The following is a 144,179-nucleotide window of genomic DNA, read 5'->3' as shown; positions in this document are numbered from 1 at the left end:
CCAGCACTAAATTGTGATTAACTATCCTGCCAAAACCAGAGCAGCCGCAACCTCACATCACCACAGACTTCTGGGATGCCGTTTGTTTAAAATGACTTGCAAAACCATTTAAAAGTGCCATCAGTGACCATTTGAATTGTCTAATTATTTTACTTCCTTGTGCCTTTGTAAAAGATGATTGTAATATGATCATTTACTATCTTGGTTTTGATCTACCCTTGTGTGTTCATGGGTTCCTTTTTTGTAACAACTTTTTGTACGAGTTTCCTTTATTTGTATGGACAACTGAATACAGCCAGTAGAAATACATACACACCGAAACATATACCAAGCTATCAGTAACAGTACAAATTGCTCTTGGACAGTTCTATTCATTTTGGTCTGGGTACTCTCTCATTTTCACAAGAATTGTGAGTTTTGAGATCAGATGCTTAAAAAATAGGGTAATGTGTGATTCTTTCCTTTGTGTGAGATTCTCCCTCTTTGCCCTGTTGTGACTTTGCACATATTCACAACAGCAAGGATTTATGCTTTTCTCAAACCAGGAGACAGGCTAAAAAAAATCAAATACATTTAAAAGAATTATTTTAGGACCTTTCCAAGTGAATGACATGCAGTTCTTCAAAAAAGAAAAAAAACATATTGTTATCATTATGGGATCTTGATTTGCTGTCCCTATAGCCACCTTTACCCCCATAAGAATCATCTTGCTTGGCTCTGACTAGCCCGCTAGTGGACTGTTTGCAGGGTATCAGTGACAGTGACAGATGATCGTGATGATGTGCATTAGTTACCGAGCCTCTCCCCAGTCAATAACACTGCCAGTAAATGTCCCCATCACAGGCAAAGGCACAGAGGCCAGTGCTATTGGAAGTCTTACTGTATGACATTCTTAGTTTTTTATCTTTTGCTATCGGCCCAAGCGTAACGGTTAAGCTGATAATACAGGCTAATAACTCCAATGTTCATAAAACTAAACACTTTGTATTTAGAGGGATCAGCAACAGTAAATATGAATATCCTTGATCCTATTTGCTGCAGCGCAGCCTCACCCTGACACGGTGACACGTCTATCTAAAAAATAAATCTTGATATGTTTGGCCTAGATCCTGATGTACCCGTCCTCTCTGGTGAGGTGAACTTACAGTAAGTAGATGCTGATGTACCTGTCCTCTCTGGTAAGGTGAACTTACAGTAAGTAGATCCTGATGTACCTGTCCTCTCTGGTGAGGTGAACCTACAGTAAGTAGATCCTGATGTACCTGTCCTCTCTGGTGAGGCGAACTTACACCAAAGCCCTTTTCCCACATGCGCTTTGTACCGCAAAATGACCGGAACGTGGTCAAATGGCTGCATGTGGGAAAGGCGCCGTGCCGGTATAAGCGCGACCCCGTCGTCGCGGCCATTTCACCAGTTTTGAGCTAGTCAGAAGAGCGGTATGCCGCGATAGACAGACAGGTGAGAAAGGGGTCCAGTCATTTTCCGCTATCAGTGGGCTGTGACTTCGTGGACCAGGTTGCACACAGTAGACAGTCCAACACCAAATACACAGCTGATTGTTCGATATTCCCCTGGTGTTGCGTACCACCAAAGGACTATTACTATTGCCAGTCGCAAACGCGCTTCCAGTGGTTTTCGCCACCGGGTGATCTTGCGTGCGGGTCGGACCAGACTCAGCACGTAATACCGGGACATGCGAAAATGACGCTTCCATTCCACGTCGTCAAAATTGTTCAGAGCATCTTCCCAAAATAAATTCCCTCCTGGTCTCTCTCGCTTCCAGACGGCTCTAGTCTCACGCAGCAGCGCAGAGGTACATAACACTGTCATGATCTGTCCCCGGTTTAGTCTATCTTCATATTCTGCGCGACACTCTCATGGGCGAGGTGTACACACGTTGCTTAATGTTCCAGCGGGCATAATCTAATCATTAGCGCACATTAAAGCAAACTGGCGAAATGATCTTGTGATAATAAGAGCAGTAGCCTATGTCAGCTTCATGTGTGTGTGTGCTGATTTTCCCCTCTCCTCTCTGCTCGCTCTCTGGCCACAGTCCGTCCTCCTCCTTCAGTCACAGCCCGACAGGGACTAAGCAACGTTGCCGACAGCCAAGGCAAGCCCGGACACATCAAATGAAGCCAGTCTGTAAAAAGTGCTTCAACGCAACGCAGGTGAACGGATAAACAAGCAAACTTGTTTCACCATTCGGAGTTTTGCCGACACGTCACTCCCCACCCGCTCTGCAGTGCCGCCCCCCCCCCACATACAGGCAATTTCGCTGATAGATTCCCACATGCCAGAGGAGAGGTGTGAAGGGAAATGTCCGATATTGACTTACAGGTAATTTTCCGGTACGCATGTGGGAAAACGGCTCAAGTAGATGCTGATGTACCTGTCCTCTCTAGTGAGGTGAACCTACAGTAAGTAGATGCTGATGTACCTGTCCTCTCTGGTGAGGTGAACTTACAGTAAGTAGATCCTGATGTACCTGTCCTCTCTGGTGAGGTGAACTTACAGTAAGCCCAGATCCTGATGTACCGGTCCTCTCTGGTGAGGTGAATTTACAGTAAGTAGATCCTGATGTACCTGTCCTCTCTGGTGAGGTGAACTTCCAGTAAGTAGATCCTGATGTACCTGTCCTCTCTGGTGAGGTGAACTTCCAGTAAGTAGATGCTGATGTACCGGTCCTCTCTGGTGAGGTGAACTTCCAGTAAGTAGATCCTGATGTACCTGTCCTCTCTGGTGAGGTGAACTTCCAGTAAGTAGATGCTGATGTACCTGTCCTCTCTGGTGAGGTGATCTTCCAGTAAGTAGATGCTGATGTACCTGTCCTCTCTAGTGAGGTGAACCTACAGTAAGTAGATCCTGATGTACCTGTCCTCTCTGGTGAGGTGAACTTACAGTAAGTAGATCCTGATGTACCTGTCCTCTCTGGTGAGGTGAACTTACAGTAAGTAGATCCTGATGTACCTGTCCTCTCTGGTGAGGTGAACTTCCAGTAAGTAGATCCTGATGTACCTGTCCTCTCTGGTGAGGTGAACTTCCAGTAAGTAGATCCTGATGTACCTGTCCTCTCTGGTGAGGTGAACTTCCAGTAAGTAGATCCTGATGTACCTGTCCTCTCTGGTGAGGTGATCTTCCAGTAAGTAGATCCTGATGTACCTGTCCTCTCTGGTGAGGTGAACTTCCAGTAAGTAGATCCTGATGTACCTGTCCTCTCTGGTGAGGTGAACTTCCAGTAAGTAGATCCTGATGTACCTGTCCTCTCTGGTGAGGTGAACTTCCAGTAAGTAGATCCTGATGTACCTGTCCTCTCTGGTGAGGTGAACTTCCAGTAAGTAGATGCTGATGTACCTGTCCTCTCTGGTGAGGTGATCTTCCAGTAAGTAGATGCTGATGTACCTGTCCTCTCTAGTGAGGTGAACCTACAGTAAGTAGATCCTGATGTACCTGTCCTCTCTGGTGAGGTGAACTTACAGTAAGTAGATCCTGATGTACCTGTCCTCTCTGGTGAGGTGAACTTCCAGTAAGTAGATCCTGATGTACCTGTCCTCTCTGGTGAGGTGAACTTACAGTAAGTAGATCCTGATGTACCTGTCCTCTCTGGTGAGGTGAACTTCCAGTAAGTAGATCCTGATGTACCTGTCCTCTCTGGTGAGGTGAACTTCCAGTAAGTAGATCCTGATGTACCTGTCCTCTCTGGTGAGGTGAACTTACAGTAAGTAGATGCTGATGTACCTGTCCTCTCTAGTGAGGTGAACCTACAGTAAGTAGATCCTGATGTACCTGTTCTCTCTGATGAGGTGAACTTACAGTAAGTAGATCCTGATGTACCTGTCCTCTCTGGTGAGGTGAACTTACAGTAAGATCACACCAGAAGCTAAACTGGTTTGTTGCGCCTACAGTACTGTTTAATATAATCCTGTTATCGGCAACTGATATGGTGGGTGGGTGATCCCATGGTGGATCATCCTGACATTGGCCAGTATGGCAGGGCATGAAGCTACTGTAATTCTTGGTAGGGGCAAAATATTTTCCAAAAACTCATGAAATTCCTGTAATTTCAAGATTATGTGGATTGAAAATGTCTGTGGGACAAAACAGTAAGAAGTAAATATTACACTATACAGCAAAGCAGCATCATTTCATAATCTCATAATCCTAATAGTTTGTTTACTGATGAAATACCGGCAACACTGGGGGGGGGGGGGGGGGGGGGTCAAGCCTGCTATAATACTATGGAATTCCTACCCTGACTGCTGGTAAGTAATTCACAGAATTTCTGAAATAATGGTTTGTTTTTTGCCATGTGATCGATGATGATCATTGGCTTTGGCTGTTTGTAGCTGTGATGATACTACAGGCTAACTAGCATAGCTTAAAGTGGCTCTTGGTCCCATTGGGCCTCTTGCAAACACACTGAGGATATTTAACTCTGCCCTTTTATATTGGAGTCATTTTTGCAATGTGTCTGTGTGATGTGCAGTGCTGTTCCCAGGCCTCCGATCAGCCACAGCTAAGAGGAAACAAGCAGTTCAAACCACGATACACGGGCACAACAGATTCCTGATCTGACAGATACAGAGACACATTATTCATACCAAAAGCAGCAGTTCTAGTTCGAGGCAGCTCACCAATGAGACGAGAAATGAACCATGTCATATACCTTTTTTGGACTCTTCCTTATCGACCTTTTCAACATTCTTTTCCTTTTTGTAAATTTCATTTCTGTATCTGAAACTCTGTAAAATGTTTAGCCCGGCATCCACTACATCCCGGCCTGTCCCAGAGGGGGGTCGCCAATTGGGGTCCATAGTTAGACCCCTACGGTGCATCGGCCCTCACAAGGTTCCTCCTCAGCCAGTCACTGAGGCAATCCTGGGGATATAAATCCACGGGTGGAAAGGTGTTCTTGCACGCACTGGGGGTGGAGGGGGGTTCTGGTGTGTCTCGGCCCAGCCTTCTCTCTCATGCCTTATGTGTGTGGGGGTGGGGCACCGGGGTGGCATCAGTGCTCTCCATCATTGGTTGAGGGATGCCAGTAGGTCAGAATAGTGTTAGGCTATAGATTAGCTACAGCCTAACTGTAGGCTGTAGGCTAATAGGATATATATATATATATATATATATATACTGTATATATATATATATATATATATATATATATATATATACATACATATACATACATACAGTGAGCAGCATATTAATTCTGGCTTGGTCTGCCTAAGAGCCTGAAGGCATTCTGTTATTAGCAGTAAATCAACATCCTAAAATCCCACGGTAACCACCTGCTGTAGCTTCATGTTGTCAGCTCTCCTGCTGCTGAAACACAGAGAACTTCACAGTCTGGCCCAATAAATCTGTGTCTCTATGTATGAAGGTGGGATAACCAGGCCGGGCTACAGTGGTTTACTAACTGGCAGAGCGGAAAATAGGGAGATACATGTTGCTGTCTGTTTCTAGAGGAGGCAATCAATGTCTGAAATCTTAGAGGACAGGATACTGAGTAGGCAAGTAGGCATGCACATTGCACAGACACACACACACACAGAGACGCTCACTTCATCAGAAAAAGACACACACACACACACACACACACACACACATAAATGTAGGCATGCGCACGCACACAGACAGCTGAAGCAATGTTTCATCTGAGGGTGTATAAGCACGTACATCTCTCATTCCCACTCTCTGTGACCCTGTGTACCGGCCCTGTGTGATGGCAAGCCAACAAGCAACATGCTCTCCCAGATCATGTGCGTAAGCGGATGTAGCCCATCTCATGCTCCTCCACAGGCTCGACCATAATGCTCCACTAGTGTGTTTAAAACCACTTAAAGAGCGTGGCGCAGGTAAAAAAAAATAAAAATCAATTTACATTTTGGCCTCATGATTAGTACGAAAATACCCCCAAAATAAATAAAAAATCCTAATAATTACAGGCCCGCCCAGGGCAGGAATATGGAGAGAAAGGTGGTATTCTAAATTGGTGTTCAACACCTGTGACATCACTATTTGCTGGATGTTCTGCTGGGGCTGACAAAGGGATGCAAAGTCATGGATAGTGAAAAGGGTGACAGATACCAGGGCAGACATACAAACAGACAGAGATCCTCCTATTTTTGGGATGAAAAAGGTGACTAGTTTGGATCCCTGCATCACAGGTGTACAGTTCCACTTTCAGGAACAGTGCCCCCTGCAGTTTACAAAAATCACGTTGCTACATACCCCACCCACTTTTTAAACATCAAAGGGATCCAGCTTGTGGCAGGTGGGCAAGTCCCCCCCCCCCCCCCCCCCCCCCGGCCCCACCCACTTTTTTCTGAGCGCCAGGCTCGGACTGAGCAGCACCGTGACCCTCCATTAATTGCACAGCTTATTTACAATCAATAAAATCCCCTTTAATGGGGCTGGCGATGGCAGAGGCCAGTGTTGCAGGGCAGCCAATAGGATTCATCTCATGTTTCTCCTGACCGACCAATTAAAACCCGTCTGAGAGGAAGCCACACAGACACAATTACAGAATTACACCAGTGAGGACACTCCTTTCCCATGGGAGTGCGCTTATTGTGATTACCTATAACGCAGATGTTACCACGGCCAGAAACATTTGTTCGTAGAAGGCGGAGGGAGGTTTTTATTTCGGATGGAGGAAAATGTAATGTTTTTCCCAAATGTCCTATAGGGAAATTACTTAGCGCCTACCCATGAAATTAAATCAATTGGAGCTGAATGAATAACCATATTTCATATTAACATCTAATCTTTCCTAAAAGACAAGAAGAATCTGCCACAATGAGTGACTAGTGACTAGGAGTACACCCATGAACGAAATATAGCTCTGCTTAGCACAGACAGCAGGAGAAGACGCTGCCGCCCAAATCACTACGAACCATCAACAGTTGAAGACGGACAAGTGGCCGGCGCCCAGAGGGACAGACGCTTCCCGGAGCAACTACATTAAGATCCAGCGGTTTGAATGAGAAACACGAATGTGAATGAGAAACGCGAATGTCAAACCCGAGTCAAATCAGGACAGTGGCAGAGAAAGCACTGATCCTGAAACCGCAGGATCATTGTAGCTGAGTCATCCATAATGCATTGATTTTCTCCACTTGTTCCTAGTCACCGTCTGCTTCCAGCATTCAGACAGAGACATTGGGGGGGGGGGGGGGGGGGGGGGGCAGAGAGACATGCAGAAAGACCTGCTCATTAAAACAGAACATTGGCTCTCACTACACAGAAGACAAAATACTATATACACAGACACACGCTGAAATATACGATCAACAGGACTGGAGCTGGAAGCTATCACAGTCAGAGCCCAGTGCTAGACGCCCTGCAGCATCAGACCGGGATAAATCACACACCCATCTCCAGTTTGAGGATGGCCAGGGGAGATGCCCTGCAGTGAGTTAGTAGTGGTAAAGAACCAGGGCCAGCAAGTGTAACGCTATTGAGTTAGTAGTGCTAAAGAACCAGGGACAGCAAGTGTAAACCTATTGAGTTAGTAGCTAAAGAACCAGGGACAGCAAGTGTAAAGCTATTGAGTTAGTAGTGCTAAAGAACCAGGGCCAGCAAGTGTAACGCTATTGAGTTAGTAGTGCTAAAGAACCAGGGACAGCAAGTGTAAAGCTATTGAGTTAGTAGCTAAAGAACCAGGGACAGCAAGTGTAAAGCTATTGAGTTAGTAGTGCTAAAGAACCAGGGCCAGCAAGTTTAAAGCTATTGAGTTAGTAACTAAAGAACCAGGGACAGCAAGTGTAAAGCTATTGAGTTAGTAGCTAAAGAACCAGGGCCAGCAAGTTTAAAGCGAATGAGTTATTAGCTAAAGAACCAGGGCCAGCAAGTTTAAAGCTAATGAGTTATTAGCTAAAGAACCAGGGCCAGCAAGTTTAAAGCTAATGAGTTATTAGCTAAATCAATCAATCAAACCTTTATTGACAGACACTTGGTCCATAGATGTCACATACACAATTACAAAAAGCACATAAGAGCACAATAAAAGAACAAAAGTACATTATAAAAGAGAGTCATACCAGAGTTTCCACATATGTGACTGGTATCTCACAGTGCTTAGCCCAGGATCAGTGAGCAACTTAATAATGGCATTCTGAGACACGTTCAATCTACAGATGAACCTGTACCTCAGATTTCTCAGGAGCGCCTGGAAAGTGGCCACCCCCACCTTACAGAACAGGTCACTAGCACTGCTCCACCTGGGCTTTTTCAGCAAGATGCGCATGCAGTCATTATAGGCAACCTGAAGTTTATGCATGCTTGCCTTCTTAAACTTTACCCACAAGGAGGCAGTATAGATAGGGGTACAGTACGCCCTAAAGAGTGTGATCTTCACATCATCAGAACAGGAGTGGAATTTCCTGACCAACATGTTAGCCTGAATGTATAACACACGCCGCTGTCTATACATATCATCATCATCACCCATATGGTCAGTGATGAAGTGGCCCAGATATTTGGTTTTGTCACAGACACAGAGAGCATGCTCAGACAAAGGAAAAACAGGAAAAGCAAGATCCCGGTCCTCTTTCGTTCTACAGATCATAACAACACTCTTCTTAGCATTGTATTTCACATCAAATTGGACCCAGTAATCAGAACAGATATTCAGCAGATGTTGAAACCCAGCGCTGCTGGGGGAGAAGATCGGCAGGTCATCCGCATACATAAGGTGGTTAATCAAGGCGTTACCGATCATACATCCTGTTCTGCAGCCTCTTAGCTGGACAGAGATCATCCATATATAAATTAAAGAGAGCAGGGGAGAGTAGCCCCCCCTGCCGTACCCCATTGCCAACACCAAAAGGGGTAGAGACACTATTGCCCCATTTTACCTGCTTACTCTGGTTGCCATACCAGTATGCCAGGATGTGTATTATGCTGCCAGGCACACCTCTTTGACTTAATTTTAGAAAGAGCTTATGATGATTGACTCGATCAAAAGCCTTCGATGCATCTATAAAACCAACTAAAACAGAGGAGTTCTGCCTTTTATAGGCTTCGACAACCTCCTTCAATGCATAGATACACAAATCAGTGCTATGCTTGGCCTTAAAGCCAAATTGATTATCAGTGCTGGATATAAACAAATTTAAACTATCTAATAAAACCATTTCAAATACTTTGGAAATCACACTGGCTAGGGCAATAGGCCTGTAATTATCTAGGCTCTCGACTTTGGCAGTCTTATCCTTGATAACAGGCACCAGAGTGACTGACAATGACAACATAGATGCCGGCAGAAAACCATGGGTCATAAAGCCATTAAAACACATGGCAAGAAGAGCTGCAGCCTTGGGGCTAGCTAACTTAAGATGTTCAGCAGAAATATGATCTAATCCACATGCTTTGTTATCGGCTAGCTGTAAGATCGCCTGGTAAACTTCTTTAGCTGTAACAGACACTACATCGTCATTCACAATGGTGCCCACATTATAAGGACTACTTTTAACACAGTTGAAGAGGACAGAGTAATGTTGCCTCCACAGTTCAGCTATATTGGCAGCACCAGAGACTCCCTCTATGGTGCAGGGTAACAATGCCCCGGCCCTGTTCAGAGCCTTTACCTCCTTCCAGAAGCCTGTGACATCGTTATCCAGCAGCTTTTCAGCCATAGAGTCATCTCTCATGGTCTGCTCATGCTTACCTATATAGCGAACTGCATACTTATACCTGGCATTGGTGAGCTTTTTAAACTCCAGCTCCTGCCCCTGTCTAGGCCTGCCGGCTAGAACCCAGGACCTGTAAGCCTCAAGAACCTGGGCCAGCAAGTTTAAAGCTAATGAGTTATTAGCTAAAGAACCAGGGCCAGCAAGTTTAAAGCTAATGAGTTATTAGCTAAAGAACCAGGGCCAGCGAGGTCGATACCAATGTCCAATATTTTCCTACCAATATCGGGCCGATACAAATATTTGTGTACGAAATTTAGTCTAAATACAGGTGTAAAATATGTTAAACACAGGTTAAACTTTTCAAACATTAAGTTTTTCTTTCTAACAAAAGTCCATGTTAGTTTTATTATGTTGCTAATTCGGCAGTTTTAATTAATTATTATTATTATTATTAGTAGTATTAAGTGACACACTTCTTGAGGCAAAAATGCCAATTAAATATCGAGCAAATGTCGGCAGTAAAAAAAGATCATTGCTTTTTGAAGCGGATACTGGCGTGGCCAATATATAGGTGCATCCCTAATACTAGCTGCTCAGGCAAACTAATGTGGTTCTTCATCTGCACCACACCAACACAGCCCACATTATAGCCAGGAGAATTATCATCTGCTTTGGTTTTCTTGTCTGTGGGGAAACAGAAGTCCTCGCACACAGGCCAACTGGCATGTAGTTTCATTACCAAATCTATGGCCAGTTTGAACCAGCTCAGGCCTATCTCACCCTCTCCTTCAATGTTACTCATAGGAATCAAGTGGAATAACATGTCAACCTTTATCAGAGTCAAAGAGGAGCCAAATGAAAGAGAACATCATGTATTGCCTTTTATTTCTGCCTGTTTGTTTTGAAGGATGTCTGTCTGGGCAATAGGCTACCGTGAGCCATGTAGGTACCGTGAGCCATGTAGGTTCCCGGGGCGGCAATGTCATTCTGCTGCTGCTGTTGTTTTGGTAAAAGTAATGCAAAAGTCGTGTAATAACGAGTTACTCTACACAGAAAGTAATATTGTAAAGTAACGTATTACTTTCAAATTAAAGTAACTAGTAATGTGTAGTATATTACATTTTGAAAGTAACTTGCCCAACACTGCGTACTAGTAGGTTCACACATGAAGCACATTCTCAAAGTTTCCCATTTTAATAAGAAGTAGGCTAAAGCTAGATGATTACGCTACAGTTCGGTTAGCTTAGGGAGGGGCATGGCTAAAGCTAGATGATTACGCTACAGTTCAGTTACCTTAGGGAGGGGGATGGCTAAAGCTAGATGATTACACTACAGTTCAGTTACCTTAGGGAGGGGGATGGCTAAAGCTAGATGATTACGCTACAGTTCAGTTAGCTTAGGGAGGGGGATGGCTAAAGCTAGATGATTACACTACATTTCAGGGGGATGGCTAAAGCTAGATGATTACACTACAGTTCAGTTAGCTTAGGGAGGGGGATGGCTAAAGCTAGATGATTACACTACAGTTCAGTTAGCTTAGGGAGGGGGATGGCTAAAGCTAGATGATTACACTACAGTTTAGTTAGCTTAGGGAGGGGGATGGCTAAAGCTAGATGATTACACTACAGTTCAGTTAGCTTAGGGAGAGGGATGGCTAAAGCTAGATGATTACACTACAGTTCAGTTAGCTTAGGGAGGGGGATGGCTAAAGCTAGATTATTACACTACAGTTCAGTTAGCTTAGGGAGGGGCATGGCTAAAGCTAGATGATTACACTACAGTTCAGTTAGCTTAGGGAGGGGCATGGCTAAAGCTAGATTATTACACTACAGTTCAGTTAGCTTAGGGAGGGGCATGGGCCATGGCTAAAGCTAGATGATTACACTACAGTTCAGTTAGCTTAGGGAGGGGCATGGCTAAAGCTAGATTATTACACTACAGTTCAGTTAGCTTAGGGAGGGGCATGGGCCATGGCTAAAGCTAGATGATTACACTACAGTTCAGTTAGCTTAGGGAGGGGCATGGCTAAAGCTAGATGATTACACTACAGTTTAGTTAGCTTAGGGAGGGGCATGGCTAAAGCTAGATGATTACACTACAGTTCAGTTAGCTTAGGGAGGGGCATGGCTAAAGCTAGATGATTACACTACAGTTCAGTTAGCTTAGGGAGGGGCATGGCTAAAGCTAGATGATTACACTACAGTTCAGTTAGCTTAGGGAGGGGCATGGCTAAAGCTAGATGATTACACTACAGTTCAGTTAGCTTAAGGAGGGGATGGCTAAAGCTAGATAATTACACTACAGTTCAGTTAGCTTAGGGAGGGGCATGGCTAAAGCTAGATGATTACACTATAGTTCAGTTAGCTTAGGGAGGGGGATGGCTAAAGCTAGATAATTACACTACAGTTCAGTTAGCTTAGGGAGGGGCATGGCTAAAGCTAGATAATTACACTACAGTTCAGTTAGCTTAGGGAGGGGGATGGCTAAAGCTAGATGATTACACTACAGTTCAATTAGCTTAGGGAGGGGCATGGCTAAATCAGACTCCTCTGTCTGCTGCTGCCAATCCTCCCTCCACTCCCCTTTCTTCACCCCGCCACTTCAAATGAGACCTCACTGCTACACCTACTGGCCATTTAGAAGTGCTGCTGCACCATCATTCTGCATTGACAGAGAGCAATGATGCCAGAAGTTATATTAATGTAATAAATAAATCCAAACCTAATCTAAATCATAGCCTTTCATCTGCGTTGCTGACATATGACACTGGCACGTCCATCAACCAGTCCACAGAATACACAGAGGTTTGTCTTTTGCATAAATCCGACCAGAGGTCCCCATTTGTATGCCTCTAGCACGCCGTCCCTGTTCAAACAAATGGGCCAGAGCTTCGGGAAGAAGAATGGTTCCCTGTTTGACAGGCGGCTTAAAGGTGCAAATAGAGTCATGACATGTGGAGCGAACAGGAAGGTCATGCAGAAGGCCACTAATGGCAGGTCATCGACCTTGGCAGAAGAGCACATTTGCATAGAGATGGGGGAATTTTAAATCAGCCACTGACTCTGGTCTTTTTTTTAATTAAATAGATTGAGACGCTGTAGTATCTCCTGCTGCCCTCCTGCACATGATCTTTTGTGCTGCAAGTGGCATTTGACAAATGCAGAATCAGTCTCAGATTTTCTTCTCTCTTTCCGTATATGAGACAATGATAATGTGGTAAATAAACAGCAATCTTTATGAAGTGAAAATTAGGCACAGAGTTAAAGGGCATCTCAAATTTAACTATATTAAAGCGAAACATGGACATGATGATAACTTCTGTAGTGATAATATCCTCCCACAGCTCAGCTGTCACATGGGTGCCAGCCTGAAGAAGAGCTCACACACAATCCTTACCCCCCACTGCCACCCTGTCAGACGTGGGTCTGTCTGCCTGACACAACTCGCCCTCAGATCACACCCAATTTGGCTTGGCCTCTTTTATTTGAGGGCACCATCAACTGGCCAACTAGCATCAACTAATATTGGCTGTCATTTCCTGTCCATGTGTGCAGCCCCAATTAGACTTGACCAGTCAGATGCCTGTGCAGAGCTTGTAGTGACTTTGTATCTCTGAGCAGCGGGCGGAGCCAGACGGAGTGCTGGACTTCCTTGCCCGGGGCTGTTGTGTATCGGCTGATAGACTTACCATGGCTTCTAAGCTCAGTAAAGACATGTGGGACTTGTAGTTTGCTTTCCTTCATGAATCAGCATAGAGTTACAAAAGGTCTAGGTTTGAAATGAACTTAAACCAACTTACAATAATACTCGGTGCCCACTGCCCTCCAGCAGTACAGCATAATATCTGATAGTAGGACAAAGGTTACAATAAAGTATAAACTGACCCACACTCAGTCACTTTTATTTTTACATGATGACCATAGTGCAGCCAGTCGCTACTGAGGAAGGCAGTGTAACTCACTATACGCAGCTACTGAGGAAACTCACTATACGCAGCTACTGAGGAAGGCAGTGTAACTCACTATACGCAGCTACTGAGGAAGGCAGTGCAACTCACTATACGCAGCTACTGAGGAAACTCACTATACGCAGCTACTGAGGAAACTCACTATACGCAGCTACTGAGGAAGGCAGTGCAACTCACTATACGCAGCTACTGAGGAAACTCACTATACGCAGCTACTGAGGAAGGCAGTGCAACTCACTATAGGCAGCTACTGAGGAAACTCACTATACGCAGCTACTGACGAAGGCAGTGCAACTCACTATACGCAGCTACTGAGGAAACTCACTATACGCAGCTACTGAGGAAACTCACTATAGGCAGCTACTGAGGAAACTCACTATACGCAGCTACTGAGGAAACTCACTATACGCAGCTACTGAGGAAGGCAGTGCAACTCACTATATGCAGCTACTGAGGAAACTCACTATACGCAGCTACTGAGGAAGGCAGTGTAACTCACTATACGCAGCTACTGAGGAAGGCAGTGTAACTCACTATACGCAGCTACTGAGGAAGGCACTGGCAGTGTAACTCACTAGCTACTGAGGAAGGTGGTGTAACTCACCATATGCAGCCAGCTACTGAGGATCAGAATCAGAATCAGAAAGACTTTAATGATCCCCGGGGGGAAATTGGGACAAGTTGCAGTTGCTCGCACTCAGGCATGAAATATCCACATAACACAACATAGCATAACACAGTCTCACACAGTATCTCCCTAAACGCAAAAAACAGTCAATAAAATAAAATAAAATAAAATAGAATAAAATAAAATAGGGTCAATGGGATAGTAAAAGTAAGTAGAATTGTAGAATAGCATTCAATAAGTAGTTACAGTTACAATATATGTACAGTACGTGTCAAATTGCAGTTATTGCACACTGGAATTAACATAGTAACATTTTGAAGCCACTATTAATCTGTTGATGGTCACTATACTAGAGCCCGACCGATATATTGGTCCACCCATATTATCGGCCGATATTGCCCAATAACGATATATCCGTATCGGCCGATATGTCGGCCGATATTGCCAATATTTTTTTATTTCGTATTTTCTAAGCTACAGACAGCATGTTGTGTATATTTGATCTTTTTTTCTTTACTCAAGTTATATTTTATATTTGTTGTTGTTTTTGGCCGGTGTGTGCATGCGCCAACGCCCCGTCATCTCCACTCGTTTGTATTTCTAGTTATTTATCATTATTAAATTCCCAGTGAAGTTTACAGTTTCATTGCATTGATGTCAATTTGGACAATAAAGTTTATTGATAAGCTGGAAAATATCAGGCCTACAGGCTACAGTACATTCTCAAGTCATGTCAAGTCATATCTTTGTCAAGTGTTTGATATTTGAGCGATCATTGCAAAAAAATGGTGTAATATATCGGCCGATATATCAATATCGGAATTTTTTTACTCTCTAATATCGGTATCGGCATCGGATTCAAAAATCCAGTTTCGGTCGGGCTCTACACTATACCATTTTAAACACTCCAGTCCAGACACACACACACAACAGAAGCTATTTACATGTTCCTTCTCCATCTCTACTACAGTAAGATCTTTTTCATCGGTTGCTCTGCAAGACCACAACAGAAATAGACTTGCTCTCTTCAGCTGTCAGGTGAAGGTGAAAGAAACAAGGGCGAGTTTCAAATTCCTTTGCAAAAAGGGACTCAAAGAGGGTACATGACGGTGGCATTTGCTATTTATGACATGTACAGATAGCGCTGGTGACGTCAACAAACCCACAAGGGCTCTATGTTCCCTGCAAAGCCTCTGGGCAGACCCGGCAGACATTCAGCGGGTGGGTATGGATTGGATTCCAAACCGCAGGACAAGAACAGCACCGATCAATAAGGTATCGCAGTTCCACCAAACGGCAGGAGACAGAGATCCAAAGAGACAAGTGGCTTTGATTATGTCAAAAGGGCACCTATAACGACTTCTGGTACTGACCATATGAGTTTCTGCCCACATCTGGGCCTCCTGGCACTCAACTAAGACAGAAAAGCGTGAAAAGTGATTGTTTTGTTTTCAACGGTTTGGTTTTCTATTTTGAGTTGGAGTGTGTTTGGAGCGTGTCTGGAGCGTGTCGGTCTGGAGCGTGTCGGTCTGGAGCGTGTCTGGAGCGTGTCGGTCTGGAGCGTGTCTGGAGCGTGTCGGTCTGGAGCGTGTCGGTCTGGAGCGTGTCTGGAGCGTGTCTGGAGCGTGTCAGTCTGGAGCGTGTCTGGAGCGTGTCGGTCTGGAGCGTCTCTGGAGCGTGTCTGGAGCGTGTCGGTCTGGAGCGTGTCGGTCTGGAGCGTCTCTGGAGCGTCTCTGGAGCGTGTCTGGAGCATGTCGGTCTGGAGCGTGTCGGTCTGGAGCGTCTCTGGAGCGTGTCTGGAGCGTGTCGGTCTGGAGCGTGTCGGTCTGGAGCGTCTCTGGAGCGTCTCTGGAGCGTGTCTGGAGCATGTCGGTCTGGAGCGTGTCGTCTGGAGCGTGTGTGGAGCGTGTCTGGAGCGTGTCTGGAGCGTGTCGGACTGGAGCGTGTCTGGAGCGTGTCTGGAGCGTGTCGGTCTGGAGCGTGTCTGGAGCGTGTCAGTCTGGAGCGTGTCTGGAGCGTGTCGGTCTGGAGCGTGTCTGGAGCGTGTCGTCTGGAGCGTGTGTGGAGCGTGTCTGGAGCGTGTCGGTCTGGAGCGTGTCTGGAACGTGTCGGTCTGGAGCGTCTCTGGAGCGTGTCTGGAGCGTGTCGGTCTGGAGCGTCTCTGGAGCGTGTCTGGAGCGTGTCGGTCTGGAGCGTCTCTGGAGCGTGTCTGGAGCATGTCGGTCTGGAGCGTGTCGTCTGGAGCGTGTGTGGAGCGTGTCTGGAGCGTGTCTGGAGCGTGTCGGACTGGAGCGTGTCTGGAGCGTGTTTGGAGTGTGTCTGGAGCGTGTCTGGAGCGTGTCGGTCTGGAGCGTGTCTGGAGCGTGTCAGTCTGGAGCGTGTCTGGAGCGTGTCGGTCTGGAGCGTGTCTGGAGCGTGTCTGGAGCATGTCGGTCTGGAGCGTGTCTGGAGCGTGTTTGGAGCGTGTCTGGAGCGTGTTTGGAGCGTGTCTGGAGCGTGTCGGTCTGGAGCGTGTCTGGGGGTAATAAGCGTGCGTATTACACTAGCATGGAGACAAGCTGGATACTTCATTGAAGGAGAAGCACACTGACGGCGAGGAGACCAATCTGATGAATAATGCACTGCTCCAGCCCTCCATCACGTTCACATTCACTCAGTGTGGAGTTTCTCTGTCCACTGTGAATTAGCAGCACCTCTCTCTCTCTATCTCCTCTTTCATCTCATCTGCAGACAACTTGTGCAGGAGTTGTGCACACCTTTAGCATGCCAATGACTTCTTATACAGTGAACAGAACAGAGAGGCAGTGACAGCTTCCAGCAAAGCACTGCAGCTTTAGTGTGTAATTAGTCTTGCTGGTGGAAAGCAACAATGATTTAGGCCTTGAACCAGCTTCAGTGCTGTCGTGACAAATTGGATGTGTGCCCTTTATTTACGTTTACCGACACGTATCTCAGGCTCTAAAATGGCACTTTTCCTTTTTATGCATTCTTGCCATTTATTTAAGGGCCAGCCAGCTATACAATAACAGATTTAATATGCCACTCTGTTTAACAAAGACAGCAACACATCACCACTACCTTCAGGGTAGGGCTGGGCGATATGGTGGAAATCAATATGACGATAATCACGATTTCTTTATGTATAGAATAATAATCACGATATGGCTCACATTATGCATATGCGGTAAACCCAGTAGAACGGAGTGGTAATGTTAGGCGTGATGTCAAACAAAATAGAAATATTCAAAGAATATTCACAAAAAAAAATGTTTTATGCTTCATATTGTCAAGTAAATTAAGTAAAGTGAGTAAAACTTCCTTGTGTCACGATATACCAAAATTACCATATCACCACGTCCACGATACAATTCCACTGAAAGATGATAAACTATAATATTGAGTTAATCGCCCAGCCCTACTTCAGCATTAGCATTTGTGACTGTATGTGCGGAGAGAGGGAGAGGGGTGGAGGGGGAGGAGAAAACATCTTAAATGACTTGCTCTTCCAGTCCAGCCGGCCACTCGATGGCCATCAGGCTGGGCTGACGGTTGATTGGCTGGGCTGACGTTTGATTGAAAGCGCAGACAAGAGCATGGGAAAGGGAGACCCAATTAGAGTGTTAGGTGGACACTGACCTCTGATGGCGATTTGACAGCAAGGCCCATTATATCAATAAACGTCTGTTAGAATCCAGCTGCCGTCACACCATGTGCCAATCACACGGCTTAGGCCCTGAGTGACGGGGGAGTTTACCCACTCACTCACTCACTCACTCACTCACACCCTCAAACAAGAAACAGTGCCACCATGAGGCAGGCTTCCAAGAAACAAAGACTGGAGGGATGAGAGCATGATGATGAAATTATAGTAAGGCTCTCAAACAGATGCTGGCAGCCAATCATCCGTGTTCTTTTCACTTCAGCAGCAATGTGCCTCAATGGCCTATAGAGCGCTTTTAATTGAAAGATTGTTATCATTCATGGGGCATTGAATTAAATTACTTTGATTGTTTTCATGTCACGTTACAATCATTTGACTCTTGTGATTAGGACTAATTCACGGTGGTGTGCTGATGAGACTGTTGTGGAAATTAATGAGCTCTACATCGTCTTCATCCCATCTAATCCTCACTCATCATTTCAGTTAAACAAACTAATGTCATCTCAATAAGAATGCTGCATCCTCTCCTGGCTGATCATGTCAGCAGGACAGCAGATGTTTGTTTTTGGTCTGAGTGAAATGTTCTATGATCTCTCCTGATTCTAAATATAACAGAATCGTTTGGTTTCACCAAGTACAACTATTTTTATGAGCATTTTACAAAATGTCTATGGGAAAATAAATGGCGGATGAAATCTCTTGGTGCACATGCCTAGTGGGCATCTCACACACACACAGAGCTGAGAAAAGGAGTACAGAAAGAGACGGGCATTGAGTATGTGATTGTGCAGTATAAGCAGGGAGAAAATAGCCACGTTAAGTCAATCAATGACCCTGACCAGATGCAACTACTGATACAGGACAACGCATATTTGAAGAAACTGCTGAGTAAGGAAAGGTGGGGAGAGAGAGAGGGGATGACATGCGGCAAAGGACCCCGGGTCGTACTCGAACCCGCGTCAGCGAAAGGACCGAGCCTCCGTCGTACGTGTGCTACCAGGTGAGCCACCAGGACGCACAAGTGAAGTGCGGCCATCTTTTTGTTACTCGTTTTTGTTGCACAAAACAGCCGTGTGCATCTTCATCATGAACAAAATCCATATCACTAGTGTAAGATAAGACTGAAGCAATAATGACCATGTGATTTTCTGTGTTTTTTCCCTATTACATTTCCCCTGTACACAAACTGTCAATCACACCTCTAATCTTGTTCCACAGTAGATCAGACTAGAAGGTGGTGTAATCTTACACAAACAGGCTTAAAAGAGGGAGGGAGTTTGTTCATATTTTCTGCTTGCTGCTTGCTCTCATTACTGGACTGTGACAGACAAGCTGCCCGGGAGAAAACTGCCTCATAATGGAGCCCTGCCAGGCGCTGCCACCACTAAGTCAACAGCAGGAGGCGCCACCTGTGCCACTCTGCACTCGCTGTGACAAGAGAAGGCGAACACGTGTGCAGTGTTGGGCAGTAACGCGTTACTGTAATCTGGTCACTTTGTCAGTAACTAAGTAATGTAAGGCGTTACAATTTCCAAAACAGTAATCAGATTATAGTTACCAATCCCAGTAACGCAGAGTTACTTTTTTCTTTGCCTTATTTATGCAGAAAACGAAAAGAAAGTTAGGAGAGACCATTGCTTTATATATATATATATATATATATATATATATATATATACATATATATATATAAAAGTCAGGAGAGACCATTGCTTTATACTGTATATATATATATATATATATATATATATATATATATATATATATATATATATACATATATATATACACTAGTCAAATCCAGCAGCCTGAAAGGTTTTAATGAGCTGCATGACAATGAAGCAGCTTGTAGCTTCAGCATGCAAGCCAGCCGCTGCCGTCCAGCGCGTGTTTGAGACACGACAGATGAAAGAGACTCTGAAGTGAAGGAAAAACACTGGTCGCTTGCTCCCTCAGTCCTGCTCATTAGGAGGTTAGTAACAGGACCAGCCATAGCTTACACAAATCATATTTGTATACTAAAAAAATAAATACATAAAAATCAGTGAAAATGAAATACAAAAATTACCATTCCCACTAAAATCGTATCGCATATCGGTATAATTAATCACAACATGATTTTTTCCCCCCGCGCAGCCCTAAAGCATTCCTCATCTTTCTTTATGAATTGGTCTACAAGACAAATTGGCTATAAAGTGATCCAAACCTCCAACTGGTGTTTTATGCATGAGACAAAGCAATAATGTGCATGCTACTTACATCATATTCTTTGAACAGTCCAGCTACTTGGAAAAATAAAGTCTTGCCTCATCTTTTCTAAATCTTCAGAGGATTTTAACAGATACCAGAGAGAAACGAGCCTAACTAGTTCCATCACACAACAAGGAAGGCAAAAAGAGGCCATTTACTCCTGGCACGAACATGCGTTTTCTGTGATCAGATTGCAATCAGATAGTGCTTGATCACTTGAAAGTACAGGTGTAAACACCCCAAAGACACATTGAAGACGGATTGCGATCTGATCGGCCAAACCACCTCCGGAGGTGGTCAGGGACGCATTGTGACCACATTGAACACAAGTGTAAATGCAATGTGTCCTCTCAATCTGCATATAGCAACTGTATGTGGATTGAGAGGACACCCGTTTTGGGTGATCAGATTGCAATCAGATTGCAATCTGATCACCCAAAACGCATGCTATTGCTAACGCCAGGTGTAAATGAAATCAGGCTAATGTGGTCAAGCACTATCTGATTGCAATCTGATCACAGAAAACGCATGTTAGTGCCAGCCAGGTGTAAAAGGCCTCAATGAGACCAATGATTAACAAGATAAAGCCAGGGAGGGTAATTCCATCATAACTCAAATGGACTTTGTCATTATTGTCATGTGAAATGTGTGTGCTTCAATGTGTCACGTGACACAGCTCCCCTTCAGCAGCTGGGCTGCAGCTTACCGCCCACATACCCCACCGGGGAAGCAACCATCTTCTTCAGATCCTCTTCACCAACCTGACAACACCGATCATCCTCATCATCGTCCCCGCTGGCGCTCACCAGTGCTTTACAGCCCAAAGCATATGATGGGTGAAAGAATGAGTAATAAACATTCTCTAGTTGTTTTATTGTGATGAGAACTTGAGCTAATGGAAATTAACTACAACAGTTAGAACTTTCTACCCTACCATGCGTCGTTATCTTCATCCTTCACCTCCTCCTCCTCATCGCTCATTTCTGCCACCCGTCGTCATACGTCTCGCCCACAGCGCTCCACTCTAGCCTACCGTGCCTCTTCATCGTCCTCCTCTCTCCTCCTCCTCCTCCTCCTCCTCTCTACTGTCCCTCATTATTCCACGGCAGCACATAGACAGCAGCGCTGTTCTCTGTGTCTGTTCCCTCTTTGTTAAACTCGTTGTCTGGTCCAGAGCAGAAGTAGCAGCAACAGTTGCCACCATGACAGTTGCAGGCCTTCCGGAACAATGTTGTTGAGTTTTAGAGTCACAATATTGTCCCTTGCAGTGTTTCCCCTAGGATGGAGTTGTAGCAGCGGGTGGTCCCCCCCCCCGCCGGTGACCAAAGGTCGGCGCTGAAATTTTTTGGCGGTCGGCTGCATTTTTTTTTGCCAGTTTGGAGTCAGATTTGGAGAATATTAACATTAGTAGGATTACACTGTTGTGATGTCATTATTCAGTCTTACCATCACGTCTGTAATGTGAGTGAGTAATGCAGACCTCTGCGCCGGTCTAGGGTACGTCTGTAATTTATGCCCCCTCCTAAGTAGCGCTGACTGACTGTGTCTCCTTTGTGCAGCCGCAGCTTTACGGCGGTGGAATCTCAGAAGAAGAAAAGAGGCAGTGTCAAGTGGTCAGAAGGCATTTGAGTCATCAGCGCTTTCTGCCGAGGAGCAAAAGGCCACAGCGTTCAGAGCTGTTAGAGGAGAGCCACAGTTTAATGGGACTACTCTTCCACTCCATTTGCAGGGCTGCGTCCTACATACATGAGCCACTGCCTGTCACTCTGCATAGCACTCTGCCACCAGGGGGCTCCACACTCCCTGCCTGTCACTCTGCATAGCACTCTGCCACCAGGGGGCTCCACACTCCCTGCCTGTCACTCTGCATAGCACTCTGCCACCAGGGGGCTCCACACTCCCTGCCTGTCACTCTGCCACCTGGGGGCTCCACACTCCCTGCCTGTCACTCTGCATAGCACTCTGCCACCTGGGGGCTCCACACTCCCTGCCTGTCACTCTGCATAGCACTCTGCCACCTGGGGGCTCCACACTCCCTGCCTGTCACTCTGCATAGCACTCTGCCACCTGGGGGCTCCAGACTCCCTGCATGTCACTCTGCATAGCACTCTGCCACCTGGGGGCTCCAGACTCCCTGCCTGTCACTCTGCATAGCACTCTGCCACCTGGGGGCTCCAGACTCCCTGCCTGTCACTCTGCATAGCACTCTGCCACCTGGGGGCTCCACACTCCCTGCCTGTCACTCTGCCTGTCACTCTGCCACCTGGGGGCTCCACACTCCCTGCAACAGCTGACACAAGCTGTTCACCTTCAGACACTCTTTTAAAAGACAAAACACACTCCAGTCATAATAATGTGACGCTTGGGGTTGAGGCACTATTTTAAAGCTTGCAATATCTTGCAGAGGTTATTGGCAGATGCCTCTGTGGAATCCTTACCTTATTTACTGAGTCAAGCCAACTAGCTTCCCAACTCCTGGTGCTGCTATAGTTACACTCATTACAGTTGGCAGTGCCGACTGTCCACTACCAGCCTCTCCCAGAGGGCCTTGCCCTGAAGAACGACTTAGGATCCATTACGGAGCCAAACAACAATTTCATGGCTGGCCAGGCACAGAATAATTACATAAGGCCCCCAAGTAGACGGACTGATCACTCAGCAGCACTGGGGACACCTCTCAAAAGTAAGACTATTTTTGATGGACAGCTTTAACGCCCAGGAGCAGCGAGTCACGTGTGCGCGGAGGAACCCATTGTTTTTAATTTCGGCGTCCATGTTAACAGGTTAGAGTAGCTATGATCAGCAGCTATGATCTTTTTGGGTAAATCATTCTCTGACTATTTGGTGATGTAGGGCAGCCACCTGGTTCATACCTCAGCAAATCTAATGAGGAAAAGAGTGAGCATTCTCAAGTTATGGGCCTTTTTGTCACCTTTCCCCTATTCGGACTGGCCTAATTGGGCTCTTTTTCAGGGTTTGGGGTAGTTCTAAAGAACAGCAAAAAAAATAAAAAATCCCCCAAATTTTTTTGTGACAACAATCACTTTCATTAATTTCTGCTAGACTATAAGCCCTTTCCACACGTGAAGTCTGGACCATGCCCGGTAAATCAGGGCAGCGTATTTACCGGTCTTACCCTTCTAGACAAGAGGCATCATTGTTTCTATACACCATGAGTAGACAACAGTCAGTTTGAGAGAGGACTCACCATGAGTAGACAACAGTCAGAGAAGACTCACCATGAGGAGACAACAGTCAGAGAGGACTCACCATGAGGGGACAACAGTCAGAGAGGACTCACCATGAGTAGACAGCAGTCAGAGAGGACTCACCATGAGTAGACAACAGTCAGAGAGGACTCACCATGAGTAGACAGCAGTCAGTTTGAGAGAGGACTCACCATGAGTAGACAGCAGTCAGAGAGGACTCACCATGAGTAGACAGCAGTCAGAGAGGACTCACCATGAGTAGACAACAGTCAGAGAGGACTCACCATGAGTAGACAACAGTCAGTTTGAGAGGACTCACCATGAGTAGACAGCAGTCAGTTTGAGAGAGGACTCACCATGAGTAGACAGCAGTCAGTTTGAGAGAGGACTCACCATGAGTAGACAGCAGTCAGTTTGAGAGAGGACTCACCATGAGTAGACAGCAGTCAGTTTGAGAGAGGACTCACCATGAGTAGACAACAGTCAGTTTGAGAGAGGACTCACCATGAGTAGACAACAGTCAGAGAGGACTCACCATGAGTAGACAGCAGTCAGTTTGAGAGAGGACTCACCATGAGTAGACAGCAGTCAGTTTGAGAGAGGACTCACCATGAGTAGACAGAAGTCAGTTTGAGAGAGGACTCACCATGAGTAGACAGGAGTCAGTTTGAGAGAGGACTCACCATGAGTAGACAGCAGTCAGTTTGAGAGAGGACTCACCATGAGTAGACAGCAGTCAGTTTGAGAGAGGACTCACCATGAGTAGACAGGAGTCAGTTTGAGAGAGGACTCACCATGAGTAGACAGGAGTCAGTTTGAGAGAGGACTCACCATGAGGAGACAGGAGTCAGTTTGAGAGAGGACTCACCATGAGTAGACACTAGACAGCAGTCAGTTTGAGAGAGGACTCACCATGAGTAGACAGCAGTCAGTTTGAGAGAGGACTCACCATGAGTAGACAGCAGTCAGTTTGAGAGAGGACTCACCATGAGTAGACAACAGTCAGAGAGGACTCACCATGAGTAGACAGCAGTCAGTTTGAGAGAGGACTCACCATGAGTAGACAGCAGTCAGTTTGAGAGAGGACTCACCATGAGTAGACAGCAGTCAGTTTGAGAGAGGACTCACCATGAGTAGACAGGAGTCAGTTTGAGAGAGGACTCACCATGAGTAGACAGGAGTCAGTTTGAGAGAGGACTCACCATGAGTAGACAGCAGTCAGTTTGAGAGAGGACTCACCATGAGTAGACAGAAGTCAGTTTGAGAGAGGACTCACCATGAGTAGACAGGAGTCAGTTTGAGAGAGGACTCACCATGAGTAGACAGCAGTCAGTTTGAGAGAGGACTCACCATGAGTAGACAGCAGTCAGTTTGAGAGAGGACTCACCATGAGTAGACAGGAGTCAGTTTGAGAGAGGACTCACCATGAGTAGACAGGAGTCAGTTTGAGAGAGGACTCACCATGAGGAGACAGGAGTCAGTTTGAGAGAGGACTCACCATGAGGAGACAGCAGTCAGTTTGAGAGAGGACTCACCATGAGTAGACAACAGTCAGTTTGAGAGGACTCACCATGAGTAGACAGCAGTCAGTTTGAGAGAGGACTCACCATGAGTAGACAACAGTCAGTTTGAGAGGACTCACCATGAGTAGACAACAGTCAGTTTGAGAGGACTCACCATGAGTAGACAGCAGTCAGTTTGAGAGAGGACTCACCATGAGTAGACAGCAGTCAGTTTGAGAGAGGACTCACCATGAGTAGACAGGAGTCAGTTTGAGAGAGGACTCACCATGAGTAGACAGGAGTCAGAGAGGACTCACCATGAGTAGACAGCAGTCAGTTTGAGAGAGGACTCACCATGAGTAGACAGCAGTCAGTTCTCCAAATCCGGCTTCGAGGGCAGCGAGGTGCTACATTTCGCTGTGCAGAACCACAGTCCGAAGCCAGAGGGGACACCCGACAGTTCTCTACAAAGGCAACCACAGTGAAATGTTTTTTTTTAACTCAGTCCTAGGTGAGTGACAAAGTGAACCAGCCTTCCATTGAGGCGCAGCGGAAACTGGAGACGCTATTTGACATGAGGCTCAGTGGCGTGGCAAGACGATGCAGTGGCTTCAGTCAGTGTTGAACACAACAACAGCAGTTAGTAAGGTGTGGGATGGCTGCCAAAGGTGGTTGTCAATGGGCAGACAGAAGTATGCACAGTCTGTCACCGTCCCTTGGGGGTGGATTTGAAATAAATGAATAAAGTTCTGCATGAGTTTATGATGTAGCGCCACCGAGTCACTAAGCACTCTGACCGAGCATGTCATTATGTCATCATTAAGTGACGGGCTGAGGAAAGGACGGGTATTAAAATCTCTTGTCTGCAAGCTTGTGAACATAAGGTAAATAAACACAGAGGGGGAAGGCGCACATTGAATATGAACAAGAATCATGGGTAAAATATTAAATTCTGAGAATAGAATAGAATAGAATAGAATAGGGTGTCCGGGTACTTTAGCGGTAGGTTCCCTGCCTAAAAACACGGGGGTCGCAGGTTCGCGTCCCCGTGTTACCTCGGACTTGGTCGGGCGTCCATACAGGCACGATTGGGTAAACCTGCTGCCTGCAGTTTCCCGAATGCAAGCTAAGCTAATGTTAGCTACTTTGAGGTTAGCACAGACGATTTCAGCTTAACGTTCATAATTAAGGTCAAATGTACTGTCCATATACATCGCTGTCCCTACTAGGTGCGCGAACGCTGTTTGAACGCAGCCTACTCAAGGTTACAGCTGTGAAGCAGAGTGATATACACACAGTGAAGCGCCCGTGATGCTATGCTGAAAAATCAGCACGGCTGGAATGCCTCTTGTCCAATCAAATTGCTCGGCCGGAACTAACTGTTGTATTCACGAGTTTCATGGTGAGACAGTGGGCGCTTCCATGACACCCTCCCTCCCTGTTTCCAGCTCCCGGTTGCCTGTTTCCGCCCAGGACCGTTCATAGTGAAAGAGACTGAAAATAATCATAATTGTTGTGACTTTGTACCTACCTATGTCTTGTAATGGAGTCCCCCAGCACAATAATTTCACACATGCATAAATGTACAACGGAGTGACAATATCTTGAATCTTGAAAGAGAGAGACCGCTAAAGCTCCGTTCAATGACCAAATATAAGAGTTCCGGTTTGGACGTTAAGCCTTCAAAATAAAAGCGGCCGCTATGCAACGACATACTATTTTTAGCAATTTAGGCTCAAATAAGCCCATACAGTACCAGTGAATTGACATTCACCTCGTTTTTGTAAAATATCGCCGCTATGCAACCACACAATGTTACTATTTTTAGCCATTTCGGATCAAATAAGCCATACGTTCCCACTCTTTGACAGCGGTGCGCACCTCCTTGCTAGTGAAAAAAATGTGAACAGGAAGTCGACAACCGGCTACCACGGAGAATCATGGGAAACGTGAGTCCAGGAAAAAGGTGAATAGACGGTTTTCACGGAATTGTCAGTCCTGCTCTGATGTTATGTTTTCGGAGATGTCCTGTACTAGCAAATACTGCAACAGGAAGTGAGCTGGGGTTTCAATTTAGAATGTTTTTTTTGGTCAAGTTAAAACAATAGAGACAGAGTATATTGGATGAGCGAACTAAGATGCAGTGCTCTTCAGGTCTTAGCATGATGATCACAATTGTTCCAGCCTTTAGTCCGTTTGCTTCAACTTCCAAACTGGGGCAAATCTACTCAGCAGCAGAAACAAGGCAGCTTGGAAGCATTTCATCTGCTTTGTGACTAAACTCCTGGGAGATGGGGATGCCCTCCCTGAAATGGAGGTCTGAGTGCTGCTGAGCTGCTTGTCCCATTACGGTCAAGTAAGTCATGACTGTAATGTGACTACTAATCGGAGTCTGACAGTCTGGCCTTTACCTTAACAAATGCAATGCTCCAGCGTGTCTTCATATTGAAGCATCCTGTAAGCCCAGGTGCTCTTAAAACGCAAAGCCCAGGGCCAAAATGAGACCCAGGCTCATTAAAACAGCTTTGCCATGTGGGGTGGGGGAGGGGGACCCAGCAAAAGAAGGCCTACAATGCCTTGCCAATAGAGCTAAAGCTATATAGCAAAACCAGTACTATTTTCTGTCTCTAACCAAACCCATAGCCGAGCCATAGTTTAAGAAACCAGTCTCAAAACATCTCTCTGTGTGAGAAGCGGAAATAGAGCGTCTGAGCAGCAGCCTGGCAGGTGTGGGTGCTTTCAGTGGCAGGTACAGGTCTTAACAGGGTCTGACATGAAACAATACAACAATACAAACTGTCCATCTGCCTGAAAGCCGCTCATAACCACTGCTAGTTCAAGCACAGGCTTGATCTACTTGGGAGTTGTTGGAGATGAACGACTTGAGTCAGAATGCTGTCCTGGCAGAGGACCGGTGCCTTCAAAGCCTGGAAAATGGGACGGGGTGAGCGAGCTGATTTAAAGCATTGTCTCGGATTAGAGTCCCTTTCTCAAATTCCATCTCATTATAGCAATTAGGCCTCACACAAGAGTGGGAGATAATGGGAATATCAGTCGGTGCCTAACAAGTGTAATCTGTTGGGATTCCAGACAACACTTGAACTGGCAACAAAAGTTATGGCTAGGCAAAGGGAGAAAAAACTCTTAATGTTATGTTATATAACCCCGGTTTTATAAATGAGTGAGATAACTCAGCTATGACAGCAGACCTCATCTGCAACCTACAGAAGCATATTAATTTCATTTACACCAATATACCCTCATACTAGGGTTGGATGAAAATAGGGATGGGGCCGATCCAATATCGGTATCGGGTGCCGATATTGGCACTAATTCACAGATCGGATCGGAATCGTAAAAAAAAAAAAAAATGCCCATGTATAATAGTATCCTTCTTTGCCTTGTATATTTTCTTAATTTTGTCTGCTTTTTGCAAGGTATATTTAAAAAAAAATCTTTAATTGGCCAAATCTTTGCCTATACTGTATATTCAAGAAAAATATTGGTATCGGCATAATATCGGTATCGGCAGATATCCAAATTCAGGTATCGGAATCGGATCGGAAGTGAAAAAAGTGGATCGGTGCATCCCTAGATGAAAATAATATTTCCACTGTCTGCCACTAGGGGTGATAGCACCGTCCCTTATATATGGAAGCGGTGGGGCATAGTCACGTGACATGATTTGCAACTTCTTTTCGCCCACCCTGGCAAGAAGGGTTGTCTGGTGAGTTATCTCACTCATATTACTCATAAAACTGTGGTTATATACATAACCTTAAGTTTTATTTCTAATAATCAATGATGAGATAACTCCGCTATGGGATGTGGGAGCTCCCATATGCCAGACAGCTCATAGCTCTGACCCAAAGGGAAGTTGCCATGTTCCTTAAAGGGATAGGCCAACCTTTTGGGAGATTCCTTTATCGTCACTGTGCGTGGCCTACAAACAGTGGTACAGCGCTCGCTGCTACTTAGCTTAGCGCTATAATGGCAGTGAACAGTACAGCTGCCTACTCCCGTTCAGTCGCCCAAAATACACATTGCAACATCGCCAGAAACACTCACATGTTGTGACTCGTGTACTCACCACGCGATGAAACAATAATACAAAATTACTGGAAACAGCCATTTTCGAAGTAAATCCACACACCGGGATCTAACAAAGATGAACCAAACTAAGCAAGGGTAACTTAAGTTACTTCCTCGTTTGTCATGAGGCGCTGTACAGCGCATGCGCCTATGTACACTGACAATCACACAACACTGACAATCACACATCATTACCCCATGGGCTCCATGTTCAAAATGCATGCTAGGGGTCTCCCATGTCTTGCTGGCTAAAGCAAGAGGGGATATATGATCGTTTCCATGGATTTGGCAATGACCCTCCGTGGGGCATTCTGCTGGATATCAATTAGCAGCTCATTAGGCATTAAGAGGCACCAGTCCCTCTGGCTTCCTGTAGCCCACTGTGAGACTGGTTGACCCCTGACCTTGAGGGAAGACTGGCTCTTTTTGTCTCCTCACCCTGTGAGAACAGCTGTCAAGCCACTCACTCAGACAGGCTCACTTCAAATCGTATACCGTACTTATGAAGACATTGTAAAGAAAATGATGCCATGGGAGCTACAGGAGAACAGCCAAAGCGATAACAGAACTTCAAAAGGATAGAAAGCACAGAGCAAAATGTAGCCTGGCTACAGCCAGTGAAGTAGAAGATGTCTGAGAGACCATTAAGACTTGGCTCGAGCAAATCAAAGACCTGAGGCCACAGAGGACTTAGCAAATTCCTGTTGGCACAAGCTATGAGAAGACTTCTTCCATTGAGAGATGCTGATAATGTCACAAGCTATGAGAAGACTTCTTCCATTGAGAGATGATGATAATGTCACATAGGCTACCTGCTGTTCACATAAGGATCAAGGTCTTCCCGTTGGAGGCTCAAACCTTTCTCTGAATCAGCTTGTTTGCCACACATTTGCCACACTTGGCAATGGATTGAGCTCTGTATGCGTTTGTGCGCTGGATGGATTGAGCTCTGTAATATGCGTGTGCGCGGCTGCGCGCTGCATGGATTGAGCTCTGTAATATGCGTGTGCGCGCTGCATGGATTTGGCTCTGTAATATGCACGTGTGCTACATGGATTGGGCTTTGTAATATGCGTGTGCGTGCTGCATGGATTGTAGGGGTGTGCCGATTCATCGTTTTTTAGATGCATCGCGATGAGTCACGTGACGATTAAAATCGATTCACAATGTTCGATTATCGATTTGCAAATTTTTTTTTTTTTTTTTTGCTTTATTTGCAAAAAATACGGTATTTCGCCCGAAAAGCAGTTCCTTAACTGTAAAACGAGACCAAAACCGAAGTACTGGAAACTGGAATCACTGAAGAAAGCATGCAGGGTGGCTGTAACATGTGATGCGTGGACTTCAGTCGCAACTGAAGATAATGGAGGTACATTTGTTTGTTTACTTTAATTAATGGATACTGACAAATATACCTTGCTTAAAAAAAATCCTGTTTGGTGAAAAAGATGCATGGAAAATCGTGATTAATCGTAATAATCGTTTAATAATCGAATCGTAGCACCCTTAATCGTAATCGAATCGAATCGTGAGGTGCCTAAGGTGGCACACCCCTAATAGATTGAGCTCTGTAATATGCGTGTGCGTTGCATGGATTGAGCTCTGTAATATGCGTGTGCGCTGCATGGATTGGGCTCTGTAATATGCACGTGTGCTACATGGATTGGGCTTTGTAATATGCATGTGCGTGCTGCATGGATTGTAGGGGTGTGCCGATTAATCGTTTTTTAGATGCATCGCGATGAGTCACGTGACGATTAAAATCGATTCACAATGTTCGATTATCGATTTGCAAATTTTTTTTTTTTTTTTTTGCTTTATTTGCAAAAAATACGGTATTTCGCCCGAAAAGCAGTTCCTTAACTGTAAAACGAGACCAAAACCGAAGTACTGGAAACTGGAATCACTGAAGAAAGCATGCAGGGTGGCTGTAACATGTGATGCGTGGACTTCAGTCGCAACTGAAGATAATGGAGGTACATTTGTTTGTTTACTTTAATTAATGGATACTGACAAATATACCTTGCTTAAAAAAAATCCTGTTTGGTGAAAAAGATGCATGGAAAATCGTGATTAATCGTGATTAATCGTAATAATCGTTTAATAATCGAATCGTAGCACCCTTAATCGTAATCGAATCGAATCGTGAGGTGCCTAAGGTGGCACACCCCTAATAGATTGAGCTCTGTAATATGCGTGTGCGTTGCATGGATTGAGCTCTGTAATATGCGTGTGCGCTGCATGGATTGGGCTCTGTAATATGCGTGTGCACTGCATGGATTGGGCTCTGTAATATGCGTGTGCGCTGCATGGATTGGGCTCTGTAATATGCGTGTGTGCTACATGGATTTGGCCTCTGTAATATGCGTGTGCACTGCATGGATTGAGCTCTGTAATATCCATGTGCGTTGCATAGATTGAGCTCTGTAATATGCGTGTGCACTGCATGGATTGGGCTCTGTAATATGCATGTGTGCTACATGGATTGGGTTTTGTAATATGCATGTGCGCGCTGCATGGATGCATGCTTACTCATCCAGCCTTGTGCTGCTCCTCTTTATTCTTGCCCCTTCATGTGTATTTTGGGGCAGAGGTGGTATCATGGAGTATTTTTAGACAGACTCAGAAGAGACTCTGTGTTCTTTCTAACGGCTAACTGTTAGCTGCTAACACAATGAACTCTCATGACTGAACAAGGACATATTTTGGTGACTGGAGGGCAGCTAAGCATTTAGCCAGCCATGGTGCCATTTGGGCCTCGATGTCAACAAGGCCATTTCTCTTTTCATGTCATATGTGAAAGTGGCTATTCACTGAAAGTTTCTTCTTTATTTAGACAACAAAATAATCATTACTAAATCATCATACAATACTTATGATACTAGAAAATATAGGATCCAGTTTGTGAGGATGTTATTTTGATCAGCATCATAGTGAAGTCCAGGGACACAGTAGATCCAACCGTTAAATGCATTTCCAAAGGGAAAGACAGCACATGCAGCTGCAGCCATTATGCTCAGCAAAGCCACATTTGTTTGAACTGAGAAAAGTGAGTCTAGCTGTTTCCCTGCAGCTGCAAGTGCTGGGAGTGAACCACACAACCATTTGAGCTAAAAGGAGTGTTGAAAATAGCCTAGAGACTGTGCCACGTAGCCTACAGAATGTGCCACGTAGCCTACAGACTGTGCCACGTAGCCTAGAGACTGTGCCACGTAGCCTACAGACTGTGCCACATAGCCTACAGACTGTGCCACATAGCCTACAGACTGTGCCACGTAGCCTACAGACTGTGCCACGTAGCCTACAGACTGTGCCACATAGCCTACAGACTGTGCCACGTAGCCTACAGACTGTGCCACGTAGCTTACAGACTGTGCCACTTAGCTTACAGACTGTGCCACGTAGCCTACAGACTGTGCCACGTAGCCTACAGACTGTGCCACGTAGCTTACAGGCTGTGCCACGTAGCCTACAGACTGTGCCACGTAGCCTACAGACTGTGCCACGTAGCCTACCGACTGTGCCACGTAGCTTACAGACTGCCACGTAGCTTACAGACTGTGCCACGCAGCCTACAGACTGTGCCACGCAGCCTACAGACTGTGCCACGTAGCCTACAGACTGTACCATGTAGCCTACAGACTGTGCCACGTAGCTTAGACTGTACCACGTAGCTTAGACTGTGCCACGTAGCTTACAGACTATGCCACGTAGCTTACAGACTATGCCACGTAGCTTACAGACTGTGCCACGTAGCCTACAGACTGTGCCACGTAGCCTACAGACTGTGCCACGTAGCCTACAGACTGTGCCACGTAGCTTAGACTGTACCACTTAGCTTAGACTGTGCCACGTAGCTTAGACTGTACCACGTAGCTTAGACTGTGCCACGTAGCTTACAGACTGTGCCACGTAGCTTACAGACTGTGCCACGTAATTTACAGACTATGCCACGTAAATTGCAGACTGTGCGACGTAGCTTACAGTGCTGCAGACAGACAGTATAGAGATAGATAATACCGCGTTCAAGACAACTCGGAACGGAGGAATGGGCTCCGACCTGTAAAAAATTAATTGAACGGTCGTCGAGGTTGGAATTACAGGTCGGAGATTCGGGTATCATTTTGAGCTCCGATTCGTCCGAGATGACGTCATCAAAGTGTTTGTTGACCTGATTTTGAAGTGTAATTATGCAACATGTGTGTATATATTGTTTATATTTCACTCTGATTATAGCAATATGTTGAATTCAACAGCTATTTTACCAATGAAATTAGCTAGCCGTGTATGTTTTTGTAACTCCGACCGTCTCCGAGTTAAAAACAGCGTGAAGAGCAACTATTCCGGGGGTCTGAAAAAAATCTGAATTGAAAGTTGTGCTCCGAGTTCTCTTGAATGCGGTATAATCAGTCAAAGCACTTGGTGTAGTGACTGGTTAGAATGAAAGCCTGCAAACTCTTAGGGTTTGATGGCACTTGACGATAAGGCAAGGATGAAATATCACACACACAACAATATAAGTGACGGAGATGATCCTGCTGACGACTGATACTGTACCACATCAAAGTCAGCTACTCACAGGAACTTGTGCAATCCAGTGCGACACTGATCAAAACAACAATGGTGGCAGACAGCCAGACTCGGCTCGCTCCACCTCACCCCACTATAAACCAGGCTCTCATTGGCTATTGGCTGTCAGACACCACTGGTTTGTTCGTGATCATGCGGATGTCGGGGGTGTAAATATCCAACATGTCTGATATTTTCAGAGCAGCTCAGATTAGTGTGCCAGTCCATCTGTAAACTCCTCGTCCTCACGCTAAAAGATCCTAGAAGAACCTTTGCCAATAATTGGTCCGGACCGAGCCTCCAACCAGGATTTCCCCTTCAATCGCTGGGATGGACAAAAATGGCGTTAATGGGCCTGATAATCCCTTGTGTAGTTGCCCTGGCTTAGACAATTATTTTCCTCGGGTAAACTTGGAAATCAACATTTTAGAGGCTTGGCTAGTTTTTGTGTGTGACACACAAAAAGTTCTCCAGTAGTGTGTGGCACTACTGGAGCATCATAAGCTGCTTTCACACATGTTTGGAATTCAGGAGTTATCTAGAGGCCATACGGCTGGCTGTCATGTGTGAATGTCTGCATGCGGCTCATGCGCGCTCCCGCGGAGCCTCGTCCTAGACGGAGGGAAGTGTACCCCCAGCCGTAGTCGCAGAAGCGTATTGTCCCCCCCCCCCCCCTCCAGAGCTCCGTGAGCTCGTGAGTGCATGAGGACAGAGACGATCGTGACAGATTATTATTATATAAATAGTCGATGTGAATGAGCGAGCAAAAAACACATGCCATTTGGTTTTCAAATGAAGCTCAAAACTGCTCCGTGTGCGACAGCCAACATGTTGCGGATTGCTGGATTGAAAGGCTCATGGCTCTGATCTGATTTCATGTCTGCTTCGCACAGCACACACATTTAATAAGCATTTTTGGACGCGAGGGTCGTCCCGCTTCCCAGTATTGGACATCGCTAGGTAGGGTATCTGGATCTGGTTGCGTTCATGTCTTTGATTTAACGTTTACACAGCGTTCGCGCAAATTCCAAGTAGCGTCAAGTCAGGCAGTATAAAACGAAAACTTCCGGGTATAACCTTCGCAATAATGGCAATTAAATAAAGTAAATGCACGTGTAATGTTTTTTTGTGTGTGTTTCGAAAGATACAGAACGGAGATAAACTGGAAGAATATCTGCTCCCTTCGAAAAGTCAATTTTAACCCGTAGTGAGTCGACATTCTGATTTTTTGTTACTAAGTAATACAACATTTATTTTATTTTGAAGGTAAAAACGTCTAGCTTCCTGTATTCTGTATAATTCTAGTAGGTTTGAGGCATTTTAGGACTGAACATAGCAAAGACCTGTTTTGTTTGTACTGCTTGCAACTCGAGGAAATCGTTGCATCTGGGCGTGAGTTGTAGGGTTGTTTAATTAATTACTTACTAACGTTATGCGCAAACGATTATATGCCGTGAACGTTAGGCAGTTATCGCCCATTATGTATTTTTAGTTTTCACAACTGTGTGGTCATGCCCAAATTCCCCCACCCCCGCCGCCCGCCCCCTCTCTACTTTACAAACTCTGCGGAGGTGCTACTCATGTGTGAATGCAACATGCCTCATGTGTGAAAGGGTACACTTCACCTATCATCCGGGGCAGGCTCAGTGGGGGGCAACCCTGACCTGATCCGGAGTTCATGTGTGAAAGTGGCTATAGTGTGTAGTGTGTGGCACTACTGGAGGGGGAGGGAGTTGCAAAATGTGACCAAATGGCCACATCCTGGAGCCCTGCTCTATCCTAACAGGGATGTTTCTTTCTTTGTGCTCCCCAACTATATTAAACTGAGATTCTATTTTACAAAGCCGCTAAGTGCGCCAACACCAATTATGAGTTACCTGTAGTCCATATGTTTAAGGGCTGTTCTAATTTACAGCTCATTCATTCTTTTTAGTAGCTCAATCCAAAGGAAAACATTGAAGACAATGTTGGCTCAGGCTTGGAAACAATGAAAGCGTTGATCAAATCCCTTTCTCCTACACATCAGCCACACCCTGATTATGAAGCAGCTGTATGAACAACACTGTGTTGTTCACTGTGTTCTACAGACACAGACATGACGGGCACAACAGACTGAAGGGACCCTGTTAAAAGGCACTTCACGGGGGCCGGTGGTCCAAAACAGCAGTTCTCAACCTTTTCCACCTCAGGGCCCACTTGAAAATCTCACAGCTTTTCACGGCCCATAAAATATACGGAGGTCAAATAATGTGTTCTTCTCAGAGCCCTTTATTTTCCACAGTCACTAACACAGCATCTGAAACATGTTGCAGCATTTTCACTGTTACAGTTTTCAAGGAGCCATCAGCAAGTTTTTTGTTTGTTTAATGTTGGGGGGGAAATACAGTGTAACCATTTGGCGGCCCACTTGCAATACCTCCACAGACCATCAGAGGGCCGCGGCCCACAGGTTGGGAATCACTGGTCTAAAAGGCTCCTACCATTCAAGCGCAATGATCTGGTTCCAGATCCAGTCCAGGACCTTTGTGGCAATGTTATCCCCTTCTCTCCCCCGACCTTCCCTGTTTTCTCTCCACTATCAGCTATCTCAAAAAGGAAAAGCGCCCCCCCAAAAAATATTTTCTTGTTGCTAAGTGCTAACTGAGCTAACTGAGCACCAGACATGAACGAACTCTGAAGTGTTGTAGATGTCACAGACCAGCAGTGTTTCATTGACAACTTCACACCAGTCTGCAGTTCACATTAAAAAGTCTTGGCGGCAGCAGTGTCAATGTGCAGGAATTAAGTAGGCGATATGCAGCTGGTAGCACCATGTTCTAACACTGAAATGTTGAATATTGTTTTTTCTTCTTCTCTCTCTTTCTTTCCCTGTGTCTGAGTTTGTTTGTTTTTTGATGTTCTGAAAACTGAAAATAAAATATTGAAAGAAAGAAAAAGTAGGTGATATGGTGCCATTGGTGGGCAAGTTCTCTTGTGTCTCAGAGAGCAGTAGGCGAAACTCTCTTGATCAGATGCACAGTTCTCCCAAGACGAATGGCAAAGTCCCTGCTCATCTGCTGACGGTGGCAACAGATGTTGTGAGTGAGGAAAAGATGGAGGAGTACAATGCGACTGGATGAGTTATGTTCCTCTCTGTGGTTTCAGTGTTTCCCACAGGATTTTGAGTATTTGTGGTGGGGGACCGCAGACCCCCTAGGGGGGTGTGGGGGCATGCCCCCCCCCCGCGAGATTCTTTTTAAACATTTTAAAGTAAAATGCATGAATTTGGTGTACTTTGAGAAAGCTTAAGAGCAAAATTAAAAGGCTAGATCTATGAAGAACATGTCATCATTACTGTGCTGTGGGTTTACAATGACAAACTAAATTTCTCCCTATAGGTCAGGGATACTCAACTTGCTTTGCCACTTTCGTGAAATGATAGAAGGCGAGGGGCCAATTAGTAAACAAACAATATACATTTTTCTGTAGCGGATTGTAGGTTTTTGGGGTGTCAGCCGGAGTTTAGGCTGACAATGTTGTGCACACCGGATAGTTAGTTAGGTTAAGTACATACATAAGTGCCTGGGTAGCGAGCAGATGGCGGTATTTGACAATTTAGCAGCTAAATCATAGATTATTGAAAGATATTCCATATTCCATACTGAAATGCTATAACAGAAGTATTGGCCAGAATGAAATGAACATTTATTGGACACTTATTCAGCGGTTATCTTGCATGTTGCGTTCAGGTGCACTGTAAAAAAAAAAAAAAAAAAAAAAAGGGGGGGGGGGGGGGGGGGTCAACATATTTTTGTGGCAGTCAAAATCCTTTTGTGGCGGCCCGCCACAAATTCCTTTATGTATGGGAAACACTGGGTTTGCACAGAGACACAGACAGAAGACAAACACGGGGACACACAAAAGGGCAAGTGGTAGGGATAAAAGTAAGCCCCATCACTGTAAATATAGAAGTGCTGCTGCTCAGGGGGGGTCAAAGGTCAGCAGTTGCTCCAGACAACACTGGAGAGTGCTGCGGGGGTTGGGACCCGTAGCTGTTGTCCCAGCTAGGAGACAGAGCTTTCAGGCCTGATGAATTCTCTGCCATTTATCTGCCATCAGCAGCTGGGCCCGGCTCATGCAGCTGCCTCATTGGCTAACAGGGATCACAGGTCCGCTGGGGGAGAGTGTGAGTGACAGGCTGATTGGATATTGGCTTAGCCAGTCCTTGTTACCAAACAACCTGGACATCTTGGTAGAATCAGGTATCAGCACAGCTGCGCCAATAGCACGGCCAGTTGCGGCGACCCGTCGGCGCAGTCGGCGCTGGCGATTTCGCGTAAGCGTAAAACCAGTTCAAGTGTGCCGAACCACTTTCCACACACGTTTGCCAATTTCTAAAAATCCACGGGCCGTGAGAATGTGCTTATCGGTCCACATCTCTCACACCATGTACGCAGTCTTCTGAGTCCCACTAGTGTGATGATGTGGCAAAAAAGGATAATTTAAGTGTGGGGGACATTTTGGGGTACATTTTATTTTGAGCTTTTTGGCTGTACACAGATTTCTACACCTAAATATACACATTTGGGCCCCTGGTATTTAAACGGCCGAGATTGGTGCTTGGTCAATCCGACACAAGTACAGCAGGTGAGAAACACGGCTAAAACAACTCCATCAGGACTCAATGAATGTCAGGGCCTCTCTGCTGTACAGGTGACTGAAGGATAGGCGAGATCACAGCAGCTAACCACAGCAGACAGAAAGCCAAGATGAAAAGGCCCCGCCCCCACTGACCTCCTGCTCACCACCAGGGAAGAACGAGACGCCCTTTCCATATCATTATTACATAATCAAAGAGCCACACGGAAATGTGCCGAGGCGCCTGTGAAGAATCTTACCCTCATTAAAGAGGTTTGGCCCAGTGTTGTTTCTTCCAAATGAGGCTCGTTCAACGCTATCATCAGGAGGAACATCTTTATTATTTATTATTAGGCTCGTTCAACGCTATCATCAGGAGGAACGTCTTTATTATTTATTATTAGGCTCGTTCAACGCTATCATCAGGAGGAACATCTTTATTATTTATTATTAGGCTCGTTCAACGCTATCATCAGGAGGAACGTCTTTATTATTTATTATTAGGCTCGTTCAACGCTATCATCAGGAGGAACGTCTTTATTATTTATCATTAGGCTCGTTCAACGCTATCATCAGGAGGAACATCTTTATTATTTATTATTAGGCTCGTTCAACGCTATCATCAGGAGGAACGTCTTTATTATTTATTATTAGGCTCGTTCAACGCTATCATCAGGAGGAACATCTTTATTATTTATTATTAGGCTCGTTCAACGCTATCATCAGGAGGAACATCTTTATTATTTATTATTAGGCTCGTTCAACGCTATCATCAGGAGGAACGTCTGTATTATTTATCATTAGGCTCGTTCAACGCTATCATCAGGAGGAACATCTTTATTATTTATTATTAGGCTCGTTCAACGCTATCATCAGGAGGAACGTCTTTATTATTTATCATTAGGCTCGTTCAACGCTATCATCAGGAGGAGCATCTTTATTATTTATTATTTATCATTAGGCTCGTTCAACGCTATCATCAGGAGGAACGTCTTTATTATTTATTATTTATCATTAGGCTCGTTCAACGCTATCATCAGGAGGAACGTCTTTATTATTTATTATTAGGCTCGTTCAACGCTATCATCAGGAGGAACATCTTTATTATTTATTATTAGGCTCGTTCAACGCTATCATCAGGAGGAACGTCTTTATTATTTATCATTAGGCTCGTTCAACGCTATCATCAGGAGGAACATCTTTAGTATTTATTATTAGGCTCGTTCAACGCTATCATCAGGAGGAACGTCTTTATTATTTATCATTAGGCTCGTTCAACGCTATCATCAGGAGGAACGTCTTTATTATTTATTATTTATCATTAGGCTCGTTCAACGCTATCATCAGGAGGAACGTCTTTATTATTTATTATTAGGCTCGTTCAATGCTATCATCAGGAGGAACATCTTTATTATTTATTATTAGGCTCGTTCAACGCTATCATCAGGAGGAACGTCTTTATTATTTATCATTAGGCTCGTTCAATGCTATCATCAGGAGGAACGTCTTTATCCAAGGACTGCACATGTTAAAGCTGCAAGGAGCATTAGCTAGGTTTCTATAGTACATGAAGCTATCATATTGCTGCGGTTCCTCTTGCCTGCCTTGCATTTCTAAAGAGATTGCCTTGCCCACATTCAGGGCTTAAAAGTGAGTTACTGGCTAATTATAAATTATAAACAAAATATCCATTTTCATTCTCTTGACACTGCATTTTTTCTAAACTGATGATTAGGCTGTGCATATGTATATGTGTGTACACAGTACACACATATATACATACTGTACATACATACCGGACGGTACATATATACAAAACCACGCAGCCAAGCATTTTATTATTTCCCAGACGTCCGACTGAGCATTTCTGATTCCCTTGACTGCTTTTCCTGATTAAAATAGCATAAAGAGCCATTTCCCTCTGCGCTCAGGGAAATTAATCAAAACATCCCTGAGGACGACACCTTTATTTCCTCCCAGGAAAATGTCAGGACATAACATTCAGAGACCGTCACCTACAGCTGGGCAATACAGCTACAAAGTATATCAATATGAAATATTTCACATCAGTCGATATATGGATAATTACTGATCATTTTTAATTACCTGTTTTTATTAATAAAAAAAAACATGAGAAGAAAAAGTTTGCATTTAACCACTTTATTTTGAACCACCTTATTTTCAAGGCACACAGGTAATAATTGTAATGCTAACGGCCGGTCCAGACATCTTGCGTCTGCTGTGCGTCTGCGTGGCGTTACCTGTTGATTTTCATTTCGGCACCCATGTTAACAGGTTACAGCAGCCACACCACCGGCATGAGACGCGCATCTCAGGCGCGTGTCTTGCGAGGCGTGAGCCGCGCGTCATCTAGAGCAGAGGTTCTCAAATGTTTTTCAGCCAAGGACCCCTTACAAGATAGAAAATATACCGGGGACCCCCTCATTCTGATTTGTGATTTTGGGCTAAGCTTAATTGTTTCCACGGTAACGTGCTTGACTTTTAATTTGATAGGTTTGTTATTAGAATGTAATCCATGAACCATTTTAGATTTAAAGCATAAACTATTTTCGTTGAACTATGAAGATTTTGCAAAAAAAAAAATATATATATTTTTTTTTAATTACATTACATTTACATTACGTCATTTAGCAGACACTTTTGTTTTGTCCAAAGCGACTTACAATATCACAATTTGTCAACAGTACAGAAAACCACTATGCAACACAATCAATGACAGCCAAGATATTTTGATAGACTAGCACCATGTAGGAAGTAGTTTGAGAAGGAATAAGTAACATGTAGCATTTTATTTTTTAATAAAAAAGAAAAAAAGGAAAAAAAAAAAAAAAAGTTTTTTTTTTTGTTTTTGTTTTTTACTCTAAAACTTTTCGCGGACCCCCTGGCAAAGTGCCAGGGGGACCCCCATTTGAGAACCACTGATCTAGAGAATAGGAGCGACGGCTATTTTTTCTGCTTACCGCGCGCGTGTCTCTACAAAAATAGACATTAAAATGATATTTTGCTGTTCATAATCATATCATACAAGCACTATTAACTACATTTTCAAAGCAGACATAATAAAATATAACAACACTTCCGTTTTTTGTTTCTCTGGGCGAATTTGCGGCATATCTTTTTTCGACTCTGGTTCGATTTTTGCGAGTTTTCGCCTGCAACTTGAATTGATAACCACTGATTTCCATAGGCTATAGGCTATTTATTTATTTAACAGGGGCAGCCACAGCCAATCAAGGCTCGTTTTGATTTGAGACGGGAGGATGAGCTCACAGCAGTTCTCCTGCCCTCTGAAAACCACATACAGTACAGGCTACAACGTGGCTTCGTTCCTCCCCTCCCCACACACACACACACACACACACAAATCAATACTGCCTCGATTATGAAGTGAGCCCAAGCGATCTTCAGTTAAAATCATCATTGTATTGTTTATATCAAATTTAATAAAAGGTCAACTCTATAGGAAGAGAGTTGGCAGACAGACAGCAGCGAAGCAGCTACAACGCAGCAGCAACGCTGCCTGTGTGGATGGCGCGCGCGTCCCAGCCGCAGCCCCCACGCAACGCACACACACGCACTAGGTAGACGCGAGATGTCTGGCCCGGGCGTAACACTGTCACACATACACACTGAGTGCAAGCAGTAATTTACAGACATGGTGATGTCATGGTGATATTTTGATGACAGTCTCGCGTTGCCAGCCTTCACAAAAACGTTTGGTAACATGTACTATTTAGGGTTGTTTAATGTTAACGGTGATTCAGTGAATGAGCTGCCCCGCATTCCGCAAAGTATTGTTGCAGACGTCCGCATTTGTGAAATTGGTGTGTAACGTTAATGTCCCGGTCGCACAAGACTACTGTGGGCTCGTAACGTTACGAAACACATGTTAACACTTTGTCAATTTACGTTAACATGAATTGAAACTCACTCACATTGAATTCTTTGTGATTTTTACAAACAACGGTGTTCTGCTTTCGCCGTCCCTCCCTTGCTTGTATTGACAATTTCCTCCATGTCTTCTCCCCACACTCATTATTTCCTCTTTCTTCTGTGTTATTGTTGATTCACGTGTGGTGCTGTAGTGTTTGGTGCCGGGTGAGACCAAACCTGCTGTTCACGTCAGTAGCACTGCCCATTGTCAAGGGATATATGATTGGCTGTTTAAGAGCTGGGGCGGGTGCACGCTCGCGGTTTGTCTGTTAAATGATTGGCTGTTTCCATGTTACTGGTAGCACGCTCTATTAACAAGGGACATGATAGGCTGTTTCACGGAGGAAAAGCGCTCTTGGTTTTTTCATGCAGCCGGGAGTCAAACTATTGAACATATATGGAACTATTTTTTTATTGTATTGATGACGTGCCCTACCGTCACCTGGTGCTGTCTGGCTTGGTGGTTCATGCACACCGAAAGAGCAGTATTATTAAACAACAGACATTCTCATTATGTGAAGTAGTCTATAACACTCATGTGGGCAGAAATCCCTTCATCAATTCCAACCACTTTTAAGAGGACCAACTGTGGTGACAGAGGCAATATTCATTTCTCGTATAAAACTTTGGGGTGTTTGATCAAACTGCGTACGGAAAGCTGCTGGAGAAACCTAAATGCTCCAGTCACACGCTCACCTCATGTATCATCAATCTGTGATGGTCATGGCATTTCAGGAGCTATTTTGTGATGAAGTGCTGAAATTGACTTTTTGTTGTGCCCACATTCCCTCAACGTGCCTCGTCCACTTCTATGTCAGTTACTGATTTCCTACATTTTCCAGAATGCCTCGACAACCTGACCATGCCTGAGAACATGCCTGAGAACATGCCTGAATGTGCCTGAGAACATGCCTGAATGTGCCTGAGAAGTGAGAACATGCATGAGAACATGCCTGAATGTGCCTGAGAACATGCCTGAATGTGCCTGGGAACATGCCTGAATGTGCCTGAGAAGTGAGAACATGCATGAGAACATGCCTGAATGTGCCTGAGAACATGCCTGAATGTGCCTGAGAACATGCCTGAATGTGCCTGAGAAGTGAGAACATGCATGAGAACATGCCTGAATGTGCCTGAGAACATGCCTGAATGTGCCTGGGAACATGCCTGAATGTGCCTGAGAAGTGAGAACATGCCTGAATGTGTCTGAGAAGATGCCTGAGAACATGCCTGAATGTTCCTGAGAACATGCCTGAATGTGTCTGAGAAGTGAGAACATGCATGAGAACATGCCTGAATGTGCCTGAGAACATGCCTGAATGTGCCTGAGAAGTGAGAACATGCATGAGAACATGCCTGAATGTGCCTGAGAACATGCCTGAATGTGCCTGAGAAGTGAGAACATGCATGAGAACATGCCTGAATGTGCCTGAGAACATGCCTGAATGTGCCTGGGAACATGCCTGAATGTGCCTGAGAAGATGCCTGAGAACATGCCTGAATGTGTCTGAGAAGATGCCTGAGAACATGCCTGAATGTTCCTGAGAACATGCCTGAATGTTCCTGAGAACATGCCTGAATGTGTCTGAGAAGTGAGAACATGCATGAGAACATGCCTGAATGTGCCTGAGAAGTGAGAACATGCCTGAATGTGCCTGAGAACATGCCTGAATGTGCCTGAGAACATGCCTGAATGTGCCTGAGAACGTGCCTGAATGTGCCTGAGAACATGCCTGAATGTGCCTGAGAACATGCCTGAATGTGCCTGAGCTTTTCAGCCATGGGTTTTACATGTACATGTAGGTGGAGAGAACAATAGCAGAATGAGAAGTTTTCCAGTCAAGAAAAAGTGAGTCGCAGCGCTTATGCAAAATACAACATGTCTTGTGCATGCATTGCATTCTGGTCTATTGAGGCGACTGTGGAGAGAAATTGGTCTCTCTGCCTAATACGATGGATTTCTCCCTGCTTTGATTGATGAACCTATAGCTGAAAAATGGCAAGTTTAGAAAGTAGCCTTGCTCTTTGATTCTGAGAGACTGACACCAAAACATGATGTTTACCGTTGAGTTTAGTTGAAATTGAAAATGTAATCTACATTTGGCCAACTGCCTAAAAAAATTAATTAATTAAAAATTAATTAATTAAAAAATTAAAATAAACAACAACATGGACCCAGAAATGCAAAGTACGTCAGGAATAGCTATTTTGCTGTTATAGTGTTCAAGTGATTTAGGGGAGATTTTACTGCAATGCCCAGCAAATGGCTTAGTGCACAAACCTTTTCATCTTGGGACCCAAAAGATACATTTTGTGTCTCCCCGGGACCCAAACTCACAAAAAACATACAGTAATGAATTGCCATGACGACCAGCTGGCGACCCAGTCCCCACGGGTCTGCAACCCAAATTGGGTCCCGACCCATAGTTTGGGAAATACTGGCTTAGTGAGCCAGTTTGACCACCATTAAACGTTGACTGTTACATCTTCTGCCATTATGGATCACTGTTTCAAATGAACATTGATAAATCCTATGCCCATCTGCTTAGACCTTACGACCTTTGTCAGCAGGCCTGGTTGGAGCGAGCGGCTGTGTTTGGCTTGGACTGTGGAAAACAGGGCCTTGTCGTGAGCAGAGAGATAAGCACCAAAAGACAAAAAGGTTTAGGGTTGGTCTAAAAAAAACATCATGACCTCATAATGGAAAACCTCCACACTGTGGATGTGTGTGAGGAGTGGGATCTCCACACTCAGCTCAGATGTGTGAGGAGTGGGATCTCCACACTCAGCTCAGATGTGTGAGGAGTGGGATCTCCACACTCAGCTCAGATGTGTGAGGAGTGGGATCTCCAGTTCTCCACACTCTCAGCTCAGATGTGTGAGAGGAGTGGGATCTCCAGTTCTCCACACTCTCAGCTCAGATGTGTGTGAGGAGGAGTGGGATCTCCACACTCTCAGCTCAGATGTGTGTGAGGAGGAGCGGGATCTCCACACTCTCAGCTCAGATGTGTGTGAGGAGGAGTGGGATCTCCACACTCTCAGCTCAGATGTGTGTGAGGAGTGGAATCTCCACACTCTCAGCTCAGATGTGTGTGAGGAGGGGGATCTCCACACTCAGCTCAGATGTGTGTGAGGAGGGGGATCTCCACACTCAGCTCAGATGTGTGTGAGGAGGGGGATCTCCACACTCTCAGCTCAGATGTGTGTGAGGAGGAGTGGGATCTCCATACTCTCAGCTCAGATGTGTGTGAGGAGGAGTGGGATCTCCACACTCTCAGCTCAGATGTGTGTGAGGAGTGGGATCTCCATACTCTCACCTCAGATGTGTGTGAGGAGTGGGATCTCCATACTCTCTCAGCTCAGATGTGTGTGAGGAGGAGTGGGATCTCCAAACTCTCAGCTCAGATGTGTGTGAGGAGGAGCGGGATCTCCACACTCTCCGCTCAGATGTGTGTGAGGAGGAGTGGGATCTCCACACTCTCCGCTCAGATGTGTGTGAGGAGTGGGATCTCCACACTCTCCGCTCAGATGTGTGTGAGGAGTGGGATCTCCACACTCTCCACTCAGATGTGTGTGAGGAGTGGGATCTCCACACTCTCAGCTCAGATGTGTGAGGAGGAGCGGGATCTCCACACTCTCCGCTCAGATGTGTGTGAGGAGTGGGATCTCCACACTCTCCGCTCAGATGTGTGTGAGGAGTGGGATCTCCACACTCAGCTCAGATGTGTGTGAGGAGGAGTGGGAACTCCACACTCTCAGCTCAGATGTGTGTGAGGAGGAGTGGGATCTCCACACTCTCAGGCGTGTGTGAGGAGTGGGATCTCCACACTCTCAGCTCAGATGTGTGTGAGGAGTGGGATCGCAAGAGAGAAGCAAAACTAGTGCATGTTGATGGATGAGAGAGAAAGCTCTGAGGATGACTGTCTTTTATCTGTGCCAAGCCGAGCTGACAACTATAAACTAGAATAGAACAGTACAGCAAGACAGCAGTCATCTCCACGCTCATGTAAAAACCATGAGAACTGGAACCCAAATCTTACCAGTATGCAGACCTATTTTTCTGATAAATGCCTTATCACGCCAATGTTTTAGTATGCAGCGAATGCATAGTGTGCAACTGTAAGATTAAAGTAGGCTATGCCATGAAAATTACATTGTCTACAGTGAAGACTGCTTTATCACAAAGAAACAACTGAGAAACATAAAACATCAAAATTAAGTTTCAAATCTCACAACATTTGCCACTGCCAGCCAACGCTGACTTGATTTCCAGCTTATAAAGCGCTGAATGGAGATCAGAGGCAAAAGAGCATTTTCTCTGTTGGAACAACAGGCATTACATAGATTAACAAGCTTTGTTGAAACATATCATTACCACATAAGTCTCTGTCAAGACGGACCAGATGTCAGATAATAGGCTGAGCAGACTGAGGTAGGTGCTGGCCTGAAGCCATTGAGCAAGTAAGAACAGGTTATTTCCCATATAGACGGCTCCCTGTCTGGCTGGGCAACGCTGATCTTCCTTGAGATGATAGGTGCCATATGGATACAAAATAAGCTGTCCATCTCCAATAGAGCGCTTTAAGCTCTTCTCTATTCCATTGCACATGAAACTGGAGAGAATGTTGCACTGACCAAGATCATCCACCCTGCTGGAGACACAAGCTCCGTTTTCAAAATTGTCCACTGGCTTTCTGGACGGGCATGAATGACTTAACGTTATCACGAATTTATCAACAATATCATGCTATTTGAGGAAGAAAAATACGTTGCACCGTTCCTACATACGAAAGCCACGAAGATACAGCTCGATTTTGCGCACACAAGGCCAGAGTGTGTTTTATGAAGCACTGCTGCCTGCTGGGGATGTTTATAGCTTATATAGCTGGCCTGGCTGGCGTTTGCCTATGGAGCGCGGCGCGATATGCAATAGGTTATTGATCGCACCTCACACGCATAACGTTAGACAAAGGCATGCGTAAAAACAACGTTGATATGCAAACATGAGCAGCTGACAAGAGTCATGAGTTGCTGTATAAAAGAAGGAGCGCTTACCTTTCCTACACTTGAATCTTTGTTTTTCTGGCCAGCTCTCGCATCACATCCGCGCCTCTTCGTACTGTAGCAGCTGCTGCTCCCGTGCCCCGTCTGCGCTGCAGCGCTCCGCTCCTCGTGGCTCCTCCAAATCACCACAATCGTCCGCACGTTTCCAGTCGGTCCGAAATAGCTTGTGAATGACGCTGTGCAAATAATGGCATGCGTTCAATGCTACTATATTCAGTCCGTATGCAGACGGGAGTCACAGTAGCGACACCCATGGGTTTACGCGCTACGCGGTGCGAGCTCCGCAGGTAGCGCCCGGACGGCTAGCTACTCTTCGCCGGGGCAAAATATGACAAGCCTCGGGACCATGCACTTAAAAGTCATGTGTGCGTGTGTGTGTGTGTGTGTGTGTGTGTGTGTGTGTGTGTGTGTGTGCGCGGTGTAGCCAGAGCCAGTCTGTGCCCAGTCAGTGCCACGCAGCGTCGCAACATGGAGCACTGGAGTGGACTGGACTGCCCACCGATGGCGATGTGTCAAGTCAGGCAGAATAACAAATATAGAGCGTCCGGTCATACCTTTCACAATAAAAGCCTAACTGACGGACGGTTTGCGATGTTTTTTGGAGTAATACAAAATACTAATGTAAAAATAAAAAGGCATTTATTATGATAAATATGTAGTAAATGGAAAAACGACTATTTGTTTACATTTATTATGTTTTTGCGATTATTAATGTCTGACTTCCGGTGTTAATCAGATTGTCTCTGGCTGGTTTGACGCAGCTGTATCTGCCCTCCTGTCGGACAGACGGACGGAGCACAGGAACAAACACACGCTCAGTGGGGGTGGAAGGTAAAGCTTAATGCATTATTCATGATGAAAGGACGCAGTAATACTTATCATTCATAATGATTCAAGACAGACAAGGTCAATGCCAGTCAATTCCTCTCCCCTTAGGACCCGGCATTTGACATTTGAAGTGATCATAGATGGAGTAACGGCGGGACACTAAAATATCCTGTCTAAAGTCCATCTACCCCTTCTTCACAAACTGCAGGGCTATCAGCTGCAGGGGGGGCTTGGTAACTGGCTGTGGTGCAGGCTTTCTGCCACAGTGACTGTGAGGTGGGGAGCCCAAAGACAGCAGAGTGGTTAGCAGCACCCCTCTTCATGTGCGTCCTGCAGAATCTGATCCTGCCAGAGATGTCTCCACTGGGTCCTCTCCTGCTTTCCTTCTGTTCTGACCTATGGTTCTGACTCAATAAAAACACAGTACAGGTGAGTGGACCGTTGGTGAGATTAATGGGGGCTAACATGTGATTGCTGGGAGATCAGCAGAGTGATGGGGGAGCGGGAGCCAGAGGAGTGTGAGAGAGAGAGAGAGAGAGAGAGAGAGAGAGAGAGAGAGAGAGAGAGAGAGAGAGTGAAGCCTGGTCCTGGATCTCCTGCTAATCTACTGAAGCTGCACCTCTGGCATCACTAAACTGTGTGTGTGTGTGTGTGTGTGTGTGTGTGTGTGTGTGTGTGTGTGTGTGTGTGTGTGTGTGTGTGTGTGTGTGTGTGTGTGTGTGTGTGTGTGTGTGTGTGTGTGTGTGTGTGTGTGTGTGTGTGTGCGTGCGTGCGTGCGTGCGTGCGTGCGTGCGCGCGCGTGTGTGCGTGCGTGCGTGTGTGTGTGTGTCTGCCAAAGCTTGTCTCACTGTGGTTGCTCTCCACCCCCTCCCCTCAGGTTCTGGCAGTAGCATTCATACTGTACCGGCGCTCTCAGATGTTATGCTGCCATTGTGCGACTGAAGGATCACAGTCTAAATCTGCTTTTTTCAGCCTCATGATGAATTAATTGCAAATGATTCAGCTTGGCCTTTCATATTAGTATGTTCAAAGAAGGCCAGAAGAAAGTTTCTTTAGTCCAGTTGTGTGTAGCAGTAGCCTTTTCTGAGGCTTAGCCTATTGGCAAGCCTAAATGTCTCAGGGATTATTTTTAGGTTCTCCAAATGTGAGGTGCACATGTGAAACTGATAAACTGAGTTGATGTGCAGACTTCAGGATTACCGTGGCCAAACACCTTTAGGATATTTAATGCAATAATACTTTTCAAATGAATACATGACATTACTTCCTTTGGATGACAAAAGTGTTTTTTTTCTTCCCATCGGGCACAGGCGCAGATACATTATGATTACTCCCATACGTGTGTGTGTGTGTGTGTGTGTGTGTGTGTGTGTGTGTGTGTGTGTGTGAGAGTGAGGGTGAGTGAGCGAGTGAGTGTATGTTTACACCCTACATTATAATGTAGGGTGAAAGGATTGTATGAGTGATATGCATGGATAGAAAGCCATTTTATTCATTTCCTTCAAGTAGCATCTGCCACAGTGAAATATGCATGGCATATGCTTATGATAGCAACAGAGTAAGCAGATGGAAGGATGAATCTGATTTGTCTTATTCACAGCAGCCATTTTGTGTCTAAAAGGCAGGAAGTAACACAGGTGCAAGCAGAACATTAATGAGCGTTTCCAACTTCCAAATCCATTTAGGTGTTCCAGTGCTGGAGCCCTCATTAATGTTTGGCTTGCACCTGTGTTACTTCCTGCCTTATAGACACAAAATGGCTGCTGTGAAAAAGGCGGATTCTCACAGCACATAGCAACAGTAAGCATAGCAACCAGTTGCTAGGGAGAGACAAAAGGCACATCCCTAGAGCTGACTTGCTCATTTGGTAAGTCAGCCATATAAAAGGAAATGCCCTCAAGACTTGCCTCCGCTAATATTTCCAGAATGATGATATTATGAAGTGGGGAAAACAACAAATATAGGCCTGGGAGATGTGCCAGTTATTCATTTATCATAAATAAATAAATTATCATAACATCACGCTCCTGTTGACACTGAAGGCGTTCAAGCGAGCGCAACCTCTACAGTATGTACATCTCTGCACCTTGTGGGAGCTCGCATCTCCATGGAGACGCGTCATATAAAAATACAAGTGAGGAAATTTACTGGACAGGATTTATTTACTGCAGTTAACTTCACAACACCCTATTAATGACTGACTTCATCTGAACAGTGAGTCTACAATGCCACTTTACAATGTTAGACTGAATAGTGAGTCTACAACACCACTTTACAATGTTAGTGTTTCAGACTGAAGAGTGAGTCTACAATGCCAATTTACAATGTTAGACTGAATAGTGAGTCTACAATGCCACTTTACAATGTTAGACTGAAGAGTGAGTCTACAACGCCACTTTACAATGTTAGACTGAATAGTGAGTCTACAACACCACTTTACAATGTTAGACTGAAGAGTGAGTCTACAACGCCACTTTACAATGTTAGACTGAAGAGTGAGTCTACAACACCACTTTACAATGTTAGACTGAAGAGTGAGTCTACAACACCACTTTACAATGTTAGACTGAATAGTGAGTCTACGCCACTTTACAATGTTAGACTGAAGAGTGAGTCTACAACACCACTTTACAATGTTAGACTGAATAGTGAGTCTACGCCACTTTACAATGTTAGACTGAAGAGTGAGTCTACGCCACTTTACAATGTTAGACTGAAGAGTGAGTCTACAAGGCCACTTTACAATGTTAGACTGAAGAGTGAATCTACAACGCCACTTTACAATGTTACCATTTCAGTTTGCTGGAATCTAATAGGTTGTAACGCTACCTAGCTACAGGTAACGTAACATTACATTACGTAAACCTAACAGTGTGTTGATAATTATGCAATTCTGTGAGGTTGTAACAGTACCTTTATGGCTTCAAGCGGTAACAACATACAGCATCGTTAGCTGACACAGGAAACTACCCTGGTTCACTTTGGAGCCATTTGATTACATGAGATATTTCAGTGCACAGGCGTTTCTCTTTCTTATGCCAATCATCTCAGTTATTTAGTTGCATAGTGTACGTTATCTGTGCCTGAGTCAATTGTATCTTGTCAACATCTACAAACGGAAAACAAACTTCACTGTAAAGAGAATAAAGACATTTTCAGTGGATGAATGCTGTCAATGCTCAAGTTGATGTTACAGGAGAACTGGTCTTGGTAATATCCATCAAGTTGATGTTACAGGAGAACTGGTCATGGTAATATGCATCAACGTCACATGAGAGAAATCGCTGATGCTGGTCCGCGAGATCCCTGTGATGTGACTCAGCTCTTCCACCACCTGTCAAACATGGAAAGATGCAGAAAGCTGACATCAACACAAGCCAGCAGTACGGCTTGCACAAGATAAAATGCATTCACAACAACAGATTATCTATATACACTAACTTTAGATATAAGCTTGAATATAATGATATAGAATGTCTGCAATGCTGAGCTTCAAACGCTGTGAGAGAAGAAAGGCTTATGAAGTCATGCTAATGTGGACGTAATGTAAACACGGTGTGAAAAGTGAGAAAGTCGTGAGTGTTTGTTAAATCCTGTATAGCGCTGGGCGAGATGTGAACACTGTGGTTTGTTGTCCTGCAGTGAATCATGATGTGGTTAATTTGGGACATCGTGGCCATAATTTTTTCCCCTCTCATTTAATTTTTTTGTTTCTTATTATGTCGCTATTTGGCTCGTCATCCCATCGGACATTGCTATTCAGTTCAGCTGGATTTAAAAAGATCTGGCATGCGTCCGTGTGCAATTTTTGGTAGCTCACAATGCCCTCAATCACTGTAATCTTGGTGATTATTATATTGATTCCAACCACATCGCCCACCTCTATTCTATGTTTATGTGTACTCCATCTTCTATTTGAGCCAGGGGGAGGGTGTGTGAATGATTGTATGTGTGTGTGTGTGTGCGTGCGTGCATGCGTGTGTGTGTGTGTGTGCGCACGCGCGCGCATGCGATTATTACTTATTATTATTTTTTTATTATTATTATTTTGTTTTGTGTATGTACAGCATGTAGCCTATGTATGTATGTATGTATGTATGTATGTATGTATGTGTATATATGTATGTGTACATATCTATGTGTGTGTGTGTGTGTGTGTGTGTGTGTGTGTGTGTATATATATATATAAATCTTCATCTTATGGATCCACAGGTCTGTTCTGTATTTGTAGTTTTTCCTTCTTATTTTTCTTTGAGATAATGTACATATTCAGTCGTGTCTGTGGACAGTTGATCTTTGTGTTGACCTCTAAAATAAATACAGTGAAAAAAGAAAGAAAAGAAAGTCACGAGTGTTTCACCTGTTCCCATTGGCTGATATTCAAGATGAATGCGGCCACAGCGATGACACCAACACCAAGAAGCATGTAGTCTTCAGTCACTGTGACAAACTTCTCTCTGGTTTTTTAATTGAGTTAACGCAGGTTAATCATATGACCCACCAATAGCTTCATCATGGTATGTGTAATAGTAAGTCCTCCATCCTAGCAGGAAGAACTAGAACGACCGCAACGCGGACTTATGCCTCCGCCATTAGTTCATTCTGGAGTCCAAATCGCCATTTGAGGCAAATTGGAAGAGATTCCGTCAAGGCGCTCCTGTGATGTTGCGTTACAGAGCTTGGAAATTGGGTGTGTGAGAGGTCACAGTGACCTTGAACTTTGACCACCAAAATGTAATCAGTTCATCCTTGAGTCCAAGTCGATGTTTGAGACAAGTTTGATTAAATTCCGTCAAGGCATTCCTGAGATATCGCGTTAACAAGCTTGAAAATGGCGTTTGAGAGGTCACAGTGACCTTGACCTTTGACTTTTGACCACCAAAATGTAATCAGTTCATCCTTGAGTCTAAGTAGATGTTTGAGGGAAATTGGATGAAATTCCGTCAAGGTATTCATGAGATATGGCGTTACCAAGCTGGAAAATGGCGTTTGAGAGGTCACAGTGACCATGACCTTTGACCTTTACCCACCAAAATCTAATCAGTTCATCCTTGAGTCCAAGTCGATGTTTGAGACAAGTTTGATTAAATTCCGTCAAGGCATTCCTGAGATATCGCGTTAACAAGCTTGAAAATGGCGTTCGAGAGGTCACAGTGACCTTGACCTTTGACCTTTGACCACCAAAATCTAATCAGTTCATCCTTAAGTCCAAGTCGATGTTTGAGACAAGTTTGATTAAATTCCGTCAAGGCATTCCTGAGATATCGCGTTAACAAGCTTGAAAATGGCATTCGAGAGGTCACAGTGACCTTGACCTTTGACCTTTGACCACCAAAATCTAATCAGATCATCCTTGAGTCTAAGTCGATGTTTGAGGCAGATTTGATGAAATTCCGTCCAGGCGTTCCTCAGATATCGCGTTAACAAACATCGTACGGACGGACAACCCGGATCCATAATGCCTCCGGCCTGGCTATCGCCGGCGGAGGCATAAAAATAACTGCACAAGACAACATCTGAAATGACTGCACCACAGTTCTCGATACCACTCGTGCCAAAGCCAAACATAAGCAAATGCAGCCTTTGGGACAGATTAAAGGATAAAATTACCTCTGTTCCTTGGATGGGATGAGGCACTGAGTGGTGGCCATTAACAAGGAGTCGTAGATGGCAGTCCTCTGCAGGCAAGTGAACTGGAGAACATGGAGGCACAGATGATGCAGGAGTTCCACATGGACGGAGGACTCATTGTGTCCTAGAAAAGTCAAGTCACCCTTTTCAAAGTCAGTCAAGTTGTTAAAATATGGTTGGATTATTGTCACAAAACCCATTCCAATTGGCAATGAAAATTAGTTTGTATTTGACTTACCAAGCACCTCCAGAAGTATTTCCACATATGTCAGAGGGTTGGGGACATTTAGTCTGAATTCAAGGCGTTTCAAGACCATCAGCTCTGACTGCAGGAGAGTCTGCTTGGAAACACTGTGGCCCATTGAGTGAAGGAATTGCACAGCAGTATTGTTGTCGATAATCTTACAAAAAAAGGAAAAACATGATATAAAGCTTAGCTTATTTTGGAGCACAGGATGTTGAAATTGGTGTGTAGGTCTCAAAACTTACTCTACTGTGTAAAGACAGTTTGCTGGCAAGTTGCACACAGGAGAAGACAACAAGGGGGAATTTCTCCCTCAGCTTGTCGAAAGCAGGATCAGCAGCTGCACCTTGAGGTGGGGGTGTGGTGAACAAATCTTCAAGGTGCTTGATCATGAACCTGTGGGAGATAGTCGTTCACACATAAAGGCTTACTAAACCAATTCTTGAGGACACCGTCTGGTGTTGTTGCTACGCAACGCTGGGGGAACGGGCTCGCTCTCCTACTGTATGGGTTACGCCCACTGTCGCCAAACTCAATACAAAAACCTGTCAGTTTCACTGTTGTCTTGCTTGTCACTAAGGGCACCAGACTGCTATAACATGACTTTAAACCTGTTATGAATCAGTGGGGTCTTTTGTAATATTCGGGTTAAAAACCGAAGCTCAGACCACGTCTGTGTCATTGATGTATACTAGTTTGTTCACAGAATTCACATCCACGCTCATTGTTTTGACTTGCTGTGTGCCCCCAGTTCCGGTTGTGTTCCGGATGCGTGACATCAGGCTGTCCTCAATAATATACCGTAGTTGCACAATGGCAAGCTATTGTGCTGCTCCTTCATACTAGAGGGTGACACAGGAGTGGCTTTTCACTACTGTCCCATCCCACTCCCACAAAAATACTCCCATTCCATCCCAATCATGGGCCACAGTAGTAGTAGTAATGATAATAATAATAATAATAATAATAATAATAATAATAATAATAATAATAATAATGAATAGAATGACTCCCGCCCCATCCCGTTTTTTTGTTTTGTTGCATTTAGTCTTTAGACACTGCAAAGATTTTTATTTTGATGTTCTCCCCATCCTTTTTATAGACTTTGTGTTCTATTGCAGTTTTAATTTACACCATTTGGCCAGTGTAGTAGGCTAGTAGTATGGTACTAATATTGTTGTCATGATTCCCGCTCCTGTCCGCTCCCGTTGACTTTTTTTCTCCTGTTCCAACCAAATCACATGAATAGTGAAATGACTCCCATCCGGAATGATCCCGTGGGAATCCCTTGACCCACAAAAAACAAAAAACAAAAAAAATGTCAGCCTCTACGTGCTTCATACCTTTCAACTAATTCAGCGGCATGGTATCCAACCAGTGGATCAAGTCTCAACTCTTCAGTTATCAGGAAGATGTATTCTGAGGAAGACCAGAAAGATTACACTGGATCAACAACAGCAGATCATAAAACAAGAAACTCCCTGTCTGTGTGGTGGCTGAGACCTGTGCAAGTAAAACATATAGCACTGAATCACAATGGTCAGATATTAACACCACCAACCAGCCAAACACTGACAAAATGTTATTGTGATGGGCCTTTTTTATGTTGACCAGTTAATTTGGCAGAAAAATAAGTATTATTTGGAGACTTGTTTATTCAGGTCAAACTGTATGGTGAAACAGTGAGCGGTAGGTGATCTTAAGAATCAACCTGACACTGTGGTCAGTCAGTGGATGAAAAAGTTTCCTGTCCTAATCACAAATGCCCTGCTGTTCAGCCCCCGACATTGTATGTATTTCAATAAAGACACACAACAACATATCTCAATTGAAGTGTTTGACAGTTATGGAGGCACCAGCCTACGAATGGAGAAGTGTGTTGAAGACACAGGCAGCACTGCTCATGAATTTATTGAAATAACTTTTTGTCTAGAAGTTATGTGAACTATAAGGAAGCGTATGTTTGTAGATGAAAAGCAATTCACACTGCTTTCATCTGCTCCTTGTATCTGGCAGGTTTTTGTCGATGTTGAGGCTCCTTTGCTTCTGTCTCCATGGCCTGGCCTACAGCTAAGAGACCGGTACCTTCAGGAGTTTATAATGACTCTCGCGGCTCGCCCTCCATATGTCGAGGCTCACAAGTTCAGGTGTACAAAGGAAACAGACTTCAACAACAGATTGAGGACAAGGCAATGTGGAGTTCAGCAAGTAATACAGAGACATTACAGGCTCCTCCCTGAAGATAAACTTGGAGGCAGTGTATTCAAGACCGCATGTGCACCCCACCCTGCTGAAGGAAATATGACAGTATGTCAACAAAATGACTGAATAGCTGTAAGCTAAGATAAGCTAAAGCCTGACTAAAATACTGATATGAGTGTCAATAAATAAGTGCCATATGAGAAGATGCAGCTTCACATTGTGTTTTAAAAGATTAAAGGACTGGTCTAGCTCACAATGAACTTTCACTGCATAATTACAGGAAGCTATAATAATAATAATCATAATAAATAAACAAACAAACAAACATTATCAGTCTGTGGTGGGAAGGCTTTAATTTTCCCAAAATACTTTTCATCAGTGTGTTTATCTAAGAAAATTATTGCCATTTTAAAATAAGAACATTATCAACGAACGCTAAGTCTTACTTACCAGCAGGTGCATCACTCTGCATTTAATTGTGCCTGAAGAGAGGTTTAAATTCTGAATTGTATCTCTTATTGGTTTTATTTTTTGTAGTAAGTTGGGAAAGCAAAGCAATGTGTTGTTTCTTCAATGTAATGTAATGTAATTGGTGATGCCAGATGAAATTCATTATTTTGTCCATGAAGATCGACATTATTACCCCCAGGCCCAGCAAAACCGGGTCTTTAAAACCTGGTAAATTAAAATGTAGCTAACTTAATATATCAAAATAAAATAGCACTGAGTCTGAGACGTTGGTTTATCCCACTCTGTTTTTGTCTAACGTAATGGATCAATTAGTTAGTTCTTAGCAAATGTCAGCTATCAACGGTCAAGCTAGCTATACTTACCAAACATTTTTTTATCTTTGAAGTATCCGCTACATTTTGATAGACCATTGAGTTTGTCTTTGTTTCTTTTGTTGAGATTAATGAGAAAGTCTGATAATAGCTCAAAGGAGACTTCCCGAAACTTTAAAGGGATCATTTCTATGGAAGAACGTAGAAATCTCTTCGCCATCTTCACTGACTAAAGTTGGCATTCATGACATAGCAAAAAGGCTGAGCTAGCGTTAAGGTAAACTACAACTGACTGTGTTAACAACAACGTCTTTGTCCACTTTTACCAATACCCGATATAAAATAATTTATATTAGGAAAACAATTTGTTTGAATTGTGTCAAAAATAGCTAACGTTACATTATATTTTCCTGAAGATGGCGGTATTGCAGCAGTTTCAACAGACCGTCTCAACCATAGGTTTGAAACTAAGTAGGAACCAATTCGCCATGGGGAATCATTACGATGTTGCACAATTTTGTTTCGCTCGCACACAACATCCCGTGATTGGTTGCGCTCGCTGCGCTCAACGCATACTCGATCTGACAACGCATCGATAGACAATTCGCCGCACAGTTTGTCGTTACCAATAGTATAACTTAGTCTATAACACAGCTGCACGTACCTCTTCCAAACTGAAACAACCTTGCATGCCTGACAGCAGAAATGGCTGACAAGACGCCGCCGAAGTCCGATGCTCCATTTGCAGCAAGGATAGACCCAATGAAAGAAGGTCTTTCCAGAGAGCAGATGCACTATATAAGACAAGTAGAGCTTGAACAATGGAAGAAGAAAACACAGAAACTGAGGACACGGAACGTTGTAACGGGACTCGCTATTGGAGCCATTGTGATGGGTATCTGTATCCTTACCAAGCACGTTAACACACACAAGGTGAACTCTGTAGCACAGCTTGCAATGTAGTCAGTCAAACGGGCTTGATAGGCTAGCACAATGTAAAGTTTGACGTTAATTTAACTCTGTAGTTTACGTGTGTTTTTCTGGACTGTGGTGCCAATGAGTCATTTGAAAGTTCAAACGTGGACTAGTCACATTTTGATGCCAAAAGGGTACTTAGCTTAAATACCTTAAAGGAACACTCTGCCCATTTTCAACCAGCTTTGTATCATTAGAACATCAGTAGTATATCAGAAAACTCTAAACGGTTTTGAAGTCTGTCATTTAATTTGACAGTTATTGAGTGTTAAAGTGTGGACCAGTGACATCACTGGTCCACACTAACTCAAATTAATAACTCATTAACTCAAATCAACTCTCAATAACTGTTAAACTAGATGAATGATGAATAGTTTGACAGTTATTGATTTGAGTTAATGAGTTATTAATTTGATATACTACTGATGTTCTAATGATACAAAGCTGGTTGAAAATGGGCGGAGTGTTCCTTTAATGATTTCTGAGTGGTTTTCTGTCTACGCGGGTCACCTTTTTCCACTACCATCAATTTGCATCCCTGGTTAAAACCTATGGTTAAGACCTGTCATCGACGTTAGAGACCCATTCAATTCATTGAACGCTAGCAAGTTGGTGATGTGAGGTGAGGTGTCTAGTGTCAGGTTTAGCGATCAGGAAAATAGGTTTAGTGTAGTGTAAGTTAATTAATGAGAAACCACACTGTTATATTTGAAGTTAGGTTCGAGAGTTCATTCACTGCTTTTGATGCGCTCCTCGCTTCCATGTTTGCTTGCCTTGACTGTTTGCCCCCCTAGATGGCTACACATTTTACTCTGTTTCCCAGGAGCGAATCATGGACGAGCTGGATGAGCAGGCCAAGCTTGCAAGGATGCAGGGGCCAAAGACTGGTGCCAACTGAGATCATTGAGTGAGCTGGATGCGCCCTGAAACCCTGAAACCTCTGCACTTGACACTGAGATGGGACTCATGTGGACACTATTCCACAGCTGGACACCGTGTCACATGTTGAGGCAGCGCTGGAATTGATCTTGTCTTGATTGTAAAGGGTAATTGTGTGGTTTTCTGTTGTTGAATTGGAGCGAAAGGTGTCTTGATTCTGATTAAACTTGTCTCCCTGTCAATAGAGAGGACCGATCCACTGACCTCAACATGACCTGTTAGCATTACATGTTTGGTGATTATGTTTTTCCTAAAGCCACCTAACCCAGATGCCCTGTAGAATAATCACTTCACTATCATAACAATTCAGTGAGACATGTGCACCCTGACCATCTGTTGTACGAGGTGTATATACTAAATGTCAGTCAGCCAGTAATATTACATCTACAGTGGCCTTGAACACCAATGACACACGGATCACTATTTAATGCAGATAAAGTGAATATTTGTACAAAACAAATGTGTTTTCCTTTTTTTTTTTAACAAAATTATATCCCAATGTAGGTTATTATGTGTCATGCGTTTTTGCAAGAATTAGACACTGGGTGACACAGTAAAGACAATAAAAAGCAGTGTAATTACAATTTTATTTATTAATTTTGTCAAAATATGATTTATGCAGCCTGATCTAGCCACCAAATCTTGAGAGTAAAAATATAAAATAAGACATTGCGAGGGAAAGGCACAGATTCAGCATGACAGGACAGCTGCTTTGGAAAGCAATACAATTATATATTTACATTCAAAATGTTGAATTGCAATTCATTTTCTTTGAATATATTATGTACTATGGAAATCTTCAGTGTGTGTAGTGACTACTGTATAAGGCAATGGCTATGGCTAATTCAGTGTGTGTAGTGACTGACTACTGTATAAGGCAATGGCTATGCGTTCACAGCTTGGACTGATTTCTGTATCCAGCAATATACTGGTTAATTTAAACTTGTGGCAGGTTAGATCTAATTCATTCATGCAAGTATAAATATACATTTCATCCAATAAGAAATATACAATTGAAGAATGTTCTCTAGCTGAGAGGAAACTCTACCCATACAGGAAATATACCAGGTCTTCCTCAAGTGAACACATGAACATAATTTTATCCACAAACATGATCTGTGTAAATGACTAGAGGACTAAAGTAGAAGTTACTAAAGTGCAGAAGGTGCTTGATCTATGCAACAGGCAACACATCTGATTTTGCTCAAGCCAGAATTTCGGTCGCCAAAATATTTAGTTTACTCATAACCTGTAAACATAATCTATACATGCATTCTAATATATACACATTTACAATCAATGGGAAAGCCAGTAGTCTAAAACTTAGGTGGATTTCTTAATGATTAATCAACACTATGAAAGCCTCTTGACTTGACTTTTATAGTATTTGAAATGATTTGCGAAGCTCCCTAAGCTTCTGCTAGAGGAAGCTACTTGTCAATTGAGTAGTAATAGTAAGTAAAAGTACCTACCTACCTGATCAAACGATTACAACTGTTTTATAACTCCCCCTCTGTCAAAAAGCATTGCTAACATCTGTGTTGATGGCTATTCTATCTCATTGTGTGAGTGTGCTGCTATCCTACTGATTTAGAGAAGCATTGGCCCTGGAAATCCTATTCAGTGAAAATGTCAGAAGTACAGTCAAACCTCGAGTTACTTTGAAGTGGTGACGTGTCAAAATGACACAAGAGCATTATGTGCTAGGCCTTAGCAGTTAGCACATAATGTTCTTTGGGCGTAATGTTCTCAAAACGCATGTTTGGATAAACCAGGTTCTGCTCTTGTCAGCTTCTGGACGGCAGTAATACTAATACACTAATGAGCGTATATTCACTGTGCAGTCAGCAGATACTGAGGCGACATGAACACACTACAGCAAATAAGATGTGAGATCATCTGGAATGTCATCTGTATATGAAAAGTGTCAGAATCTCATTGTGGTTCACATGACTGTGCTCAGATGGATCGATGGCAGCGAGTCAGACAAACAGGAAAACAATTGATATCATGACAATTCTGGATCAAAGTCATAGTATCCGGATCCGGTGACTCCACGGCACTTTGTACCGTCACTTGAAAAGCTTGCTCAGAGAAAACACTTGCAGTGAACTGTGCTGTGACGTTTTGCAGAGTACAGTGGCATCTTGGACTGGGCTGGTTTCATTGTGAACCGTTGGGTCTGACAGACGATTCTTGGGGGTTTATTTACATACCAACAAAAATAACGATCATTTTTTTTAGTTGAATGCGACTCAGATTGGCAGGTATTAATTCTATGCTTCACCTGCAATGAAGTCACCAGATATGAGTGACATGCGGTTGATCATCAGATGTTAATCCTGTGTAAATCCAGCCGTATGGATGACAGTGTTTATATTTTGAGGTAAATGACCACTGGCAGAACCTTGGGACCACTGGCAGGGGGAAGCGGCTTGCTCCTTGGGGTGCCAGTGAAAGGCTTAAAGCGCTCCTCCTACAGGATGGCTTTGACCACTGCAGTCACACTTGATGAGGTAGTCCAGATGTACAGCTTGCTTGGCTGCTGTTTCTTACTGGTGAGGTGAAGGGGGGAAAGGAAAACAATGATTTCTTTAGAATGATGCCAATATGAAGTTGTCTCATCATGGCATATTTGGATTCACTTTACGTTGGTGCATGTATGAGAAGCACACTCACCATTCTACTAATGTCAGTGGCAAAGGTGACCCCTTTGCTAGGTTTGTCCTGGGAGCTGCTGCTGCTGCCTCCAAGGGAATTTCTCCTAATGATGCCTAGGAGAATAAACACAGTACACTGATGAATCAAATGCACACATATACTGTATATGCAGCATTACTGTATACAATTCTGATTGTGATTCTGCTGATCGACTCCGGTTCTTAACGAGCTTATTCATATTATCATAACATTGTTTGTCATTTATTATGAACTTTTGTAAACAGTGAGGGTTAGGGTTAACAGTTTATCATTTTTTGTATAACATTTTAAATTGACACTTTATACAGCGGTCCGTGTCCGCCACTTAGTATGTTTCGGGTGGGAACTCGGATTTGAAGTACCGTATGTTCTGCATGCAAAATTTAAATCAATAAGCAGAATCGATATTTCGATTTCTTTGGAGTTTGGAATCATAATTTTGGGACCTCGATGTCCAACCCTACTGACATAACTAAACGAACCAGCTGACAATGTAACAAAGCAAGTGACAATGTAGTGAAAATGCACATGCGGTATATACACACAACGTTGGTACATTTAGATAAAATCCAAAAATCAGAAAGGAAGGTTGAAGGTGTCCCTTACCTTGGAGTGGCAATATGTCCAAGCGCTGGAGACTGTTCCTGCGGGACGGGGGGAAGCCGCTGCCTTTGGACAGGCGGCGCTGTCGACTGGACAGCATAGCAGCAGGAGAGACGATGCCCGGAGGGGGAACCTTCCCCATCCGCTCATACAGCTCCTCAATCTCTCTCTTTTGGGCAGCCTGCAGGGTCTGCACCTCCGCCAGGTGTCTGCGAGACAAAACACAAGCTGTGTCAGGGGAGAACAGACTCATGTTGCTTTGAGAAGTCAGTGAAACAAGGCTCCTATGGGCCTTGGAAATCATTTAAAGTGTGTGGGTTAAAAATTTGATCTTTTGTCATCTTTACATCCTGAGGAAAACCATATGATGGATATTTGTGTTTATAAAGGAGCAGTGTTCACTTTTAAAATGAATTATTTCACCTTGATCGATTGACTTGAGAAGATCATGAGTAGAAATGAGTCCTCTATGATGTCTATTTTTGACTCATAATTGAAAGGTGCTTGAATTTGAGGTTCAAATGAGTGTGGGAGCCCTAAAAAACATTGCATGGCTCTTCAGGATATTTACCCTCATCTACAGTAGGCTATATACTACTTCAAAATCTCCCCATGTAACCACCTGTTTTGCTCGTCTCGACTAGAGAAACAATCTAGTCCTCTATTTTCTATTAATACATGTTTAGTTCACTGTATTAAATTCAAATTAAATTCAAAAAATTTGAAGTCTTCAATGGTGCCACTTACTTCTCTCTCAGATCCTGAAGCTCCTCCAGCATGTCGTCATCGTCACTGTCTGAGTCATCGCTGCTCAGGTAGGGAGTGCTACGGCTGTAAGTCATCATCCACAAGTGGTGCAGGGCATTGCTGTACTGCGGACTGCCTGCCCCTCCGTCCCACAGCCTGCCCTCCGTGTCAGCAGCTGTCACCGAGAGCCCGCTGTCTGCAGACGTTCCCATCAGGCTGAGGCTGCATGCCCTCCTCCGACTCCTCCTCCTCGTCCTTGCTCGGTCCTCAGCACCTTGCTTCTCCCCCTCTTCCTCCTCTTCCTCCCCTCCGTCCTGGTTCCCAGCCCACGATCCCTGGCTCTCCTGGTCGTGGAGGGGCCCTGCGGAGCCTCTGTGGGGGTTGGCGGGGTGAGGAGGGGACATGGTGAGGGAGGTGCCCAGGCTGGTCTCGGACTCGCCCTGCTCCTCTGTGCTGCTCTCTGAGGAGGTGCTGCTGCTGCTGCCTACTGACTGGGGCCTGGTGGCTGCAGGACCTCCTGGCACAGGGAGCACGGGGATCTCCATGCTGGCTGTCACCTGGAAGCGCCCAACAGTCACTGGCGCAGACTGGCCTTCTGTAGGGTCAAGAAACAAAGAGCTTCTAATCAATATAAATGCTGTTATGTTACGTTCGTGGGTTCGTCCATTGTGATGGAATTCTGCATCCTCTTTGACCTTTGTTTTAATCTTTATTTGACGAGTTAGCCTCTTGAAATAAACACATGTACATGAGCTGATTAAAGATCTCAAGGCATTTCTAAAATATCCTATTTTTTACAGCAAACCTGCAATATTGGTTAACATCAGTGCTAGTCAGTTGTAGTATCTCCGTCCTGAAACCTTACGAGCCTTGCAACCAACAGCGAGTTGGAAATGATGAGTTCGAACACATAGACAGGCAATTTATATACACGTGTGATAGCACTGAAATCAGTGGCAACACAGTGGCAACTGTTCTCTAATCTCATCAGACCTGATCAATCAACAGAACAGAGCCCCACTCATTTCCAACTGCTTGGGTCTGTGATGAAAGACAAATGATGTTTACTGACTACAGACTTGTAGGAGTGTGTGTATGTCCCTGACCAGCAGTATATCCTAATCCTCTATGGAGCCTTTTTATAGCAACAATAATTGACAATAGTAATGGACTGGATTATGAACCGTCACAAACAATCAAGTGTAGAGGGGGGGGGGGGCGGGGCATTAAAATCCTGCAGTGCTTCAGTCTGCCCACTAAGTGTCGCTCTCACTGCAGACATTGGGAGCGGCTGGCTGTGTACTGAAACAGAGGGAACTCTGTTGAGTGTGGGTTTCTGACGTGGGTATAAATACTGACAGGTGTGGATATGGGGGGAGAGGCTTATAACGAGCGTGGCTGCTTTCTGATTGGCCGGTGGGAAGGGCCGCAATCACACCTACGTTTGTGCCCCTTATTCAATGGAACATTACATCCAGACTTCTTACGCAACGGCTCCCCGAGGCACCAGTAATAGGTGACAATGTCACTAAAAAACCAAGGATAAAACAGGGAAGGGGAGCGAAGCGAAAACAACTCAGAAGGCAAATTGGCCACAACAGAGACATCAGACAGTATTTAGACCGAATACATAATAAAAGCGACCTGCATAAGAGAAGAAACCCTCGTACAGGCGTGCAGGCATGTGTGTGAGTTTGTTTGGGCTGCAAACAAAAAGCGCACATGTAATTTTCCAGCACTCTTAAATGCCTGGCGAATAACATGGATCACTCTCTACAGTAGGTGTTTATGATCCAGAAACGGAGGAAAACCAGCAGCAGGAACGTGAGAACGTGCACAAAGTGTCTCACCAGAGGCAGCGGAACAGGCTTTTGCTTTAGGACAACTGGCATTCATCTCAGGTACTGCAGGGCGTACTGGAGCGCTGAAGGAGGATAACTAGACAGAATGCAGAAAGAGAAAACACACCATTCTGTGACTTTACAGCAAGACTATGCTTTTTGAACAAGACCACAGTGGAAAATAGATCTTTTGATTGTTTTGTCCTATCTATGAGGTTTTCGTTGCATGATCTTTCTTACTTGTAGTTACTTAAGTGTGAAGTATAACTTTCAAGCAGTTTCATCTGATATCAACTCTGAAATAAGAGTAACTAATGGTGACTCACAGTACTTTCTGGGCTCTCTGGGGGTGATGGGGAAAGTTCTGAAGAGGAGCTTGAACTCGAGCTTTGATCACACTTGGGTTTGGCCTGGACCAGAGCCTGAGGCGGGTAAGACACCAGGTAGTTGTGGAGACTGTCCTCCTGGGTCAGGCCGGGCGGGCTGGAAAACCCAGCCTGCTGCAGAGACTCTTGAGGAACCTGCGGAGGCGTGGAAGGCATGGAAGGGGAAGAGATGGGATACGACCAAGTGGGATGTCCGCTCTGAGGATACCCGGGTCCATCTGTCTGAGGGATATTGTCAGGACTGTGGTAGACACCATGCTGCCCTGTGGGGTACGCGAACTCCATTGAGGAAGTCTGGTAATGTGGCGGGTAGACCGAGGGGTAACCTGACTGATCCATGTGAGGGGGTAGCTGGGGGTGGAAGCCAGCAAGGGAGGGCATTCCCTGGGCGGGCATGCTGGCAGGAGGAATGAAAGACTGGGCCATGCTCATGGCCATGGAGATGACATTGGCCAGGGAGAAGAGGGGCTGGGTGTGGGGAGACCACATATTGGGATGCTGATGCTGTGGTGGGGAGATGGAGACGCCCTCGTTGTTGCCTGGACTCGGGGTCTCGTTCAGAGGGCCGGGGGACCCCGGGGCCGGGGGAGGGACAGACGGGAAGGAGGGGTTACTGGCCACACGTGTGAGGGGAGTATGGAGCCCTGCTGGCTGGGGGGAACCCGGGGACGCTGGGTATGGGAATGGAAAGTGTGTGTGGCCCATGTAGGGCAAATGGTAGCGCTGGTGGTGGGGCAGGAGAGAGGCATGGTGGTGGTGTTGTTGATAAGGAAGGGGAGATCCTGGAACACAAGAAGAACATCAACAATGTTTTAATATGGAGTTAGTATGAAGGTGAGAACCTGGTACACAAAAGGAAAATCATCAACATTTGAATCTGTAGTTTGCAGCAAATCATTTACAGTACTATTGTCACTTACGATAAACTAGTGGAAAACTTGGCGTGAGAAAAACTAGTGCTGGGCGATATAGCAATTTTTTGTTGTTGATATAGAACATTTCAAATCAGTCGATAATTATTTCGAATTTTTAATTACCAATTTTTAATAAAGACCACGAGATTTTTTTTCTTCTAAACTGGTCTAAACGCCTGGTCCGCCAGTTAATGTTTGGATGGGAACTTTAGAATGTGTCTGTTAAATGATGATGATAAAATGTGAATTGATTGGCTGTTTGCGTGTCACTCATATTAGCAAGGGACATATATCGATATATATTGAACTATTTTCATATTGTATTGATGAAGTGTCTATCGCTGATATATATTGCTATTGTTTTATCGCCCAGCCCTAAGAAAAACACACTGAAAAGGTTCTTAATGTCCCCAATTTAACTGGGCGCCTACATGAGAACACCGGAGGAACACTCCTCCACAGTTGCAATGGAATATTGGATAGAGTTGACCTCAGAGAGACAACTTATATGACTCTTTCTTCCTCTCTCCTCGGTCCAGCTCTTCCCTTTGCCCCCTGCCAAGGCAGACTACAGGAAGTCATTTGGAGCAGAAGGCCCCCCTGGGTTCAAAAGATGGCTTTCCATGGTGAACACAGATGTTTTGTTGTCTGTAATTGTCGGTGTAAGCCAGAGCCAGAGCGGTTGTGCACAGGCCATAGACGGCTGTGAGGGATTCGGCCTCAGTGAAGCGAGGGAGGCTTTTACGTATGACATCTTAAGGGGGTTTAAATGGAACACATGTGTGAGTACACAACTGTTTGGGTCTGAACAGCACCATTGAACAGTCTGGAGTCTGATTGTGAGTGGAGAACAGTCTGGAGTGTGATTGTGAGTGGAGAACAGTCTGGAGTGTGATTGTGAGTGGAGAACAGATCACTCCTTGGGGAATTATAGTAAGGATGCCAATATCCTTGCCCGATCCATTGATTTGACATTTACTTCAACAATGGCTCTACAGCAGTGATTCCCAACCTGTGGGCCGCGGCCCCCTGGTGGGCCGTGAAGGTATTGCAAGTGGGCCACCAAATCATTTCCAAAAAAGTATGATTTTTGAAAAAAAAAAAAATCAATTTTTTTTTTTTCAATTTTTTTTTTGAAAGATTTTGAAAAATCATACTTGAAAAAGTATGATTTTTGTTTCTTTGATGTTATTGCTTTTGCTTGAATTGAAGTTTAATCTTTACATCATCTTTATATTGGGTTTGTGTTTATTTGTAACCCTATCGATTTAATGGGCTTTCTTCTGATATTTGGATTTTGTTTGGATCTGATATTGGATGTCAAATTGTTATGAGAATGCATTTTTCCATTGTTGAAGGATACCGTTATTTATTAATCATTTGTTAATTAGCCTGTTACAGACAGCCCCTTGCTTGTCATTTCTGACATCTGTGTGGTGCTGATGGACAGCTCCTTGAATGATTGGTGTGTGTGTGTGTGTGTGTGTGTGTGTGTGTGTGTGTGTGTGTGTGTGTGTGTGTGCGTGTGTGTGTGTATGTGTGTGTGTGTGTGTGGACAGCTCCTTGAAAACTGTAATACTGAAGGTGTTGCAACATGTTACAGGTGCTGTGTTAGTGACTGTGGAGCTTCCAACATGTTTCTCCTGTATTCAGTTCAGTCCTTTATGTTCAATTTTCAATAAAAAAGTGCTCTGAGAACGCATTATATGGCCTTTGTATTTATGGGGTCGGAGGTGGGCCGCGAACATTTTTGAGACATAAAAGTGGGCCCTGAGTTGGAAAAGGTTGGGAACCACTGCTCTACAGTTATAATAAGCCACGCCTCCTGTTGATGAGGTATAGCAGCCTCTTCTATAAGCCACGCCTCCTGTTGATGAGGTAAAGCAGCCTCTTCTATTTCCACGCTGATGGAAAACGCTTAGGCAAACACTCTAGAAAGGTGGCGGGCGGCCAAGAGGCACAGAGAGAGAGAGAGAGGACACAGACAACACGGAGCGCGGATGTTCAGATGGTCTCCGACGCTGACACTGGTGTGTGTGTGTGTGGGGGGGGGGGGGACTTTGGCTGGGGGAGTGTGTGTGTGTGTGTGGGAGACTTTGGCTGTGTGTGTGTGTGTGCGTGTGTGTGTGTGTGTGTGTGTGTGTGTGTGTGGGAGACTTTGGCTGTGTGTGTGTGTGTGTGTGTGTGCGTGTGTGTGTGTGTGTGTGTGGGGGAGACTTTGGCTGTGTGTGTGGGTGTGTGTGTGTGTGTGGGAGACTTTGGCTGTGTGTGTGTGTGTGTGTGTGTGTGTGTGCGTGTGTGTGTGTGGGGGAGACTTTGGCTGTGTGTGTGGGTGTGTGTGTGTGTGTGTGTGGGGGGGGGGGGGCGTGCTGGGGGAGGAGGCTTTCTTGGAAATGGTGTAGGAGTTTGTGCTGGCAAACAGATGTTGCAGAGTGTGGCAGCAGTGGAGAAACGCTCATGCTTCACAGGGACAGCATTCACATCTCCCTCAAAGCCAGAAAGCTCCCCTCAGGTGAGCTCATTACCCAAGAGGCCCTGCTGCATGGCTGACACAGACCCTGGCTTTGAGGTGATGGCTGACACAGACCCTGGCTTTGAGGTGATGGCTGACACAGACCCTGGCTTTGAGGTGTGGGGAAGGTGGATGGCGCCATGCAAATGCCATGAACAATACCAAGAAGGGGCCCTGAGGAGGAGGGGTGCGGGGCTTTTATGAGCTAGCTGGGCTTCGCTCGGAGTTCTTCTTTGCCAAAGAACTGTAACAATGTTGCTGTGTGGTGAAACAGTCAACAATGCCAGGACTCTTCACACAGGAGCAGAGCGAGGGGGCGGAGGGCTATTTACCTGGGGCGTTGTGGAAAGACTGTGAGCGTAATAGTGGTCGCCCAGGTGAAGTAATGTCTGCATTGAAGAAGTCTCCAGTGGGGACCGGGGGAGAGCCACGTACCCCTACACTCGGGTTAGCCTCACTGAAGTCTAAGACAAGACACACACACACACACACATGCATGAAGCAAGCATGCACAGGAAACACACAGAGAAAACGAACAAGCAGGCAAGACATGCAACTAAGACGTGCTGGTTGGGGGGGGGGTGCCCACTGGCTGGGTGGGAGTTGAAAATTGCCATATTTTAAAGATTTGTGACTTACCAGGCAGAGAGGAGGAGGAGTGTGATCGAGGCAGGCTGTGACTATGCAGATTAGGCTGTAAGAGAGTACATTTGATCAACCTCAGTATCACGGCAATACAAAGACACAATTGCTGTAGTTGTTGTATCCATTATTGATAAATTATGTACATTATGTAGAAAGTGCATCATTTAAAGATTTTTCTAATAAATAGTGGGAGAGGATACAGAGAGAAGAGAGCGCACTGTATTTCATATTTCAGTTGAACAGTGCGATTATAAAATGTTTTAGCTTTAGGGCAAAAGTAATGTTGCTTCTGAAGTGTCCTCCAGCAAGGCACTAAAGGCACTTAAAACATAGGATGCTTGCAGCACTGCAGGCGACCCTGAGGTCTGACCTGTGAAGTACAGTGAATGTGTGTGTGTCGTGTGTGTTTCTTTCTATCCACGCAAAACAGAAACAAATTGCAACTGACAATAAAGTATCTTCCGTCCATCACTAGTGATGAGACTGGCAAGAAGTTACTGTTCATTTGGCGAGAAATGTTTCCAGAATAAACACCAATTAAGATAAGCATTAACCATAGGTTGAGGCCACGTCTCGTCATAGACGCTGGCTCAGCCTGGCTGGGGGCGTGGTCAGGGTGGGGTAAAAAAAAACCGTTCTATCCATTCACCAAAGTTAGAATTTAGCTGATAGCCCAGCCCAGGCAGACACGATCGGGGATTTAACCACCGCAGTAAACGCACATCTGAGCAGACGTCTTGTGTTCTGCTCTAGAACCCCCAAACATGTAGTTTAGAGCCGCAGCACCGTCTTTTGGTGAGTCAGCCCATGGGCGGTTTTACCCCACTCGCGCGCCAGCCGTTTAACATTTTGTGGGCGTTCCCAGACATGCGGACTGTCTCTATAACCTCTCTACGCATTCACCCAATTTCAGTTTATGGCAAGTCATTTAACCTCATTAATCTGGATAACAGCCCCTTTTCAATCTTGCTCAATCTGTAACAACCGCTGAGTCGAAGAAGCTGTGGGTTTATGCCCACTGCAAGGGCAAAATCTTTGCTAGTCTCTAGCACTCAAAATCTCCCTTTTCTCTTTGAATGACCACTGGGTCAGTACATTAAAGACCACTGGGTCAGTACATCAAAGACCACTGGGTCAGTACATCAAAGACCACTGGGTCAGTACATCAAAGACCACTGGGTCAGTACATCAAAGACCACTGGGTCAGTACATCAAAGACCACTGGGTCAGTACATCAAAGACCACTGAGTCAGTACATCAAAGACCACTGGGTCAGTACATCAAAGACCACTGGGTCAGTACATCAAAGACCACTGGGTCAGTACATCAAAGACCACTGGGTCAGTACATCAAAGACCACTGGGTCAGTACATCAAAGACCACTGGGTCAGTACATCAAAGAACGTGTTTCAGTGACCCAGTGGTCATTAACACGTTAACTGCCAGCGACGTATGCATACGTCAAAAAAAATCCAGCGCTTCACTGCCAAGGACGTATGGATACGTCAAAAAAATCGTTTTTTTTTTTTTGACGGTGGGGCGTTGATCAATCCCTTTTACGTCTCCTATACAATTATTGGAGGTATTGAATGTGTATAATCTATTTTACCGACCCACTAAGTGTTGACAGTGCTCCCCCAGACGAGCGAAATCAAAGAAAAAGGGAGCAAGCCATTCAAGGAAATGGCGAGGCGATTTTACAGTATTACATTCTCATGAAAATGGTTGGGGGAAAACGCTCTCGTTTTCGCGCTGATTGCTGGCGATGCGGGATTGCAAATTTACATAATACATTACAGGTGGAACACACTTTGAAACACGCAGCATAAATATGACCAGAATCGCAAAAGCTTCTCTCAACCAAAACTCCCAAGAAGCGAGCGAGTCCATGCCGACTTCCTCAAACAGCAGCCTGCAGACAGGCACAGGACAGCAGCAAAAGCACTGAGACTGGGGCCGCTGCAGCCAAGAAGAGGGAGGAGTTGAAGCAACTCTGCCTCTCGCTCTCTCCCTCTCTCTCTCTCTCGCTCTCTCTCTCTCCCTCCCTCCCTCTCTCTCTCTCTCTCTCTCTCTCCCTCTCCCCCCTCACTAGGATTAAACCTAGTGCGTCTCCCTCCCGAGAGGGAGGGAGAGAGAGAGAGAGGGAGGGAGAGCGAGAGGGAGGGAGAGAGAGAGAGAGAGAGAGAGAGAGGGAGGGAGAGCGAGGGGAAGGGAGAGAGAGAGAGAGAGAGAGAGAGCGAGAGGGGGAGGGAGAGAGAGAGAGAGAGAGAGCCAAAAATGAATGGTTAAAGTGACAGTTCTATCGAATTTCACAAAAAGCCGTTTATCTCTGAATATTTTTTCTGATGCTAAAACCATGCTGTATTCAACTGCTAATGCTTACATAACTACTAACTCTACAAACTAACTCTTTTAGACAGAGAAAGTACACATTCTATTAGTACTTTTGAGATATTGTATGTTCACAAACTCCAAGCAGAAAATAATCCTCGGCGCTTGTAAAATGAGCCACAATCCTCAAAAAACGGCTTGGCAGAAGCTACCTACAGCAAGAAAAAAACGGCTGGCAGTCAATGTGTTAAGAGGAAAAAAATTGAGATATTGAGTGCTAGAAACTAGCAAATATTTCCCCCTTGCACTAGGTGTAAGATATGGCCCACGCGTGAGTTTGTCACGTGTTGGGTAGAAGAAACGAGCAACTTGGATAACCGTTATTCACATTTGTGAAGAGTATCATGCTGAACCCAAATTCGCGTTCCCATAAACTTTTGTTAACCACAGACCTTATTTTATGCATTTAACTCATTGAGTGCCAGCCACTTTTGGAGAACGGACGCTCCCAGTGCCAGAGTTTCAGAGTGTTTTCAGTGATTTCTCGAGGCCCACAGAATATTGTGTGATATTACTATGTAAACAGCGAACACGCACAAAGAACGATGAGACTCTATTGTATCAGCAGCAAAAAAAAGTTTATTGATATCATTTTCCGTTCTTTAGTTATCAGCCGGAGAAGATAGGTCAAAAACAGAAAAAATTGGCGTTTCCATCTAGAAGCTGAGATATTGAGCCTTTTGTGAAATATAGCATTTCAAGCACATGACTGACTCTGAAGGTAATATTTTCTGATGTGACACCTCAAAAATAATTTACTTCAATAAAACAGTGAAAACAAAGGAATTTTGTTTGGCAAAATAATATTTTTTAGCTGCAACCAGCAGCGCTGGCCCCTGCGTGCGCAGACCCTACACCTTCTTGCTGGTCTTGATTTACTGCTGGTGGGCATCAGATAGCTTATTTGCCTGTCTCTGTCAATCGAGCCTGCTGTGTGGGTGTTGTGTGTTGTACGCTGCCCTGCGTGCCCCACCCCCCTCCTCCTCCTCCTTCGTGGGAGTGTCTCTGCGCGACTCTGAGTGTCGCTGCGTTTGCTCTCGCTCTGCTTTTGCTCTCGCTCTGCTTTTGCTCCGTCTGCACTGAAAAGTGCGCTGCATCCCCCCGCTTTTTCACAGCCTGTCCCGGCTCCCAGCTGAGAATAATGTAACTTTTCAGAAAGAGGCTGGTGTCGGCAATTAAATCATATGGAGGGGCTATTGCAGCGGAGACGGAGGAGCTCAATTGTGGTGTCAGCAGATTGACTGCTGTTCACAGGCACAGCTAACGTTATGCTTCATGCATATCGATGCGATTTCCGTTTCCTCATGACTTCTTCTCTCTTTTCTCCTGGCCTTTCTCTAATCTGGAGAGCACTGTCGCCACCTAATGGGTCCCTAAAATAGCTTTTACACATTCAACAGCCACCATACTTTCACAGGAGATGGATCTGGCTTTGATACACGTCCCACCGTCAAAAAACGCAATTGACGACTTTAGTCGTCTTTGGCACTCAACGTTACTAAAGCAATTGACGACTAAAGTCGTCATTGGCACTCAATGAGTTAAGTGAAATCCCCATTCTAAAACCCCTTTTCCACTGACGAACCAAATGGTGGCAATTTCTGAATAAAGCCTACAAAGTAGTACTACCAAATATAATATCTCCTGTATTTTCCTCATTCAATGTAGGTAGGTATGCTGGAAGGTTCATTAGGGTGTAGGTAGGTATGCTGGAAAGTTCATTAGGGTGTAGGTAGGTATGCTGGAAAGTTCATTAGGGTGTAGGTAGGTATGCTGGAAAGTTCATTAGGGTGTAGGTAGGTATGCTGGAAAGTTCATTAGGGTGTAGGTAGGTATGCTGGAAAGTTCATTAGGGTGTAGGTAGGTATGCTGGAAAGTTCATTGGGGTGTAGGTAGGTATGCTGGAAAGTTCATCAGGGTGTAGGTAGGTATGCTGGAAAGTTCATTAGGGTGTAGGTAGGTATGCTGGAAAGTTCATTAGGGTGTAGGTAGGTATGCTGGAAAGTTCATTAGGGTGTAGGTAGGTATGCTGGAAAGTTCATTAGGGTGTAGGTAGGTATGCTGGAAAGTTCATTAGGGTGTAGGTAGGTATGCTGGAAAGTTCATTGGGGTGTAGGTAGGTATGCTGGAAAGTTCATTAGGGTGTAGGTAGGTATGCTGGAAAGTTCATTAGGGTGTAGGTAGGTATGCTGGAAAGTTCATTAGGGTGTAGGTAGGTATGCTGGAAAGTTCATTAGGGTGTAGGTAGGTATGCTGGAAAGTTCATTAGAGTGTAGGTAGGTATGCTGGAAAGTTCATTAGGGTGTAGGTAGGTATGCTGGAAAGTTCATTAGGGTGTAGGTAGGTATGCTGGAAAGTTCATTAGGGTGTAGGTAGGTATGCTGGAAAGTTCATTAGGGTGTAGGTAGACTCAGCCCTCAGTCTTAATCCGTTTCACTCCTGTAAGACTGAGAATATTACTATTTAAATCTTTGCATAACGTTAGGTGGCGCTGTTGGAAGCCTTGCATCGGAGAACCAATCATGAGTGTTGTGGGCGGGCCTGCTTTCTGGGGGCAGTGACGCTCATGCAGAACCGGTGTCTCGCAAAACATTGCCGCGTTTGCGGAGAAACATATTAATCACTTAGAAACAAACATAACCTGTTAATAGGGTGTGTTTCATCCGGCCCCGGCGGCTAGAGGTCTTTTCCCCAGCGATAAGCCCGACTCCCAAGGCTAACGTTACAGAGCCTGCTGATGACTCACAGTAGCAAGCGGACCACTTCCGGGTAGGAAAAATTATTGTAAAATAAACAACAGGTATAAACTCTCTTTGCAGCACATCGGTGTCTTGCTCTATATTGGAACTATGATAAATGGCATTGCCGCTATCAAATAAAATTCTAATAATAAATGTAGGCGTGTCTGCTGCCGGCCGTTCTCGCCGGGCTCTGACAGACAGTTTCTGACAGTGAAATTCCCAGACGTTTGGTGGCGCAGCTCACCAAACGTCTGGGAGCCGAGACTAGGGTGTAGGTAGGTATGCTGGAAAGTTCATTAGGGTGTAGGTAGGTATGCTGGAAAGTTCATTAGGGTGTAGGTAGGTATGCTGGAAAGTTCATTAGGGTGTAGGTAGGTATGCTGGAAAGTTCATTAGGGTGTAGGTAGGTATGCTGGAAAGTTCATTAGGGTGTAGGTAGGGGCTGAGGAATATTTAGAGATGGAGCTGGATGCGAGAACAGAATAATACAATAATACAATAATCATCATAATCATCATCAAATAAAAAATTAAGATAAAAGCCACTGGGTACTTTGCCACAAATCACAGGGTTTTATGACATGAGTGCTTTTAGTTAACTTAAGGGCATGTCCCTGTGGGGGACCACTGTGGACAGTGTATCTCTAAGGGCATGTCCCTGTGGGGGACCACTGTGGACAATGTATCTCTAAGGGCAAGTCCCTGTGGGGGACCACTGTGGACAGTGTATCTCTAAGGGCATGTCCCTGTGGGGGACCACTGTGGACAGTGTATATCTAAGGGCAGGTCCCTGTGGGGGACCACTGTGGACAGTGTATCTCTAAGGGCAGGTCCCTGTGGGGGACCACTGTGGACAGTGTATCACTAAGGGCATGTCCCTGTGGGGGACCACTGTGGACAGTGTATCTCTTATGGCAGGTCCCTGTGGGGGACCACTGTGGACAGTGTATCACTAAGGGCAGGTCCCTGTGGGGGACCACTGTGGACAGTGTATCTCTTATGGCAGGTCCCTGTGGGGGACCACTGTGGACAGTGTATCTCTTATGGCAGGTCCCTGTGGGGGACCACTGTGGACAGTGTATCCCTTATGGCAGGTCCCTGTGGGGGACCACTGTGGACAGTGTATCTCTTATGGCAGGTCCCTGTGGGGGACCACTGTGGACAGTGTACCAAACACTATTGAAGGCTTTCCACCTGGGCAAGATTTATGGGTGCGCCTGAGATAAGCACAGCTGGACACACGGTGGCTGATGTCATTTATGATGATGATAAAACACATGGCCAGTCGGCGTACTTCCTTTGCTCTCCACTGACAATGCGGGTGATGTGGATTCTGCTGGAATGGAACAGGTAGTGCTGCTGACCTGTGAGGAAGACAAGGAGTTCACCCCGTTGTGGAACGGAGGCCGGGGTGGTCCGTGCGCGCTGGAATGAACCGACTGCTCTTTCGCCATCAGAGCCTCCGCCCGTTTGATGATGTCACCCATGCGGTGGATGAAGCCCTCCTTCTCCGACGGCAGGATGAACTCGTTGTGCGCCTGAAAGACAAACGCAGAAGAAGACATGTTCGTGTGTCTATGCATCCACCCATCATCCATCATACATCCATCCATCCACCCACCCAAAACACACACCCACCTCCCTCAGACATTGTTTATTGTGCTGACGCGGCGCATAAATCGCACTCGTCTTGTGTAACATCCACAATACAACAGTTTGTTAGGGGAGGCTTTTTGAGTTTTGCATAATCAGGCGGTTTTGAGAGTTGTGGGGCTGGGTGTGGTGACTGTCTCCTGTCAGCATGCTATAATTCAGCTCATTTAAAGTACAGCACTAATAACAGCGGGGGCTCTTGTGATGCCTGGGGCCCCTGCTGAGCCAAGAGCAAGTCAACACAAAAGCTACTGAGCCAAGAGCAAGTCAACAAAAGCGCACTGTATTTTAGAGTCAGGATAAACAGTCCATTCAGTGAAGAGAACGTGTGGGTGTAGCCACACAGCAGTAGAAACACGCTGCCTCCCCACACCCCAGCCTGCACTGACGCCCCAAGTCGGGACGGGGTTGCTTATCTAACCATGCCCGTTGTTTTGAGTATGATCTTTTAGAATAGTTGTCTATTTGATGCAATGTACGATGACCTTGGGTGTTCTGAAGGGCGTCTCCAAATAAAATGTATTATTATTCTTATTATTATTATCTGTGTCACTCACTTCCCAATGAGTTAGATACAATATCAGCGAGAGATAGCAGTGACAAGGCTGCTAAGTGTCTGGAAGCAGAAAGAATAGTGCGTACAGTCAGACAGCCACGATAGAGGAATCTTCCATTGGAGACTATCAGCGCACTATATCAGTCAAATGATACGGTCTTACTTTTGTTTATTTCTGTACAAACTCTACAAGAGGTTCAGTCTCCGAAAATTGATAACGCCTATAAAACAAACACCTCTGATATACATGGTGCAAAACATTTTTGATTTTCTTGTTCCAATTCATTAATTTACATCTTTCAATTCGGTTCAAGATACAATGCTTCAGCATGCGCTGGGACGCGTCATCAGTGATGTTAACTGGGGTCGTAAGGTGTTTCGGGTCTGTCCAACATCATACACCCTCGCCCAGTAGACCCAGCCGAGGCCGATTAAGACCCTGACCCTCGTCCCAGAAGCAGCCGCTCACGGATCAGCCTTCCTACTCTGTCTGCAGCGTTGCCCGCGGAAGGGTTGATCATGCCCAATCCGCTGCAATAGAGCTAGTGCTACACCGCAGCATTGAAAGACCCTTCGGTGCATGGAGGGCTAAAGCCCAATTTATGCTTAGTCTGCCGACACTTTTGAAACGGTCGCCGACAGAAATGAGGACTTGAGTCGACACTTTCAAGTGTTGGCGAGAGGTGTCTGCTACCTGGTGAAATGTCTAGTGTCGCTGACTATGTCACATAATGTCGCGCAAGTGTGATTGGCTATATAGAGACGGGCACGCGCGCGACTTCCTTGTTTTAGTTTTCGCTGAAATGAAATGAATGAACGTGTCCCCGCTATTTGTATCAGCATGTCCTTGATGTATGACTTTGTGAAAATCACAAAGAACACCGTGACCAACTTCCCAGAGAGAGAGGAGGTGAGTTGTGTGGTTGTCTGTCGTTATATGCGGCTGCAGTTACATCTTGCCTCCGACGTGGGTTCACTGACAGCATTCCCTCTCTTGGCTGTCTGCACTAGTTCTCTGCCTCTCTCTGTCTATAGCGTCATGTGACTGTTGAGCCGAGGAGAGAAGCATAAATGCAGCAACATGAGCGACACTTTATTTTTCGTCTGCGACCATGTGTTGAGCGTCACATTCTAATAAGTATAAATTAAGCTTAAGGCTCTGTGGGTTTCTCCCGGCCGCGCTCCTCCTTCGTCTCACCAGACCCTCCCAAAAGGCAATCCTACTATGCCGTACCATAGACAAAGCGGATGCCTCAGGACCTCAAGGGGGCCTGTTCAAGTGAATTAGGAGGCACTGAGATAGATAGATAGATAGCTAGATAGATGGATAGATAGATAGATGGATGGATAGATACTGTAGAAAGATAGATAGATACAGTAGATGGATGGATGGATGGATGGATAGATAGATTAGAAAGCACACCTCCACCAACACTGAACAGTTCTCCAACTTGCTGTTACACCCAAAGACATCATTCCAGTCACTCCAGTGAAAAAATAAAGTTGAATTGATTTATTGACCCTGCAAACATCCCGCTAGGAATTGGAGTCAAGTCTCTGTCTGGGTTAGGGTTAGGGTTAGGGTTATGTCATGAGTTTAAAGGAACACTCTGCTCATTTTCAACCAGCTTTGTATCATTAGAACATCAGTAGTATATCAGAAAACTGTAAACTGTTTTGAAGTCTGTCATTTAATTTGACAGTTATTGAGTGTTAAAGTGTGGACCAGTGACATCACTGGTCCACACTAACTCAAATTAATAACTCATTAACCCAAATCAACTCTCAATAACTGTCAAACTAGATGAATGATGAATAGTTTGACAGTTATTGAGAGTTGATTTGAGTTAATGAGTTATTCATTTGAGTTAGTGTGGACCAGTGATGTCACTGGTCCACACTTTAACACGCAATAACTGTCAAATTAAATGACAGACTTCAAAACCGTTTACAGTTTTCTGATATACTACTCAATTTATCTAATGATACAAAGCTGGTTGAAAATGGGCGGAGTGTTCCTTTAATAGTTATGACTAAAATGTGAAAATGGTCTAACGGCGGAAATGCCAGATCCGGATCGCCACCAAAATCTAATCGGTTGTTCCTTGGGAACATCCTGCTGAGCGGCGGACAGACAAACTAACTGACAGGAGTGAAAACAGAACCTGTTTGGCAGAGGTGAAGAAAATACATCTCATCAGTGCATGGGCAAAGAGCAAGCAGCAGTCACTCACCATGACAGCAGCAATATCGTCAGGATTATCTCCGTCCAGGTCAAACTTGAAGGTGACCATCTTGTCATTGTGGGTCTGCAGCTGACACTCCACCACCCGGTCCACCTTATCAGAGAGCTGCAGACACACAGACAGGATCCATCATGATGAGAGATGTGTGTTTATTTACCACCAGAGAAAACAACACTGGGCAAAGTCAAACAGAAACAGAACAGCGTGCATGAGAGTCTACATCTGTGTGTTGTACTGTCCACCTGTCCACTGTGCACATGTGGACAGTGGACAGTATGTGTGCTATCTCCTTCTCCTGCACAAGTGGGTCACCGTGATCTGTTTGTCTCTGCTTCCACTCCAAAGACACTGTCCTAATCATAAAGGAAATGCACTGTGGTTGCTTTGGGAGGAACATCATAACTACCGATAAGATTTCATAATCAGGGTGTAGCTTCACCACTCGCTCTAAAGTCAAAAATACATCCGCTAATTCAATGATCCAATTCAGCTGACTGATATATTTGTTTACGGTGTGCATAAATGCAGCCATTCATAGTGTTGTAATGAAACAAAGCATTAGATTTATGGTACCCCTGTGATGCGCAGCCTCGACCGGGCCCTCCTCCTGAACAGCTTCCCAGCCGTTCGCCTGGCAGCTGTTTTGCTGCTCTTCTCCGATAGGCCCTCGTAGCCGTCGCTCAACCCCGAAGTCACATCGGAGGCGTAGCTGCAAAGATATGGATTCTGTGTTACTAAAATATGTCCAACAGTTACTTAAAGCCACTGATACAATTCCCCCTACAGCAATTAAAAGCTAATACATCATCTGGGACAGAAGCGACAAAATGAACTGACTATCCATCATGAGCGATTGTCTTGGCGCTGCGCACAGAAAGAAACAGACGACCCTGATATGTCAAATAAAGTTTTGAAGTGATCCTTGACGTGTTACAGTGAGATGTTAGTGGGCTGATGTTTGGGCCAGTTGGATGGTTTTCAGGGCTGACAAGACACTTTCACAAGGCCTGTTCACAGCTTGTAGGAAGTCCAAACAAACAACATATCCACATGATCTGTTGTATTTACACTATTAAATAGTTTTAGTTTTCGGAGAACTGGCGTACATTCAGTAACCTGACGCTGCCAACAATACCGCCCCCATCTGGCAGCGTCAGGTTATATATTCAGTGTATTTTATAAAAAGCTTTGGTTCAGCTAATAGTGTCTCCTGGGTCTTTTTGGATCGCTGCGGTCACCGTTTCCCTCCTTCCACCCCTCCACTAAGGCCAGCAAACATTTACAGGCCCACTGCTTGGCAGCGTCCACGACATCTCGATTTAAAATCTGCACCTCGTGGCTCACTTTTGTTCAAAGTGAAGCTTGTTAAACATTAAGTACATGGAAATTAGACAAAATAAGAGCCAGCGTTTGTGTTTAAGTCTTGTTTACACTGTGATGCTTCTGGTTTGCGTGTACTATGCAGTTAGTGCTGACCAGCAAGACAGGGCTACTCTGAGGGGAGGAATTAAGCGCTATGGATAGAAGCGTATGCATAATGTATTGGATCATAAATAGTGCATGCCTAAGCTGTTATGAAACATGATACTCAAGCAGACCTGCGCGTTTGTTTCTGCCTACTTAGAGCACTAGATAGGTGGGGTTTTTGACAAGTTGGACAGGGCCACAAAAATTGCCAACCATAAAAACAATGTACTCAACAGACGGTGGAACAGTCAAAACTTTCTGACAATCACTGTATCGTTATATCATAAACTCCGCCCATCTGCTACTTCAAGAAAATGAAAACAATGATTTTTGATCGAAGTATGGGAAAAAAAATCCCAATACAGATTTATGCGCAAAACATCGCAGGGGTGGCCAAACTACGGTCCGCGGGCCAACTGCGGCCCGCTGCCCGTTTTTAAGTGGCCCGCCATGAATTTAGAAAAAAAAAAAAAATGTAATTTTTTTATTTTTTTGCTAAAAACGTTTTTCGTTTTTCTGTTTCAAAGTTTAAAACGGAAAATGAAAACGAAAACGGAGGAAAAAACGGAAAAACAAAAACATTAAGAAAAAGAAACTGAAAAACAAAAACAAAAAAACGGATTCCCCCCATTTCGTTTTTTCAATTTAAAACCATTGAAAGTGGGTTATACTTGGGCACCCTGACCTGGTCTATTTATTAAAAAAAATATATATATACTGAATTAATGTTTAATACTAATGTTATGTTAAATTATCTCTGTCTTAACCTGTTGGCACAGGAAAATAAAATTTGACAGAAATACCCATTGTAATAGGTGAGCGCATCAATAAACTATGTGTCATATATTTATTTAGGTAGAAATTAAATTTTTGATGGCACAAGGGTTTTCTGGTCCAATTTTTTTGCCGCGAAAACTGACGCGCTTAATATTGTTTGGCCCGCGACTCCTTATATTTTTCTGTATGCGGCCCACAACTTGGCCACCCCTGATCTATAGGATCTCAGGTAATGCATGGCTAAGATGTTTTGAAACATTATACTCTTAGAACAGAGGATGGACCCCACATGGCACCAACAACCCCCCCCTTCCCCTCCCCCATCTGCCCACCCATCGCTGGCTCTCATGCTGAGACTAAAGACTCTCAGCTCACATACCACCATGGTGGAAAACAGAGCCCCCATAACATCTGAGACAGAGTCACACGGAACGCTGCGAGGGTCCAACTCTGCCTCAAACTCAACTCAAAACACAGAAGAGCCTGTTGATTGCCTCACACCTGCTGTCACCGCCACACACATGTGGGGGAGGAGTTATGCCTCAGGCCTGCTGTCACCGCCACACACATGTGGGGGAGGAGTTATGCCTCAGGCCTGTTGTCACAGCCACACACATGTGGGGGAGGAGTTATGCCTCAGGCCTGTTGTCACAGCCACACACATGTGGGGGAGGAGTTATGCCTCAGGCCTGTTGTCACAGCCACACACATGTGGGGGAGGAGTTATGCCTCAGGCCTGTTGTCACAGCCACACACATGTGGGGGAGGAGTTATGCGGGGAACAGCAGACATTTCGACTAGGTTCATATTGATGTTCAGGTGCTCTAACTTCATTAAGGAGAGACCCCCACACTGTTCCTCAGATAGAAACAAGGAGAGCAGAGTGAAGAGAAAGGACGTTACCTTTCCACAGGAGAGTTGAAGCCACTCTGGGGCCCTGAGCTGCCATGTTCTGTGTTGTTGGATACTGCAATACTCTGTGAATAGAAACCAGGGATACTGTTGGGTATGAATGGCAAAAGACTTTCATACTTTCTTCTTCTTTTTTTGAGTAGGTACACAGATGGATGAACAACAAGACACGTGTTTCATTATGCTCTCTTCAATAGAAGTACTTTACACCGGACATCTCTAAACAAAAACAATGTAATAGTCAATGTAGCGTTTGTTTCTGATTTCCCCCCTATTTTCTCCCCACCCCCTCTGCCGATCTGGGGAGAGCCGTAGACACACACATGCTTCCTCTGATATATGTGCAGTTCCTAGCCACTTCTTTTCACCCGACAGCGGGGACCCTCACCGGCAGGACATAGCATGTGGGAGAATCACGCTATTTCCCACCAGTTCCCTTCTGCCCTGAACAGGCGCCCCGACCGACCAGAGGAGGCGCTAATGCAGCGACCAGGAAACATACCCTCATTCCGGCTTCCCAATAGTTAACAGTGTTGGGCAGTAGCTAGCTACAAGTAGCGAAGCTACTAGCTTAAAGTTGAGGTGAACCTGTTCGTCACGTGCATCTGAGTCCGTTTCAGACTGAAAACAAATTGAGAGGCGGACCATATACGGTGTCGATGATTTGATTTGACAATTCTGTCGACTGGCTTTGGCATTGGTCAATCATGGCGTGTTCCACCCCCAAATCGAGTGGGATTCAGCCTGTTGTCATGCTACGCGAGTGGGATCCGCAGAGTACCAGGCAGCCAGCTGCTTCGTGCGGAGCGAGCGGACAATCCGATGCATGGGTGCTGCCCGCCCGCCTGGAATCTCCGAGGGGTGACCCCTGACTACCACGCTCTCAAGCGCGCGCCATTCACGCTATTTCTGTAAATACGATATTCCTGGAATGCGCATTTTAACGAGCCAGTTACATTTCTTTGCATTCTTAGAGATTATAGTTTTTGTTTTTTGTTCATGTTTCATACAATTGGCCAAGTTAGTAGTTAGTTTATGGGATAAGAATTCTGCCAGATGACAGGCACTAGGCGCCATTTTCTACTTCATTTGGAAGAGAAAATTATCCTGAAATGAAGATTTGATTGACAGCTGCATGTCCTGATATGATTGGTTGAAATGGGGTAGAAATTTCATAGTAGTAGGTGACGTCAGCAAACTGTAAATTACTGATATCAATGAAATCTTGAAAAATGAACTTTTGATGTGAAAAAGTGTGAAAAACTAAAGAAATTATATTTTTGTGATTTGTTTTGCATACATTATTAAATAGGTGCACTGCATACCCAGGTATTTGAACTAAAAGAAAAGAAAAGTCATTTTTGGGTTCAGCTCGACTTTAAAGGATGGCTTTACTGGTAATCAACCCACTTTGTATCATAATCTCGATAATATAAGCACATGGGCAGTGTTTTACCTTCTCTCTCTGTTTACCTCACGGAGAAAATGCTCCTGCTCCTGTCAGGTGGAAACTCCGCCCCCACCAGCTGCAAGTCATTAAGGCTCGTTAAGGCTCTCAATGCCATTCTCCATGGATGTGTGCATACTTAAGAAATAAAAATAAACAATAACAACCGCCCTCCCGAGCAGATTCTGCCTCTCCAGCAGAACTTCTGCAGTTCCATTGTGATGCGTTGTGACGTAAAACGCGTCAGAACAGGGCGCTTTGGCAGAGGAGGAAATGGAAGATCTCCGTGAGGAAAACACAGAGAGAGGTAAACACTGCCCATCCTTTAACTACATTTCTCAGTAGCGTGATGGTAACTTCGCTACATTTCTCTGGGGATAGCTTCAATGTAGTGAAGCTATATTTTAATGTAGAGTAGCTGGTAGCTTAGCTCACTACATTTTCCAAGTAGTTTGCCCAACACTGATATGTCAATGTAGCATTAACTAAAAAACAACAACAATCAACTTTTGACAGATTGTGATCAAAGTAGGGTATACATATCAAATTATCAAACAGATAGTTACAGTCCCATTTTAAGCCATTAAAATAAATAAAATTGAAATATGCACTGATCCACCACCTATATCATACAGGCACTGTACAACATATGACAATTCTTATAAACTGAAATTACACATTTTACTAGCATGCGTGTTACTACCATTTTATAACAGCAATAAGCTCTTTTTAAACCATTTATTGCTGAAATAAAGCAACCTCAGGCCTGTGTTGACCAGAGTCAAGCTGAGGAAGGAGCCCTCTACTTTGATAACAACAGTGTGACATCGCCGCCCCAGAACCATCCCGAAAAATAATTTCAACAGCCTTGAAGTCAGTGTAAACAATCCAAAATTCTAAATGTTATTCTTTTCCTTTGTTATTGTCATCTATAGTGGTTATTTGCATAAAAATAACTTGATTAGGAAATTATTGTATCTTTTTTAAATATGTGCTTTGATTTAAAACAAATGTAACTCTATTTGTAACTTGATGTACTTGACAAAGTAACTGGTATAATATTACTGAAATCCTATAAGTAAGAAGTTATATTACTGAGTTACTGCTAAAAGTAATTTATTACATGTAATATGTTACTTTTGTAATGAGTTACCCCCCAACACTGGATAACAAGCTGTTTATTGAGGCCACTCACCGAGGGGAAGCGGAGGGCCGGGATGGGGTGGCCATGTGCAGGCGAGGTGTGAGCGTGGGTGGTGGGAGGGCTCAGCGGAGCCTCCAGGGGGTCCTGAAGCCCCGAGGAGCTCAGATAGCCGTCCGTCTCGTCAGCTGTTACAACAAAGCACATAAGCCGTTAGCATTAGCATGGCACATACTGTACATAAACACAGGCAGGCAGGCAGGCAGGCAGGCAGGCAGCCAGGCACACGCACGCGCACACACACATGCACACACACACACACCTGATGACCCTGAATGACACACACACACACACACACACACATACACACACACACACACACACAATACATATCACACAGGGTGTCATTATGGATTAGCACTGCAATGGAGAAAACAGAGTTTGGATGTATTTAGACTAGATTAAAATGAATCACTGGGATCTACAGTGAGAATATTTGGATAGTCCACACACACACACACACACACACACACACACACACACACACACACACACACACACACACACACACACACACACACACACACACACACACACACACACACACACACACACACACACACACACACACACAATGTGGTCAGATTGACAGGGCTTGAATAATTCAGTTAGCCACAGTTTCACATTTCACTGTAAGCCTCCCACGGACTTGCTTTCCAGTACAAGTAAAGTTCAGCACAGTACAGTACAATCCATGGTGATAACACTGACAGGTTTAGGGGTTCACTTCCCATTGGGGCCCCCATACTAACAGTGCAAGGCTTGTTGGGAAAGCTCCAATGTGGAGAGAATCGTGGAATAGCTTGTAGGGTTGAGTTATTGAATTGACTGACTACCAGACAGGCTCCTATTAGATAGAGACCTTCAGGGGAGATACAAACAAAGAAAAGGAATGAAATGCCATTTAAGCCAAGGGTGATGATTGACAAGAGAGTGATTTGAACAACATTGACATATATTGGGAAACATGTACTGGAAAATGATTTAAATGCTTTGTAAAACTTACTAGAATCTTATATAAAACCTATAAAGACCAAGGATTTTTTTTTTTTTTTTTTCTTCTTCAAAACATCATTGAGAAGGGTCCACACATCCAATAAGGTAAGAGGCATGATTTTGGGTTCAGATAATTAGCCTCCTCCATGCATGTAGAAATGACAATATGATCTCGGGCTTCGAGCTCCTTAACATACACAAATAGTGTAGTAGTCGTACCGTACCGTACTGCAGCTGCTACCATTATGTATGCCTAATGTTTAATTGTATGTCTAACAAGGTACATGCTATTTGCACCTGTATGTCAATTACGTCGAATTTAAAATGTCTGAACACGTCTAACGTATGCACAATGCCTAATGTTTAATTGTATGTTTAATAAGGTACATGCTATTTGCACTGTATGTCAAATACGTCGAATTAAAATGTCCGAACACGTCTAACGTATGCACATGACACATGTGCACCTATGTGCAATGAATATGCCACTGACTTGTCTTATCGCTATTCTGCCTCATTGCCTATTGCTGCTTAGTATTGCTTATTGATGCCTATTTCTTATTGCCTATTGCTCATTGCTTGTTGCCTATTTGTACTATGTCATAAACGGAGTCCACAGCACAAGAATTTCACACGTGATACTTGTACCATGGAGTGACAATAAAAATCTTGAATCTTGAATCTTGAATCTTGAATCGTTCGCAGAGAAATATGTACTGGGTGATTCTACTATATAGGTTAGTCAATTCTTTCACCCTGGAGGGAAAAAGTGCCGTAAGGCCACCTGTATCGGTAGACTGCCCACCCGATGTTCGGGGAGGAGGGGATAGAGGTCCTAGATTAAGACCCGGAGGTGTACAAAGGATTAGACTGTTGTTACTCATCGGGGAACTTACGTGTCTGCCTTTTACTCTGGGTATTTCTAGTCGTATGGGATAGCCTCTATTAGGTAGAGATCCGCTGGTTATCACGGTCTCTCACCTCTGTGATTTGTGAGTGCTCCGATGACGCTATTCTAACTCTCAGGGGAGGGGTCATAGGTCAGAGGCCGCTCGCAAATCATTACATGGAGTTCAGCTTTCCCAACAGGCTTCATGGTGCTGTGAGGCAGCCTGTATTACAGCCTTATTATGGGATGTCTTATTATGGGATGTCATGTTACTTTGCTCACAATTAGCGGAGGAGCAGCTGTTGTGGCGGACGTGGAAGTGCTGGTCTGCTTCGGGCTCCTCTGGCTCTGCGGGGAAGTTGGAGCTGAAGCTGGAGTCCAGCGAGCTGTTGAAGGGGGACAGGACGGAGGCGGGAGGCGTCTGGGCTGGGGCGGGGCTCAGGACGGAGGCGGGAGGCGTCTGGGCTGGGGCGGGGCTCAGGACGGGGGCGGGAGGCGTCGGGGGCGGGGTGGGGGGCGGGGGCTCGGGCTCTTCCTCTGTGGCTTCTTGCTCCTGCTTCTTCTTCTGCTCCTCCGCCTGGCGCCTCAGCTTCTCCCTGTGCCGCTTGATGGTGGTCACCCGGTCCCGTATGGCCTTGGCCACCAGCTTGAAGTCGGCCTCGCACACGAAGCCCAGCACCACCTGCATAACACAGAGTCGGTCAGGGCACAACACTGTCACACATGTCACAACGGTACCGCAATCTGTCCATCCTTTACACCAGCACATCATGAGCTTAGCACGCAAGCTGTAACGTCAACAGCCCTTTGATGTGACAAAGGGTTTTGGTTTAGCAGAGAGAATGGATACACGCTGCCCGTGAGGGGAGCATGTCAGGCTGCCATCTTGTGAAGCATCTCGGCACACGCTCAGAGCTCAGTGTCCGGCAGAGTGGGACAGTCTGTCCTAATCTGCCTCTCAACACATAGTCAGATTACAGCAGATCAGCCAGACTAGATGTCCCCTGCTGATACCAAAATTTGATTTTGATGAAAACGATCACAAAGAGGTAAAGTTTCATTAAAAGTGACCTCTACAGAGGGGGTGGGTGGGGTCTGGAGGACATAAGGACTCTTTTCGTAACAAGTCAGAGAGCCATTATATTATTAAAGACGTGGCCTCAGCTGACGCCTGCTTCCTGAAGCACGCTCTCCCATTTCGACACGCTGAGGAGTAAAGGCTGAGCGCTGAGCGGTGCCCTTGACACAGGAAGCAAGACGTTCTCTCCACGTCTATGCACATGTCAGTGTCTCTGCTGTTATAATAACACAACTATAACACGTTTATGAGCTGAGCACATGTCAGTGTCTCTGCCTTTATAACACAACCATAACACGTTTATGAGCTGAGCACATGTCAGTGTCTCTGCCTTTATAACACAACCATAACACGTTTATGAGCTGAGCACATGTCAGTGTCTCTGCTGTTATAACACAACCATAACACGTTTATGAGCTGAGCACATGTCAGTGTCTCTGCTGTTATAACACAACCATAACGCAAATGATTTGGGGTGCATTAGTGCTCCTGCTTTTGAATGTTTGGAGTCAAGACAGATAAATCATGGCAGACTTTCTCTTTCAGCGTTGTCCTCAAAGCAGTGTTGTAGCCGAGTCCGACTCGAATCAAGTCAGAGTCCTGGACTCATTTTCAGGACTTGTGACTCATATTCATAGCTATATTAATACAGTGACATTATTCAACTCCATGCAAGGGCAGGCACGAGTGTTCCACCTAAATACGGATTCACGTTCAGTAACTCCGGACTCGGACTCAGGTAATGGGGACTCGACTCTTCTTTGCTGAGTCGGACTCGGGGACTTGGACTCAAACACTGGGGACTTGAAGACTCCACTTGAACTCGAGATATAGTGACTTCACCACAACACTGCCTCAAAGCGTCCTGATCAAGAACATTCCTCTGTAAAGGATTACTTGTTGGGTAAGCCTTCGCCCATAATAAAGCTAAAAGCTACTCCTACTGTTGCATGAAATTGAAGTGCCATTGATTGGCATTTCTTAGAAACACCATACAGGTGGTGACAAGGTCATATAGACTCCAGATGGCTGAAGTTGCTTCCACATGCTGATCTGGAGTCAATTGCACTATTCCCCCTGATAAAGTGGGTCAGATCCCTGGTCAGGGGTCAAAGGTCAACCTCACAACAGATGTGCCTACCATCTCCTGAGCCACCTCCTCTGGCACGTCCTTGTAGAGCTCGAAGAGGAACTCGATGGCGTTGTTGTCCTTGTACTTCCCATGGAGCTTCTTGGTGTCGTCCATACGCAGCCACAGCTTCAGGCCCGACTTCACCGTGTCGTCCTCCTCTGCCAGCTCCACGCGCACGCCATTGTTCTCCTGGAAGAAGGTGTGACCCAGCAGGTCCTGGATGGTGTACCTGGAGGGAAAGGAAATCAGTAGGTTGCTTTTCATCACAGCAGCTATAGTAGGCCTCTTTTCTTTCTTCACGTGACATGAAGGTAATACAGTGCTCTTCTCACCATGTGGGCGTTGGCCCTTAGAATTGACTCTTGGGGTAATAACGATGAAGTTCAACTTTTTAAGCCAGAACGTTGGAAATATATGTTTAAACATGAAAGAAATGTCAAGAAAACTGAAAACTGGGTAACTAATTATGACTGTTTACTGTGATCTACAGCTCCCAGTGATCCCATGTGATCCCATGTGATCAGCTCCCAGCAGTGTGCAGGAGAAAAATACAAAGGAGAAATAGAATGCAGTGTAGAATTTGAATGAAATAGATGATGAATGTGGTGTTTCTCTCAGATGATTGTTGATCAGAGTCATGCTTGGTTCGAGAAGAGCAACATAGGAGGCACTGGTACCTTTCATCTTTGTTCATACGGATGCAGCCCTCGATGATCTCTTTGAGCTCGGGGACTTTGACTTTGTAGAAGCTGTCGGGTTTCATTCCCTGTGAGGAAAAGCAAAGGAGAAAATGTCTTTAATGAGTGGGATGTCATAGCAACAAACAGCAGAGGTGCTATTCTGAAGAGCCGTTACCATTCAAGTATCAATCAATGCAATTAGACTGATAAATGGAACAATTGATCAGTAATGAGATACTTCTCCTCCTTGCTGTTCTCACATCAGAGGAACCTATGAAGCAATAACAGCCCTTCCCACTTGTGCTGGATGTTAAAGTAACCCTTCAGCCAGCATGACATTAGCCTCTGCAGTCATGTCAACACAAGAGGAGGAGGAGAGAGCACACTGTTCCTTCTTGACTCATTGACTCATGATCTCACCCCCCCATGCCACTTAACTCATTCACTGCCAATATCTGACTGGCATTTTTGGCACAGGCCAAGTATTTCCATAATGTTTGGTCATCTTTCAAGACCCACAGTAAATTCTGTACTAGGACTACAGTGATGTCCAATACCTCGAAATGAAGATCTAAGTCTCTACTTTCACCCCCAAAAAGAAAGTTATCTTTTAGCATGTTCTGTACTCTACTTATAACCCTTTTTATACACCCCATGTTCACCAAAAAAGCCTGTCTGGGAAGAGAAAAGGGAGAAAAAAGCATTTTTGTAAAAGGGCACAATCTCAGGCATAACTCACTCTCAATTCTTTTATTTTGAACTGTATTGACATCAGACATGTAAATATTATTCGTTAGGACACAAATGACAAAAAAAAAATATATATATATATATATATATACACACATGAAGTGCTTTTTTTTTTACATTCAACAATACAGTTTACTCGGTGTGAGTGTGCAGACAGACAGACAGACAGACAGACACACCGACAGACAGACAGACAGACAGACAGACAGACACACACACACACACACACACACACACACACACACACACACACACACACACACACACACACGATCCCCCTTTTAGATTTCTAACCCAACATAGGATAAGCAATAACCACGCCCTGTGGCGCTGGGATTGGCCAGGAGCAACACTGGAGGGCGAGCAGCCCAGCGATTTCATGAACCAACTCAAGAGCTCTTGAGAAGGACAGCGGGCTGCTGTGAGTGCCTTCTGCCCGCTGCTGCCTAGCTGTTCCTGTGTTTATTTTGATTTGTTCTGGTACACCGTCCTCGTCCATGTCTCCCTGTCATATCTATGATCGTTCCCGTTTTCCCCTCGGCTATTCAACACGTCCTCACCGCCCTCGCAAACTGATCTCATTTCCTCATTCCTCCGATGATCAAACACATCTCTTGATTACTTTCTCCCGTTTTCTCCTGGCTGGCACAGAGGAAGGCGACTCCAGCTCGGCGTTTCAATTGCGTTTCTCCTGTCTGCACAAGGAAGCGTTACCCGTTCTCTGCTTTCCCTCTGCTCAATTTCAAAACAACAGCTGCGGTATGTGTTTGATCGCGTGCTGTCGGCTACCCTTTGAAGGCAGGGAGCTGTGTCTGTGTGACAGGCTGGGCAAGTGTTTGCTGCAGGCGCTGCACCAATAAAAACAAAAACACGTCAAACACGTCCTTGGCGGGGAAGGCCATTGCTGATAACACGTCAAAGACGTCATTGGCGGTGAATGAGTTAAGAAATCCTTCAGGGGCTTTTAGTGTCCTCATGACATGATGCGTTAGATTCACTAAGTACAAAGGGATGAGCTCAAGACAGAAAAAAGTCAGTTGGGATTATTCAAGTAGTGTACATGATGTTATCAGCACAGTGTGTCTGTCTGGATGTTACCATCAACGCATCATGAAGAGGAGAGCTGGTAACCAGTAACTTCCTACAGCTGCGAGGCAGTGAGAGCGTTTTAGCTTGCAAATGTTACCATCTCCCATCCCTGCAAATACACTGATAAGAGCCAAGGTCAATAAGATGTCAGGCAACATGTTTATGTTATGTAATATATCCGGTTATGATACTTAAAGCCTGACCTGTCAAACAATAACTGGCTTCCTCATTTGTTATAACCACAAATGACTTTCTCAATAGAGAGGCAAAGTGAACATCACTTCCTGCTTCAGCACTGTACCAGAGATTTTCATCCGCCATTTATTTTCCTATAGACATTTTGTAAAATGCTTATAAAAATAGTTTTACTTGGTCAAACCAAACGGTACAGATATATTTAGAATCGGGAGAGACCATAGAACATTCCACTCCAACAAAAAACAACAACAACAACAACATCGAAAAAATATTTTCTTTAAATCTTAAAAAAAAAAAATATGTTTTGGTCTGAGTGAAATGTTATGTGGTCTCTCCTGTTGTGTTTGGTTAGCTGTCCAGTGCAATCACAGGCATTTGTTCTGTATTATCTTCTATGTGAACTGTAATTTAGAGGATCTGCTACACAACAGACGCATGTCTCGTCCTGTGATGACGGATGGCTAGACAAGACGTTGAGAAATATGCCATATGCCATATTGGCTCCTCTTGTCTATATCATACTTTAATTGTTAAGGACAATTCAGAATCTCATCCATACATTTTGGTGTGATCTTCAGTAATTAAAATAAAGCATAATTATGGATTTCTGTGGCTTGTCTCTGCAGCTATTCCCTGCCATACATCTGAAGTCGGCCTATGGATATACTCTCCTACAGGATTTTCTTTTTTCTTTGAGCCTAATGGTAAAAACCAGAGCCGTGTAAGAAGAGTTGCGACATCTCCATTCACTCCAATGCACCAGTTTTTTACTCTCAAGAGTTCCAGGAAGTAAGGTCCTGGATTAAGCAGCACTGTCGAGTTGCAGCAAAATGGACAGTTTGTGTTGTACTTAGAACGTTTCCCCCCCCCCCTTGAATCAAATTGCTTTCCTGGCTGTTCATTGGCTAATATATAGAGTATATACTGTACATATATACATGCAAATCATAGAAGGCAGCCGTCATATGATTCCTATAGAATCCTCCCCTGACTCTAAATGGAACATTAGCATTAGAGATGGCCTGTGATCCATGCAGCTCGTTGCCTTGTGTGTGGAGCAGCCATACCCAGTCTGGCTCACTGTCACTTTTCTCAGTCTACAGCCTCCATCAGACTCTGTTTTCTTTCTGTCTGTGACATGAAGTAAAGACACAGCTCTCTATGTGGAGTAAAGAGTGAGGCGTCATTTCCAAAACATATCATTCTACCGTCTGCCCTTACCCACCATGGCGTCATCACTCAACGTTCTTGGGAGCACACAGCTCTAAACGTGGCAGCCAGCAGCCACCGGTGTGTTGCTCTGCTCTTCAAACTTCTGAGCTTTTTTTGTGTGAGAATCCACACGAGATTTCTTAGAGCGCCATTTTTTTTTATTTGCTCATACAGTTGCACTCTCTAAAATAAGTGGTATTCATTTGTTTCAGCAATACTTGGTGAGAGTGGTTTAGAGAGAAATGTCAATGTCGATAGGTCACCTCAGTTTCCAATTTAAGCACCATGTCCAATCACAGTGAACATGATAGAAGCAATGTTTCTAGATAGGCTCTCTGAAGTGGTGAAGGTGCTAGCAACCAGTGAGCCAAACATCTGCTATTATGCGTCATGATTGTAGGTTGAAAACAGAAGAGTGGTCCGGTTATGGCATGGTTCTGGTTATGGCATGGTTCTGTAATGGACAAAACCCGGGTCTGATAAAATGGGGCTTTCATTCCATGTGGGGCCCAGTTCTCCCAAAGGATTCATGGGGATATCCAGACATACATCCAGGATATCCCTGCCCCCTCTGCTCCAATTCCATTACACACAAGGAAGAACGCTAACACATGTAGCTGATTACATTACATACATGTTAGAAAATGAGGTCGGCTGACTCCTCCTACTAACACATGTAGATGATTACATTACATACATGTTAGAAAATGAGGTCGGCTGACTCCTCCTACTCACACTGGTGACTTTGCGGTAGATCTGGGCGGCATTTTGGCACTCAGAGTACGGGTACTCAGAGGTGGCCATCTCCAGGATACACATTCCAAAGGCGTAGACGTCCACCGCTTCGTCATACTTCTCCTCGTACATCTCCGGGGCCATGAACTCCGGTGTTCCTATCAGGTGAAAGTTAAGAGCTATTCCAGAAAGCCAAACTATTTTCATACGTTAATTAAATCATGCATTGTTTGGTTGAAACTTGGGGAATTGTACTCTCTCGCTCAACAAGAATAAAGAATCAATAAGTTATAAAAGTGATATCGTTTGGCACTAAAGCTTGTCTATGTAAATGGCTGGTTTCCAATGAAACTAAAAGGCATTTGATAAATAATTGATAGATGGAGTTGAAGCAGGGAGAGATACAAGCAGGACAAATTGGAAGGATCTTCAAAAACAGCAAGGATTTCAAGCAGGCTTCTTCATCCCATAGCGATGCCTCTAGGTATCAAGATTGGTGGCATTTTTACAGTAGTGTTTGCAAGAACGAAGGGAGGGTGGCACCTGCCAATTTAAACGGAACCTGTTACACTTAAGCTATTGCTATTCATCTCAGAACAGATCAAAGATCAGTGAAAGGAGATTTACTGTATGTAAACACACGTTACACTCACCAATGACACTTTTAGCAAAAGAGGCACTTTTGAGCGTGGCCAGGCCCAGATCTCCTATCTTGACGGAGCCGGTGTGTCCGGTGATGAAGATGTTGTCACACTTGAGGTCCCGGTGGATGATGGGAGGAGAGCGCGTGTGCAGGAAGTGAAGTCCTTTGAGGATCTGATGGCTCCAGCGCTGCAGCAGCTTCAGCTTCATCTCCTTGAACCTCTTCAAGTACCTATAAAACAAAGGAGAGTCTAAACACGTTGAAACTCTGGGACAAGAGGAAGCTTTTAGCCACCACAAAATCACACATTTTGACATCCAAGAGGAAGTTGAACTCGTTTCCTGATACTTCTCCCCAAAATGTGTTCTCCAAAGTGGAGGTGAGAACAGCCCCACACACACACAGACACACACGCAGGCACACCCGCGTACGGACACAAACAAGGTGAAAACAATAGCAGCCAATGCTGTCACGGAAATGAATAGTTGTAGGATAACTAATGTCGGTTCACTGTCACAGACAGATTGTATGTCAGTGCAGGGGCCTTTATTTTTATATTGTGTTACTTCCTGCATTTTCCACACAAAATGGCTGCTTGAGGTGGGATGTGAAATAGGCACGTTGAGTTGGCTGGAGGCTCACGTTTTGAGGGTGCCTGAGGTCATGAGTTCAGTCACCAGGAGGATACACTTGTGGCCCTTCACCGTGGACTTCCAGGAGTCATGGAAGCGGACAATGTTGGGGTGCTGGAGCCCCTTCAGCATATCCACCTCCTCGCTGAAGCGCTGCCGCTCTGCCTTGGTCAGCTTACGTGTCTGCAGAGTAAACAACACTGTCAGGTTCAGTCAGAAAATAACAACACTGTCAGGTTCAGTCAGAAAATAACAACACTGTCAGGTTCAGTCAGATAACAACACTGTCAGGTTCAGTCAGATAATAACAACACTGTCAGGTTCAGTCAGAAAATAACAACACTGTCAGGTTCAGTCAGAAAATAACAACACTGTCAGGTTCAGTCAGAAAATAACAACACTGTCAGGTTCAGTCAGATAATAACAACACTGTCAGGTTCAGTCAGATAATAACAACACTGTCAGGTTCAGTCAGAAAATAACAACACTGCCAGGTTCAGTCAGAAAATAACAACACTGTCAGGTTCAGTCAGAAAATAACAACACTGTCAGGTTCAGTCAGAAAATAACAACACTGTCAGGTTCAGTCAGATAATAACAACACTGTCAGGTTCAGTCAGATAATAACAACACTGTCAGGTTCAGTCAGAAAATAACAACACTGTCAGGTTCAGTCAGAAAATAACAACACTGTCAGGTTCAGTCAGAAAATAACAACACTGTCAGGTTCAGTCAGAAAATAACAACACTGTCAGGTTCAGTCAGATAATAACAACACTGTCAGGTTCAGTCAGATAATAACAACACTGTCAGGTTCAGTCAGAAAATAACAACACTGCCAGGTTCAGTCAGATAATAACAACACTGTCAGGTTCAGTCAGAAAATAACAACACTGCCAGGTTCAGTCAGAAAATAATAACAACACTGTCAGGTTCAGTCAGAAAATAACAACACTGTCAGGTTCAGTCAGAAAATAACAACACTGCCAGGTTCAGTCAGAAAATAACAACACTGCCAGGTTCAGTCAGAAAATAACAACACTGCCAGGTTCAGTCAGAAAATAACAACACTGTCAGGTTCAGTCAGAAAATAACAACACTGCCAGGTTCAGTCAGAAAATAACAACACTGCCAGGTTCAGTCAGAAAATAAAAACACTGTCAGGTTCAGTCAGAAAATAAAAACACTGTCAGGTTCAGTCAGAAAATAACAACACTGTCAGGTTCAGTCAGAAAATAACAACACTGCCAGGTTCAGTCAGAAAATAACAACACTGTCAGGTTCAGTCAGAAAATAACAACACTGTCAGGTTCAGTCAGAAAATAACAACACTGTCGGTTCAGTCAGAAAATAACAACACTGTCAGGTTCAGTCAGAAAATAACAACACTGTCAGGTTCAGTCAGAAAATAACACTGTCGGTTCAGTCAGAAAATAACACTGTTCAGTCAGAAAATAACACTGTCGGTTCAGTCAGAAAATAACTAAGCAGTAAAAAAAACTAAATTAAACAAACAGTTGACATTGACAACAACCACGGCTATGTCGCTCTGCTGCAAAAAAAGGTCTGGTCTTGGCAGGGCATGTATGATTATGTAAGCGGGTAGCAATAAGGTAACAGAAAAATCGGGGGGGTAATCACGGTTACTTTAGCTAATGAGTTTGCTGTGGGACTGGAAACCACACGTTCATCCATCTGGGTGACCCTCTGGTTGCATAATCAGATTTTTTCCAATGAGGGGAGCTCGGACTTTGACAGATTTAAAGAGGAGGTTTCCGAAAGCTATGTAAAACCCGACCAAACACGGCAATCACGCTGGACGAACAAAGCCATTTCTGTGCTTCCTCTGTATGAATAGCCCAATTTAGCTCCGGGCTGGAGTAACTCTGCCTGTGGTGGGTGGTTAGTGGAAAACTCCTCCGAGAATTCAGGAGCATGAATCCTGCATTGAGGCAGCTTTCTGGGAAAAATGCTGTGCGTATGTTTATATTTACAATCAACTTGACCACGACTCTTTCCCTCCTCTCCCTCTCTCTCTCTCTCTCTCTCTCCTCTACTCCTCTACTGCTGCTCGTGTTATGCTGCCGCATGAACACACGAGGCAGACTGTGAGGACCTGGGCTATCTCAAGTCACACAGTGCTAGACCCCATTTAGCCACGTCAGTCACCTGTCAAACTGTCATATCACACCAACAATTCAAATACCAGACTCCGGAACCATGCACTTTACTTTCCATGTAAATAATGAGGTCGATAGTGATCTTTTTGCGATGTGTATACAGGCCACAGCTTGTACTCAGTGTTTGGCAAGTTACTTCAAAATGTAATATACTACATATTACTAGTTACTTTCATTTGAAAGTAATAAGTTACTTTACAATATTACTTTCTGTGTAGAGTAACTCGTTACTTATTACACTACTTTTGCATTACTTTTACCAAAACAACAGCAGCAGCAGAATGATATCGCCGACCCGGAACCATCCCGAAAAATAATTTCAACAGCCTTGAAGTCAGTGTAAACAATCCAAAATTCTAAATATTATTTTTTCCTTTGTTTATTGTCATCTATAGTGGTTATTTGCATAAAAACACACAGGTTGATTAGGAAATTATTGTATCTTTTTAAATATGTGCTTTGATTTAATAAACTCAATTTGTAACTTGAGTTACTTGACAAAGTAACTGGTATAATATTACTGAAATCCTATAAGTAATGTTATGTTAATGAGTTACTGCTACAAGTAATATATTACATGTAATATGTTACTTTTGTAATGAGTTACCCCCAACACTGCGTGTACCTCGTACGCACAGCCTCCGTCAGAGATATCAGATCACATGCATAAAAGGGAAACGTCTTGCCTACTTGGATGAAGAATGAAAATAAGCATTTATTAATTAAACCAATATGTTTTGGCAAATGGCAAATTCCAGTCTGCCGCCTCATCCAAGCCAGCTTTATTGCTACTGATGGAACAGTGTGCTTCAGTGTCCTTGTACGCACATTGTGAATAAATCAAATGATCCCTCTCCACTGTCTGTGTTTCCATGCTGAGACACTCGGCTGAGCTTTATGGACGTTACACACACTTGCTCATTGAGTTTTATTGCTATAAGAGATGAAATCACTGTGTACCTAAAAAGGATGGCAGCACACCCGACATGGCACAAATCAGTTGTGTGTAGCCTGTGTGTGTGTGTGTGTGTGTGCGTGTGCGTGTGCGTGTGTACCGTGTGTGTGTGCGTGCGTGTGTGCATACCATAAGTGTGTGTGTGCGTGTGCGTGTCTGCATGGGCCAGAGTGAGTGAGTCAGAGGGTTTGTGTGTTGATGTTTTTATGGATCTATGTGCCACAACATCCATGGTTAATCAGACTCCTGTGCTGCACAGAGCTCTTTCCTTTGGAGGCTGTTTGCAGCACAGAGCTCTTTCCTTTGGAGGCTGTTTGCAGCACAGAGCTACTTGCGTTAGCTGTGGCACACAGCCTTACCCACTTGGAGACCTGACACTTCCAAAACCACGGATTTACTAGAGAGCCCAGCATGTTCCGTGCCATGATCACAAAATATAAAATGCAAAATGCAGAGGTCTGGCAGCTTTTGGGGAATTTTTGGGGAGAACCAATATCCTTTCCTGGCAATTTGAAGCAAACTTTATGTGGGATAGCATAAAATGTGAGCTGTTTCACAAAGTGCCGCTGATAATCGGGGATTATTATGTGTGAGTCATCAAAACCTGTCCTCAATAAACCTCTGTAATCTAGCGAAAATGTCAGAAAGAATAAAGTGGAACATTGAGTACAGATTGGGAAACAATTAACAAAGGCAACAAAACAAAGTTGTAGTGACTTTGTGATGCTGCCATCCGCAACTATAATATATAATAATATATAATATAATATATATATATATAGTTTGTGATGCTGCCATCAGAGACTATAATGTTTGTGATGATGGCTAACTTCATGCTGAGATAAGAATGACTTTTAGCAGCAAACACATGAGATGACTGACAGCTGAAACAGAAATGAGCATGCTGCTGCTTACGTTGAAGTGAGAGTCGTCATGCTCTCACACCATGACAGCCATGTTAATGTGATTTAGCACATCACAAACAAAGGCTTTTTCTTACGTTGATTTCTATCTTTATCTGGAATCAAGAAGAAACTCCTTAAAAAAGAGGCAGATGTTAGTGGTGGGCAGGAAGGTTCAAGTATACATACTACTGCATGCGCTGGGACGCATCATCAGTGATGTTAACTGGGGTCGTGGGGTGTTTCGCGTCTGTCAACATCATACACCCTCGCCCAGTAGACCCAGCCGAGGCCGATTACGACCCCGACCCGCGTCCCAGAAGCAGCCGCTCACGGATCAGCCTTCCTACTCTGTCTGCAATGTTGCCCGCGGAAGGGTTGATCACGCCCAATCCGCTGCAATAGAGTTAGCGCTACACCGCAGTATTGAAAGACCTTCGGTGCATGGAGGTCTAAGGCCCTGTGGGCTGATTCCAGGCCGGGCACCTCCTTCGTCTCAGCAGAACCTCCTGCGGAAAAAGGCAATCCTACCATGCCGTACCATGGGCAGGGAGGATGCCTCAAGGAGGCCTGTGCGCTGCACGTCATAAGGAAGGACAGATGAACAAAGCTTTTTGTCCTACAGGATCTTTTCTTCTCTGTATCTTCATAAGCAAGCCAGACCCCACTGCACAACACAAAGCCAGACCCCACTGCACAACACAAAGCCATGCAGCAGAAACCACACAGCCATTCCAAATGGTGCCCCTTATTTGTTGTGGTCCATCACAAGAAATGAAATGTACTATTCCATTTCCAAACGACAACTGAGCATATCCAGGAAACAGTATTATTTAGATTCAGACATAAGTTAAGTTAAGTTATCCTTCATTTATCCCCATGGGGAAATTCATCCTCTGCATTTGACCCATCCTCTACTAGGAACCTTCCTAGAACTAGGAGCAGTGGGCAGCCACAGTGCAGCGCCTGGGGACCAACTCCAGTTCTTTTGCCAGTACCTTGGTCAGGGGCACTGACAGGAGTATTAACCCTAACATACATGTCTCCGGAGCACCCGGAGAAAACCCACACGAACACGGGGAGAACATGCAAACTCCACACAGAAAGGACCTGGGACGGACCGGGGTTCGACCCTGGGACCTTCTTGCTGTGAGGCAACAGTGCTACCCACTGAGCCACTGTGCCGTCGCCGACATGGAGAAATCAGCATCTGCTTGATGTGCCCACAAGTTTGTTTTTGTTTATTTGTTTGTTTGTTTGTATGTTACGTGTTCTGACATGGAAGACTTCATATATTCTTCTCATATCTGTTCCACTGGATGTTTTATTCTTAGCCACTGGATGGTGTTTAGGTTGAGTAGGGGTCTGCAGAAGCTGGGCTGGACATACTTGGGCCTGGTGCCTCATAAGTGGAGTTACATAACCAGTGTTGATGGTTAGAGGAGCCACTGCTATTAAGAACTCCCTGTCAGCGCCCCTATTATGACAACCGGGAGATGAACACAACGCGTCACACCAGGTGTACGCTTTGGCCATTCGCTTTGGCTCAATACAGGAACGTACATTCAGTGTTATTTTGCACTGTCCTAATGCAACACATACATCCTGAGTAACATAAATGTGCAATATCCAGTTATAGGCTGTGGTATCTGTAATGATTTTAACTCAAAACAGAGAAAAGTCAGGCAAGTAAAAAGTGTTAATTCGATCAAACTACAGTACATCAAACCCACAGCTACTGTATGTGTGTAACAGTTACGGGATAGAAGCAGGGTTTCTATGAATTTCCCATATGCATATGTTTTCCAGTAGATTTGAATAGTCTGGTCAGTGTTCAATATGATCCATCAAGGCCATACTCTATAGTAACTGTCATATTTCTATACTTTTTGTGTAATTCAACAACTTTTCTAGTCCTGAAAATGATCAAACTAATTTTACATTTTCACCTGACAGCTGGAGCCTCACCGGTAGGACGTAGCATGTGGGAGGATCACGCTATTCCAACCAGTTCCCTTCCCTCTGAACAGGTGCCCCGACCGTCCAGAGGAGGCGCTAGTGCAGCAATCCAGGATAAAACACCCTCAAACTGGCTTCCCTCCCGCAGACACCAGCCAATCGTGTCTGTATGGACGCCTAATAGCCGGAGGTAACACGAGGACATGAACCTGTGCCCCTCGCGCTGGTAGGCAGGGACTTTACCGCTACACTACCCGGATGCCCCCGGGTGCCGGATTACTGTACTTAAGTAAGATTTTCAAGTATCTGTACTTCAGTCAAGTTTTTCTTTCACTGAAGACTTTTGACTTTTACTCACTACATTTCAAAAGAAAAATCTGTACTTTGTAAGAGACTTGTTACTCTCCGGAAATTATCAACCTATTTTCAAATATAATAATAATAATAATAATGATAATAATAATAATAATAATAATAATAATAATAATAATAATAATAATCAAATGGCTCTCTCAAATCAAGCAATCTGATTGGTTCACAGCCGTGGTATAATGAGCGTATACCACGGCTACAGCCGCATCCCCGAAACACGCCTCTGAGAAAACAAAGGGTAGCTACTAGCTAGCCTCGCAAACAGAGTGGCTGTCTGTGTGCTCCTTGACTGTACGACACCAGTCTCATCTCATGGAATATCGGATTTGGGACTTGGAAGTGAGTGAGGAAGTAGGAAGTGGTAAGTTCTGAAAATATGTGTTGTATTCCAGCATCATTGTAGGCTACTACGAACCAAGTTAACGTAGTACGCGCAGCCTTGTTTGCTCAACCACTAACGTAGGCTAATGTTAGCTAGCGTTAACGTTAGCCTAGCAGAGCTGGCTTTCACAGGCATACGAACAACCGATACCTTTTAGCTGGAATAAAGTAACGAAGAGACACATTTTCAGAACTTGCCAGTTAGTCCAACTTACTTGCTCTCCATTTTGTTTGGTCCCTGTAACCTAACATTAGCACAATGATTAGATAAATGTTGGCTAGCTAACATTAGCTATTTGTTTGTCACCAAGCCTGTGTTGCTAGCTGACATTACGTTGTACGTTCAGCAACTGCATCGGCTGTGCAGGGAGCCAGGGACTATTTTATTACGCAGACTAGAGCATTATGATTTATGAATAACAACCATTTAAATTGGGGTTGTCTATTACTTTCATATTGCCATACTTGGTAACTGTTCGACGGAGGGTGAAAACCCTTAGGTGTGGTATAATGACCATATATCACGGCCTGAAGTGAGCTATTGCTTATTAATAATAATAATAATCAGAATCAGAATCAGCTTTATCAGAATCAGGGAGAGGAGTAGGATAATGTCAGTGGGGGGGGGGGGGGGGGGGGGGGGGGGGCAGCTAGGGAGACCCAAGCCGGCTGGGTCTTAATAGTAAGTCAATCCCTTTTAACCTATCATTGAAAGTGCTGTTAATAGGCCATAACTCCCACGTGCTCCAGATGTTCACAGTCAGGAGCCCCCCAGTTGTCGGTGAGAGTTCATGCAGACCTGAAGACAGTGTAGGCAGGAGAGAACATGAAGACAGTGTAGGCAGGAGAGAGAGAGAACATGCAGACCTGAAGACAGTGTAGGCAGGAGAGAGAGAGAACATGCAGACCTGAAGACAGTGTAGGCAGGAGAGAGAGAGAACATGCAGACCTGAAGACAGTGTAGGCAGGAGAGAGAGAGTTCCTGCAGACCTGAAGACAGTGTAGGCAGGAGAGAGAGAGAACATGCAGACCTGAAGACAGTGTAGGCAGGAGAGAGAGAGAACATGCAGACCTGAAGACAGTGTAGGCAGGAGAGAGAGAGAACATGCAGACCTGAAGAGAGTGTAGGCAGGAGAGAGAGAGAACATGCAGACCTGGAGACAGTGTAGGCAGGAGAGAGAGAGAACATGCAGACCTGAAGACAGTGTAGGCAGGAGAGAGAGAGTTCCTGCAGACCTGAAGACAGTGTAGGCAGGAGAGAGAGAGAACATGCAGACCTGAAGACAGTGTAGGCAGGAGAGAGAGAGAACATGCAGACCTGAAGACAGTGTAGGCAGGAGAGAGAGAGAACATGCAGACCTGAAGACAGTGTAGGCAGGAGAGAGAGAGAACATGCAGACCTGAAGACAGTGTAGGCAGGAGAGAGAGAGAACATGCAGACCTGAAGACAGTGTAGGCAGGAGAGAGAGAGAACATGCAGACCTGAAGACAGTGTAGGCAGGAGAGAGAGAGAACATGCAGACCTGAAGACAGTGTAGGCAGGAGAGAGAGAGTTCCTGCAGACCTGAAGACAGTGTAGGCAGGAGAGAGAGAGTTCCTGCACACCTGAAGACAGTGTAGGCAGGAGAGAGAGAGAGAACATGCAGACCTGAAGACAGTGTAGGCAGGAGAGAGAGAGAACATGCAGACCTGAAGACAGTGTAGGCAGGAGAGAGAGAGCGAACATGCAGACCTGAAGACAGTGTAGGCAGGAGAGAGAGAGAACATGCAGACCTGAAGACAGTGTAGGCAAGAGAGAGAGAGAGAACATGCAGACCTGAAGACAGTGTAGGCAGGAGAGAGAGAGAACATGCAGACCTGAAGACAGTGTAGGCAGGAGAGAGAGAACATGCAGACCTGAAGACAGTGTAGGCAGGAGAGAGAGAGAACATGCAGACCTGAAGACAGTGTAGGCAGGAGAGAGAGAGAACATGCAGACCTGAAGACAGTGTAGGCAGGAGAGAGAGAGAACATGCAGACCTGAAGACAGTGTAGGCAGGAGAGAGAGAGAACATGCAGACCTGAAGACAGTGTAGGCAGGAGAGAGAGAGAACCTGCAGACCTGAAGACAGTGTTGGCAGGAGAGAGAGAGAGAACATGCAGACCTGAAGACAGTGTAGGCAGGAGAGAGAGAGAACATCCAGACCTGAAGACAGTGTAGGCAGGAGAGAGAGAGTTAATGCAGACCTGAAGACAGTGTAGGCAGGAGAGAGAGAGAGAACATGCAGACCTGAAGACAGTGTAGGCAGGAGAGAGAGAGAACATGCAGACCTGAAGACAGTGTAGGCAGGAGAGAGAGAGAACATGCAGACCTGAAGACAGTGTAGGCAGGAGAGAGAGAGAACATGCAGACCTGAAGACAGTGTAGGCAGGAGAGAGAGAGAACATGCAGACCTGAAGACAGTGTAGGCAGGAGAGAGAGAGAACATGCAGACCTGAAGACAGTGTAGGCAGGAGAGAGAGAGAACATGCAGACCTGAAGACAGTGTAGGCAGGAGAGAGAGAGAACATGCAGACCTGAAGACAGTGTAGGCAGGAGAGAGAGAGAACATGCAGACCTGAAGACAGTGTAGGCAGGAGAGAGAGAGAACCTGCAGACCTGAAGACAGTGTAGGCAGGAGAGAGAGAGAACATGCAGACCTGAAGACAGTGTAGGCAGGAGAGAGAGAGAACATGCAGACCTGAAGACAGTGTAGGCAGGAGAGAGAGAGAACATGCAGACCTGAAGACAGTGTAGGCAGGAGAGAGAGAGAACATGCAGACCTGAAGACAGTGTAGGCAGGAGAGAGAGAGAACATGCAGACCTGAAGACAGTGTAGGCAGGAGAGAGAGAGAACATGCAGACCTGAAGACAGTGTAGGCAGGAGAGAGAGAGAACATGCAGACCTGAAGACAGTGTAGGCAGGAGAGAGAGAGAACATGCAGACCTGAAGACAGTGTAGGCAGGAGAGAGAGAGAACATGCAGACCTGAAGACAGTGTAGGCAGGAGAGAGAGAGAACCTGCAGACCTGAAGACAGTGTAGGCAGGAGAGAGAGAGAACATGCAGACCTGAAGACAGTGTAGGCAGGAGAGAGAGAGAACATGCAGACCTGAAGACAGTGTAGGCAGGAGAGAGAGAGAACATGCAGACCTGAAGACAGTGTAGGCAGGAGAGAGAGAGAACATGCAGACCTGAAGACAGTGTAGGCAGGAGAGAGAGAGAACATGCAGACCTGAAGACAGTGTAGGCAGGAGAGAGAGAGAACATGCAGACCTGAAGAGAGTGTAGGCAGGAGAGAACATGAAGACAGTGTAGGCAGGAGAGAGAACATGCCAGGGTTCAGCTTGAGGTTAAAAGTGCTTTGACCTCAGCTCACACGCACCTCTGAGACCTGCACTGCATTCAGGATGAGCACCGAACCAGGTCCTTCCCTGACTGACCCACACATTGTATGCAATCTGGAGTACGCACGTAGGCGTTCACACTGGTACAGTGTGGCATTCAGATGTCCAGAGGTAAGAACTGAGGTGCCAGTGTGCTCTGTCCAAAGAAAACCTGACATGTTGTGTAAATGGAGTGCGTAGAGGGAGGTTAGCCATTAATCTAATAAGGATTGAGGACTGAAATCACCCTCTGACTGCTGCTCTCACTGACATCCTGACTCCATTTGTGGCGCCTAGCTAATTACCTACACCTACAAGTAAAGAAAATCATGATCATAATCTAGTTCTTTCAACTCACAGTAGTATGACTGCAGGCGCCAGGCTGTCCTTGAACAGTATGAATTGTCTCTGAAGGTACCGCATCAGCTTACTTTACTTTACTTTACTGGCATTTAGCAGACGCTTTTATCCAAAGCGACGTACAGAGAGCTATCTACAGCACAGCAATAAAGACAGATAGAAAAACAGTAAAAACCAGCAGCAGACAAAATGTATAGACAGCACAGTAATAAAAACAGATTCACAAAACAACCAGATATGATACAAGAATACCTTAGCTGAGAGATTGAGGTGGATTTGTTTGAGAGAGATACAGGATCTAAGCCTGACAGTCCACCCACTTTGTTATTCTTAAACAGACGGTTATTCTTATGTTTCTTCTGTCATTCCTAAAGCGTCTGTGAATCTGCTTTTAGTGACTCACTGGAACCTCAGTTAATAGCCTTCTTCTATAAACGTTGAGGCACTTAACCTACAGTATGCCTTGTACTTCAAACAAAACCCTGTAGCCTTGTCTGGAGCGTAGGATTGTATTGTTGAATTAACTGGTCACGCTTCCTTGAACCCCACCAGCCTACCCAACTGTATCATTCTTACTACTGCTTGTGACTATGGGATTCAGAAATAGAGACTTTTTCTACAGCTTCAATTGATTGTAAAATGCTCTGGATAAGCAATGTCAATTAGAGTAAATGCTTGAATCACCATGGACAACGTGGGCCTTATAGAAATCTTCGAGATGTAGGGCCTCGTAAAAAAACGAATCCCTTCCCTCAGATGTGTCTAATCAAAGAGTAGATTTCAATAAATTACGAGTACCGGTAGTTTCCTCTTGATGGCTCAATTTCCGATGACCTGTGAGACCCATTGGCTGACCTCTGGTTATCTCTGGTCAAAAGAGAGAGGACATTCTGCTTATCATCTGATCCGATATCACTGCAAGGGGAGGAAGCTTTTAAGTGGCAGGGGAGATGTAGATAAAATGGTCATCTCAATGTCGTAACATCTGAAGTGAAGACGAGTGTGAATGGAACAAAAAAGTTGTCCTCTCCGGCAGACCCAGGCAACCAAAGAGAGATCACAAGATGCCTGGAAGTTAAAGCCTGTGGGAGTTTTGACTTCAAAGATAGCCTACCACAGTGCAGACACGTCAACAAGTGGACGTAGTGAAACCGAAAGGGGTGGAAAATGGGTTCAGATATGCTATATGGGAGGGGTGGGCAAGTATTTTTCCTGGGGGGGCCACATGAGAAAACCAGATTGTTGCCGGGGACCAAAGAAATATTGTCATGCCGTAACCTCTAATTTCATCACTAGCTTGAATGATAGAAAACATACTGTGCACTTATTCTTCAGCATTTATTATATTGAAAATCACTCCAAACAGCCAATTTAGTTCATCTCTTTTGATTTTTCTAGCATCATAAGTCAAATAGTGTGGTTTCCCGGGCCAGGCAGAACCATCATGACGGCCGTATAATGCCCAGGTCTGCTATATGGTATATAATATTGCTGTCTAACTTGGTCATGCATCCATACCCAAATATGATGATGTTTAAACAAGGTAGCAATATTTCTAGCAAGGTGGCAAGCATCGTTAACAATAATCTCTGGCTCCAATATTCTTCTCATCAATAGCATGACTTTAAATCTGACAAAAGCCAAGTGTTTTGCAAAACTGCTGGGATTTGAGCTCATCAATTATTTGACCATCCTCAGATAATACAGTATGTGTGATTGTTAGCAACCCATATCCATTGGCGTGAAAAGCCACCATTTTAATGGAGCAGCTGTGTTAGCATTCAATAAACAATTAACGTGTCACATGAGATGCTTGCACTTCCAAAAGTAAACAAGGAGGACCATTAAGATTGTTGTGTTTGGTGCACCGGCACACAGTTCCCTCACAGTTTACGTCTTCTACAGGACTTAACAGTCTGTGATGTTCCCTCACAGTTTACGTCTTCTGCTGCAATAAAGGGCCGGGGACAACCTCTCTAGGCTTTTAAAAGGGATTAAACTACGTCTGCTGGCCAGGCGTACCAGCCAAAAACATTAATGCATGCATGCATGCCCACACAAACTCACACACAAGCTTGGTGAGGAGAGTTCCTTTGGACAGCAGGGAGTCATTCCCATCAATTACAACTATTCTGATGTTTAAAAAGTCTAAAATACTTCTCTGTAGATAGTTTTATTGTACATGAAATCAGGTCATCCACATGCTGTATAATTTGCTAAAATGTGGGCCAATCTTGTTTTGCGATCATGTAAATGAGGGTGTAATTTTCTCGTGGTTTTCTAATTACGTAAACATTTTGTTAATGGCGGACCCATAGCATGCAGATTATATCAAAACAATAATGTTATCAGATGTAATTATCAAACTCTCAACAAATTAGATTTGATTGCATTAATGACCTCAGACATAATACTGTAGTTTCAAATGGTTCTATCTACCATGCAAGTTATGGGCAGTGCATATCTGCAGGTTTTAGAGATGTCCTGATGCAGTAAACCCACACATCTGCTACTCCAAGCAGAGTCATATGAGTTTGCAACTACTGTTTGTCTGAGGTCTGCCCAGGAAAGAGTTACAGGACAAAGCCTTTGTTCTGGCCCCAGGCTCTGGAACAGCAATTTCATCTAGGGGGAGTTTTGACATATTGTTTTAGTGTTGTAAAGCTCCTTCACTGGTGAATATAAGGCACTGCAACATCTGTAAAAACATACAGCATTCATAGAGCTAATTTTATCCATAATTTAAAAATAAAATACAAAATCCTATGTTGCCATTCTCATGAACATACTTTAAATCAAACTGAAGGAGATGAGATGTTTAACCGATGTTAAACACACTGTTGGTGCTAGTGCTAGATGTTTGGATGGAAGCTAGTTTATGTGTAGTCCACTTGACTGCAGTGTGGGTAGCGCAGTGTTACACTGACGAACAAGGATCGATTGCCACTGCCAACTGGGACCGGATATACCACCAGTTGACGATGTGATGGATGGTAGGCAAGTGGTACTCTTATCACAGGACGGCAGGAACAACATGAAAGATTTATAACGCAGACTAGTAGGGCTGTGCCGATTCACTTATCTCCCGATTCGATACTATCACGATACTTGGGTGCCGATTCGATATATATTGCGATTCTTAAGTATTGCGATTCTACGATTATTGCGATTCGATATTACGATTTATTGCGATTTTTGTTTCTTTTTTTCTTTTCTTTTTTCAGTTTGTTTGCTTTTTACACTAGATTAGAACATGGGAAAAGTTGAATCATACACTAGAGACTGTATATTATATATCATGAGTAGGGCTGGGCGATATAGTTAAAAACAGGGGCGGACTGGGATCATAATTCAGGCCGGGCATTAGATACCAAGCAGGCTAGGCCGATATGGGCCGACATTTGAAGCCCAAAGATGCACCCACTTTAACCCTGAAGTGTAATTATTACTTCAGACTAACTAATAAAGTAATAAAACCACTAGTAAACCAGTAGGCGGCGCCTGGCCTGCTGTTCAGTGAGTGGCCTGACTGCGGGCACAAAAAAAAAAAAAAAAAAAAAAAAAATTTTTTTTTTTTTTTTTTTTTTTTTTGCTTTTGCGATTATCGATTCTGGAATAAAAGATCGATTCAAAAAATCGTGACATTAAAAATCGCGATACTTAGGTGAATCGATTTTTTCTCCCACCCCTACAGACTAGAGACACGGCTCTTGTGACTCATGGAAACATGGAAGTGAGCACCAATTTTAGAAACCTGCAAAGCTTGAAGATAAATCTGAACTGGGAGGAATACTCTCTATCATACACTTACAGCACATTGACACTCCTGACACCTCTATCATACATTTACAGCACATTGACACTCCTGACACCTCTAGCATACACTTACAGCACATTGACACTCCTGACACCTCTATCATACATTTACAGCACATTGACACTCCTGACACCTCTATCATACACTTACAGCACGTTGACACTCCTGACACCTCTATCATACACTTACAGCACGTTGACACTCCTGACACCTCTATCATACACTTACAGCAGGTTGACACTCCTGACACCTCTATCATACACTTACAGCACATTGACACTCCTGACACCTCTATCATACACTTACAGCACGTTGACACTCCTGACACCTCTATCATACACTTACAGCACATTGACACTCCTGACACCTCTATCATACATTTACAGCACATTTACAACCCATAATCACCACAGACACATACAAATTCCTGGGCACCCACATCAGCAACACACTCAAATGGGACAATAACACCGGTCACATAATCAAAAAGGCCAATCAAAGACTTTTTCACCTCCGGCAGCTCAAAAAATTCAAAGTAAAATCCAATCTCCTCCTCCAGTTCTATACAGCCATACTAGAAAGCATCCTCACCTCATCCATAACCATCTGGTACGGCAACCTGGACAGTAACTCACGCAACAAACTCCAACGAATAATAAAAAAAGCTTCAAAAATTATAGGTACCCCACTCCCATCACTAGACACTCTCCACCATAAACGGACAATCACACGAGCACAAAAAATAGTTTCTGACCCATCTCACCCAGCCAATCACCTGTTGCAACTGTTGCCCTCTGGACGGCGATACAGATCAATTTCCACCAAAACAACACAATTCAAAAACAGTTTTTTCCCCACTGCCATCAGGTTTCTGAACTCCACTCACCTCTGAAATCTCACTGCATACCTCTCCAGCAATGTATATGTTGAATGTTCTGTATTTATGTTGCCATGTGTCTGTCTATGTACTGTAATGTCTCATGCTGACACAATATTAATGTGCTAAACAATTGCTGTACCGAAAGCAAATTCTGCTGACTTGTTGTGCAGTCCTTAATAAATGAATCTGAATCTGAATCTGAATCTGAATTGACACTCCTGACACCTCTAGCATACACTTACAGCACGTTGACACTCCTGACACCTCTATCATACATTTACAGCACATTGACACTCCTGACACACCTCTATCATACACTTACAGCATGTTGACACTCCTGACACCTCTATCATACACTTACAGCACATTGACACTCCTGGCACCTCTATCATACACTTACAGCACGTTGACACTCCTGACACCTCTATCATACACTTACAGCACATTGACACTCCTGACACCTCTATCATACACTTACAGCATGTTGACACTCCTGACACCTCTATCATACACTTACAGCACGTTGACACTCCTGACACCTCTATCATACACTTACAGCAGGTTGACACTCCTGACACCTCTAGCATACACTTACAGCACGTTGACACTCCTGACACTGCTATCATACACTTACAGCACATTGACACTCCTGACACCTCTAGCATACACTTACAGCACGTTGACACTCCTGACACCTCTATCATACACTTACAGCAGGTTGACACTCCTGACACCTCTAGCATACACTTACAGCACATTGACACTCCTGACACCTCTATCATACACTTACAGCACGTTGACACTCCTGACACTGCTATCATACACTTACAGCACATTGACACTCCTGACACCTCTATCATACACTTACTGTACAGCAGGTTGACACTCCTGACATCTCTATCATACACTTACAGCAGGTTGACACTCCTGACACCTCTATCATACACTTACAGCACGTTGATACTCCTGACATCTCTATCATACACTTACAGCACGTTGACACTCCTGACACCTCTATCATACACTTACAGCACGTTGACACTCCTGACACCTCTATCATACACTTACAGCACATTGACACTCCTGACACCTCTATCATACACTTACAGCAGGTTGACACTCCTGACACCTCTATCATACACTTACAGCACGTTGACACTCCTGACACCTCTAGCATACACTTACAGCACGTTGACACTCCTGACACCTCTATCATACACTTACAGCATGTTGACACTCCTGACACCTCTAGCATACACTTACAGCACGTTGACACTCCTGACACCTCTATCATACACTTACAGCATGTTGACACTCCTGACACCTCTAGCATACACTTACAGCATGTTGACACTCCTGACACCTCTAGCATACACTTACAGCATGTTGACACTCCTGACACCTCTAGCATACACTTACAGCACGTTGACACTCCTGACACCTCTAGCATACACTTACAGCACGTTGACACTCCTGACACCTCTATCATACACTTACAGCACGTTGACACTCCTGACACCTCTATCATACACTTACAGCACATTGACACTCCTGACACCTCTATCATACACTTACAGCACGTTGACACTCCTGACACCTCTATCATACACTTACAGCACGTTGACACTCCTGACACCTCTATCATGCACACTGCAGTCAGTACACTCATGACTAATGGAGCGGCCCCCGTAGCCCCAACAGCTATTCAATTAGAGGTGGTGTGTTTGTTTTGGAAGTGGGACCTGGGCCTCTCTAGGCCCCACGCCACGCTACAGAGTGACCACATGTTTCCCCCCCAAAGAATAAGCTCTACAGTCTCACACTGTCAATACGCCAAAACCCTGTGGAGTCAAGCTATTTTCCTCAAATGCATCAAGTGATTTTTTTTGCGTGTGCGCTGGGCCTCGTGTTGATCGTGAATAGCATTGATGTGCATCGGGAGACATGGGGGAGAAGGAGATGGCTTCACTGACAGACATCTGGGTGAGGTGCTGGGTTCAGCAGTCACAGTAGAAGACCGTACCACATGCACCCCCTTGATGTGGGTCCATGTCAGATCAAAGAAGGAACCACCGGAGACCATTGGATTTGTTTGATACATCGCAAACGTGTGCCAGTTCTTTAGAACAGTGGTTCTCAAATGGGGGTCCGCGGACCCCCAGGGGTCCGTGGCACTTTGCCAGGGGGTCCGCGAAAAGTTTTCAGGTAAAAAAAAAGAAAAGAAAAAAGAAAAAGAAAATGCTACATGTTACTTATTCCTTCTCAAACTACTTCCTACATGGTGCTAGTCTATCAAAATATCTTGGCTGTCATTGATTGTGTTGCATAGTGGTTTTCTGTAGGCCTACTGTTGACAAATTGTGATATTGTAAGTCGCTTTGGACAAAACAAAAGCGTCTGCTAAATGACGTAATGTAAATGTAATGTAATAATAAAAAAAAAATATATATATATATATTTTTGCAAAATCTTCATAGTTCAACGAAAATAGTTTATGCTTTAAACCTAAAATGGTTCATGGATTACATTCTAATAACAAACCTATCAAATTAAAAGTCAAGCACGTTACCGTGGCAACAATTAAGCTTAGCCCAAAATCACAAATCAGAATGAGGGGGTCCCCGGTATATTTTCTATCTTGTAAGGGGTCCTTGGCTAAAAAACATTTGAGAACCTCTGCTTTAGAAGACACTTCGTCTCCGTCACTGTGATTACTGTCAATGCAAGATTCTCCCAAAGGATGTTGACTGATGTCATTCAGCCAGTCACAGATAAGCTCCGTGATAAGAAGACATTCCACTCCAGAAAAAAAAACATGAAACTCATCTAGTGATCAGAATGTCGGTCACCAGAACACTATTTCTACAAGCTGGAAACATTGATACAAAACCCGGGCGGTTGGCTAAAGTCTCCAGCATAAAGAATCGATCGACAGAGGGATTCTTGTAAAAGCTGTGACTCAACTCAGTAGAGACATACAGTACTTTTGCCAATAGCACTCCTGTGTACCTACAAGTACAATAGCTCAGTCATTACAACTGGCAGCTGCAGTAGCAGCTTTTAATCCTTTTCCACTAGGTGCTGCCATGTCTCTGTCTGTAGTTAGCATTAGCAGAGTCCAGGCTACCTCCAGGTGAGCAGCTCTGTGCTGTTTGTTAAGACGACGATCAACACATTGTCTTCCTTTGCTTATTATAGGATAGGAGGGAGAGAATAATGACATCTATTACCAGACAGGCTTTTATTCAAGGATTCAAAGATACGGATAATAATCGCCTACTGTACCAAGGCGGAGACCCGCGGGTTCAATTCCCGGCAGCGGTACTTCCGGCTTGGTCAGACGTTCCTACAGACACAGTTGGTCGTGTCTGCGAGTGGGGTATGAGTTCTGCTCACTGCACTAGTGACTCCTCTGGTCGGTCGGGGGGACCCGCTTGGGGGGAGGGGAACTGGGGGGAATAGCGTGATCCTCCCAAGCGCTACGTCCTGCCAGTGAAACCCCTCGCTGTCAGGTGAAAAGTAGCGGCCGGTGACGGCAACGACCAAGACACCAGGGGGAATGGGTAGAAATGAGGAAAAAAATGGTAGAAAATATGGGTGTGGGGGGACTAATTTTGTGATTAAGGTCAGATTTAGGATAATGCAGTTTATATGGATCTTCATATGCCAGTAATGTCTGAGGAATATCTCTCTATACATGAATTCACAGGATATTGGTTGGTTACAGACTTACACAAGATACAAAAAGTCAAAAACAAACAGTAGGCCGGACAAGGTGTTTCCATACCTCAGTAACCTAGTTACTCCTGGCAAATCCTAGCCCTCATATTCACGTTTCTATTTAATCAAAGCTTATATGAGCTTAGCCAAGCTATTATGAAAAGGTTATGGTGTTCACATGTGCCAACTCTTAAACAGCCTACTCTCTCAAAGGAAAGAAAACTTTCCAACGCTCTTTGTCACCCAGAGAAGAGAAATCTTGGTTCCTGCTTCTTTATAAATTAAATGTCACTTATTTTATGTGGACAGATATTGCTTATTATTACAAGACTACAGGAATGTCCTTGAGCAATATTGACTGCTTGACACCTAAAAGCCTCTTGTATCCTTTTTTACAAAACGAGCACCACAATGGAAACAAGTCATGGACTTTATTGTGTTTTTATTCCTCGACAGTTTTAATAGTGGTGGTGTATGGATTTCCATCTGTCCACTGTGTGTTTTTAACAACTGTCTTAAATAAATCCTTTAATTCATTCTTACAGCAGCAGGGCAGCTTGCTCATATCCTAAAGTGAGACAGTAAAACGTCAATGCCAGCTTATCAGATACTGTTATCTTGTTCCAGCTTGAAGTTGCTGCTGAAATATCTCGCAGAGCAAATCATGCATTGAAAAAAACACAATGTCATCATCGGTTGATTAGGAAAACTTTCAGCACCCTCATGTCCATCAAAAAAAGGGAAAATAGTCCAGTCCAGGTTTTATAGGTGACACAGTGCCCATGGCCTTCCATGCTGGACTGTGCGGAGCGAACGCAAACAAACAAACAGCGCTCACGTCAACGTGACACGCTGGCATGTGTAAATGTAGGCTATCGTGGGCCCCTTCACTTTCTCCTCGGAGAAAGCAGTTGGCCTGGGCCTGATAAGCTGGACCTGGCTCTGCTGAGGGCCCTGGGAGGAAAGAGCGTGTTGATGTTGACTACAGTAGACCACCTGATACCAAACCCTCAGCTTGTGTTTGGACACTGAACAAGCCACATTCAGATCAAGCTTACACAGGACAACTGCTCTTAGGCCCAGGCTAGCTTACACAGGCCAACTGCTCTTAGGCCCAGGCTTACACAGGCCAACTGCTCTTAGGCCCAGGCTAGCTTACACAGGCCAACTGCTCTTAGGCCCAGGCTTACACAGGCCAACTGCTCTTAGACCCAGGCTTACACAGGCCAACTGCTCTTAGGCCCAGGCTAGCTTACACAGGCCAACTGCTCTTAGGCCCAGGCTTACAGAGGCCAACTGCTCTTAGGTCCAGGCTTACAGAGGCCAACTGCTCTTAGGCCCAGGCTAGCTTAGGCTAGCTAGTGTGCCAGCTTCTCTAACTTGGTCTGTGATTATCAGCCACATATACAGTGTGCCAGCTTCTCTCACTTGGTCTGTGATTATCAGCCAAATATACAGTGTGCCAGCTTCTCTAACTTGGTCTGTGATTATCAGCCACATATACAGTGTGCCAGCTTCTCTCATTTGGTCTGTGATTATCAGCCACATATACAGTGTGCCAGCTTCTCTCACTTGGTCTGTGATTATCAGCCACATATACAGTGTGCCAGCTTCTCTAACTTGGTCTGTGATTATCAGCCACATATACAGTGTGCCAGCTTCTCTAACTTGGTCTGTGATTATCAGCCACATATACAGTGTGCCAGCTTCTCTAACTTGGTCTGTGATTATCAGCCACATATACAGTGTGCCAGCTTCTCTAACTTGGTATGTGATTATCAGCCACATATACAGTGTGCCAGCTTCTCTAACTTGGTCTGTGATTATCAGCCACATATACAGTGTGCAAGCTTCTCTCACTTGGTCTGTGATTATCAGCCACATATACAGTGTGCCAGCTTCTCTAACTTGGGTCTGTGATTATCAGCCACATATACAGTGTGCCAGCTTCTCTAACTTGGTCTGTGATTATCAGCCACATAGTGTGCCAGCTTCTCTCACTTGGTCTGTGATTATCAGCCACATATACAGTGTGCCAGCTTCTCTAACTTGGGTCTGTGATTATCAGCCACATATACAGTTTGCCAGCTTCTCTAACTTGGTCTGTGATTATCAGCCACATAGTGTGCCAGCTTCTCTAACGTGGGTCTGTGATTATCAGCCACATATACAGTGTGCCAGCTTCTCTAACTTGGGTCTGTGATTATCAGCCACATATACAGTGTGCCAGCTTCTCTAACGTGGGTCTGTGATTATCAGCCACATATACAGTGTGCAAGCTTCTCTAACTTGGGTCTGTGATTATCAGCCACATATACAGTGTGCCAGCTTCTCTAACTTGGTCTGTGATTATCAGCCACATAGTGTGCCAGCTTCTCTCACTTGGTCTGTGATTATCAGCCACATATACAGTGTGCCAGCTTCTCTAACTTGGGTCTGTGATTATCAGCCACATATACAGTGTGCCAGCTTCTCTAACTTGGTCTGTGATTATCAGCCACATAGTGTGCCAGCTTCTCTAACGTGGGTCTGTGATTATCAGCAAACACTGTCTCACCGTCTGCGCTTCTGCATCCAAGCATATCACCCTCATAAACACTGAATGTGCTGAAAACACAGGTGGCTGTGGAGATACAGTGCAAGGGAACACTTGCTCTTTCTACAGCATTCTACAACATAAAGACTGTCTCTTGAATGGGTCCTTATAAGGTTTAAAAATAACACATGAGAGGATGAACATTACGGTACTCTCATGAACATCTGCTGCAGGCTGGAAGTCTATTCTTGAATAAGGTTCATCAGGTTTTGTGCAAGCAATGACCTTTAAGAGCCTCAATGCACTCACTACTACTGGCGTGGCTACTTATATATAGCTCATTCCACTGTTCCACTATCATCTGGTGATCAGTATTGCATACTGGTGCGTCTTTGTGCGAGTCAGAAGAATGATGAGATCATGTTTCACATACGTTGTTGTGAACTCTTCTCCCCTGATGTAAATGTAAAGTAATGAGCACAGTATGGACCCTACGAGTGAAAGAGGACCACACAATTGACTCATGCATTGTTCATCATCCCTACACTTCCGTGAGTTCCCAGGTCACCATGCATATATACCTGGGTCACGTGTGGGGGAGGGGTTGCACCATGCATATATACCTGGGTCACCTGTGGGGGAGGGGTTGCACCATGCATATATACCTGGGTCACCTGTGGGGGAGGGGTTGCACCATGCATATATACCTGGGTCACCTGCGGGGGAGGGGTTGCACCATGCATATATACCTGGGTCACCTGTGGGGGAGGGGTTGCACCATGCATATATACCTGGGTCACCTGTGGGGGAGGGGTTGCACCATGCATATATACCTGGGTCACCTGTGGGGGAGGGGTTGCACCATGCATATATACCTGGGTCACGTGTGGGGGAGGGGTTGCACCATGCATATATACCTGGGTCACGTGTGGGGGAGGGGTTGCACCATGCATATATACCTGGGTCACCTGTGGGGGAGGGGTTGCTAAGTAGCTGCCTCCTGGGTTGTTTTCCCCCGCTGCTTTTGGCAACGACACAAGGTGGTTCCAAACACAGAGCAGCTCTGAGTCCTACTGACAGTAGGACTAATGAGGATAATGATTGTTGTTAAACAGTAGGCTACTGTTTAACAACAATCATTATTCTCAACCATGATCACATGTACAACAAAGGCATCATTTGTGAACAACATTAATGAATATTCCCTGTGAGCATCTCATTTTAATGTCCACTATTTGTGTGCAAACACAATTTCCTATATAGGCCACAACCCATAGGGAGCTCTATTCGGGGCAGTAGCATAATCACCTAAGTAACACTGTGACATGAGCACCGTTAGTATGTTACAAATTAGTGTATATGGACAAGCTTAAGTAACACTGTGACATGAGCACCTTAGTTAGTATGTTACTAATTATGCACGTCCTGATATCACCGTGTTGGCATCGTTCCCGGACCATCATTTTTTCCTAGAATGGGCCGGGATGACCACGCCCCAAACTCATTTGATTGGTCGCCGCAACTGCTTCTCCCTGAAAATATGCGGCAAGTAAAAAAGAGCTGGTTACGTTAGGGTTTTCTTATCTAACCACGACTATAACCAAAGCCTAACCCTAACCAAATTGTTGTACTTGCATAAACCTGTCTAACCCTAACGTTTGATAAAAATCTGTGTGGTTCGACCAGGAATCGGACCCCAGGGCTCAGATTGGTAGGCAAGCATTAAGCCATTAAGCCACAGGATCGAGCACAGCTTGAGCTGCACTTTATTCACACCCCTAACCCTAAACTTAACCTAAGCTTAACCACATTTTTTCCCTTGTCGCACGTTTTCAGGAAGAAGCAGTTGCGGCGACCAATCAAATGAGTTACTAGTAAAAAAAAATATATATATATATATATATATATATATATATATATATATATATATATATATATATGGTCCTGGAAGGATACCGACACGGTGATATCAGGACGTCCACGAAGCAGCACAGCGTACACGCACACGCTTGTCAGGTCAGTGCAGATTACAGCTCGGGCTCTGGGCTTTTTGACCTGACTTTGAATGACGCACTGTCAACTGCTGCACCATCATCAACATCACAGCACGGAGCGTGTTTGGCCACCAACAGCTTCTGTGTTGATTTAAGGGATGAGGGGAGCCTGGGGAAGGAGGTGTGTGTGTGTGTGTGGGGGGGAGTGATTTAGGCTAATAAATGCCAGTGCAGTTGAGTTATCAACAGTAACCATATCAACAACGACTAAGCTTATTACGAGTGATTAGGGGGCTTAACTCGGCTCAAGTCTCATGTAAAGAGATGAAATAGCAAACTCCTTTCGAGGATGGCCCCCGGCCAAAGAAAGACTACAAAATGCACTGCACCTCTGACTCCACAAATATTAAAGGTAAGAAATATTCCAGAACATTTGATTGGACTTAAAGGAACACTCTGCCCATTTTCAACCAGCTTTGTATCATTAGAACATCAGTAGTATATCAGAAAACTGTAAACGGTTTTGAAGTCTGTCATTTAATTTGACAGTTATTGAGTGTTAAAGTGTGGACCAGTGATGTCACTGGTCCACACTAACTCAAATTAATAACTAATTAACTCAAATCAACTCTCAATAACTGTTAAACTAGATGAATGACTTCAAAACCGTCATCTAGTTTGACAGTTATTGAGAGTTGATTTGAGTTAATGAGTTATTAATTTGAGTTAGTGTGGACCAGTGATGTCACTGGTCCACACTTTAACACTCAATAACTGTCAAATTAAATGACAGACTTCAAAACAGTTTACAGTTTTCTGATATACTACTGATGTTCTAATGATACAAAGCTGGTTGAAAATGGGCGGAGTGTTCCTTTAAGGGAAGAGAAGCGCTATGCCTGTGCTGAAACACTGCAGTTACAGTGTAGCTGCCGGGGCATCTGGGAGTGACAGTGTTTCTTCCTCCCCCGAACAGACACACCTGTTGTGTGAACGGACAGGTGGGCTCTCGGCCCCGGGGCAGAAGCCCCCACCTGCTCCTGCTGCAGGTAGAGCCTCACTTCACTCTGTCGTCCCTGACTGTGCTGGTGCCCCCTGCTGGTGCCCCCTGCCCCCTGCACAGCACAAAGGCAGAAGCCCCCACCTGCTCCTGCTGCAGGTAGAGCCTCACTTCACTCTGTCGTCCCTGACTGTGCTGGTGCCCCCTGCTGGTGCCCCCTGCCCCCCGCACAGCACAAAGGCAAGACAAAGACTACTGGGCCTCTTTTACTGAGTCATGCTTTCAACAAAGCCAGACATGAAATTCACTGTGTTGAGATCCTGCAAGATCTCAAAAAATCTTGCAATATTGTTCGGGCCAGACTTCCCAAAATATAAGTCCTTGTTGCCGGTGGCTATGTAGTCCACTAGGTTTGGAGGTTAGAGGGTGTCCATTTTCACCTAAGAAGGCTCACCTCACCACCTGATACTGACACCAACATGCATCAGGCAGAATGGCAACTGTTAAGGGTGGACTTAAGCTTGATTATTGTGTCATTGAGTTCTGGAAAAGCGCTATACAAGTTCCACTTATTATTAGTAGTAGTATAATCACCATGTTGTAACCAAGAGAAGAGGCAGCTGTTGCCTGGCTGTTTGGTGCCAGGATGCCAAGCACCACAGTATAGACAGACACCTCTGCAAATGTATCATCAGGTTACCTTTTCCTTAAGATGAACTGCACTTTCATTCTGACCAGGAGAGAATGAAAGTGCAGTTAATTCTAATGTCTACAGAGCTGACATGCTGCCAGGTGAGCATAAACCTCGGCGAGGGTCACCTATCTGGACATGACCTCCAAGATCGCTCTGTCCCATCTCACTTTGATCTCACAACTCCTATACAGCATTGAAAACATCACAACTCTAACGTTCATGTAGCAATAGATAAAGTGACAGCAGAGTATCCAGAGTATCCAGCAGAGTGATCTGTGTGGCTCCTCAGGTCTTACTCTACATGTGAGGCAGTCTGGTGTCACCAGAGATTAGAGTGGATCACAGCAGGCGGGCACTGGCAGACTGGTTCAGTTGAAGCTGACCGTGTTACCGGGATGACCTGGGTTACACGCGCGGGCGCGACGTAGCTCAAGGTCAGCCAGACAGAGTGAAGATTAGCTGCTTCACAAAATGCTCTGGAGACTTAAAGCCTCAAACAGCCATGTGGCCGGTCCAGCCAGGCGGGGGAATTAGAGTCGAGTGAACCAAGCAAAGTGAACCAACCAGGTCCGGCCCGAAAGCCTGGTCCGGACCTGGCCTCACCAGCGACTTGTTGCTGGTGGTGGAGAAATGTGTCAGCAGAGCAAACACAGCCGGGGGTGGGTATGTTGTGAGAGGGAGGCAGAGCATCAAAGCGGTGTTGCATTGCATAAAGGAATGAATGTTTGAATATAAATAGGCTAATTAAAACGTACTTAATATGAAGTAGGCTAATAAATGATGAGCGTAATAAGTTAGGCCTAATCCTCTTGGTAAAACAAATTAAATGTGTGGTGAATGGTGATTAGCTTGAATGTGTAACTTTTACCTCACATGTAGTAGGCTACTACTATAAGGTTTGAGTGCAGTTTACATAAGAATAAAATAAAAATAAAAGCACTCACCTGTAGCTCACACCATGCCACCTCCACTGTGGTCTCGGTGTCCAGTCCTTTATAGACCGTCTTGAAGGACCCTCTTCCAAGCTCAATGTTGAATTTGAGGTACCTTCCATCGGGTGAGGTCGCCACAGCTTTGGTCTCCGCGTCCTCTTTCTCGTCCTGCTCCCATTTAAGATCGAACGTGATGCGGGATGGGACCTTGTGCCGCTTACTTTGGACCGGTTCACTCTCATCAGAGTCCGAGCTGACATCCTCCTGAGCGTCGGGTGCCACCGGGACTGGGGAGTCCCACGACTGGTTCGCCGGGGTGTCCGGGTCCTGGCTGCTGGGGGTCGAGCTGGTGTTGGAGCTGGTGCCCGGACTGGAGACGGGGGACAGCGAGGGCTGAGAGCCGTCCGTCTTCTCGTCCTCCGCTCTGGACTCGGGCAAGGTGAGGATATTCTCGGCTGACCAGGATAAGGCTTTGGACAGGGCGCCGCTGTAGAGAGGCGAGTCGATGTCCATGCTGATTTTCTGCAGCCCGTAAGAGTTTCTCCTGGCGCCCAAGGTGTGCGTCCTCAACACCGTTGGCACCCGGGATAAGCAGTCGTCGGTCATATCCACAGAGAGACCGGGGAAGCCGCGTCCTGCTATTTCAACCTCTGCGTGTGACATTGTAGCAGTTTCCATTATCTCGTGCCTAGAAAACAATTGAATAACGCCATAAGGACTTGTCTGTTAGAGTAGGCTACTTATGTTCCCTTACAGACAGCCTACTTTTCCATGATGTCAATGAAGTCAAAGGCTTTTAATCAAAGTGTGATCACGAAATCGGGCTATTAAATCAATACAAGACATGCATTTTTGTATGAGTAAGCATAGTCTACCTACCTGGTATCTGAGCCTTAGTTGCGATAGTTACAATTAACTAAGTAATTAAATAATAACTTAGCTTGTAACCAAAGTTATACGCTTGCAAAACAGAGAGAAGGAAAAAACGGACTTACTCGTCGTCACTGTCTCTGCTCTCTCAAAACATTTCACATGAACGCAATGCCCACATCAACATAGTTCCTCTCGTCCGTGTGGCCCTCTTCTCTCCTCTTTTCAAAGTCCTCAGCCATAATAACCTCTGGTGGTGGAAGGGTCGAGCTGCCTGTTATCAACAGAGCACCGGAGGGCTGCGCGCCGCGTCTGCTCTCTCCTGCGCTCCTAGCTCCGCCCCTCGCCTTGACGCGCGCGTAATAATCAGCATAGATACCCACTATTTATGTAGCTTCTTCAAAACTATATTATCCAAAATCCACCATATTATAGCCTATCATTAAAATCTGTTTTTCCACAAATCCCCTCACCTGTAGTAGCCTAATACAGTGGTTCTCAAACTGTTTCACGTCAGGGACCCCTAAACTGACACAAATGGACCCCAATTTGATAAAAGACTTTGTCCCAGGGTCCCCATCTGATACGGTTTTTACTTTTAGATGTTTTATTACAGAAAGTTATTATTATAAAGTTATTACAGAAATAAACCATGGCCAAAATAGCCATACATTGTGTCATTGTGTTACTATGGATCATGGAAATTATAGTGAAAATAAATTATTCCCCTTTTGCTGGGGACCTCCTGTAACCTTGAACCCCACTTTGAGAACCAGTGGCCTAATACAACGTTACGCCTGCATGGTGGCCAATTTAGAGTAGGCCTAGGCCTAAGTGTAAAAGCGTGTCCTCGTGAGTCCCGAGTGGGTTGGTTAAACTCACCCCCCTGTATAAAGGCCCTTAAGTTAATTAAGCGTTAATAGCTCTCTGGCATAGTGATTACGTGTGTGCTTTGGAAGCAGGTCGGTGGATCGAATCCCGTTCCACCCTTGGACAGTGGCCCCTAACATGGGTTGCTGCAAGTGCGTCAACACAACACAGGTTAATTAAAGGTCATCAATGCAGCAGGTAACGTGACTATTTGAGATAGCCTAAAAGAGAATATTGCACCAAATTATGTTACGCTATATGGCAGATTTAGCTAACAGATAAGGCTTCACCTCATGGGAGCATCCATGAAACTTAGCCTATTTTCTTTGTTACTTTTAAATGGCTGCAGGGAACACGACTTAGGCTATTAATTACCTGGAGCCGCAGGTGCCCTTCTCTATTGTCACATAAACACATACAAACTGCAGAGGAACGGGACGTATCCTTTTCCATTTAATCGTTCGTTTAACAGGACATCGTATCCTCTTTAATTCTGTGAAGGTACACCAGAACAGATGAGTCATCTTCGCTACAGGCTGCTCTCTCCCCCTCTCTGTTCTCATTCGTGTGTGTGTGTGTGTGTGTGTGTGCGGGCCAGTAGGGGGAGCCATACCGCGGAGATCTGCAGATTAAGAAGAAGCACTCCTTTATCAGCCAAGGCCACAGTCAGCTAACAGTCAGCTCCACCTGTCATACTCTGGGTGTTATCAGCAAACTGACTGCAGACTCGCTGGAGCTGTATCAGGCCTGCAGCCAGGGGCCGAGCACATCAGCCAGTCACTCTGGTCCCTACTGTCCTTCAGTCCAGCTGCTGCTGGGAAATCAGGTCATAACATCTCCAGAAAAATATATTATATAGTATATAGAGAGGAAAAGAAGACATTTTGAGAAGATACTGACATCGCCTATTTTCTTACTTGTAAATCATGGCTTCAAGTTCTGCCGTAATTTGACTGAACGTGTGGATTTTCTGTGCTTTATCTCTACATGTCTACACTGGGGGGCGCTGTTAAAACAAAATTAGTATTCATGTTTTACATAGCCACAAGGGTCATTTAGGGAAACACTACAGTTTGCGAACCGTACAGAGAAGACTGACTCAAAACAAATGTAATAGTATTTGGATGAAAAGGATTTTTTTTTTTTTTTTTTTTACTCAGGAACAGCACTTATGTGCAGAAGAGCATTAGGGCCACATGTGAAAGCGGAGTTCTGAGATTAATATCAGAATTCTGAGAATAATTTCAGAAGTCTAGACTCTTTATTCTCTGACTAACATAGAGTCAGAATTCTAAGAATAAGTCAGAATTCTAATCGTCTTCCACACGTTTCTATTTCCAGGCCTTCCAGAAAGACAGAAAGGAAAAAAAGCAATGGGTTTAGCAAATTTCTCCCTTATTTATTTTCCTACATACCAAAAAGGAGGTTGAGTACAGAGAGCGGACGACAGGAGTGTCACAGCAGGTAGTGCACTATGTATGGGATTACAGCAAACTGTACATGAGGTGCACCGTTATTACAGTCAGCAGAGCTGAGCCAGGACAGCACAGGGGGTCGTAGTCCCCCCCCCCCCCCCCCGGTATTCCTCTTCTGGAAGCATTTCGTGTGTGACGATGCTCCCGAGATAATAGTCTCTCTTTGTTGTGGGATTTCTTTGGGATACCTGATGCGGTGGTAAAGAGAGGAATACCCATAACACCCGAGCAAAGGTCCACAGCCAATTATACCAAGTCGATTTGTTAACAAGGAAAAACAGAGGTAAAACTAGTCATATACAAGAAAGAAAGAGTAAAGTTACAGCTGGCGGGGAAAGTCTTTCCCCAAGAGTATTCAGACATAATAGTACCAACTTCCCCAATGGACTTGCTGGCAACAAATGCTATAGCAGTGGTTACTCCACACAAAGTGACAACTTTACAAGCTGTGTAACCTGAGCTGCTCTTTCCCAAAGACTTACATCGAATGTTGGCTCCTTTGAAAAGGCTTTGAACTTGGGTGAACCAAAAGGCAACATCAATTACCAGCATCCACTGGACTGGGGCATTGAGGTGCACCTTGTGTAGCCTTCAACGGGTTGAATCGAGCCTCTAAGGTGTGTGGGTTCGCAGATCCAGTGTTTTGGCTCCACTACTATTTCAGAAGAACTTCACCCCCTTCCCGTCATCTATGGTGATGATCTCTGCCTTGCCGTCCGTCTGCAACGCCTGCAACGAGCGCAGGAGCATCCACTCTTCTAGACCATGGAATTCTGAGAAATGAGATGACAAACATCTTGTATGATAAAGTGACTATTGAGGTGTAATCAAGCTGTTATTGCGTAGTCCTTGATCACTACATGTTTCATATGAATGCTGACTCCAACAGGATCTATAACAAGTTTGCATAATTATGCTTCTTTTCAGCGATCAAACCACAAATTCCTTCAATACATTCATCAATCAGCTTGAAAAGCGAAATGTAATGTAATGCTGATAGTATAGTGTTTTAACGGTGCGATACCTTCGCCTTCTGCGTCGTCACCGTTGGCCAACTCGTACAGTGTAAACACTGAATTGACCATCCCATTTTTGGACACCTAAAGTATTGCAGAGAAAGAATAATGCTCACTCTCTGAGAAAATAACTAACATAAGCATATGACTTTGACACAATCGCCCACAAATAGACATCATTTGAATAAATGAGAGAAAGCTCTTGTAGCAACAAAGCTAAAGAAATATTTACTCGGCAGACTTTATTTCAGGGTCAGGGTGTCTTTCCATTCGTCAAAGATGACTCACCCATTGGTATATCAACTTGCCCCATTCCTCAGGCCGTCTCCACATGACTAAACAGCGAGATTTGTTTTTGTCCAGCCATTCCAGGTTACCTAAGGAGGGACAGCAGAACATTGACAAAAACATCACGCTTCTCCAGGTGAACTCATGCAAGACGGAGACACATTCTTCATCTTAACAGCACACGATTACCCCGTCAGAACATCGTTACCTTTTTTCCTCAGCTCCTCAAACACAACTTGAATGGCTTCCATTGACAGTTTTCCTGGAATTCAGTTAAGGGCTGACGAGTAGCAAATTCAGAGCAGTCGATGCGAAAAGCTTTCACGCTAGTTGCGATTTTACCTAACAGTTCTCATCTTGTGCTCAATAAATCATGTAAATGATGTGGATTAAGAAAATACCTGCCTTTGGAAAACAGTAATAACATGAACAGTGTAAAATCTAACAGACAGATGCAAATATTTACAATACTGGTGTGAATTTGGTTAATTTCCTCTTGAATGCGAGTTCTAAAATCCTTGAGTGTTACCCCGCAAACTGAAAAAAAAAAAGAATTCAAATGACCATGGGATATGCTACAGCAGTGCTGGGGTGGCTGTGTTGAGGAGGAATTGTATTATGGCCTTACCACTTATTCTGTTTGTGATGTGTGTCAATTGAAATTTCCTGTGGATATAGTGTTAATTCTAATCTAAATTATATCCTGATAAAGGAAGTGGCCTATATAGATGAGCCCCTAATTAAACAAGTTAGGCAAATGTGTCACAATGACCGACAATACGGATAGATGCTGTGCTGAAATAGCAGTTTTTGAATAAACAAATCATGAAAGGATCTTGGCCCAAGTTGCACAATCTAAATTCTGGCCTTGACTGAACCACTGCCTGGCCGACTGTAGTTAGGCTATGTTCTATACTGAACCACTGCCTGGGCGACTGTAGTAAGGCTACTGTATGTTCTATACTGAACCACTGCCTGGCCGACTGTAGTTAGGCTATGTTCTATACTGAACCACTGCCTGGCCGACTGTAGTTAGGCTATGTTCTATACTGAACCACTGCCTGGGCGACTGTAGTAAGGCTATGTTCTATACTGAACCACTGCCTGGGCGACTGTAGTAAGGCTATGTTCTATACTGAACCACTGCCTGGGCGACTGTAGTAAGGCTATGTTCTATACTGAACCACTGCCTGGCCGACTGTAGTTAGGCTATGTTCTATACTGAACCACTGCCTGGGCGACTAGTAAGGCTATGTTCTATACTGAACCACTGCCTGGCCGACTGTAGTTAGGCTATGTTCTATACTGAACCACTGCCTGGGCGACTGTAGTAAGGCTATGTTCTATACTGAACCACTGCCTGGGCGACTGTAGTAAGGCTATGTTCTATACTGAACCACTGCCTGGGCGACTGTAGTAAGGCTATGTTCTATACTGAACCACTGCCTGGGCGACTGTAGTAAGGCTATGTTCTATACTGAATCACTGCCTGGCCGACTGTAGTAAGGCTATGTTCTATACTGAATCACTGCCTGGGCGACTGTAGTAAGGCTACTGTATGTTCTATACTGAACCACTGCCTGGGCGACTGTAGTAAGGCTACTGTATGTTCTATACTGAACCACTGCCTGGGCGACTGTAGTAAGGCTACTGTATGTTCTATACTGAATCACTGTCTGGGCGACTGTAGTAAGGCTACTGTATGTTCTATACTGAACCACTGCCTGGGCGACTGTAGTAAGGCTACTGTATGTTCTATACTGAATCACTGTCTGGCCGACTGTAGTAAGGCTATGTTCTATACTGAACCACTGCCTGGGCGACTGTAGTAAGGCTATGTTCTATACTGAACCACTGCCTGGGCGACTGTAGTAAGGCTATGTTCTATACTGAATCACTGCCTGGCCGACTGTAGTAAGGCTATGTTCTATACTGAATCACTGCCTGGGCGACTGTAGTAAGGCTACTGTATGTTCTATACTGAACCACTGCCTGGGCGACTGTAGTAAGGCTACTGTATGTTCTATACTGAACCACTGCCTGGGCGACTGTAGTAAGGCTACTGTATGTTCTATACTGAATCACTGTCTGGGCGACTGTAGTAAGGCTACTGTATGTTCTATACTGAACCACTGCCTGGGCGACTGTAGTAAGGCTACTGTATGTTCTATACTGAACCACTGCCTGGGCGACTGTAGTAAGGCTACTGTATGTTCTATACTGAATCACTGTCTGGGCGACTGTAGTAAGGCTACTGTATGTTCTATACTGAACCACTGCCTGGGCGACTGTAGTAAGGCTATGTTCTATACTGAACCACTGTCTGGCTGACTGTAGTAAGGCTATGTTATATAGTGAACCACTGTCTGGGCACCTGTAGTAAGGCTATGTTCTATAGTGAACTACTGTCTGGGCGACTGTAGTAAGGCTATATTCTATAGTGAACCACTGTCTGGGCGACTGTAGTAAGGCTATGTTCTAATCTATACTGAACCACTGTCTGGCCGACTGTAGTAAGGCTATGTTCTATAGTGAACCACTGCCTGGGCGATTGTAGTAAGGATACGTTCTATCTTCTTGTTGTTAAACACAGGGCTTTCCTGTGCCTCCATGACATCCAGGGTGTAGAGCTTGTGATGGCGGCAGTAAGACAGTGCCAGTGAACACCAGGCCGCCAGCTGTTTCTGTCTCGTGACAACATTGGGCTGTAGTCTGTCCCGGAAGAAAAGGGCAAAACATGTAACATGTACTTATCATATCACAAACACTTGTCATAGAGTGTGAATGGCTTAAATGGCCCAATTAAAAGGTCTAAGGTTTTTCTGCACTTGAAACATTTAAAACCGGATCGTAGCCTTCTTGCAGGAGACTCATCTCCAAGTATCAGACCATGCTAGACTACGTAGCAACTGGGTAGGCCAGTATTTACACTCAACAGCAGGTCGAGAGGGGTATTCTAATCAACAAAAGACTTAATTTCACTGTTTCAGGTGTCAATGTTGATACAGAAGGCAGATACGTTATTGTGATGGGTACCCTTTGCCAAACACCAGTAATTCTATAGTAAACGTGGACGCCCCCAACTGGCATGATCTCTCCCACACTCGAACACTCACTCACTTATTTTAGGAGGTGACCTCAATTGTGTGATGAAGCCCCTGTTAGATAGATCAAGCCCCAAGACTCAAAAACAATCTGCAAAGTCTAAGGGTTTTGCTGTATTTATGCAGGAAAATGATGCAGAATGTTGATCCTTGGAAAGACAAAAATCCCCACGTCAAGAAATTCTTCTTTCTCAAATGTTCATAATACCTTCTCCCGAATGGATTGTGTTTTTTATTGATAAATTCTTCTTACCAGCTGTTGATTCATGTGCCTACACAACTGTAGTCATATTGGACCATGCAGCGGTGCTTATTGTCAGATAAAGGATTTTGTGCATATATATCTCAGATTTAATTGATTCATTTGGTAACGCTTTAGAATACAGCCCGCAAATAACCATGTAACTACAGGGTAACAAGATCTGTACTTATAGGGTAATTACAGGGTAGTACCACACCTGTACTTATAGTGTAACTACGGGGTACAAGAAGTGAATTTAGCCTGTACAGCCGCCTGCAAGTTATTCCACAAATTAAAGATAGCTCAGGCATTCCTCCCTCTATAAGTCTGAATTTCCAACTGACCTGTCTAACATGGTAGCTTTTCTATCAAACCTTGACATCCCTAAATTTGGCTGATCATATCACAAATAGCAAGCCTACTCACAGTGTTGCAAAGACAGTCGCTTACATGGTAAATAAATAGAAAATCTTCACATCAAGTCCATCTGTAATTTTTCTTTATGTATTTGTATGTTTTCTCCCTTTCCATAATGGTCACCAGGCATCCACACCATCTCCCCAAGTATCATTTAATACGGTAATGGGTCTGATTATGAAAGCATGGCAGGTAAGCTTTTACCTAGAAAGAGGCAGGTGAATAGTCAGACTTCAAAACACTGCAGAATAGCTCTAGTGTTTACATGTACAGAAATGGACATGAAAATGCCCATCAAAACTGACGACACCAGGAAGTTCACCAGGACTACCCCTCCCCACCCCCCAAATTCATTTTCTCAAAAACTATTGATCAAATTAACATCAAAGGTCTCTTGTGCGCATAAACTAGTGATGAAGCAGGCTACTTCCCCCGTCTTCTGTTTGCCACAAATTGTTAATGTATCCAATGTTAATAAACATGAGATAATATGTGTTGCTGAAGTGGCTGGGCCTGGGCGACTCTTCAGTGAACCCAGTTTTAATCATCACTTTACTTTACGCGATGCATGCAGTCAGTAATGAACTCAGGTAATGGCATACGGAGTAAATAGGGACACGGTAGGAAGTGGGGAACGGCGAATCAACACACACAACCAATGTTTATGTTTCTTGTCGTTGACATGTCTTAAGCACTGGACTTATGTATGCACTGAGCACGGTAAGTGGTAACGTTAACGTAGACAGTCCAGGCATTATTTAGTAAGGCATTAACGCTAGTATCAAAAGCTAACCTTAGCTGGCGATCCAACCTATTGAAACAACTTAGCTAATAGCTTTCTTTTTTTCCTCAATATGCACACATCATGTTTCAATTATCCACACTGATTTATTTTGAAATATAGAGGCATATTAGTGAACAGCTGAATAAACATGTTTGGAGCTGGTAAATTACACAAATTGAAGTAGACCACTTCCCTAGCAATCCGTCTCGCTTAGCCAGTTAGCTAGCATGATGCTAGCTACTGTAGCAGTTTGACAACATATTAACGACGGAACCTAATATTCGAAACTAATTAACGATACTTCTTTGAAAGTCCTATTAAAATGTAGATGAGAAAGTCGACTTACGTAAAAAACGGGGGGAAATTATATTGCCAGGGCCACTCAAAACTCATGGCAACTGCTGCTGAGTGCTGTATCTAGGGTGTGTTTTGGTGTTCACAGCTGACAGGTCCCGGAAGTGTGTCCGACCTCTAAATGATTCCGGAAAACTTCCCCCGACCCCCAAAGTAGAAGGATTACTCAAATAATATTATGACTGGCCTGTTTCTTTTCAGTGGATCTCTCTGATGCCACTTATCTGTTATAGCTCAGCATTGTGAAACAGCCATTAAAGTCCAAGTTTGTTACTCAAGACCAATGTTGGGCAAGTTACTTTCAAAATGTAATATACTACATACATATTATTACTAGTTACTTTCATTTGAAAGTAATACGTTACTTTACAACATTACTGTCTGCGTAGAGTAACTCGTTACTTATTACACAATTTTGCATTACTTTCACCAAAATAACAGCAGTAGCAGAATGACATTGCCGCCCCGGAACCATCCCGTCAAATAATTTCAACCATCTTGAAGTCAGTGTAAATGTGTAAACCGTAGAAAATTCTAAATGTTATCCTTTTCCTTTGTTATTGTCATCTATAGTGGTTATTTGCATAAAAACACACAATTTGATTATGAAATTATTGTATCTTTTTTTAAATATATGCTTTGATTTAAAAAAAAAACTCAATTTGTAATATGTTCCTTGACAAAGTAACTGGTATATATTACTGAAATACTATTGGTAATAAGTTATATTACTGAGTTACTACTAAAAGTAATGTATAAATGTTACTTTTGTCATGAGTTACCCCCAACACTGCTCAAGACTAAGTTCTGAGCTTCATCCACAAAAACCTTCTAATTGAACCCCATCTCACTTCCTGTTGCAGTGGTTGCTATGGACAGGAAAAAAGAAAAAAGAGAAGCAGAGCAGGACTGACAATTCCATGAAAAGTCTATGGTTTAAAACTGCACTAGGGAATTTTTCAAATTGGCGACACCAAGCGGCAGCAAGAGGTATTTGTTTGAAATGTAATGAAATCGGAAATCATGTAAAGTCAGTTAACTGCACACCTCTCAAACCTCAGTTTCTTATTTGATAGTACAGGGGGAGGTGGTGAAGAGGTTCAGCCATCGCTGGTGACACCATTGTCCCACCAGTAGTCCTACCCCAGAATTTAATTTGGGCAAATAGGGAATCTATGGGGAACACTTTTCTGTGTTTTGCTGTGCAAATGTATGATTTGCGGCTGCTAAGATGGGTCTGGGTCTTTACATAGGAAATCTTGTCTAGTGCAGCTTCTGTAGGTTATAGGTGGAACACAATATGCGCCTTTGGGGTGAGATCTCCCTCTGTGTGTCCAGTGGCTGCAGCAGTACCACAGAGAAGACGGAAATCAAGAATCACTAAATCACTAAAAATAGTAATGAAAATGTCCCTAAAACAAGTAACATAAAATATACATTAAAAACATGACAGTCAACGGGCAGCCTGAGCACAGCATATTAAAGTGCTTATGGAAAGTGCGGTTTCGTCCAGGTTAATAGCAACGCAGCACAGTATGTTAAAGTGCAGTACAGTCCAGTGTAGCAGCACAGAATGTTAAAGTGCAGTTCAGTCCATTATAGCAGCATGTCCCGGCTCAGTTCAGTAGGCTACAGACAGCCTGTGTCTGTCACTTTAGGGGGGATTTTTGAATCAGTGTGTGTGTGTGTGTGTGCATGTGTGCGTGTTTGTGTGTGTGTGTGGGGGGGGGGGGGGGGGGGATTGGGTACTTACAGGGTAAGTACGGGGTACAACATCTGTACTTACAGGGTAAGTACAAGGTACAAGATGGCACGGTGGCTCAGTGGTTAGTAGTGTTGCCTCACAGCAAGAAGGTCCCGGGTTCGAACCCCGGTCCGTCCCAGGTCCTTTCTGTGTGGAGTTTGCATGTTCTCCCCGTGTTCGTGTGGGTTTTCTCCGGGTGCTCCGGTTTCCTCCCACCATCAAAGACATGTATGTTAGGGTTAATACTCCTGTCAGTGCCCCTGACCAAGGTACTGGCAAAATAACTGGAGTTGGTCCCCGCACTGTGGCTGCCCACTGCTCCTAGTCCTAGGAAGGTTCCTAGTAGAGGATGGGTCAAATGCAGAGGATGAATTTCCCCATGGGGATAAATAAAGGATAACTTAACTTAACTTAACTTAAGATGTGACTTTACCAAACCCCTGTAGTTACACTGTAATTACGATGTAACTAAGAGAATTAACACTGCTTTAGAATCCAGCCTGCGCCCCTGTAGTTACTATGTAACTATGAGGGAATTGACACTGCTTTAGAATACAGCCCGCACCCCTGTAGTTACACTGTACCATGTAAGTACAGATGTGGTACCCGTACTTACCCTGTAAGTACAGATTTGGTACCCTGTACTTACAGGGTAGTTTGCGGGTTGGTATTCTAAAGTGTTCCCAAGAATCCTCCTAAAACCCGAATAATACTGGGATATCCCACATATTAATTGGAAAATGCTAAATTCGGAAAAAGACCAAATTCGAAAAATGCAACTGGAATATGCTGTTTACATGACCCTTATCAAATTCAGAATATTGTCATTTTCCGAATAATAGTGGAATATTAGAGTTTATGTTTTCTTGTGTTCAGACATAGGTTTATAGATGTTTTTTATTTACCTTAACAGTTTCGACGAGTCACTCTCGTCTTCTTCAGAAGCAGTCGCACTGACAGCTGGGTATGACAGTTGCTGAAAAGCAACTGGTTGACACGTCATAGCCAGCTGTCAGTGCAACTGCTTCTGAAGAAGACGAGAGTGACTCGTCGAAACTGTCAAGGTAAATAAAAAACATCTATAAACCTATGTCTGAACACAAGAAAACATAAACGTCTAATTATAAATGAAGACATGATGAACATCATTGAACTAATAGTGGAATATGTGTGCATGTTAACGTAGTCAGTGCATCTCCACCTACTCCCAGTATGCTCCAAAATACATAGCTGCTGGTTCTGGCTTAGTAGCTTTGCGTAGTGTATTTATATACAGTCAATGCTCTAGCTCTGTAAATTAGCTAACCATGTAGATTCCCACTATTAGGTCAGTTTTTCAAAATGACGCCTGTATGGAAATCTGATTTTCGTTGTTGGAGATGTATAAGACTTTACCACCTGCATCCATCAATTTCCTCCCCCACTGTCAAGAGCTTTTTGGCTTTAGATAAGAGTGACACAACTTTTTTCTTTACAAAGTTATTTTTTTATTCAGGACAAACATATTATTTCTATTTACAGGACAAAAATATCTTGTAAGATCCACCTTTCTTGTCTATGGTCAGAGCTGTCACTGCCTTTACTGCTGACTTTCAAAACTGTAACACTAAATTATCATTCTATGGTGTCATTATAGGCTACATAGTTTCTTCAAATATAGCATGATTGGGACAAAATGGTGTCTTACAATCCAGTGGAAAAGAATCTACAGATTGTAGTAGGCTAGTTCAGTGTCTACTTCATAGCAAGTCGTTGGTATATTAATATTTCTTTTATACATTTCTATATTACAATAAAAGACTTCAAGGGTAAAAGTGAGTCTTAAAGGACACAATATTAGCATAAAACCTCAGTTACTGCCACGTTTGCTATATTGTAACTTCAAATCCAAAACAACATGTAAAAGCCATTAAAATCTTCTAAAATAAAGATGGAAGCATTCATTGATCGTTTCTTAAAGAGAACATTAATGCATATTTGACTTGGGTTTTATACAAAACAAAACAAAAACAAATGAATCTTGCAGCAAGTGACATGTCAGATTAAGAAAATTGAAGGAGTTAGAGCAATCTGAGATAGTCCTTCCTCCACTTAAGCAGCTATCTCAGAAGCTGAGATGGGAAGCGAAATGGGAAGGCAATACTAAAATACTGCAGAAGATATTTCTAACATTGTGAGCCGCCAGTGAGGTAAATCTGGACAAAATAGTGGTTAAACATTCTTCAAAAATTCTGAGCAAAAAAAAAATGAAGAGCCCTTTATTTTAATTTGCAAGGGATGTCTCACTTATGAAGTTGTTCAACTGCATGAAAAGTTAAATCACGCACTCCTCAAGTCATTTGACAGGATGTGTCTTTTCACCCACATCTGCACAGGAGGCTTATGACTGCTTTAGCTGGAATGGAAGATGTGCTCATATTCATTGAGGATGAGCTCCACTATCTGGTTCTGGAAGACCATATGCATGGTGATGTTAGCCGACTCCATCTCAGGCCGGAGCAGCGTCGGGCCAAACACGATCGCCACGTTCTGCACAGTCATACGGTTGTCATCCCCATAGCCAATGACCCTGTAGAGGAGAGAGATGATGATGTGAGGACTCAACATTTTCTTGTTGTTTGTATTCTGTATTCTGACAATTTGTAAATTTAAATTTAATTTCCGTTCAACTTAAGTCTATTGTCACATCACCATGGAATTATCTGTTAATACGTTCTCAAACTATACTGTGTAAATTATGCAGGAATTAAGACAGTGGTCAAGTAAAAATGATATAATAAAAAAGCATCAGGCATACTTGCGTAAATGCCCAAACAGGATCTCCATGGTGTCATGATTTGGTGCAGGGAGAGAGTTGACCAGATCACGCATGTAAGACACTTTTGCGTTGTAATCAACACTTCCTAGAACAAGTGGAACATAATATATTTTCAGTCGCTGTTCAGCAGCTGTATTAACGTCAGTAGAGATCTGATCTATGTATGAACAGCAGCTGTATTAACGTCAGTAGAGATCTGATCTATGTATGAACAGCAGCTGTATTAACGTCAGTAGAAATCTGATCTATGTATGAACAGCAGCTGTATTAACGCCAGTAGAGATCTGATCTATGTATGAACAGCAGCTGTATTAACGTCAGTAGATATCTGATCTATGTATGAACAGCAGCTGTATCAACATCAGTAGATATCTGATCTATGTATGAACAGCAGCTGCATTAACGTCAGTAGAGATCTGATCTATGTATGAACAGCAGCTGTATTAACATCAGTAGATATCTGATCTATGTATGAACAGCAGCTGTATTAACGTCAGTAGATATCTGATCTATGTATGAATAGCAGCTGTATTAACATCAGTAGATATCTGATCTATGTATGAACAGCAGCTGTATTAACGTCAGTAGATATCTGATCTATGTATGAACAGCAGCTGTATTAACATCAGTAGATATCTGATCTATGTATGAACAGCAGCTGTATTAACGTCAGTAGAGATCTGATCTATGTATGAACAGCGGCTGTATTAATGTCAGTAGGGACCCGGACATTTGCTTACTGATGGCTGCGATGAAACGATTAAAGTGGCTGTAGGGAAAGAGCGGCTCCGGAAGCTCTCGGAAGAACAGCTTCAGCGCACCAGTGATGACATGAATGTCCTCCCACTGGCCGTCCTCCAGGTCCAGTTCCTCTGTTCAACACAATAGGAACACAGCCAATTAAAGCACAGTAGGGGGCGCTGCTGTATTCAATGAGACACGTCAGAGGACTCTGCCATGAAGTATGTGACCTCCATTCTCCTGAAGTGTGTGAGGAGACTGACAACAACTTCAGACAAACACACGCCACATTGTATTAGAAATACATGAAAGATTTAATTTGAAGGTTCCGCAAAATGAGAAAGATCTGATAGAAGTTGCACATTTTTGAAAAACACGTTATGCTTTACCGTGATCGGCCTTGAAGCGTAGTTTCTGAATGACGGCTAGATTCCCACTAACTCTGTAGATTCCATCAATGTCTAAACCTGTGAACCAACAGCAGCAGTCAGTCACTGCTATAGTGCAGATAGTAAAGAGGTACATCAGTCACTGCTATAGTGCAGATAATAATGAGATAGAGAGGCAAAGTGGAACGTCACTTCCTGCTTCAGCACTGTACCAGAGATTTTCATCAGCCATTTATTTTCCCATAGACATTTCGTAAAATGCTTATAAAATAGTTGTACTTCGTCGAACCAAACGGTTCAGCTAACGCTATAATCGGGAGAGACCATAGAACATTTCACTCGGACCAAAACTAAAAAAAACAACATCAAAAAAATATTTTCTTTAAACCCGCATTCTTTTTTAACGTTTTGGTCCCAGTGAAATGTTATGCGATCTCTCCTGTTTCTAAATAGATCTGTACCGTTTGGTTTGAACCAGTAAAACTATTTCTATACGCATTTTACGAAATGTGTATGGGAAAATATATGGCGGATGAAAATCTCTGGTACAGTGCTGAAGCAGGAAGTAGGCGGTCACTTTGCCTCTCTATTCACCTTCATTCATCTTTGAAGAACAAATACGTTGCGTGTAACGCGACAGAGACAAAAAGTGGGCGTGGTAAATAAGGTGAATAGTACAGATAGGAATGAGGTACGAGCAGATAGGAATGAGGTACATCAGTCACTGCTGTACTGTCACAGGAAGTGTAAACACAATAGGAAGTAACTGGCCGACCCCTGTGTTTGAACATAAGGTGAATAGTGCAGATAGTAATGAGGTACAAGTCACACAACAACATGAGCAAGATGGCTTACCTCTCTTTTCCACTGCTCGGATACATTTCTCCACAAATCTGGGAACAGTGGTCCTCTCTTGTGCGCACAGTGTGGCCAGATGGCAGCCAAACACATTGTCTGCAGGGAATTAGAACAGGATGGTAGTTTGTAAACAGTCTGCCAAAACAGAAGTCATTAAAATACCAGGAACAAACAAGATATGATGAAACGGAAATGATTTCCGATGGGGCAATTGCGTTGTTGCAGCTACGAATAGCAATAGGTACTACAGCTAAGAATGGTAGAATAACAAGAGAAAAACAAAAATATAAACAAGAATATAGAAAATGGAGGTCATATAAACAAGCACAGCTAACGGCTTTCAACACATTTCAACATGTTCAGTAGTATGTATGAATGAAACGAGTATGAATTACAGCATTATTAGGGTCTGCAAACAGCAGTGGAACTTACTGAGAAAAAGAAAACATGGGGGAGGAGAGAGCAGGGAAAGGGAGGAGGTGGAGAGAAAGAAAGGTAGGAAGAGCACACGGTAAGGGAGGGGGAAGAGGAGAGAGAGCAGAACAGACAGAACAGAGAGGGTATACTGGGGCTGGGCGACGGTCACGAATAGTCACAGGGGTCAGTTTCTAAACATACTAATATATATCACAATATTGTTCGCATAAGCAAAATTTAGCAATCAAGTTATCATGTATTATAATTACCAGGCAATATGATGCTACTGAATAGACAACAAACGATTACCCTTGGTTCACACCAGGCACTATTCAGAAGCAGCGCTTAACAGAAGTTGAGTGCCACGCTAAACCGGTCACACCAGAAGCACACTCTTTTCCTCGGCGCCTTGCTCGGAGCTGCCCCCCCCCCCTTTCCCCCCCACTCACAACTTGCATTGACTTCATGCCTGGCTGCACGCTTGAAAAATAGAACTGAAGGCAAAACTATCGCTGCAGCGTAGCTTCAGCGTGGCGTGGCACGCGGCTGGTGTGAGCGGTCTTGCCTGTTAACAGGGACGCCGAAATGAAACCCCCATAGCGCTGCGTAGCTTCAGCGTGGGATTGGCGTATGGTGTGTGAACGAGGGCTTAGTCTGACGTTTATCGGCCAGCTCTCAGGGCATACAGCAGCTAACTGTAGCCTGGCTTACACAGCGAGAGCCTGGCAGACTGGAGCTTCTCCATGAGCTCCCATTCAAACCTGGATTTTTTTTTTTTTTTTTTTTTTTTTTTTTCAATTCAAGCCTGGAAAGAAAAACAAGCCTATGGGAAATTAAATACCTCTGATGTAGCCTTTCTCCTTGATGGACTGCAGTGTGGGCCGTTTCATGAGGAACTTCATCAGCTTGGTGCGAACCTTCTTCTGGTCGGTTTCCCCCGCAGAGCTTGGTGCGCTGGTGAGACTTGGCCTGGAGCCTGGGAGGGGAGGATTGAAATTAATACCTATTGTAATAGCAGTAAACTGTAGCGGCTGTACACTCATGTTACTCATATTTACAACAGCAGTGTTCAAACTAAAACTCTTAAGGCGCTGGCAGGGTTCTGCACACCCTCGACTTGGAGCCTTGACCAGCGGCGACAGCGACAGTGGCGTGCCTGACCAAGTTGGTGCCCTAGGCAAGATTTTTGCTGGTGCCCCCCCCCCCCCCCACCACAAATACTTACAGTCACACAAACTGACGTCATGTCACTGCTAAAACTGCTGCCTACTCTAACTACACTCCTTAAACCCCGTTGTTATACTATAACTACACTCCTTAAACCCCGTTGTTATACTCTAACTACACTCCTTAAACCCCGTTGTTATACTCTAACTATACTCCTTAAACCCCATTGTTATACTCTAACTACACTCCTTAAACCCCGTTGTTATACTCTAACTACACTCCTTAAACCCCGTTGTTATACTCTAACTACACTCCTTAAACCCCGTTGTTATACTCTAACTACACTCCTTAAACCCCGTTGTTATACTCTAACTACACTCCTTAAACCCCGTTGTTATACTATAACTACACTCCTTAAACCCTGTAGTTACCCTGTAAGTACAGTGTGGTACCCCGTAATTAGCCTATAAGTACAAACATTTGTCCCCTGCTTCATAATACAGCCCGCGACCCCGTAGTTAGACTATAAGTACAGATCTTGTTACCCTCTAGTTAAAGTATTTTTTCACTCCTTAAACCCTGTAGTTAGACTATAACTACACTCCTTAAAACCCGTTGTTATACTATAACTACACTCCTTAAACCCCGTAGTTAGACTATAACTACACTCCTTAAACCCCGTTGTTATACCATAACTACACTCCTTAAACCCCGTTGTTATACCATAACTACACTCCTTAAACCCCGTTGTTATACTATAACTACACTCCTTAAACCCCGTAGTTAGACTATAAGTACAGATCTTGTTACCCTCTAGTTAAAGTATTAATTCACTCATTAAACCCCGTAGTTAGACTATAACTACAGCCCTAAACCCCGTTGTTATACTATAACTACATGCTTATTTGCGGGCTGTATTCTAAAGCGTTACCCAGACATCATGTTAGATTAATATCCTCTTTAACTGTGCTGTTGCTTTAAAATGATACAAAAAATAAATGTCTCCCCATATAATATAATTTATATTCTGCATACAGGTCACATGGCAGAATACTGCTCAATTAAATAGAATGGCCCATCTACACAAACATCACTTACAGGGTAGTTACTTACCCATTCACTTCAATAGAACTGTCCCCAAAGTCTAGCCCCAATCTAGCCTCAATGCAAAATCTGAATGTTGTGACATATCTTTCTTCCTTCTATAGCACACAGAGAGGAAGCAAATTGTTGCATTTCTGATCAAAACTGTCACATTAAAACATCAATGACAGATGAATAGATCTGGGGGCCGGGGCTATTTTCCCTTTTTTTTGGGGGGGGGGGGGGGGGAGGGGGGGGGTACCGAGGCCATGACCTCGGTGTCCTCAATGGTAGCTACGGGTCCGGCTGCAGCCCAGGCAGCCAGAAAGCCAGAATTAGAAAAATTATTTCACTATTATTTAAAGACTTAAGACGTTGTTGTGCTTATTTTTTGTCTACTATTGCAAAATAATAGTAGGCCTGTTATCATGAAAAAGTATTTGTAAAAAAAAAAAAAAAAAAATTACCCTCTCTGGCGCCCCTAACGGCTCAAGCGCCCTTAGCATTTGCCTAGTTCGCCTAATGGACGGCACGCCACTGGACAGCGAGACTGTGCATACTCAAACGTTAACTCAGCACGTTGGCTGCGGTACACGTCCAAAACGTTTCGTGTCGTTTACCAAGAACTTGCAATCATGTCGGTGGGGGGACATTTTATTGTCCCTCCATTTCAAAACTCATTCCGGTGAGCCTGCAGAAGGCTTTGCTAGATGAGGGACAAGCACTGTTAAATGAGGAAATGGCATTTCCTCATTCCTCACAACAAGGAGTTGACGCCGCAGAGTCACATTTTCGAGGAGCTGCACGCCCCCTCCGCCGAGCTGCGCCGATAGGACGCCCAGCTGCGGCGACCCCCTCGGCGCAGTCAGTGCCGGCGATTTCGCTCGAGCATAATTTGCGCTTAAGTCAAACACCAACTATGACACATGGTTATGGTTATGATCCAAACTCTCTATTGGTCTAATATTGAACTGGGTCAAATGAATCACATCAAAGACACATAATGTGTGAATGCTGTTCGTGGACTACAGCTCAGCGCTCAACACCATAGTGCCCTCCAGGCTGGTAAGCTCAGGGATCTAGGTCTGAGCACAGCACTGTGTGACTGGATCCTGGACTCCCTGACGGACCGCCAACGGGTCATCAGAGTGGACGACTGCAAATCCTCCCCACTGAGCATCAGCATAGGAGCCCCATGGCGCTGTGTCTCCAGCCCCTTCTGGTATGACCTCTACATCCACGACTGCGTGGCGCCGCAAACCTCAAACACCATCGTGAAATTTGCAGACGACACTGCAGTCGTGGGGCTGTTCTCCCATGGCCGATGAGACGGCCTACAGGAAAGAGGTGGATGCCCTGAAACAGTGGTGCCAGGACAACCACCTCTCCCTGAACGTCTCTAAGACCAAGGAGGTCATTGGGGATTACAGAAAGCCGGGGGCACGCACATGCCAGTCACCATCAACTGAGTGCTGGAGACTGAGAGGGTGGACAGCTTCAGCTACCTGGGAGTTAACATCCACCAGGACCTGACGTGTGGAGACTGAGAGGGTGGACAGCTTCAGCTACCTGGGAGTTAACATCTACCAAGATCACACCGCCACTGTTGTCAAAAAAGCCCAACAGTGCCTGTACAGCCTCAAGTGCCTAAAGAAATCTGGCCTGAGGCCCCAAATCCTCACATGATGATGCATAAAAAAGTATGACATCTCACAATCAATCAATCAATCAATCAATCAATCAATCAATCAATCAATCAATCAATCAATCAATCAATCAATATCCTGTATTTAACCAGGTAAAAAAACCTCATTGAGATTAAAACCTCTTTTCCAAGAGAGACCTGGCCAAAACGGCAGCATAAAGACAGTTACATCAATACACACAAACACAAAATAAACAGATAAAATACAGTCAGTCAGGAAACAATAGTGAGGTTACACCGCAGGGCAATCACAAGAGCCAACAGAGCTCATTTCTCTGTCTCTTAAGATTGACTTGAATTCCCCCAGAGTTATCAGATTAGATTTCATGTCATCATAGCACCTTGCATGGTCATTGCTAGTGTTCTTCATTGTTGTTTTTCCTCTTTTCAAATTCATAACAATATTGCTTTTGTGTGGTTCTGCTCTCTTATGCTATGTTTCATATTTATCACGCGTTGCTTCTCCTTATATTGATGTCCTGTGGAGCCTCCTGGCCTAAGAATTTCATACGAGTGTACTTACTTACTTACAACAACAACAGTGACAATAAAGATCTTGAAGCTTGAATGAATGCCACACATAAATCAGGCATGCGTTGCTTTTGAAGGAAAATGTGATGCAGCTTGTTGGATCAGTTTACCTCTTCGCTTGTCAATGGCAGCTCCAGACCTGTCATCTTGTTCTGCGCTAGACAACTTCTCACTGAAGGCTTCCCCGTCTTCCTCCTCTGAATGATGGTCCTGGTACTCCTGGCACCAACAAGCACACACATGATTGCAAAATGAGTGAAACAGAAACGTGAAATAGCGGATGGCACGATATAGATGTAACAGTGTCAAACCTGAATCAAACAGTATTTATAAATACTTTTCAGCATTTGTTTTAATCTGCTGTATGTATCAGATCAGATCAGTTAGGACACATAAAGTATAGAATATCACAGAAAAGTATTTGAAATCAATTTAACATACTTTCTGTGATTGACAACCAACCCGACCATCTGAACTGCAATAATGCGGATAAATCGCCACATTTTCTTTTCGTTGTTGTTGCAAATACGACTCGACTATTTGGCAAAGGCCTGAACAGCTTCACTAGGAAGTCTCAACCACTGAGCCATGTGTCAAGTTTCAATGAAAGGACTCACAAGCTGTCGTATGGTGTCCACTAAGACTTTGTGCCAGTCACTGATGATGCTGTCAGTATCGTACTGGATCAGAAACTCCACGCCATTCTTGCCTTTTAACTGGGTGACAGGAAAGGAGACGTTGAAGAGGACAGTTGATCAAACAAGCTTTGTATTGCAAAGAGAACCAAGATGTTAACTGACTCACAACACAGAGCATTATAAAACAGTTACACATGTCATATATTGCATTATGTTCCACAGCAACAAATAAGCACACCTCTAAAACGTTCTTTTTGCTGGATTTGTCTCTAGAGGCCCAGCCAATCGCTGCCCCTCGCAGGTCCACCGTGACCTCTGGGACGATCTGATTGGTCTTGTTCTGCGCGGAGAAAAATACAGGTGTTTATGAAACTGATGGCAGCGCATTCCAAGACATGAGATGCTGAAACTGAAGCTCTGACTGTCCCTGACTATTCAGAACCCGAGGGCTTGCTGTCTGTGCTGTCACAAAGCTCTGACTGTCCCTGACTATTCAGAACCTGAGGGCTCGCTGTCTGTGCTGTCACAAAGCTCTGACTGTCCCTGACTATTCAGAGCCTGAGGGCTCGCTGTCTGTGCTGTCACAAAGCTCTGACTGTCCCTGACTATTCAGAGCCTGAGGGCTCGCTGTCTGTGCTGTCACAAAGCTCTGACTGTCCCTGACTATTCAGAGCCTGAGGGCTCGCTGTCTGTGCTGTCACAAAGCTCTGACTGTCCCTGACTATTCAGAACCTGAGGGCTTGATGTCTGTGCTGTCACTCTTCATAGACGTGTCATCACATCCTGCACACTGTGGCCTCTAACATGGGGCTAATGTCTTAACGTTTCATTTCCTCTGATATCAAACGCGACAGCACAGACTGCGACAGCGCAGACTGCATGAATCGGTCTTCGAACGAACTTGGAAACACTTAAAGGAGAGTTAAAACGCTAATTTTCTCCATAAGCCCCGCCCAGTTATAACCCCGCCCTCCCTCAGAAATGTCCAGAATGCACCATGAGCAGGAATGCAGACTCCCCAGTGACAAGCTCATATTATGTAAGTGTCCGAGCTGTGATGTCAGAGTTTATGATCACAGCAGGGTGCACGCCTTTCTCATCCTCCAGTATTACAAAGTGTCACTTGTACCGAGGCTCCCGGCGCTGCAGACTTTGGGTCCTTGTGGAACGTCAGCACCCCTCCGTGGAGGACCGTCCATGACTGGCCCCAGTTTTTCCTGAAGACGATAACCATTATCACCACAGAACAAAGCAAGAGGGAGAGTCCAATTGGCAATGAAGGCGCGGGCGGGGATCGGGGGTGGGGGGGGGTGGGGGGGTGGGGGGGGGTGGTGGGGTTGTGACACATGACACCACACACACACACACACACACACACACACACACACACACACACACACACAAGAGCTTCATAGCTTACGGTCATACGGTCATGCTGCTGAGAGGTGAATGGGGTTTTGCATTACCTGACTTTTTTGCCGTTTTCTGACACCTTTGTTTTGTTGAGAATTCCAGCTTTCTCTAAGTTCTGCACCTGAAAATGCAACGCATCACAATACTTCAGTGTTTCCTACATTCTTCATCATTGTTAGGATCATAATATAATAAAGTTCAGATCTCTGGAGTATGTGATGACAGGGTGGACACACAATTATGTCTGCAATGTTGAGTACATACTTCACTGACAGCAAAATGAGTGAGGATTGTATTCGACAACATTCACAACATTGCTCTAACAATGCTAACCAAACTTCTCCATTATACACACACCTCATGTCATGTACTGTAGTTACAGGAGGTTACAGAGGTTTGATTAACCTCATGTACTGTAGTTACAGGAGGTTACAGAGGTTTGATTATACACACACACACACACACACACACACACACACACACACACCTCATGTACTGAGTTACAGGAGGTTACAGAGGTTTGATTATTTTCACTGTTGAATTGCGACAAGAAAAGCCACATCTGTAGTGAGCTGAGGAGAAGAGCTGTGCTGTTCATGAATATTTACAAATCAACAGAATCATCCTATTCTGATGTCATGTCACA

The 144,179-nt window shown here is 44.4% G+C and overlaps 5 protein-coding genes across 7 annotated transcripts in view; 1 reads left to right on the top strand and 4 right to left on the bottom strand.

Annotated features, from left to right (window-relative positions):
- Positions 1 to 51,199: 51,199 nt before the first annotated feature.
- On the bottom strand, positions 51,200 to 57,058 carry cntd1 (cyclin N-terminal domain containing 1; the record flags this gene model as incomplete). The annotated part of the gene is made up of 7 exons (XM_083635782.1): positions 51,200 to 51,313; positions 52,340 to 52,436; positions 53,590 to 53,734; positions 53,849 to 54,011; positions 54,100 to 54,250; positions 55,198 to 55,273; positions 56,890 to 57,058. The coding sequence occupies 7 exons, from the start codon at positions 57,056 to 57,058 to the stop codon at positions 51,200 to 51,202; spliced, it is 915 nt and encodes a 304-aa protein (XP_083491908.1).
- Positions 57,059 to 57,542: 484 nt separating this feature from the next.
- coa3a (cytochrome C oxidase assembly factor 3a) lies at positions 57,543 to 59,180 on the top strand. The gene is made up of 2 exons (XM_083636337.1): positions 57,543 to 57,739; positions 58,608 to 59,180. The coding sequence occupies exons 1-2, from the start codon at positions 57,544 to 57,546 to the stop codon at positions 58,709 to 58,711; spliced, it is 300 nt and encodes a 99-aa protein (XP_083492463.1). The 5' UTR covers position 57,543; the 3' UTR covers positions 58,712 to 59,180.
- A 145-nt stretch (positions 59,181 to 59,325) lies between these two features.
- Positions 59,326 to 121,273, bottom strand: wnk4a (WNK lysine deficient protein kinase 4a; the record flags this gene model as incomplete). The annotated part of the gene is made up of 20 exons (XM_083634563.1): positions 59,326 to 61,307; positions 61,432 to 61,526; positions 62,059 to 62,264; positions 62,803 to 63,397; positions 64,653 to 64,740; positions 64,970 to 65,811; positions 68,788 to 68,919; positions 69,095 to 69,149; positions 75,596 to 75,769; positions 78,675 to 78,791; positions 79,260 to 79,395; positions 81,834 to 81,907; positions 84,485 to 84,618; positions 86,658 to 87,057; positions 88,595 to 88,814; positions 89,263 to 89,351; positions 93,250 to 93,407; positions 93,903 to 94,123; positions 94,535 to 94,707; positions 120,623 to 121,273. The coding sequence occupies 20 exons, from the start codon at positions 121,271 to 121,273 to the stop codon at positions 61,305 to 61,307; spliced, it is 4,563 nt and encodes a 1,520-aa protein (XP_083490689.1). The 3' UTR covers positions 59,326 to 61,304.
- A 2,485-nt stretch (positions 121,274 to 123,758) lies between these two features.
- On the bottom strand, positions 123,759 to 130,115 carry vps25 (vacuolar protein sorting 25 homolog). Its single transcript, XM_083634575.1, has 6 exons — positions 130,022 to 130,115; positions 127,696 to 127,841; positions 125,338 to 125,391; positions 125,130 to 125,218; positions 124,850 to 124,925; positions 123,759 to 124,598 (listed from the first exon to the last, which is right to left on the bottom strand). The coding sequence occupies exons 1-6, from the start codon at positions 130,066 to 130,068 to the stop codon at positions 124,486 to 124,488; spliced, it is 525 nt and encodes a 174-aa protein (XP_083490701.1). The 5' UTR covers positions 130,069 to 130,115; the 3' UTR covers positions 123,759 to 124,485.
- Positions 130,116 to 133,270: 3,155 nt separating this feature from the next.
- Positions 133,271 to 144,179, bottom strand: part of arhgap27 (Rho GTPase activating protein 27) — a 33,568-nt gene continuing 22,659 nt past the window's right edge. For all 3 annotated transcript variants that reach the window (XM_083634564.1, XM_083634566.1, XM_083634565.1), the window contains 11 exons: positions 143,587 to 143,654; positions 143,250 to 143,337; positions 142,359 to 142,460; positions 142,100 to 142,198; positions 141,593 to 141,701; positions 137,838 to 137,972; positions 136,577 to 136,675; positions 135,722 to 135,799; positions 135,332 to 135,463; positions 134,571 to 134,676; positions 133,271 to 134,342 (listed from right to left, as the gene is read on the bottom strand). In XM_083634564.1, the coding sequence (XP_083490690.1) occupies positions 134,165 to 134,342; positions 134,571 to 134,676; positions 135,332 to 135,463; positions 135,722 to 135,799; positions 136,577 to 136,675; positions 137,838 to 137,972; positions 141,593 to 141,701; positions 142,100 to 142,198; positions 142,359 to 142,460; positions 143,250 to 143,337; positions 143,587 to 143,654 (1,194 nt within the window). In that variant the 3' untranslated portion in view covers positions 133,271 to 134,164. The remainder of the gene's footprint in view (positions 134,343 to 134,570; positions 134,677 to 135,331; positions 135,464 to 135,721; positions 135,800 to 136,576; positions 136,676 to 137,837; positions 137,973 to 141,592; positions 141,702 to 142,099; positions 142,199 to 142,358; positions 142,461 to 143,249; positions 143,338 to 143,586; positions 143,655 to 144,179) is intronic.

This window comes from Poromitra crassiceps, assembly GCF_964638095.1.
Source record: "Poromitra crassiceps genome assembly, chromosome: 4".
Taxonomy (NCBI): domain Eukaryota; kingdom Metazoa; phylum Chordata; class Actinopteri; order Beryciformes; family Melamphaidae; genus Poromitra; species Poromitra crassiceps.
Note: the sequence above shows the minus strand (reverse complement) of the source record. Positions and strands in the feature narration are given on the sequence as shown.

Excerpts from the sequence above, each read along its gene's own strand:
- vps25 (XM_083634575.1), bottom strand. The coding sequence starts at position 130,068 with ATGAGTTTTGAGTGGCCCTGGCAATATAATTTCCCCCCGTTTTTTAC. Across the intron at positions 127,842-130,021 it reads AATTTCCCCCCGTTTTTTAC|ACTACAGCCCAATGTTGTCA; the intron begins GTAAGTCGACTT and ends CTTCCGGGACAG. Across the intron at positions 125,219-125,337 it reads TGAGGAGCTGAGGAAAAAAG|GTAACCTGGAATGGCTGGAC; the intron begins GTAACGATGTTC and ends GTCCCTCCTTAG.
- coa3a (XM_083636337.1), top strand. The coding sequence starts at position 57,544 with ATGGCTGACAAGACGCCGCCGAAGTCCGATGCTCCATTTGCAGCAAGG. Across the intron at positions 57,740-58,607 it reads AGCCATTGTGATGGGTATCT|ATGGCTACACATTTTACTCT; the intron begins GTATCCTTACCA and ends TTGCCCCCCTAG.